A 144,179-nucleotide genomic window follows, 5' to 3' on the forward strand; every position below is an offset into this window, starting at 1 on the left:
TATGAAATGTGTGTTTGAGAAGCTTGAATGGAGATAGGCAAATCTTGATATAAACTTTAGTTCTTTATTTAGGATTGTGTTGTTTGCTTGTTATGTTCAAATTATTTACTTTACCTTTTGATGAATGTCTTGGTTGTTGATGAATATGGTTGTGTATGGTTTTGTGAGAATGTTGAAAGAGTTCTTTTAACTTTACTCGAGGACGAGCAAAGAGTAAGTTGGGGAGTGTGTTAGAGTCATGAAAGTGACTATATTTTGGTGATAAAAGGACCTTATGTGTGATTAAAATGAAATCATATTGAGATAATTAAAGAATTTATGAATTTATTCATGAAAATCGCTTCCTAATATTTTTCTTATGAATTTAACATGTTTGGAATGATTTTGGAAAGGATATGAGTTGATATTAGGTTGTGGTTTATGGATTAGGGGTGATTTTGTCTCATTTATGTTGTTTAGCATATTTATAAGGGTTGATTTTGTCACTTTTCAATCGTGTAGAGACAAAAGTGATATTTTCCACTTTGTGTATAAAAGAAGATGAAGAGTCGAAATCCAGGAGTGCCGACACCCATCCACGGCTTTTTTGGCGTTTTTTCCTCTCCCATTTCCGTCAATCTTCGGCGACCTTTCACCTTCCATTTGCACCAACCAACACCACCGCAAATCAAGCGAAGCTCCAGCGACGTTTCACATTCCGTCGCCGTGACTCTTCACCTTCCTACCGTGATTTCTCCACTTTCCAACGACGTTTCAGCTCCCCAGGACTTGATCTTCCTTCCCCACGGCCGGATTTATCCATTCTAAGCTTCAACTGCCGCGAAAACCGCCAGAATCCACCAAATCGCTGCCACACCTCTTCATCTTCTAGCCGAGATCTTGCTCATTTCTAGCGATCTTTCACCTCCCCAGGACCTGATCTGAACTCCCCATCATTAGAGCTTTCCATCGGTACCTTCAGATCCCATTTCTGCCACCATTTTCCGGAAGACCCGTCGAAAAATTAATGTTTTTCGACGATTGTGACTGTTCGTATTCTGAGCTGTCCGTTAGTCATTTTCGCCCCTTCTTCGCATCATATCGCTGTTGGTTACCTCCTCTCCACCATGATCAGCTTCGTTTCCACCGTTTCACCCTCCGTCATCACCACCATGAGTGGCTAAGTTCCCGGTTGTCTGTTACGGCATAGGCGAGATCGAGATTGACTCCATAGCTCTGCTCATCAGCTTTCGACTAGTTGGATGAGCCCGATTATAGGACATTTGGTAGTATTGTGCTTCGGATTATATTTTTTTTCGTTTCATGTTTGATTTCGATACTTTAATATGGCTTGAACATAATCTGTGATGAATATTGTTGTTCATTGTGATTTAATGTTTTCATAGAACTTGCTGAATGATAAATGTTGGTTTGAAATAATTAAATGATGAATATTGTTTTTCATTACTTCGCATCGATTGTAATTGAGTTGTGTTTGATTTAATTTCATTTCTACTATTGTTGCATTTATTGTGAAGTTGGTTGATTGGAAGATACGTGTTGACAAATTGTATTTGTTAATGGCGTACCAACTAGTGGTATTGTCTTGTAGCGTTTATCGACGTTTAATGATAGTCTTTAACCAATCGAACTTGAGTGATCGGGTGAGACATGATAGATTATACCTAGGGTGCCAGCAAACCATTTCATTGATTTACCTTGCCTTGTAGGTTTAGGGGATCGTAGAGGGTGGAGGAGAATTGTGTGAGTTGGTCTCGTGTCAAACCAAAACCGTAATGGCAACGTTTTTATTATAAAGTCTTTATTAGTTTTAATTTCACTCTTTTATTATTTGCATTTAGTTTGTTTAGTTTCATTAATCAAATTGTCAATTTCATTTCCGCTACTCAAAATGCATTAGGTTGTTAGTCTTGCTCCCTGTGGATTCGACCCTCTTACCGCTAACTACGGTATTTAGGTTTAATTTTGTGACTGTGACGACCAGTTCGATAGGTCCCTACTTGTCATTCATTAAATCTGCCCATGCTCCCTATCACCGACACAAAAAGCTAATGGATATATCTAGTTATCACCATTTTTAGTACAATATAAAATAAGAGTAAACGAAATTTTGCCACCCAAGGTTTGGTGAATCTACAAGTTCCTACCCCTGGTTTCATAAATTGCAAATTCCCACCCTTAAATTAACATATAATTGTTTAATCTAACAGTTAAAAGGGTAAAATGGTCATTTCAAAGATGAAAATTTCAAAATAACCCTTCACTTTTCAAATTCACCCCACCGGAATGCTTTAGCCCATATCTCCATCTTCTGGCAAAGCAGATCTTTCTCCCTCAACCTTCACTCACTGGATCGAAGCTATCAACTAACGAGTGAAGCTTATCTCAACCATCCCTCTGCCTCAAGGCAATGCACTCCGGGCTCAGAAGCACCAGAACTTGCTATAGTTGCATATGACCCTCGAAAGGAAGTACCATCAAAGAGGCTCCTAGATAAAAGCTCTGAACCCTCTAGTGGGAGCTACAAAGGCGGGTGAGCCCTGCTATAGAAACCCTGGATTTTGTTCCTCTCCACTTCTCTAATTCACCCCATCGGCAATTTCAAGCCATTCTGGCCTGTTTCCAGTACAATCGACACCTCTTGACACCACCATTACAATCCCCTCAACCCCACATCAAAACCCCTAACCTCTCCGACTGATTGAACCCCCTAATCGTCAGTCGTCGTTTTTAGTGTCAATCGGCATTTCATCCAAATTTCGACAAGTCCCAACACTGAAAACCACCCCCAAGACCACCAATAGCATCGTCAGCTTCCCCCCACCAAAACCCTTAACATTTCCGACTACAATTGCCCACCAATCGTCGTCGCCTCTCCCTTAGGTTTTTGCATTTTTTCACCCCTTTCTAGCCAAATTTTGGCACCTTGCCAAGGTGCAATTAGGTGGAAAAGTTAGGGGGTTTGGTAAGGAGGATAAGGGGATGCTGATGGTGATGTCGGGGAGGTCTAATGGTGTCAAAATCAGGCCGGATTCTTGGCTTGGCTAAGATCCTCTAAGGGTTATTTGAGAGAAATTTGAGATGTAGGGGTTATTTTAAGAAATAAGTAACGACGTTAATTTAAGGGTGGGAATCTGCAATTTATGAAACCAAGGGTAGGAACTTGAAGATTCACCAAACATTGGGTGGGAAAATGTCGTTTACTCTATAAAATAATTTACCTAAATACTTGCCCTTTAAGAAAGCACCATCAACATCAACATCAACATATACAACATGATGAATATGTTGTTCGAAGGTCATGAATGAACAATCCAATGCCATAAAGAAATATAAAAACCTATTGTCCCAATCAATCTTCATTATGTAATTGTGCTTGAGTTAAAAGTTGTCGTTTAGAACAGAACTCTGGTAAAAACATGGAAGACTCCCCAAGCGTTGTTAGAGTCATGAAAGTGACTCTATTTTGGTGATAAAAATACCTCATGTGTGATTAAATTGAAGTATATTGAGACAATTAAAGAATTTATGAATTTATTCACGAAAATCGCTTCCTAATATTTTTCTTATGAATTTAACGTGTTTGGAATGATTTTGGAAAGTATATGAGTTGATATTAGGTTGTGGTTTACAGATTAAGGGTGATTTTGTCTCATTTATGCTGTTTAGTGGGTAAAATGTCATGTTTTAAGGGGTTGATTTTGTCACTTTTCAATTATGCAGGGACCAAACTAATATTTCACAATTTATTCTATAAAAGAAAACAGAAGTTCGCGTGAAAATGGAGGCGCTGTTCATCCATCTTTTCCGACAACGCTTCATCTTCCATTCCGATGACCTCCGGCGACTCTTCGGCTTCCTCGTGCACAGATCGTCATCATCCCCATCGTCCCGGACCACCACCGCGAATCACGAAATGCAGCCGCAGCGTTTCGTCTTCCACCACCGTGACTGTTCGTCTTCCAAGCCAGTTTTGGCCATTTTCCGGCGACGTTGCAGCTCCCCAAGAGTCAATCTCCCTTCCCCACGGCCGGATCTAGCATTTCCAAGCTTCAGCCACCGCGAAAACCGTCGGAATCCGCGATTTTGCTGCTGCGCCTCTTCATCTTCCAGCCCAGATCCTGCTCATTTTCGACGACTTCTCACCTCCCCAGGACCTGATCTGAACTCCCCATCACCAGAGCTTTCCATCGGTACCTTCGGATCCCATTTCCGCCACCGTTTTTCGGAAAACCCGGTGGAAAATTAACGTTTTTTGGCGAGTGTGGCTGTTCGTATTCTGGGCTGTCCGTTGCTCGTTTTCGCCCCTTTTTTGCATCATATCGCTGTCGGTTACCTCCTCTCCGCCATGGTCAGCTCCGTTTCCACCGTTTCGGCCTCCGTCATCACCACCATGAGCGGCTAAGTTCTCGGTTGTCTATTACGGCATAGGCGAGATCGGGATTGACTCCACGACTCTCCTCATCAGCTCTCGACTAGTTGGATGAGCCTGATTATAGGACATTTGGTAGTATTGTGCTTTGGATTATATTTGTTTTCGTTTCATGTTTGATTTCGATACTTTAATATGATTTGAGCATAACTTGTGATGAATATTGTTGTCCATTATGATTTAATGTTTTCATAGAACTTGCTGAATGATAAACGTTGGTTTGAAATAATTAAATGATGAATATTGCTTTTCATTACTTCGCATCGATTGTAATTGAGTTGTGTTCGGATTTAATTTAATTTCTACTATTGTTGCGTTTATTGTGAAGTTGGTTGATTGGATATTACGTGTTGACAGATTGTATTTGTTAATCGCGTACCAACTAGTGGTATTGCCTTGTAGCGTTTATCGACGTTCAATGATAGTCTTTAACCAATCGAACTTGAGTGATCGGGTGAGACAGGATAGATTATACCTAGAGTGTCGGGAAACCATTTCATTGATTTACCTTGCCTTGTAGGTTTAGGGGATCGTAGAGGGTGGAGGAGAATTGTGTGAGTCGGTCTCGTGTCGAACCAAAACCGTAACGGCAACATTTTTATTATAAAGTTTTTATTAGTTTTAATTGCACTATTTCATTATTTGCATTTAGTCTATTTAGTTTCATTAATCCATTGCCAATTTCATTTCCGCTACTTAAAATACATTAGGTTGTTAGTCTTGCTCCCTGTGGATTCGATCCTGCTTACCGCTACTACGGTATTTAGGTTTAATTTTTAGACTGTGACGATCGGTCTAACAAATTTTTGGCGCCGTTGCCGGGGAGCAACGTGCTTTTGACTTTGTGTGTTTGGGTAGTTATTAGTTTTTATTCTAGGTTTATTTTAGTCTTTGTTGTTTTGTTGTTTTGTTTGTGTTATTTTCTTTCTTGTGATTATTTGTTTGGGTGAATTGTTTAATATTTGTGTCCCGTTTAGTTTGTCTCTTTGCATTTTTAGTTAATTATTTTCTTTTTAGGTTGTTTGCGTAATTTCATTTTTACTTTGTTTTATTTTATTTTCATTGGAATAGTTTCATTTGTGTTTGTTTTTGTTTTGCAGGAAAATTGCAATTGGGAAAACGCTTCAGCGTGTCGTGAGCATTGAAGATCCTGCACGTCCCGATTGTGAAATTCTCTTAACCTTTGATTTTTCTTTTATTCCTAGGATTTAATTTTTTGTCCTTAGTATTAAATTCTTTTAGGTTGCATTGATAAATTTAGTTTTGATTAAACATTTTGTTGTGGGAAATTTCATTGAGTATAGTTTCGTTAGATTTTAGATTTGTTTTAGTTTTGTTTCGTGTGCTTAGTAAAATTTGTTTCTTAGGTTTTGCATTTAGTTAATTTTCTTTGACATTGTTGCTGCGTTGCTTGTTGAGCCTTTTGTGTGTTTGGTTGGTGAATGCAAACTAGAAGGTCTTTTAACGAAGAGTTATTACCTTTGAATCTTGAAATTGAACGCACTTGTAAGAAGAATAGAAAACAAGCACGTAGGATGGCTGACCAGGATGAACCCGCACATGTGCCCCTTAGCCAACATTTCGCACCCACCACCTACACTTCAGCCTCATGTATCCATATCCCCAATGTCCAGACACAACACTATGAGATCAAAACTAGTGTCATCCAATTGTTGCCAAATTATTATGGGAATTTAAATGAGGAGCCATACAAACACTTAGATGAATTTTTAGAGGTTTGCTCCACAGTTAGACTTCAACATGTGAATGAAGATGTCGTGCGCTTAATTTTGTTCCCATTTTCACTTAAGGATCGAGCCAAACAGTGGCTCAATTCTTTGGCAGCAGGGTCCATTATCTCTTGGACCCAAATGCAAGAAGGATTCCTAAAAAAGTATTATCCCATTGGTAAAACCAACAGCATACGACGAGCCATTACTAGTTTCGCTCAACTTGATGGCGAGGAATTTTATGAGAGTTGGGAACGTTTGAAGGAAATGCTTAGGAAGTGTCCCCATCATGCAGTCCCTAGGTGGCAATTAGTTCGTAGTTTCTATGACGGACTAACCGAGAGGCATAGGAATATGGTAGACGCCTCTTGTGGAGGAACATTTATGCACAAGGACGAGAATGAGTTATGGCAACTCTTCGAGACCTTAAGTGAAAATTCAATGCACCACATTTCTGCGTCTAGAATGCCTATCTCAGGGCAGCCATCCAAGAAGGGTGGCGTGTATGAGTGTCACTGTTAGATGACATTAGTTCCAAGTTAGAGGTGTTGGCCCACCGATTTGACTAGTTTGTATCTATACAAGGGCAACCCTCTACACAATCATCTCAGAAGGCGAACCAGGATATTTTTGCCATGCACTCCACTCTTGACCATCCGGTTGAGGAACCTGGCCCTGACTCTTTTGAGAAGCAAGGGCAAGTTGCACAAGGCTTCCAGAGACGGAACGATCCGTACTCGAACACATACAATCCTGGGTGGCGTAACCACCCTAATTTTTCATGGAAGCCACAACCACCTCAGAATGTCCCTAATAATATGCCATACAGAAACAATCCTTCCAATCAGCAAGGCAATTATAGGGAGCAACCTTCAATCCAACCAACCATCCAACCTAGGTTCCCACCTCCCATTCAGCAGCCTACTCCAGTGTCTAGTTCACTATAATCAATGATGGCTCAAATGCTCCAAACCATGCAGGAACAAAAAGCCGACATGAATGCTAGGTTCTAGGATTTAGAGCAGAATACCCAACTTATACATTCCCATTCCCAATCCATTAGTAAGCTAGAGACCTAGATTGGTCAAATAGCCGAAGCAGTCAATAGGAGGGAACAAGGCCAATTACCTAGTCAAGTCATAGGTAACCCTAGTGGTTCTTCTCAGCAGAGAGGGTTTTCCGAACAAGCTAAGGCCGTGATGACTCTTCGGAGCGGCCGAGAGCTAATTAGGCCTAAGAGGGAAGTAAAAGTCCAGAGTAGAGAAGAGGAAAGTCTAGTAGGGACCAAGCCAAAGAGAGTGAGAGTGAGAGTGAGCCTCTTGTAGAGTCAAGTGTTCAGAGATCGAGTAAGGAGAAAGTTGGGGAGAATGAACCATTCCCTACATCGTACATATCGAGAGCACCCTTTCCTTAGTGCTTAGAGCCCCCAAATGTTCCCACTACTAGGAAAAGCGCGAGGATGGATGAAATGATTGAGTTGTTTAAGCAGGTGCAGATTAACATTCCACTCTTAGATGCCATTAAGCAAGTACCTATTTATGCCAAATTCCTCAAAGACTTGTGCACGCAAAAGAGGAAAATGAAATCTCACACACCTAAGACTGTACATTTACCGGAAAATGTAAGTGCGGTTGTCTCAAACCGCATTCCCCCGAAGTTGAAGGATCCTAGAGCTCCTATTATTTCTTGTGTGATAGGTAATGTCACGATTNTAAAACCAACAGCATAATACGAGCCATTACTAGTTTCGCTCAACTTGATGGCGAGGAATTTTATGAGAGTTGGGAACGTTTGAAGGAAATGCTTAGGAAGTGTCCCCATCACGCAGTCCCTAGGTGGCAATTGGTTTGTAGTTTTTATGATGGACTGACCGAGAGGCATAGGAATATGGTAGACAACTCTTGTGGAGAAACATTTATGCACAAGGACGAGAATGAGTTATGGAAACTCTTCGAGACCTTAAGTGAAAATTCAATGCACCACATTTCTGCGTCTAGAATGCCTATTTCAGGGCAGCCATCCAAGAAGGGTGGCATGTATAAGGTGTCACGGTTAGATGACCTTAGTTCCAAGTTAGAGGTGTTGGCCCATCGATTTGATCAGTTTGTATCTATACAAGGGCAACCTTCTACACAATCATAACAAAATAGGGCGAACCAGGATGTTTTTGCCATGCACTCCACTCTTGACCATCCAATTGAGGAACCCGCCCTAACCTTTTTAAGAAGCAGGTGCAGGTTGCACAAGGCTTCTAGAGACGGAGCGATCTGTACTCGAACATGTACAATCCTGGGTGGCGTAATCACCCTAATTTTTCATGGAAGCCACAACCACCTTAGAATGTCCTCCATTGCCATACAGGAACAATCCTTCCAATCAGCAAGGCAATTATAGGGAGCAACCTTCAATCCAACCACCCTTCCAACCTAGGATCCCACCTCCTGTTCAGCAGCCTACTCTAGTGTCTAGTTCACTAGAATCAATGATGGCTCAAATGCTCCAAACCATGTAGGAACAAAAAGCCGACATGAATGCTAGGTTCCAGGATTTATAGCAGAATACCCAACTCTACATTCCCATTCCCAATTCATTAGTAAGCTAAAGACCCAGATTGGTCAAATAGCTGAAGCAGTTAATAGGAGGGAACAAGGCCAATTGCCTAGTCAAGTCATAAGTAACCCTAGTGGTTCTTCTCAGCAGAGAGGGTTTTCCGAACAAGCTAAGGCTGTGATGACTCTTCAAAGTGGTCGAGAGCTAATTAGGCCTGAGAGGGAAGTAAAAGTCCAGGGTAGAGAAGAGGAGAGTCTAGGTAGGGATCAAGCCAAAGAGAGTGAGAGTGAGCCACTTGTAGAGTTAAGTGTTCAGAGACTGGGTAAAGAGAAAGTTGGGAGAATGAACTATCCCCTGCATCGTACATAACGAGAGCACCCTTTCCTCAGTGCTTAGAGCCCCCAAATGTTCCCACTACTAGGAAAAGCACTAGGATAGAGGAAATGATTAAGTTGTTTAAGCAGGTACAGATTAACATTCCACTCCTAGATGCCATTAAGCAAGTACCTGCTTATGCCAAATTTCTCAAAGACTTGTGCACGTAAAACAGGAAAAATAAAATCTCACACACTTAAGACTATACATTTACCAGAAAATGTAAGTGTGGTTGTCTCAAACCGCATTCCCCTGAAGTTGAAGGATCCTGGAGCTCTTATTATTTCTTGTGTGATAGATAATATCACGATTGATAGAGCACTCTTAGACTTAGAGGCGAGCAACTTATTACCTACTTCGGTGTATGAACAGTTTAACTTAGGTGAGCTCAAGTCGACTGAAGTCATACGGCAGTTAGCTGACCGATCGGTCAAAATGCCTAGGGGTCTAATTGAGGACGTGTTAGTTAAGGTTGAGGAGCTATATTTCTCAGTGGATTTTATTGTCGTAGACATGGAGTTTACGAGCAGTGGAAGTATGCTACTGATTATTTTAGGGAGACTTTTTCTAGCAACGGCAAATGCTTGCATTAACTATAGATCTGGAGAGATGGAAGTATCTTTTGGAATAAGAAACTGAGACTTAATGTGTTTAATGCTGGTTTAGGACCGATGCATGAGGACGATAATGAGTGTTTCATAGTTGATGCTATTGACAGTCTAGTGGAGGCTCACACCTCATAGATGTTATGTGATAATGCAATTTGCACTCTTATGAATCCATTTGTTGAGGAGATATCTAGCTTGAGTGTCGTGTTTGAGATTCAGGAGGTTAGTGCGTGTCGCCCACTCTAGAGCGTCGACCTTGGAATATCAAGTATGAACCCTTACCACCTTTGTCTAAGACGACACAACTGAGGTCAATTGAGTCTCCACCAGTCTTAGAGTTCAAAGCCTTGCCTGATACTCTAAAGTATGTTTTCCTAGGACCCAACAAGACCTTACCCCTGATCATTGTTGCCAATTTTGATAGTGAGCAAGATGAGAGATTATTGGCGGTCTTGACAACACATAAGGCAGCAATCGGTTGGTCGGTAGCCGATTTGTGAGGGATTAGCCCTCCTTTGTTCATGCATAGCATATTTTATGAGGAGAATGCTAAACCAGTGCATGAAGCTCAAAGAAGGTTAAACCCGAACAGGAAGGAGGTGGTGAAGAAAGAAGTGATCAAATGGCTTGATGCGGGTATCATCTACCCTATATCCGACAACCAATGGGTGAGTCCAACCCATGTTGTACCTAAGAAGAGTGGCCTCACCATTGTTGAAAATGAAAGAGGTGAGCGAATTCCTACCCGTACTCCCACAGGGTAGAGAGTTTGCATTGACTATAGGAAACTCAACCTAGCCACTAGAAAAGATTATTTCCCACTCCCATTTATTGACCAAATCTTAGAAAAACTTGCAGGGCAAGCTTTTTATTATTTTCTGGATGGATATTTTGGATATAACCAAGTACCAGTTGCTCCCGAAGACCAGGAAAAGACCACATTCACATGTCCTTTTGGTATGTTTGCCTTTCATCGCATGCTCTTCAGGTTGTACAATGCACCAGCAACGTTTCAAAGGTGTATGTTATCGATATTTTCTGACATGGTGGGTCAATTCCTTGAAGTCTTCATGGATGATTTTTCTGTGTTTGGTACATCTTTTGATGATTGTCTCGAAAAACTTGAGTTGATGTTAAAACGTTGCAAAGAGACAAATCTTGTTCTTAGTTGGGAAAAGAGCCATTTCATGGTTCAAGAGGGAATTGTCTTAGGTCATGTAGTTTCCAAGGACGGGATATCAATGGATAAGGCAAAGGTAGAGTTGATTTCTCAACTACCACCGCCTTCGTCGGTCAAACAAATTAGATCTTTCATAGGCCATGCAGGATTTCATAGGCGTTTCATCCAGAATTTTAGCAAGATCTCCCAGCCTTTGTGTGATTTGCTTGCTAAAGATGTGCCATTTATTTTTTATGACTCTTGTATGATTGCCTTTACCATTTTGAAGGAAGCGTTGACCACAACATCCATCATGCAACCTCTTGATTGGAACCTACCTTTTGAAGTAATGTCTGACGCGTCGGACTATGCCATTGGTGCAGTCCTTGACTAACGGGGGAATAAAAAGCCCATTGTGATCTATTATACAAGCAAGACCCTCTCTGATGCTCAATGTAATTACACCACTATGGAGAAAAAGTTGCTTGTAGTAGTGTTTTCCTTTGATAAGTTTTGATCTTATCTTCTTGGGTCTACGATAGTTGTCTTTACAGACCACATTGTAGTTAGGTATTTGTTAGCCAAGAAAGACACTAAGCCTAGACTAATTCGATGGATTTTGTTGTTGTAAGAGTTTGACCTAGAAATTAAAGATAAAAAGGGTAGTGATAATGTGGTAGCCGATCACTTATCTAGACCCTTTACAGAGTATGTTCCTAGTTAATGTTTGAATGAATCTTTCCCGGATGAGCAACTGTTTGCGATATCCCAATCCAACGCACATTGGTATGCCCATATAGTCAATTACTTGGCCATATGACAATTACCATTAGGGTGGACCAAAACTCAGAAAGATCATTTCGTTGCAACCATCAAACATTATTTTTTAGAAGACCTAGACCTTTTCAGGTTATGTGCAGACCAGATAGTTAGGAGATGTGTTCCTAACCATGAGTTTAGTAGTGTACTTGCATTTTGTCATTCTTATGCTTGTGGTGGTCATTATAGTGGCAAGAGGACCACTTTAAAGGTCTTCCAGTGTGGTTTCTATTGGCCCTCTCTTTTTTGTGATGCATTTTTTTATTGTCGTGCTTGTACTTCATGTCAAAAAGTAGGGAATATTGGTAGACGAGATATGATGCCCCTGAATCCTATTTTGATTGTGGAAGTGTTTGATGTGTGGGGTATTGATTTCATGGGTCCATTTCCCTCATCTTTTGGCTTTGAATATATCTAGCTTACAGTGGATTATGTATCTAAATGGGTAGAAGCCATTGCCACTGGGACCAATGATCATAAGGTGGTCATCAACTTTGTTCAATTGCACATCATTAGCCATTTCGGTCATCCGCGCGCAATCATCAGTGATGGTGGCTCACATTTCACCAATAGGCACTTTGGCTCACTATTGAAAAAGTACTCAATCACCCATCGAGTTGCCACACCTTATCACCCTCAAACTAGTGGATAAGTGGAATGTTCTAATAGGGAAATTAAGACTATCTTAGAGAAAATGGTACAGCCTGATCGTAAGGATTCGTTAATGCGTCTGAATGATGCACTTTGGGCCTATCGAACCACATATCGTACCCCCATTGGCATGTCCCCTTATCGGTTAGTTTTTGGGAAAACATGCCATTTATCTGTAGGACTTGAACATAGAGCATATTGGGCCATAAGGAAATTCAATTTTGATATGACCGCGACCGGTGACCATAGGAAACTCCAACTTTAAGAGTTAGATGAGCTAAGACGCGAAGCTTATGAGAACTCTCGCATCTCTAAAGAGAAAACTAAAGCTTTTCATGATAAACACATTGTTACGAAGTCATTCTCTCCTAATCAAAAAGTGTGGCTCTTTAACTCTAAGCTTCGCCTCTTTCCAGGGAAGCTTCGGTCACGATGGGATGGCCCTTTTATTGTTCTTAATGTTTTTCCTCACAGAGTTGTTGAAATTTGAAACCCAAAAAGGGGACAAATTTTTAAGGTGAATGGCCAAAGACTTAAACCCTATGTCGATGGCATTAATGATGGAGAGGTGATTAAAGAGTGTTCTTTATTAGAACCACATTAGCCATGTCAGTGCACTGAGCCTGGCTGAAGACTTTAAACTTAGCGCTTGTGGGAGACAACCCATCTTTGTAAATATGTTTTTATTGCTTTTATGTTTTTGTTGTTTTTGTCTTCGCAGGATTGTCATGTTTGGAAACTCATTAACTAGTCCAAGGCTACGCTTATGCATGCTCCACAAACTCTGTTGATGACAACCCCACCATTGTTCCTTAGGTTGTATCTCTCCACCTTATAAGCTATTATTGTTAGATTTCTTGTTTCTCAAATATGTTGGACAATTTTAATGTTATTGATTATATTGCCATTTGATATCATTTGATGCTAAGTTGGGGAGCATATTTGTAGTTGTGGGTCATTGAGGACAATGACATTTTAAGTTGGGGAATGTTGATTAAATTTTATTTTGTGGAGTATGTTGTTGATCATATTTTTGTGAAGTGTTGTTGATGATGCTTTTGTGGAGATTGTGATATTTTTGTGAAGTGTTATTGATGATGCTTTTGTGGAGATTGTGATAGCTTTGTGAAGTGTTGTTGATGATGCTTTTGTGGAGATTGTGATATTTTTGTGAAGTGTTATTGATGATGCTTTTGTGGAGATTGTGATAGCTTTGTGAAGTGTTGTTGATGAGACTTTTGTGGAGATTGTGCTTAAATTTTTGTGGCATGATGATGTTTTTGTTGAAAATATATTGAATCTTATTCTTGTAAGTCCAAAGTGGTTAAAGTGAACTAAGGTGAGTTATCTATAAAAATTTTCATGAATTCATGCATAATCACCATTTTAGAAGCAATTAAAGTGCTAGTTGAAAGGTTTTTGAAATTTTTTTGTGCAACATGGTTTTAAACATTGAACTATTGGTTTTATTTTGTCATAGGTTTTGTCCATAATTGTAGTTAGATACTGTTTTGTGTAAATGTCATGTGTTTTAATGTTTATGCAAGTCTCCCACATACTTTACATGCCCCTGGAGGAAAGTTTCATTTATTATCTTGCGTGTGTTAAAAGTGCTTAAATGTTGCTTGATGATTTGGTTTTGATTTGTAGCCTAGTTGACTTGAGTGAGTACGCTTGAGGGGTGTTCTGCACCTAATCCCCTAAAGCTATCTAGCTTGGGAGCGATTAGCCTAAAGCTCGTTACATGGGTCCTCTAGAAAGGTTAAGAAGTCATTACATAGATCATGAGCTTTATGAAAAAAAATAAATAAATAAAGAAATAAAGTCTTGAATTGTAGCCTAGTTGGTTCGGGTGAATAAGTTCGAGGAGTGTTCTATACTTAGTGCCCTATAGCCATCTGGTTTGGGAGTCATTGACCTAAAGCCCATTATACGGACCTTCCAGAAAGCTTAAGAAATTAAGATTTAAAAAAAAAAAAAATACAAGTGATGAATGAAAAGAAATTGTATGTCAAAATCTTGTGTGGAAAATGAGCATTATGTTGCATGTACATAAGTTGGGGAGTTTTGCATGACATTTTAACTTTTTGATATGAATATGAAATGTGTGTTTGAGAAGCTTGAATGGAGATAGGTAAATCTTGACAAAAACTTTAGTTCTTTATTTAGGATTGTGTTGTTTGCTTGTTATGTTCAAATTCTTCACTTTACCTTTTGATGAATATCTTGGTTGTTGATGAATATGGTTGTGTATGATTTTGTGAGAATGTTGAAAGAGTTCTTTTAACTTTACTCGAGGACAAGTAAAGAGTAAGTTGTGGAGTGTGTTAGAGTCATGAAAGTGACTCTATTTTGGTGATAAAAATACCCTATGTGTGAGTAAATTGAAGCATATTGAGACAATTAAAGAATTTATGAATTTATTCACGAAAATCACTTCCTAATATTTTTCTTATGAATTTAACGTGTTTGGAATGATTTTGGAAAGGATATGAGTTGATATTAGGTTGTGGTTTATGGATTAGGGGTGATTTTGTCTCAATTATGCTATTTAGGGTGTAAAATGTTATTTTGTTCTATAAAAGAAAACGAAAAGTCGCAGATCCGAGGAGGCGTTGTTCATCCATTTTCCGACGACTCTTCCCTTTCCATTTCCGATGACCTCCGGTGACTCTTTGTCTTCCTCGTGCATAGAGCTTCAGCTTTCTGTCAACTCCACCACAAGCCACCATCGCGAACCATCACATAGCCACGACACTTCCTCTTCCACCACCGTGACGTTTCGTATTCCAGGCCAGTTTTGGCCATTTTTCAGCGATGTTTTGGCTCCCCAGGACTTGATCTCCCTTCCCCACGGCCGGATCTACCCATTCCGTGCTTCAGCCGCCGCAAACACCGCCAGAATTTGCGATTTTGCCGTTGCGCATCTTCATATTCCAGCCTAGATCTTGCTCATTTCCAGTGACTTCTCACCTCCCCAAGACCTGATCTGAACTTCCCATCACTAGAGCTTTCCATTGGTACCTTGAGATCCTATTTCTGCCACCGTTTTCTGAAAGACCCGCTAAAAAATTAACGTTTTTCGGCGAGTGCGGCTATTCATATTCCTGGTTGTCCGTTGGTTGTTATCTCCTCTCCGCCATGATCAGCTTCATTTCACCGTTTCAGCCTCCATCATCACCACTATGAGCGACTAAATTCCCGGTTGTCTGTTATGGCATAGGCGAGATCGAGATTGACTCCACGACTCTCCTCATCAGCTCTCGACTAGTTGGATGAGCCCGATTATAGGATATTTGGTAGTATTGTACTTCGGATTATATTTGTTTTCGTTTCATGTTTGATTTCGATACTTTAATATGATTCGAGCACAACTTGTGATGAATATTGTTGCCCATTACGATTTAATGTTTTCATAGAACTTGTTGAATGATAAACGTTGGTTTGAAATAATTAAATGATGAATATTGCTTTTCATTACTTCACATCGATTGTAATTGAGTTGTGTTCGGATTTAATTTAATTTCTACTATTGTTGCGTTTATTGTGAAGTTGGTTGATTGGATTATACATGTTGACAAATTGTACTTGTTAATCGCGTATCAACTAGTCGTATTGCCTTGTAGCATTTATCGGCGTTCAATGATAGTCTTTAACCAATCAAACTTGAGTGATCAGGTGAGACAGGATATATTATACCTAGAGTGTCGGGAAACCATTTCATTAATGTACCTTGCCTTGTAAGTTTAGGGGTTCGTAGAGGGTGGAGAAGAATTGTGTGACTCGTCTCGTGTTGAACCAAAACCGTAATGGCAACATTTTTATTATAAAGTCTTTATTAGTTTTAATTTCACTCTTTCATTAGTTGCATTTAGTCTATTTAGTTTCATTAATCAATTGCCAATTTCATTTCCACTACTCAAAATACATTAGGTTGTTAGTCTTGCTCCCTGTGGATTCGACCCTGCTTACCGCTAACTACAGCATTTAGGTTTAATTTTCTAACCGTGACGACCAGTTCGACAAAATTTTGGTAACTTATTACAATATAAAGTTTATTCTTATTTATAATTATCTCAAATTGGGACTAGAATTTTTTATAACTATTCTTATATATATATATATATATGTCAAATTTATCTCTAGCAAAACCTCATATAATAATGTATGTGCAATTTTTGTTTGTCAGGCGTGTTGAACGTATGTTTATGAAAGAGTTATTAAAGAAATTTTTAATCGTTGGGTTGGTGAACACAAGATGTTGACACATAAACAAATCCCATCATGATAATTTTGTATTAAAGCAAGTCGTTAAAAAAGCATATATGCCATTGCCATGCACTTTCATTGTTACCATCATAATCAATTTGTTTAATTAGAATTTAGAAGAGTTCACTATTTTCAGAAGATTAGGTGAATCATGCTCCACTATAAGTCTAAAGAGGAAAAAAAATCCTTAAAAAACCGCTAAAACATAGTACATAGCTTGACCCACATCCATAATGTATTCACATTTGTGCAAGGAAGTCATGAGTTGCTCTAGGAAAATAATATATATTTCACTTTCATAAATTGTGTGTTATGATTCATCTTCCACAAAGTTCTGAAAATGCAGATGGGTTTCATATCTTTGCTTTGTTTGGTTTCTATTTTGCTTATAAACATTGTTGTATCTAAAGGAAATAGATGTTATGACACAAGGAATTTCACAAATAATAGTACCTATGAGAAGGACCGGACCCTGATTCTCTCATCTCTTGCTTCTACTGTCACTCTTCATGACGGTTTTTTTTCATATTTCAAGTATTGGCAAAGAGCCAAACAAAGTTTGTGGTCTTGTGAATTGTAGAGGAGATTCTTCTGCAGAACAGTGTACTAGTTGTGTAAGTTCTGCAGCTGAAGATATTGTGCAGACATGTTTGAACCAAAAAGAAGCAGTGGCATGGGGAGGGAGTCCTCAATGCATTGTACACTATTCAAATCGCTCTTTTTTTAGCAAAATGGTTGCGGATCCTATGGCTGGAGGCAGTTATGAGAATAATATGACCGTAAACATGACACAGTTTGATCAGAGTTGACAGAGTTTGACGAACCGGTTGTTGAGAGAAGCTGCAGCTGGGGCTAAAAATTCTACAAGTAAGTTTGCAATTGGGGAGGAAGGTGTGACAAGCTTTGTGAAGATTATGCACTCATGCAGTATACTCCAGATATTTCACAAAGTGATTGTGAGGATTGTCTTGGTCAATCTGCGGGTTTCTATGAAAGTCACTATTATGGGAACCCTGGCTGCCTTATTATGAGATCTAGCTGCATGACTATCTGGGATTTGGATCCTTTCTATAACGCCACTTTGTTCCTACATCACCAGCTCTTCCTTTCACAGCCGCCGCTGTCGTTTCCTTCTCCCCCACTAATTATTCCAAAAGGTATGTTTCAAGATCCTTTCCTGGTATGAATATTACAAGAGAAACATCTTCTTCTTTCTTCGAACAATTTCTAATCTTTAACGAACCGCTCAGTAGGATTTGAAATCAGAAGAAGTTCAAACTATTGGATATTGGTTTGTACTTCTTTTAGCCACCGATTATCAGCTTACGGTGACTCTTCGGGGACCCAATGACTCGTTGGGTTTAGAATTAATTTACTAATATTTTAGCCTTGATCAGGTTATATTCAGATAAGCCCAAATAGGGTTAGGGTTTTCTATTATATGTATTTTGTAATAATGAGAGTGAACTGCCTCAATCTACTTTGTATTTGCTATAGATTTCTAATACTTAATGAAATTCTTTATTTGATGTTAGACGTAGTTCTTTAATTGTAACAACCTAGAGTAAATCATGTATTCTCTTTACTTTTCTGTTTTCTTTATTGTATGTTATTGACTATTTTTTCAAAACTTATACGACATTACTGTTTATATAAATTGGATGTATACCAGAATTGTTCTATTACTAGTTCAAATATTGAAACTTCAAAATTTTAGTTTAAATATGCAATGTATCAGGCTTGGTGATATTAATATATCACTTACACTACATTACTGTATATTTACATGTCATTATTGTACAGACGAATGAGATATTTTCGGAATAGAAAATTATGAATAGGACTAAAAACACAATATTTTGTGAGTCAAGTCAAGATTGCAAATAAATAACACGACATGCAAATGATTAATTGAACAAATTCTTTAATATATATGCAGGAAAATTATTACAATTACAGTGCCTACAATACTTGTCTTCATAATAATTTTATCCACTTCATGCTATTGTCTCCTAAGTTGGAAAGAAAGAAGAAAGAACAAAGCTGTAAAAGAAGGAAATGGTAATATAAACAACACAATTGAAACGCTTAATTTTGTCTTATCATATTCCAACTAAAACTAAATTAATACAATGTAGTCCAGCTGGAGATGAAATTTCAGTAGTGGAATCTTTACAATTAGACTTACATACCATTGAAGCTGCCACAAACAATTTCTCTAATGGAAACAATATTGGTGAAGGCGGATTTGCCAGTGTGTATAAGGTAAGAAAATATCCCTTTTTATTTTTCTTTAAACTAGAATGAGCGAGAGATTTTATCCTAAGAGATTTAACTGACTGGACTAATTAGTATCGCTTCATAATGATTATGATCTTATTATATATCTTCAGCGTACACTTCATAACGAACTGGAAGTAGCTATTAAGAGGCTATCAAGAAGCACATGTCAAGGTGTAGAAAAATTTAGGAATGAAGTTGTATTGGTTGTCAAGCTTCAACACAGAAATTTAGTGAGGTTATTGGGATTTTGTGTAGAAGAAGGGGACAAAAGCCTTGACTACTTCCTTTTTGGTTTGATTCTTCATTTAGAACATCATAAATAAGTAATTTAATGTATCACCTGAAAATTTAAGTTATCTATTATTTTGATGGATATATGCATGTACAGATCCTGAAAAACAAGGAAAATTGGATTGGCCAACGCGGTGCAAAATAATATGAGGGATTGCTCGAGAACTTTTGTATCTTCACAAAGATTCCAGGCTTAGAATTATACATCGTGATCTCAAAGCTAGTAATGTCTTGTTGGACAAGGACATAAATCCAAAGATAGCATATTTTGGCATGGCAAGGATTTGTGGGGCGGATCAAAGTCAAGTAAATACAAGTAGAATTGTTGGCACATAGTAAGATTTAAAACAAACCTTCCCATTATTCTTATAAATTGTTTGGATATTAGATTACAATACTAATAGTGCTAGATTCTAGTGATTATGTCTCTAGAGTATATACTACAAGGACAATTTTCGATTAAGTCTGATGTGTTCAGTTTCGGAGTTTTAGTACTTGAGATCATAAGTAGCAAAAAGAGCAATAGTTTCTATCAGTCAGATAATGGGGAGTATCTCTTGAGCTTCAATTTTAATTTTATATATCTTGCATACTATAGGAGCTGCATTTGTTATGAGAATTAACCAAACGATGTTCATCTTAGACTTGGAGACTTTGGAGGGATGGAACGCCATTAGAGCTGATGGATCAAACTTTCAACAATTCTTTTTTTACAAAATGAGGTGGCGAGATTAATCCATATTGGATTATTGTGCGTTCAGGAAGATCCAGTAGATAGACTTATGATAGCAACAGTAGTACTCATGCTTAATAGTTTCTCTGTCATGTTATCATTACTGAAACGACCAGGATTCTTTGTTGGTAGCACGACACAACAAAGTATTCCAAGAATGCGTATAGAGTCCATTCAATCTTCAAGCAAAAACATGACTTCACCTGTGAATGATGTGTCCATCACTGAACTCCACCCTCGTTAGCACAAGCAAAATAGTATTAAAACCTTCATAGCGATTATTGAACTTAGTTTAAGGTTTGCAAAATTATCAAATTTCTTTCCCCTAAATTAATCAATCCATTAAACTGATCATATATTTGCTTCCATTTTTCCAAATATTATTAAAAACCTCAAATATATATGGATACTTAATACTTTCTAAGGTACGTTTAATATTAACCGATCGCGTAAAACATTAAAGCTGAAAACATTAAACTTGGTAGAGTTATGTCTATGTTTTATAAACTTGGGAGCTATATATGTATTGAAAATTGCCATTGATGGGTTAAAGGTTTTAATTAGAAAGTGTTAAGCTATCATTCGAATCTTGTATTATTTTGAGTTTGATTCATTCAAATAAATTTTCTATTCCAAAATTTGCGACTCTGGAATCATATCGATATTGTCATATTTCATACTGTTAGCGAATGAACTTAAGATATAGTTAATAGAGTTAGACTCTATAACTGAATAGATGTGCCCTCAATTGTAACCATCAGGTTTTTTAAAAACAAATCATACTTATAGTTTATATAATTAGGTGTAATTAGGTGTATCATGCAATTTTTCTTTTTCTAGAACAATTACAAAAACATTTTGTTTTATTTGTTTTTAAAACTTTTTCTCAGTGTATTTTATATATCTAATTAACCAACACATTTTGATAAATATATATCTAAAATATATTTGATTTTGTCGTGACCGACATGCCATCAAACATTGTCGTTTGTGGAGCGTTCTTGCCGGTGAAGACTGAGTTGAGAAAGGGTATTTTTGTCAATCCACTAAAATTGGGGTTAGATACTGCAAACTCTTTTTGAGGTGGGTTATTTTATAATATCCCTAGAAAATGTGGGGTGCGTTTGGTTTATTATTTTGAGTAGGATTTTGAGGATGAATAATACTTTGGGTACTAATGGATGGGTACTAATTTGTGTACTAACTAAAGCATAGTACCCGTACTATGTGCATAGTATGGGTACTATGCTTTAGTTAGTACACAAATTTGTACTCATCCATTAGTACCCATAGCATCACTCTTTTGAGGATAGTATTGGATAATTGAATATGGGAGTATTACGAGGTAAAATTTAAAAATTTATAAAAAACCCCCTAAGTTTACTAATTTCATAAATACCCCAACATGTAAATTGACAAAAATACCCCCACCACCTACAGTGCCATATTCTAGCCACCACCGTTGGAATCTGGCCGAAAAATCGCGTTACGACACAGACCGGTCAGATCTGTGTCGTAACGAGTCGTTATGGCCTTTTTCGGCTAGATTCACCACAGATCTGGTCGGAAAAGGCCAGATCTACGGCCTGCCATTGCCATCGACTGCCGAAAAAGGCCAAAACGACGGCCATCAGTGACGGCCAAAGAAATGGCCGTCGTTGACCTCAACGACGGCCATTTCTTTGGTTGTCGTTCACGGCCAGATCTGGTCTTTTCCTATCAAATCTGTGGTGGATCTGGTCGGAAAAGGCCAGATCGGTGAACTTCTGGTCATTTATGGTTGGCCGTTGTATAGATTTCGGCTACCACCGATGGTGGTTGTCGGAATCTGGCGAGTATGGGTTGTGGGGGTGTTTTTGATAATTTTTAAATTTTTTTAGGGTGTATTTGATGAAATTAATAATCATATGGGTTTTAACAATAATTAAAAAAATAAGGTAATATTCTTAGAATAATATTCCAAACATTATTTGGAGAGTAGGATATAGAATCTGGATAAAAATAATAAGCCAAACATAGTGGTAGCTATTCTTTCAAACACACAAAATTTAAATTAAAAAAAAAAAAAAAAAAAAAAGAGAAATACGTTACTTCTCAGAGAGGAACTACAGAACCCAGTAGCTAATCTGTGTAAGTAAGATTTGCATTCTTATTTTCTTCTCATTTTTTGTTATTTTACTTATAAATTTGTATGAACAGTAGCTTGGAGTTTTGTTTGAGCCAAGAAAAATTGGGTTTGGTTCATTTTTCCCCTACAACTCACTTTCATCTGTGTGGGTTTGTTTTTTATTTAGTCTTAATGGAGATTACTGGGATCAAAATGAGTTCTTTATGTGTTTTTTGTTTACAAGTTTTAATTCTGAAGCTGTAACAAAGTTTTTATTTAGGTTTCGGTTTGGGTTCTTGAAGATGGCAATGAAGATCCTTTCTGGAAGCTGCTTTTTTGACCTTTCATCTCTCTTTAGAGGAGTTTTCTAGATCAATAGCTATTTTTTTTTCAATTAATTATTATTATTATTATTTTTTTTTTTTGCTTCTGAAAAGCATTAATTTTTATTTTCATACTATTTCTATGAAGGCGTATTGTTAAATTTTAGGAGATTGGAAGTGAAAAGTTAAGGAGAAAAAGCATTTACTATGTTATATGCTGCGAGTGTGTGGTGAATTTGTGATTTCTTCTTATCACAATTTAGAGTTTCATTTAGTCGAACAGAATATCGAAATCGCGTATACTTTTTTTTCTTGTATAGACTTTATTTTCTGTTCTGTATCTATGAGGGATAGAGCATTGATGATTTTATTTTGTTCTTTCGCATTAATTTTTATTTTCATACTATTTCTATGAAGGCGTATTGTTAAATTTTAGGAGATTTGAAGTGGAAAGTTAAGGAGAAAAAGCATTTACTATGTTATATGCTGCGAGTTTGTGGTGAATTTGTGATTTCTTCTTATCACAATTTTGAGTTTCATTTTAGAAGATTAGTCAAACAGAATATCGAAATTGCGTATACTTTTTTTCTTGTATAGACTTTATTTTCTGTTCTGTATCTATGAGGGATAGAGCATTGATTATTTTATTTTGTTCTTTCGCAGGACAGGACTTACCTCTCCTGAGGAAGTGTTCTCTTGCCAAGGAATCGTTTCTCCAGTAGTATTTTGACCTCCTTACAAAAGCTAAATTACAGATATTAACATCTTTCTTTCCTCTTTGTGGTATTAACATCATGATGTTTGGATGTAAGAACAGCTGATTCTCGTGCAAATGAATCATTCAACTCAAGAGTAGAACCTCCATCGCTATTAGCAACTGAAAAAAAGAAGCCAAGTCTGTGTTAACCTTTTTCTTGATGCAGCAAGGTCTGAGCAAAGCAGTTGCTGCACGAACTGTAAATAAATCAGATCATTTCATCGACCACCTTATCTCAAGGCTTCATTCTGCTCATAAATCTCGGTATCTTGTAGGTCTGGTTGCAACATGTTGTTTTTCTTTTTTGGTACTTTTATCTAAATGTCTTTGTTCCCATGCTAATCAGTTTTACTTGTTATTGCAGGAAGAGAGCTCACAACTCTTGAGATTAGGGATACCCTTAATCCTTATCTTCAATCACTTCTTGAAGAGCATGGAAACTTTATGGTAGATTTAGTGAAGAACTTTCGTACCGCACCTATCGAAGAAAAGCCAGCTTTGCCAGTTTGTTGATCCCATTCCAGCCTTGACTCCAAGAAGCCAGAAGCAGTCTCTAATGTAAGCTCCCCAAGTCCAGCAGCAGATCCATGCCCTCAACATAGCTACCTCTTGGAGCCTGGCATGGATCTTGAGCGGATCAAATTAGCTACTCGCAAATATCCTAGTTTTGCCAGCTACAGCTCGGAGAGGAAAATCAAACCTCTAGTAGAGTTTCTTCTTCATCTTGGGGTAGCTAAATCAGAGATTCCTAAAATTCTTGTCCAAAGGCCTCATTTATGTGGACATAGTATATCTGGTAAAATAATACCCATCATGTTATAATTAGAAGATATGGGTGTGGACAAGTACAGTGGGCAAAAGTTATATTCCGCAGCCCAGGACTCTTCAATCACAGCAGGCAGAAGGTTCAGGCAGTTGTTAATTTCCTTCTTGAGTTGGGCTTATCAGGTGATAGCATAGGTAAGGTCTTAACTCGGTATCCAAGAATTGTAAGTTACAGTGTGGAAGACAATCTCCGGCCGACAGCCGAGTACTTCAAAGGGTTGGGGGTTAATGTTGCCATCGTTGTCCACAGATCTCCAGCGAGTCTTTGGCTTAGTATTGAGGACAATCTCAAGCCTGTGACCAAATTTTTCTATAAAAGGGGGTTCAGTGTGGAAGATATCGGGACCATGGTGTCAAGATTGCCTAATTTATATGCTCTTAGCTTGACGGGGAGCTTGATACCCAAATAGGAGTTCTTTTTTACCATGGGTTATTGAAAATCTGAGCTGGTTAAGTTCCTTGAGTATTTTAGTTACAGTTTGGAACAGAGAATCAGACCACATTTTGCACTTGTCAAGGAGTCAGGACTGACAATCGGGCTGGACTGCATGTTAGTATGATCACAATGTGGCTTTGAGAAAGTTTTGAAGATGAAGAGAAAGAATATGCTTGCTGACGAGCCTTCAAGTCATACAGAGAGCAAGTAATATGATTGTTGGTCAGGAACTGGATTGTATGGCTCCTCAATGGAGTGCTCATTTAGATGAAGCAGCCCAATGGTACAATTTTCAGGCTTGACTTTAACAAGTTTGTTGGAGGTATCTTCAAGTGTTGTCCACAGTGTCGTCAGTCCTCTTCATCAATTGTTTCTCTATAATCCTTGTCTTTAAAGAAGTTTTCTCTTCTGCATTACCCTTTCTTGCAAGTTAGTATTCCCAGGAAGCACGGAAGTGAATTCAATCATTGTTGTTTATATGAGCCGCTCTTCCTTATAATGCAATTTTTTTTTGTTGCAAGTTGATTGGCTACTTCAATGTAAATCTAGTACTTGTTCTTTTTTTGAAGGTAAGGTTAATATTCTGAACATTGATCTGGTAAAATGGTTCTTTGGTTGCTCAACAAGTGATTGTTTGTTGGTTATGAAACTTTGGTATATTTGAATTTGAGCTTTTACTGAATTACAACTGTGACGTTTTATATTATAAGTCTGTCATTAAAAATATTGCATTCAACATTGCAAGTTTGGTATTTTATACCTCAAAACATGCAGGTTTTGAGATAATGAGAATGTAGATATCTTATATTAAAACTTGGAGCATCACTGCATTTAAACAGCACAGGTTATGAATAGTATATCAACTGAGATACAACTGAGTCTTTGAATACTAAATGCTGAAATCCTTGTTTCAATAAAAATCACTTTGTGATAGGAAGCAAGCTGGCTAATACAGAATCAAGTGTAATCAAAGAGAAGACCCATTGAAAGTTTGTTGACATGTCTTGTTAAATGTTTGCTTTAGTGACATGATGATAATGAATGCACTTGCTTTCTCCAGTCATGGACTTTGGGCATTTACTTTATATACTTTATTACTTTTGGAAGATTAGTTAGAGAAATGCTCCTATATCTGCAATGAAGAATCTGTTCACTTGGCAAACTGAGATTCAATTTTAGAATGATGCTGTGTAAGGAAAATTTGAAGAAAACAAGAAAATGATAGGGACGCAGTCTATTTTTGTCAGGACTTTTATCTCACATTTGCAATAATTTTCATCTCTTCCTTCTCTCTCTCTCTCTCTTTTTCTTTTTCCTTTCACAGTTGTGCTCTCTTTCTTCATCTTCCCCAAGCTCAGTTAAATGCATAACCCTGAAAAGGGTTTTAAATCTTTGCTTTATTTGGTTTCTTTGTGCTGATAAACAATGGCGTTTATAATTAACTATATGTTATGACACACGGAATTTCACAACTAATAGCTCCTATGAGAAGAACAGGAATTTGTTCCTCTCATCTCTTGCTTCTAATGTCACTCTACATGATGTTTTTTTTTTCATTTTTTAAGACTCTTGTGCTTAGAGGAGATTCTTCAAAAGTGTGCTAATTGTGAAAGTTCTGAAGCCAAACAAGCAGTTTTATGGAATGATAAATATTATTCAAGCATCCGAATCTATGGCTATAATTTCTTATTCTCACTTTAGAATAGGAGAAGAGGGAGATAGCTAAACCAAAAATTATCAAGAAAGCACCTGGAGTCGGCACTCATTTTCTTCTCAAAGAGCTTGGCAAGATTTCGCTAATAATCATTCTACTTTGTAAAATGTGTGATGAAGATTTTCGTTTCATGTTGAAATTATTCGCGGAAGAAATAGTTATGTGAGAAGACAGAGAATGTTAGAGAGAGGAAGGAGTTTCTGTCTTCTTCTGTAATGTTTCATAAAAAAGTAGGGAATCTCTTCTTCTGAAGATTTTCGTTTCGTTTCATGTATACTTTTTTTTTTTTTTTTTTTTTTTTTTTTTTTTTTTTTTTTGTGGGTTTGTGCTTATATATGCAGAGAAAGTAAGCATTACATCTAAGACCGTTTTTATCGTTGTTGTTTCTACGGTTACCTTCGTAGCACTGGTTGTCTTCACTTGTTTCCTTCTTTGGAGGAGAACGAGAAAGACAAAGCGAATGATGGGAGGTAAGCGACAATATAGGTCAATACATTACGAGAAAGTCTTTATAGTATTACACTATTACATCCAGCTATTCATGCATTAACGACTGCCTACATAGTAGTATTGTTGATGTGGTAACACAAATATGCATACTGTTAACTGGTTATTGCATTTAATAACTACAAATCACAATTAATCAATCTAAAGATAGATTGAGAAAAAAGTATGAGAAAATACTCAGAGGATAATATGAATGATGTGGTACCTCAATGGAATTCTAGATTTTTTCTATGTTGTGTTCATGATTGGTTAAGTGCATATATGATACGCACATCAAAGACTTTCTAATTAGTTAAGCTTGTAGTTTCTAAATTTAGCTTTAACAAATAATTTACAAAAAAGACTATTAACCTTAATAAAAAAGGGTCTTTTATGAAATATCTTAACAATTTTATCTTTTTTGAAAATCACTCTTAATTTTAATATTACATAAGTTTGACAAATATAAATATTCACAAAGGCAGGTGAGTCTGACCGATAGTTTTGAAGTGGAATTCCCACATATTAGCTCCCAGATGTCTCCTTGCCCTCAAGGTGGTACCCCTGATAAATTCTTTTGGCAAAACAAAGAGGGCCAGCAGGTTAAATTTTCCACGGGGCAAGTCTGGATGGATATATCTCCAGAACCTGCAGTTGCCCCCTGGCATGGGTTGGTTTGGACGAGCACGGGTATATGTAGTCACTCTTTTACGTTGTAGCTGGCCATCAGAGGTAGGTTATTAACTCAGGATAAAATAGCTAGATTGCCTTGTGTGGAGAATATGTGTTGTGCTTTCTGTCTTGGTCATAACCACATTTTTTTTTTTTTTTTTTTTTTTGTGGCTGCTCTTTCTCTAAAGAAATTTGGAAGAAAGTCCAAATTAAAAGGTCACTTCATGTCCCATGAAACAAACTGGGACCGAATGGTTTGCTGGTGTGCCAAAAAGTTTTAAGGGGAAAAACATTAATGCTGTTGTGGGCAGGCTTCTGTTAGGAGCATGTGTGCATTTTTTATGGCAAGAGAGGAACTTTAGGCTTTTTAATGGCAAGAGAAGAACTCAAGGACGTATTGAACAGTTAATTTTTGAGGCAGTTCGAATGCGTTTGAGTAGCCAGAAGTTCAAGGATAACAATCGAGTTAGGATTAAACAGAAGAATCTGCCATCTGATTGTATTCTTAATGGAAGTCCAAGGGAAGATTAACTCTCTGCTGCTTTACCTTGTTGATCAGCACGTTTGAAGACTACTGAAAGCTGGGTCCAACAACCAGAGCAACGTGATTGAAGACTTGCTTTTTGTAAAAGACGTGAAAGATTTAGTCTGTCTGGTTAGCAGATTTTTTTAGACTCATCTTGCCTTTTTGGCAACCTCCTTTTAGGTGGTATTTTTTTTTTTTTTTTCAATACAATTACCGGTTAACCCAAAAAAAGTCGATAAGAGTTCGAGAGATTGGGTTTTTTAATTTTTTTTTTTCTCTATTCTTGCACATAGGAATTACTCTTGTTAGTTAAAGGTCTAAGTTCGGATCTAAAAAAAAGAGGATGCTGAAGAAAAGAGGTCAATCCAATGAATCTTCCTGAACACACAATAAGCCGATATAGATGCTCTGGTGTTCACATAATGGCTGAAAAGAATTACCTAAAATTGGATCAATTAGCTTCACTGTTGTTTCATTTATCCCTTCTTTTGAGTTAATTTTCTTTGCTTATGCTATTTCATATTTAACTCGAGCCAAGAAAAATTGGGTCTGATACATTTTTCCTTTAGAACTCACTTTCAACCATATGAGTCAACTTTCAACTCTGACAACTCATTTACCTAACTGGAATGCTCACCATGGGAGTCAATTTAACCTTGTGATGTGGTCACTATACTTGCCATTGAAATTGTACTAGAACTAGAAAGCATGATGGCTTCTTCTCTTTGGATAAAATTCATCCTTCCAGCCATTTTTCTGCTCATTATTTCTCCCAATATCACAGCCCAGGAAACCACATACCTCAACCACAGATGCATAAACACAACTTTTTTCACTCCAAATAGTGCCTTCTCAACAAACCTCAATGAAATTCTCTCTTCTCTCATCTCAAATGCCCCCCACAGCAATGGATTTTACAACACCAGCACTGGGGACCTGCAGGGCTCTGATAGAGCCTATGGCCTCTTTCTTAGTAGAGGAGACATCTCTCCTGATCTATGCCAAATTTGTGTCAAGGTCGCAAGTAAAAGAATAAAAAACCTTTGTCCTAAACAGAAAGAAGCAATTATATGGTATGAAGAGTGCATGTTAAGGTACTCCAACAGGTCTATATTCTCTGATATGGAAGAGGATCCTCATTTTTATTGGGAGAACCAGAACAACGGTACACATCGAAGTCAGTTTAATCGGTCTCTGGCTGACTTGATGAACAGTTTGGTTCATGAGGCTGTGTCATCTAGCAACTTTTTTGCTGCTGAAGATGTGAATTTCACAACTTTTACTAGGCTATATGGGCTGGCGCAATGCACTCCTGACATTGTTTCATCTGAGTGCCGCATTTGCTTGGCTGCTTGTGTGAGTGAGATTCGTAAATGCTGTAATGGGAAGGAAGGAGGTAGAGTTTGTAGGCCTAGTTGCAATATCAGGTTTGAAATTTACTCTTTTTACTCTATGGGCTCTCATTCACCTCCGCCGCCAGCTACCTCAACAAGAAAAAGTGGTAAGCATTTGCATTTCTAACTTTTAGGATTGTCGGATTCATATGAATCTGACCAATGTGGGAGCCTGCATGAGCGACGTGCACTAAATTGAATCTAACCCATTGATTGGACATATGTACTACTGATGCACGCCAGATTTTTTTTCTTTAAATTGAGCATTTAAGATATCCAAAGTGACAATAAGTTTTTGCTTTGATATATATAATGTTAGATGTACAAAAAAATCTTACAAAGATTTATATATAAAGTGATGTGATAAGAAATGAATAAAAAATTAAATATGATTAGTTTGACTTTTTGTGTTCACTCGTTCATTTATTTCTTGTCACATTACTTTGTACATAAATTTTTTTAAGATTTCTTTATATATATAACATTACTTATATATATATATATATATATATGATGCGCCTATCACATTTAAGTTATTTATTAATCTAATCATAGGGTGAGTTTGTGCAAATAAATAGCAGGACATATGCATGATTAGTTGATTACTTGATCATATTCTTCTGTACGTCGGAAATTAATACTGTAATCACTGTTATAATGCTTTTTGCATAGTGAATGACCTCTCTCAGGTGGTTAGCTTGTCGATCTTTTTGCATCTTCTATAGTTTGAATACAATTCTTTTTGTTTCCTAGCAAAGAATCATCATTGTTATAATCATGTTTTTCAGATTTCAGTATCATCATGAGTTGACTATGTACACATTTTTCTGGTTTGTGCATGCAGAGAAAAGAGGCTTTACATCTAGGACTGTTATAATCATTGTTTCTTCGGTAGTAGTTATTTTTATAGCACTTGTTGCCTTCACTTGTGTCCTTTTTCAAAGGCTATGCAAAGCAAGAGATCGGAAGAGAGCAGGAGGCAGAAAGTAATTATACCCTTTCTGCTGCCACATTTACTCTGCTATATGAGCTGAACTAATTTTCCTTTGAGTTCTAACTTCTTACTCTGATGTTTTAAGGTTCTTGTGAATTGATAAGTGAATCCTGCAATTTGACTTCACACTATCAGAGTTGCAACAAATAACTTTTCGATTATAGTAAGCTGGGACAAGGTGGATTCGGTGTTGTTTACAAGGTATTAATCAAGTATTCATACAAAGTGAATATCAATTGTTGTAAAATGGTTAAATTGTAGTTTGGAATAACTTGAATGCTGTTACAATCATTTTTCTCAAATTCAATTTCAGGTAGACTTCCTGATGGACAGGATATAGCTGTTAAGAGATTGTCATTAATTCTGGGCAAGGAGACTTAGAATTCAAAAGAGGGTGCTTCTAGTGGCAAAGCTTCAGCATAGAACTGTTAGCTTCTAGGTCTGTATGAGAAATAAAGCTTTTAATCTATGAGTCCCAATTCAAGTCAAGCATTCATATTTGGTATGGTTGACCTGCTTTTTTGCTTTTGTTTCTATCAATCTTGTAGCTTGTTCTTGACTAAACTGTCTACTTTCCTATGGCTTTGTTAATTTGTAGATCCCACAAAACGATCATCGGGATTGGGAAAAACGGTACAAATCATTGGGGTATAGCAAGAGGATTGCTTTATCTTCATGAAGATTCAAGGTCTCGGATCATTTCGTGACCTCAAAGCTAGCAATATTCTTCTAGATGTCATATGTTCCGAAAATCGCAGATTTTGAATGGCAAGATTGTTAGAAATGGATCAAACTCAGCCAATACAATAGAATTTTGGGACTTGTAAGTATATATAAGAATTATAACTTAGATCTTACTAAATCAAACCTCCCATCAATGGCCATTTTCAGTGGGTATATGGCCCAGAGTATATAAAGCATGGACACTTCTCAGCCAGTCCGATGTATTCAGCTTTGGTGGTTTAGTCCTGGAAATCATGAGTGGTCAAAAGAATAGTTTCTTTTTCTACCGAGAGGAACCACTGGATTTATTAACCTACGTAAGTAAATTCATCAAGATTTTTTTCATTTTTTCGACTCTCTAAGTAATATGTTAAACTTAAATATTTTGTGTACACTTAGTAATGGTTTTTTTTGGATCGAGTGTAGTATTTATTGACCAGGTCGTCTTTATCAATTTTGTAGGCATGGAGAAATTGGTTGAAGGTAACGCTGTGAATCTATAGATCCCAATTTGAGGGTTGGCTCCAATGAGATATGATGAGATGTATTCACATGGGTTGCTTTGTGTTCAAGAAAATGTAGCCAATCGCTACAATGGCTCAGTAGTTCTCATGCTCACTGGTGCCCCCCTTTTCCTCCCACACCATCAAAACCTGCATATTTTATGCACTCCAGCACAAGACAGATAATTAGAATCACCACATTGCATCTATCAAAAAATTACGTCCAGTTTTCATTGATGAGACTTCAATTACTGAGCTTGAACCTCGATAATGCCTGAAAATTAATTTTGTTCTTTAAGCTAGCATATGGTGCTTTTCTTTGACTTAGAATTTTTTTTTTTTTTAAATAGTTATAGAAACACTATTTTTAAGTTCCCCTCTCTACACATGATCCATGCATGAACTTTTCATATAACATCTAAGAATGAAAGAGTCAGAGAAATGTTATAATTCTCTAATAAGACAATTACATCATTTTTTATGACCGGCATATGTGGTGTTTCTTGGCGCTAACCCAATCAGCTGGTCCTCTAAAAAGCAACGAACAATAGCACAATCCTCAACCGAGGCTGAGATAGAGCTGTGGCATCCACTGTTGTTGAAGTGCTTTGGGTCTCTAACTTACTTCATGAACTTCATGTTTCACACTCCCAGCCACCAACCATTTATTGTGACAATGTTGGAGCAACTTATCTTGGGTCAATCACGTGTTCATTTCCCGAATGAAACACATTGCCATTGACTTTCATTTTGTGCGCGACCATGTGAACAAGAATTTGCTTCGTGTTCAACATGTTCATTCGGCTAATCAACTAGCTAACTCACCACTAAACCCCTCTCCCGCCAGCAGCTTCAACGCATTGTCACAAGCTAGGTGTTCTGATGGAACGCCTATCTTGCGGGCATAATAGACAACTTAAATGACCAATTACATTGATTGGGTCAACTCCATAAATGTGCCTTCTATTTATCAAGACCACATGTTTGCCTGTAATTATGAGCTTACATTTCTCCTGTATTATGTAACTACTGGTGTATATATATCCATGTAATTCATGAATGAAAAGTGTGGAGTTTTATCATTAACTGTTGTCATTATACGGGGGTGTCCGGCTAACTTACCTGTATCTCAACTAATCATAGGACCTTGGAACTACCGATAGCTGGTAACGTTTAGTGGTTACTCCTATTTAACCGAAAGAGGACTCAAACTCATGACCTCTTATAATACACACACAAGAGTCTCTATCAAACCACTCACTACACGAGGTAGTTACAATACATCATTTCTAAAGCCTAAAACATGTCTTAGCTTTCACATGCTAATTTAGTAATATAATAAATTTTTAATTCATTTATTTTGTTCTTTTAGTTATTTCATTTAACAATTTAGTAATATATATTTTCATAAAAAAATGGGCTGTGAAATTAATTTTTGAGATATATGATACCCACCCACTTGTGAAAATAAAAACCATGTTTAATTTCATGGGTCCAGCTGTCCACCTAATTAACTTTCCCCCCTTTTATGGAGGATTTTCAAGGTCACCATAAACAGTCCCATCTCATTAAAGTTATATTAAAGCAAGTCTTTAAATATGCATATGTTATTGCCAAGCACTTTCTTAGCTCTACCATCAACTAATTTGTCCCTTCTCATCACTTTGTTAATGTTGATTAGAAGACTCACTACTTTTGAAGATTAATTGAAGCTTGGTCCATGAAAAAACACAAAAATGATTAACAAATTAAACATAGTACATGGCTTTGACCAACATGCATTCACATTTGTCTCAGGTGTGTTCCACGTTTCTTTATAAAGAGTTATTAAAGAAACTTGTAAGTCGTTGGTTGGTGACAAGAAGATATCGGCATAAAGAAATCCCACCACAATAATTTATATTAAAATAAGTCTTTAAAAAAGCATATCTCATTGCCATGCACTTTCATTGCACATATAGTTTTACCATCAACTTGTCCCACACTCTCAGCATCATCAGTTTGTTTGATTAGAAGCTTCACATATTCAGAAATCAGGTGAAACATGCTCCACATAAATGCGCCTTACAATAAACGTAGTACAGCTTGCACCACATCCATAATGCATTCACATTTGTGCTAGGAAGTCATAAGAACCATGAGTAGCTCAAGGAAAACTCCATGTTTCACTTAAATAATTGTGTGTTATTGTTCATCTTCCCCAAAGTTATGAAAATGCAGATGGGTTTCATATCTTTACTTGGTTTGGTTTCGATTTTGCTTATAAACATTGGTGTTACGAAGCATATGTATAACACAGGGAATTTCACAAGTAATAGCCTATGAGAGAACAGGAATCTGATTCTCTCATCTCTTGCTTCTAATGTCACTCTTCATGATGGTTTCTTTATACTTCAAGTATTGGCAGAGCCGGACAAAGTTTATGTCTCTGTGAATTGTAGAGGAGATTCTCTGCAGAACATGGTGCTAGTTGTGTAATTTCTGCCTGAAGAAGATATTGTGAGACATGTTTGAACCAGAAAAGCTGGCATGGGGAGGGAGTCCTCAATGCATTGTGCGCTATTCAACACGCTCTTTTTTTGGCAAAATGGCTCCGGATCCTATGGCTGCGGAAGCAGTGAGAATAATATGACGTGAACATGACACAGTTTATCAAGTTGGGAAATTTACGAACCGGTTGTTGAGAGAAGCTGCAGCTGGGCTAATATTCTACGTAAGTTTGCAATTGGGGAGAAAGTTTGACCTTTGTGAAGATTTATGCACTCATGCAGTTACTCCAATATTTCACAGAGTGATTGTGAGGATTGTCTTCGTCAATCTGTGGGTTTCTATGAGAGTCACTACCATGGGAAGTCTGGCTGCCTTATTATGAACCTAGTTGTATGTATATCTGGGAATTCGATCGTTTCTATAACGCCACTCTTGTTCCTACCCTTCTCAGCCGGCCCGTCGCTTCCTTCTCCGCGGCTAGTTATTCCAAAAGGATTTTCAAGATCCTTTCCTCATATGAACTTTACAAGCAACGTCTTCTTCTCTCTTCAGCAATTTCTAATCTTTAGCGAACTCTCAGAGGTCGAACTCAGATGAGTTCTCACCATCTGTCAGAGACAAAAAAAAGAATGGATCTTGTAGGATTCCAAGAATTAAATTCTTTAATTTTTCCGAAAGTAGATACTTTTTATATGTTTTCACATTTCCAATAGCCGGGACCAGATATCCATAAAGGCATTTGAGGGTTCGTCTAATTTATCTTTGTTTTGTTTTATCAAGATAGGAAGGACCCCGAATAATAAATCTTTCTTTTAGTTGTTTGAATCTTTTTTTGATTGATCAATAAGTGATATTAGGAATCCTTATTTTCTATTCACATGTGGTCAAGATTTTTTCCTTTTAACACACAATCCATTCTTATGTTCGCCAGGTAAAAGTCAGATATTTCACTATATATTTCACACTATTTTCTGATTTGTGGATGCGGCAAAGGAACATTATCTAGAACTGTTATAATCATTGTTTCTTCTGTAGTAGTTATCATTATAGCACTTGTTGCGTTCACTGTGGTCTTTGTTTACAAGAAAGACAAAGCAGGAGACCAGAAGTAAGCAGAGACAAGTATCTGCACTTCCTCTGCTAAGAACAATAAGTCCATTTTTTTTTTTTTTTTGTTGGAGTTCTAACTTGTTGCTGTTATTGTTAGATGTTGATGAATTGATAGTGGAATCCTTGCAATTCGACTTCATTACTATCAGAGCTGCAACAAATGACTTCTCAAATGATCACGCTGGGACAAGGGGGATTTGGTGTTGTTACAAGGTATGGTTCATTAACCAAAATGCATATCAATTGTCAGTCAAAATGGGTTAAATTGTAAGTTTTTATTCATTGAAGCTATACAATTTCAGGTAGGCTTCCTGATGGACAGGACATAGCTGTGAAGAGGCTGTCTAAAGAATCAGCAAGGAGAATTGAATTTAAAAATGAGGTCCTCTTAGTGGCCAAGCTTCAACATAGGAACTTGGTTAGACTTCTAGGTTTCTGTTTGGAAGGAAATGAAAGGCTTCTCATCTATGAGCTTGTGCCAATTCAAGTCTAGATAACTTTATATTTGGTATGGTTTCACTGCTCTTTGGCTTTGACTTCTGACATTCAGCTGTAGCTTTTTCAGGACTACAATATTTTACAATCTGTACATCATGTCTTTGTGGATTTGCAGATCCATAAAGCGTTTATATGGATTGGGAGACTCGCAAAATCATAGGGGGCATAGCCCGAGGACTTCTTTATCTTCATGAAGATTCCAGGTTTCGAGTCTTCATCGTGATCTAAAAGCTAGTAATTCTTCTAGATGTCGACAGTGTTTCGAAATTTCAGATTTTGGAATGGCGAAATTGTTTGAAATCGATCAAACCATGGCGATACAAGTAGAGTCGTGGGACCTTGTAAGTATATATATTTAGCATTACAAACTTAGACCTTAGTAATAAAATCTAACCCATTATGGGCGTTTTCATGGGATAGGCTCCAGAGTATGTAAAGCATGGACAATTCTCAGTCAAGTCCGTGTTTTTAGCTTTGGTGTGTTAGTCTGAATCATCTGTGGTACAAAAATGTTCTTTTCATATGGAGAACAAGTAGAAATCTATTAACCTTTGTAAGTAAATGAGTCTTATCAATATATAATATTTTTTTCATTCATTCTCTTCCTGGTTAAATTCAATATCAATAACCAGGGATCTGTGTTGAATTTTTGCAGGCATGGAGAAATTGGAATGAAGGGACGGCTTTGAATCTGATAGATCCTAATCTAAGGTTGGTTCTAGCAGTGATGATGAATGTATTCGCTTGGGTTGCTTTGTGTTCAAGAAAATGTAGCCAAGACCTACAATGGCTTAGTTGTTCTAATGCTCACCAGCTGCTCTCGTCTCTCCCAGTTCCCTCAAAACCTCATTTTTTATGCAATCTAACTCGAAGGAGGAGATTCGGAATCACCTATGTTGGATCATAATGGAATTATGTTCAACCTTCGTTGAATGAGGTTTCAATTACCGAGCTAGAAGGTCGTTAACATGTTTTCAACTCTCATGTCTTGATGAGTTGATAGTTCATGAGATTTTGTCCTTTAACGGTAGCGAGACGTAAAGTTCAGATTTGAAAAATCAGGATGTCTGCAGGAAAACAGATTGTTATATGTATAATGTCTTGAGAACAAACATTATTGAAATCAGATTGGTCTTCCTAAAACACACATAGTCCATATTTCTCACATCGAAGACAGCAGAATTTGTCCTTTTTAGTGTTACCCCACGGGTAACAAAAATTGGAATGAAGAAAGTTTGTTTTGCCCATCTGGAAAATTTTTATATGTGAATCAATGTTAAAAAGGAATAAGAATTTTGATTTTATGTAAATTGATGCTTTTTACCTTACACTATCCTTCCTCTGACGTTTCAATCACCATCTTGTTCACACAGCCCACTGGCTTTGATTTCAAAAGCTCCGTCTGTGAACATCCTTTGATTTCAAGCCATGGATTTCAAAGTCTGAGTCCGCCAGTCAATTTGACTAGTCCACTCTGCATTCTATCTCTTAGCTTGTTTTTTTTTTTTATTGTGAAGAGTGGTGTTCTCTTTCTTCATCTTCCCCAGCTCATGAAAGCATACCCTGCAAAGGGTTTTAAACGTGGATTTGTTTGGTTTCTTTTATGCTATTATAACATTGGTGTTACCAGAGCAACTATATGTTTCCGACTCGGGAATTTCCAAGTAATAGCACTTAGAGAGAACAGGAACCTGATTCTCTCATCTCTTGCTTCTAATGTCACTCTCCATGCGGGTTTTTTTATACTTCAAGTTTGGCCTGGAGCCTACAAGTTTTGCTCTGTGAATTGTAGAGGAGATTCTTTGCAGAACAGTGTGCTAGTTTGTGTAATTTCTGCAGCTAAAGATATGTGAACATGTTTGCACAAAGAAGCAGTGGCATGGGGAGGGTCCTCAATGCATTGTGCGCTATTCAAACGCTCTTTTTTGGGCAAAATGGATGCGGATCCTATGCTGGAGGCGAAATAAGAATAATGAACCGTAAACATGACACAGTTTGATCAGAGTTGGGAGAATTTGATGAACCGGTTGTTGAGAGAAGCTGCTGCTGGGGCATAATTCTCAAGCATTTTGCAATTGGGGAGGAAGTGTGACAAGCTTTGTGAGATTTTATGCACTCATGCAGTGTACTCCAGATATTTCACAGAGTGATTGTGAGGATTGTCTTGGTCATCATGGGTTTCATGAGAGCCACTACCATGGAACCTGCTGCAGTATTATGAGACCTAGTTGTTGTATGTATATCTGGGATTCGATCGTTCTATAACTCCACTCTTGTTCCAACATCTCAGCCGCCGTCGTCGCTTCTTTCTCCGCGGCTAGTTTTCCAAAAGGTATGTTTCAGATCCTTTCCTGATATAAACTTTGAAAAGCAACATCTTCTTCTTTCTTCAAACAATTCTAATCTTTAGCGAACCTCTCATTAGGACTCAAACTAAAATGAAGTTTTGAGCATCTGTCAGAGAAAAAGGAGGAATGGATCTTGTACGATTCTTAGAATTAAATTATTCTTTGATTTTTTTTCCGGAAGTAGATACTTATTCCATATTGTTTTTCACATCTGTGAATAGCTGGGACATTAAGCAATATCCATATAGGCATTTAAGGGAATTGGTCTGATTCTATCTTTGTTTGTTTTATTCAAAGATAGAAAGGATCCCGAATAATAAATTTTTTACGAGTCCTTATGCTCGCTTGGGTAAAAGGTCAGATCAGGAGATATCATTAAATATTGACCATATATGTACACATTTTTTTCTGTTTTGAGGATGCAGGCAAAGGAGGCATTACATCAAGAACTATTATAATCATTGTTTCTTCTGTAGTAGTTATCATTATAGCACTTGTTGCGTTCACTTGTGTCCTTGTTATACAAAGGAGAAAGGCAAAGCAGGAGACCAGAAGTAATAAGGAGATAGAAGGTATCTGCAATTTTCTCTGCTATAAGACCAGCAATAATTTTTTTTTTTTTTTTAAAGAGTTTCTAACTTCTTGCTGTTATTGTTTAGATGTTGATGAAATTGATAATATGGAATCCTTGCAATTCGACTTCAGTATTGTCAGAGCTGCAACAAATGACTTCTCAAATGCATATAAATTAGGCAATCTCGACACCAAATTTTTCTATGAAAAGGGGTTCAGTTTGGAAGATATCGGGACCATGGTGTCGAGTTTGCCTAATTTATATGCTCTCAGCTTGACAGAGAGCTTGATACCCAAACGGGAGTTCTTTTTGACCATGGGTATTCAAAACCTGAGCTGATTAAGTTTCCTCAGTATTTTAGTTACAGTTTGGAACAGAGAATCAGACCATGTTTTGCACTTGTCAAGGAGTTAGGAGTGAAAATCGGGTTGGACCGCATGCTAGTATGACCACACTGTGACTTTGAGAAAGTTTTGAAGATGAAGAGAAATAATATGTTTGCTGACGAGCTTTCAAGTCATACAGAGAGCAAGTAATATGATCATTGGTCAGGAAATGGATTGTATGGCTTCTCAGTGGAGTGCTCATTTAGATGGAGCAGCTCGGTGGTACAATTTTCAAGCTTGACTTTAACAAATTTGTTGGAGGTATCTTTGAGTGTTGTCCACAGTGTGGTCAGTCCTTTTCATCAATTGTTTCTCTATAATCCTTGTATTAACAGAAGTTTTCTCTTCTGCATTACTCTTTCTTACAAGTTAGTATTCCCAGGATGCATGGAAGTGAATTCAATCATTGTTGTTTGGATGAGACTCTCTTCCTTATCATGCAATTTTTTTTTTGGTTGCAAATTCTTTTTCTACTTCAATGTAAATCTTAGATGTAATGGCTCTAGTACTTGTTCTTTGTTTGAAGGTGAGGTTAATATTCTGAACATTTATTATTTCACAGAGTGATTGTGAGGATTGTCTTCGTCAATCTGTGGGTTTCTATGAGAGTCCATACCATGAAGTCTGGCTGCCTTATTATGAGACCTAGTTGTATGTATTCTGGGAATTCGTCGTTTCTATAACGCCACTCTTGTTCCTACATCTTCTCAGCCGGCGCCTTCGCTTCCTTCTCCGCGGCTAGTTATTCCAAAAGTAATTTCAAGATCTTTCCTCATATGAACTTTACAAAAGCAACGTCTTCTTCTCTCTTCAAGCAATTTCTAATCTTTAGCGAATCTCTCAAGATTCGAACCAGATGAAGTTCTCACCATCTGTCGAGAGACAAAAAAAAAAATGGATCTTGTAGGATTCCTAAGAATTAAATTCTTTAATTTTTCCGAAAGTAGATACTTATTTATATGTTTTCACATTTCCTGAATAGCCGGGACATTAAGAAATATCCATAAGGCATTTGAGGGAATTCCTAATTTTCTTTGTTTTGTTTTAATCAAGATAGGAAGGATCCCGAATAATAATCTTTTCTTTTAGTTTTTTTAATCTTTCTTTGATTGATCAATAAGTGATATTAGGATCCTTATTTTCTATCACATGTGGTCAAGATTTTTTCCTTTTAACGACAATCCAGTCCTTATGTTCGCTCAGGTAAAAGATCAGATATTTCACTATATATTTACACATATTTTCTGATTTGTGGATGCAGGCAAAGGAAGCATTCCATCTAGAACTGTTATAATCATTGTTTCTTCTGTAGTAGTTATCATTATAGCACTTGTTGCGTCACCTTGTGTCCTTGTTATACAAAGAAAAGACAAAGCAGAGACCAAAGTACAGGAGACAGAAGGTATCTGCACTTTCCTCTGCTATAACAATAAGTCCATTTTTTTTTTTTTTTTTTGGAGTTCTAACTTGTTGCTGTTATTGTTTAGATGTTGATGAAATTGATAATGTGGAATCCTTCAATTCGACTTCAGTACTATCAGAGCTGCAACAAATGACTTCTCAAATGATACAAGCTGGGACAAGGGATTTGTGTTTGTTTACAAGGTAGTGTTCATTAACCAAAATGCATATCAATTGTCAGTCAAATGGGTTAAATTGTAAGTTTTTAATTCATGAAGCTATACAATTTCAGGGTAGGCTTCCTGATGGACAGGACATAGCTGTAAGAGGCTGTCTAAAGAATCGGACAAGGAAATTAGAATTTAAAAATAGGTCCTCTTAGTGGCCAAGCTTCAACATAGGAACTTGGTTAGACTTCGAGTTTCTGTTTGGAAGGAAATGAAAGGCTTCCATCTTGAGCTTGTGCCCAATTCAAGTCTAGATAACTTTATATTTGGTATGGTTTCACTGCTCTTTTGCTTTGACTTCTGACATTCGCTTGTAGCTTTTCAGGACTACAATATTTACAATCTGTCTACAATCTATGTCTTTGTGGATTTGCAGATCCATAAAGCGTTTATTTTGGTTGGGAGACTCGATACAAAATCATAGGGGGCATGCCCGAGGACTTCTTTATCTTCATGAAGATTCCAGGTCGAGTCATTCATCTGATCTAAAAGCTATTAATTCTTCTAGATGTCGACATGGTTTCGAAAATTTCAGATTTTGGATGGCGAAATTGTTTGAAATCGATCAAACTCATGGCGATACAAGTAGAGTCGTTGGGACCTTGTAAGTATATATATTATAAAGCATTACAACTTAGACCTTAGTAAAATAAATCTAACCCATTAATGGCGTTTTCAGTGGTATATGGCTCCAGAGTATGTAAAGCAGGACAATTCTCACAAGTCCGATGTTTTTAGCTTTGGTGTGTTAGTCCTGGAAATCATCGTGGTCAAAAAATAGTTCTTTCATAATGGAGAACAAGTAGAAGATCTATTAACCTTTGTAAGTAAATACGAGTCATTATCAATATAATATATATATTTTTTCATTTCTTCTTCCTGGTTAAATTCAATATCAATAACCATGGAATCTGTGTTGAATTTTTGCAGGCATGGGAAATTGGAATGAAGGGACGGCTTTGAATCTGATAGATCCTAACTAAGAGTTGGTTCTAGCAGTGAATGATGAGATGTTCGCATTGGGTTGCTTTGGTTCAAGAAAATGTAGCCAATAGACCTACAATGGCTTCAGTTGTTCTAATTGCTCACCAGCTGCTCTCTGTCTCTCCCAGTTCCCTCAAAACCTGCATTTTTTATGCATCTAACTCGAAGGAAGATGATTCGGAATCACCTATGTTGGATCTAATGGGAATTTGTTCACCTTCGTTGAATGGGTTTCAATTACCGAGCTAGAAGGTCGTTAACTGTTTTCAACTCTCATGTCTTGTGCAAGTTGATAGTTCATGGATTTGTCCTTAACGGTAGCGAGACGTAAAGTTCAGATTTGAAAATCAGGATGTCTGCAGAAAAACGATTGTATATGTATACAATGTCTTGAGAACAAACATTATTGAAATCAGAGTGCTCTCCTAAACACACAATAGTCCACTATTTTCTCACATCGAGACAGCAAGATTTTGTCCTTTTTAGTGTTAACCCACACGGGTACACAAATTGGAATGAAGAAAGTTTTGTTTATTGACCATCTGGAAAATTTTTATATGTGAATCAATGTTAAAAAGGAAAAGAAAATTTGATTTTATGTATAAATTGATGCTTTTTACCTTACACTATCCTTCCTCTGACGTTTCAATCACTCATCTTGTTCACACGCCCCCTGGCTTATTTTCAAAAGCTCCGTCTGTAACATCCTTTGATTTCAAGCCATGGATTTCAAAGTTGAGTCCGCCAGTCAATTTGACTAGTCCACTCTGCATTCTATCTCTTAGCTTGTTTTTTTTTTTATTGTGAAAGAGTGGTGTTCTCTTTCTTCATCTTCCCCCAGCTCATGAGAATGCATACCCTGCAAAGGTTTTAAAACGTTGGATTTGTTTGGTTTCTTTTATGCTTATATAACATTGGTGTTACCAGAGCAACATATGTTCCGACTCGGGAATTTCGCAAGTAATAGCACTATGAGAAGAACAGGAACCTATTCTCTCATCTCTTGCTTCTAATGTCACTCTCCATGCGGGGTTTTTTTTATACTTCAAGTATTGGCCTGGAGCCTAACAAAGTTATGCTCTTGTGAATTGTAGAGGAGATTCTTCTGCAGAACAGTGTGCTAGTTGTGAAGTTCTGCAGCTAAAGATATTGTGAAGACATTTGTGAACCAGAAAAGCAGTGGCATGGGGAGGGAGTCCTCAATGCATTGTGCGCTATTCAAACCGCTCTTTTTTGGGCAAAATGGATGCGGATCCTATGGCTGGAGCGAAAATAAGAATAAGTAACCGTAACATGACACAGTTTGATCAGAGTTGGGAGAATTTGATGAACCGTTTGTTGAGAGAAGCTCTGCTGGGCTATAATTCTCAAGCAAGTTTGCAATTGGGGAGAAGTGTGACAAGCTTTGTGAGATTTATGCACTCATGCAGTGTACTCCAGATATTTCACAGAGTGATTGTGAGGATTGTCTTGGTCAATCAGTGGGTTTCTATGAGAGCACTACCATGGAAGCCTGGTGCAGTATTATGAGCCTAGTTGTTGTTTATATCTGGGAATTTCGTCGTTTATAACTCCACTCTTGTTCCTACATCTCAGCCGCCGTCGTCGCTCTTCCCTCCGCGGCTAGTTATTCCAAAAGGTATGTTTCAAGATCCTTTCCTGATATAAACTTGAAAAAGCAACATCTTCTTCTTCTCTTCAAACATTTCTAATCTTTAGCGAACCTCTCAGTAGGACTCAACTAAATAGTTTTGAGCATCTGTCAAGAAAAAGAAGATGATCTTGTACGATCTTAAGATTAAATTATTCTTTATTTTTTTTCCGGAAGTAGATACTTATCATATTGTTTCATGCATGAAATCTTTTCATATAAATCATCTAAGAATGAAAAGTCAGAGAAATGTTATAATTTCATCTAATAAGAACAATTACATCATTTTTTTTATGACCGGGCATATGTGGTGTTTCTTGGCGCTAACCCAATCAGCTGGTCCTCTAAAAAGCAACGAACAATAGCACAATCCTCAACCGAGGCTGAGTATAGAGCTGTGGCATCCACTGTTGTTGAAGTGCTTTGGGTCTCTAACTTACTTCATGAACTTCATGTTTCACACTCCCAGCCACCAACCATTTATTGTGACAATGTTGGAGCAACTTATCTTTGTGTCAATCACGTGTTTCATTCCCGAATGAAACACATTGCCATTGACTTTCATTTTGTGCGCGACCATGTGAACAAGAATTTGCTTCGTGTTCAACATGTTCATTCGGCTAATCAACTAGCTAACTCACTCACTAAACCCCTCTCCCGCCAGCAGCTTCAACGACATTGTCACAAGCTAGGTGTTCTTGATGGAACGCCTATCTTGCGGGGGCATAATAGACAACTTAAATGACCAATTACATTGATTGGGTCAACTCCATAAATTGTGCCTTCTATTTATCAAGACCACATGTTTTGCCTGTAATTATGAGCTTACATTTCTCCTTGTATTATGTAACTACTGGTGTATATATATCCATGTAATTCATGAATGAAAAGTGTGAGAGTTTTATCATATAACTGTTGTCATTATACGGGGGTGTCCGGGCTAACTTACCTGTATCTCAACTAATCATTAGGACCTTGGAACTACCGATAGCTGGGTAAAAGCTTTAGTGGTTACTCCTATTAATAACCGAAGAGGGACTCAAACTCATGACCTCTTAAGTAATACACACAAGAGTCTCTATCAAACCACTCAACTACACAGAGGTAGTTAACAATTACATCATTTCTAAAGCCTAAAACATGTCTTAGCTTTAACATGCTAATTTAGTAATATAATAATTTTTTAATTCATTTATTTTGTTCTTTTAGTTTATTTCATTTAAGACAATTTAGTAATATATATTTTCATAAAAAAATGGGCTGTGAAAATTAATTTTTGAGAGTACATGATAGATACCCACCCACTTGTGAAAAAATAAAAACCATGTTTAATTTCATGGGGTCCAGCTGTCCACCTAATTAAACTTTACCCCCCTTTTATGGAGGATTTTCAAGATGTCACCATAAACAAGTCCCATCTCATATAAAGTTATATTAAAGCAAGTCTTTAAATATGCATATATGTTATTGCCAAGCACTTTCATTAGCTCTACCATCAACTTAATTTGTCCCTTCTCATCACTTTGTTAATGTTTGATTAGAAGACTTCACTACTTTTAGAAGATTAATTGAAGCTTGGTCCAATGAAAAAACACAAAAATGATTAAACAATTAAACATAGTACATGGCTTTGACCAACATGCATTCACATTTTGTACATCAGGTGTGTTGCACGTTTCTTTATAAAAGAGTTATTAAAGAAACTTGTAAGTCGTTGGGTTGGTGACAAGAAGATATCGGCATAAAGAAATCCCACCACAATAATTTTATATTAAAATAAGTCTTTAAAAAAGCATATATGCCATTGCCATGCACTTTCATTGTCACATATAGTTTTACCATCAACTTTGTCCCCAGCACTCTCAGCATCATCAGTTTGTTTGATTAGAAGACTTCACTATTTTCAGAAGATCAGGTGAAACATGCTCCACATAAATGCGCGCTTACAATAAACGTAGTACATAGCTTGACCCACATCCATAATGCATTCACATTTGTGCTAGGAAGTCATAAAGACCATGAGTAGCTCAAGGAAAATACTCCATGTTTCACTTTAATAATTGTGTGTTATTGTTCATCTTCCCCAAAGTTATGAAAATGCAGATGGGTTTCATATCTTTACTTGGTTTGGTTTCGATTTTGCTTATAAACATTGGTGTTACGAGAGCAACTATATGTTATAACACAGGGAATTTCACAAGTAATAGCACCTATGAGAAGAACAGGAATCTGATTCTCTCATCTCTTGCTTCTAATGTCACTCTTCATGATGGTTTCTTTTATACTTCAAGTATTGGCGAAGAGCCGGACAAAGTTTATGCTCTTGTGAATTGTAGAGGAGATTCTTCTGCAGAACAGTGTGCTAGTTGTGTAATTTCTGCAGCTGAAGATATTGTGAAGACATGTTTGAACCAGAAAGAAGCAGTGGCATGGGGAGGGAGTCCTCAATGCATTGTGCGCTATTCACACCGCTCTTTTTTTGGCAAAATGGCTCCGGATCCTATGGCTGCGGGAAGCAGTGAGAATAATATGACGGTGAACATGACACAGTTTGATCAGAGTTGGGAGAATTTGACGAACCGGTTGTTGAGAGAAGCTGCAGCTGGGGCTAATAATTCTACAAGTAAGTTTGCAATTGGGGAGGAAAGTGTGACAAGCTTTGTGAAGATTTATGCACTCATGCAGTGTACTCCAGATATTTCACAGAGTGATTGTGAGGATTGTCTTCGTCAATCTGTGGGTTTCTATGAGAGTCACTACCATGGGAAGACTGGCTGCCTTATTATGAGACCTAGTTGTATGTATATCTGGGAATTCGATCGTTTCTATAACGCCACTCTTGTTCCTACATCTTCTCAGCCGGCGCCGTCGCTTCCTTCTCCGCGGCTAGTTATTCCAAAAGGTAAGTTTCAAGATCCTTTCCTCATATGAACTTTACAAAAGCAACGTCTTCTTCTCTCTTCAAGCAATTTCTAATCTTTAGCGAATCTCTCAATAGGATTCGAACTCAGATGAAGTTCTCACCATCTGTCAGAGACAAAAAAAAAAGAATGGATCTTGTAGGATTCCTAAGAATTAAATTCTTTAATTTTTCCGAAAGTAGATACTTATTTATATGTTTTTCACATTTCCTGAATAGCCGGGACATTAAGAAATATCCATAAAGGCATTTGAGGGAATTCGTCTAATTTTATCTTTGTTTTGTTTTAATCAAGATAGGAAGGATCCCGAATAATAAATCTTTCTTTTAGTTGTTTGAATCTTTCTTTGATTGATCAATAAGTGATATTAGGAATCCTTATTTTCTATTCACATGTGGTCAAGATTTTTTCCTTTTAACGACCAATCCAGTCCTTATGTTCGCTCAGGTAAAAGATCAGATATTTCACTATATATTTACACATATTTTCTGATTTGTGGATGCAGGCAAAGGAAGCATTACATCTAGAACTGTTATAATCATTGTTTCTTCTGTAGTAGTTATCATTATAGCACTTGTTGCGTTCACTTGTGTCCTTGTTATACAAAGAAGAAAGACAAAGCAGGAGACCAGAAGTAAGCAGGAGACAGAAGGTATCTGCACTTTCCTCTGCTATAAGCAATAAAGTCCATTTTTTTTTTTTTTTTTGGAGTTCTAACTTGTTGCTGTTATTGTTTAGATGTTGATGAAATTGATAATGTGGAATCCTTGCAATTCGACTTCAGTACTATCAGAGCTGCAACAAATGACTTCTCAAATGATACAAAGCTGGGACAAGGGGGATTTGGTGTTGTTTACAAGGTAGTGTTCATTAACCAAAATGCATATCAAATTGTCAGTCAAAGGGTTAAATTGTAAGTTTTTAATTCATGAAGCTATACAATTTCAGGGTAGGCTTCCTGATGGACAGGACTAGCTGTGAAGAGGCTGTCTAAGAATCAGACAAGGAGAATTAGAATTTAAAAATGAGGTCCTCTTAGTGGCCAAGCTTCAACATAGGAACTTGGTTGACTTCAGGTTTCTGTTTGGAAGGAAATGAAAGTTCTATCTATGAGCTTGTGCCCATTCAAGTCTAGATAACTTATATTTGGTATGGTTTCACTGCTCTTTTGCTTTGACTTCTGACATTCAGCTGTAGCTTTTTCAGGACTACATATTTTACAATCTGTCAATCTATGTCTTTGTGGATTTGCAGATCCATAAAGCGTTTATTATTGGATTGGGAGACTCGATACAAAATCATAGGGGCATAGCCCGAGGACTTCTTTATCTTCATGAAGATTCCAGGTTTCGAGTCATTCATCGTGATCTAAAAGCTAGTAATATTCTTCTAGATGTCGACATGGTTTCGAAATTTCAGATTTTGGAATGGCGATGTTTGAAATCGATCAAACTCATGGCGATACAAGTAGAGTCGTTGGGACCTTGTAAGTATATATTATATAAGCATTACAAACTTAGACCTTGTAAATAAAATCTAACCCATTAATGGCGTTTTCAGTGGGATATGGCCCAGAGTATGTAAGCATGGACAATTCTCAGTCAAGTCCGATGTTTTTAGCTTTGGTGTGTTAGTCCTGGAAATCATCTGTGGTCAAAAAAATAGTTCTTTTCATAATGGGAACAAGTAGAAGATCTATTAACCTTTTGTAAGTAAATACGAGTCATTATCAATATATATATATATATTTTTTTCATTCTTCCTGGTTAAATTCAATATCAATAACCATGGAATCTGTGTTGAATTTTTGCAGGCATGGAGAAATTGGAATGAAGGGACGGCTTTGAATTGATAGATCTAATCTAAGAGTTGGTTCTAGCAGTGAAATGATGAGATGTATTCGCATGGGTGCTTTGTGTTCAAGAAAATGTAGCCAATAGACCTACAAGGCTTCAGTTGTTCTAATGCTCACCAGTGCTCTCTGTCTCTCCCAGTTCCCTCAAAACCTGCATTTTTTATGCAATCTAACTCGAAGGAAGATGATTCGGAATCACCTATGTTGGATCATAATGGGAATTATGTTCAACCTTCGTTGAATGAGGTTTCAATTACCGAGCTAGAGGGCGTTAACATGTTTTCAACTCTCATGTCTTGATGCAAAAGTTGATAGTTCATGGATTTTGTCCTTTAACGGTAGCGAGACGTAAAGTTCAGATTTTGAAAAATCAGGATGTCTGCAGGAAAAACAGTTGTATATAGTATACAATGTTGAGAACAAACATTATGAAATCAGATTGGATCTTCCTAAACACACAATAGTCCACTATTTTCTCACATCGAAGACAGCAAGAATTTGTCCTTTTTAGTGTTAACCCACAGGGTAAACAAAATTGGAATGAAGAAAGTTTTGTTTATTGACCATCTGGAAAATTTTTATATGTGAATCAATGTTAAAAAGGAATAAGAAAATTTGATTTTATGTATAAATTGATGCTTTTTACCTTACACTATCCTTCCTCTGACGTTTCAATCACTCATCATTGTTCACAACAGCCCATGGCTTTGATTTTCAAAAGCTCCCGTCTGTGAACATCCTTTGATTTCAAGCCAGATTTCAAAGTCTGTCCGCCAGTCAATTTTACTAGTCCACTCTGATTCTATCTCTTAGCTTGTTTTTTTTTTTATTGTGAAAGAGTGGTGTTTCTTTTTCATCTTTCCCAGCTCATGAGAATGCATAACCCTGCAAGGGTTTTAAACGTTGGATTGTTTGGTTCTTTTATGCTTATATAACATTGGTGTTACCAGAGCAACTATATGTTCCGACTCGGGGAATTTCGCAAGTAATAGCACTTATGAGAAGAACAGGAACCTGATTCTCTCATCTTTGCTTTAATGTCACTCTCCATGCGGGGTTTTTTATACTTCAAGTATTGGCCTGGAGCCTAACAAAGTTTATGCTCTTGTGAATTGTAGAGGAGATTCTTCTGCAGAACAGTGTGTAGTTGTGTAAGTTCTGCAGTAAAGATATTGTGAAGACAGTGTTGAACCAGAAAGAAGCAGTGGCATGGGGAGGGAGTCCTCAATGCATTGTGCGCTATTCAAACCGCTCTTTTTTGGGCAAAATGGATGCGGATCTATGGCTGGAGGCGAAAATAAGAATAATGTAACGCGAAACATGACACAGTTTGATCAGAGTGGGAGAATTTGATGAACCGGTTGTTGAGAGAAGCTGCTGCTGGGGCTAATAATTCTACAAGCAAGTTTGCACATTGGGGAGGAAAGTGTGACAAGCTTTGTGAGGATTTATGCACTCATGCAGTGTACTCCAGATATTTCACAGAGTGATTGTGAGGATTGTCTTGGCAATCAGTGGGTTTCTATGAGAGCCACTACCATGCGAAGCCGGATGCAGTATTATGAGACCTAGTTGTTGTATGTATCTGGGAATTCGAGTCGTTCTATAAACTCCACTCTTGTCTACATCTCAGCCGCCGTCGTCGCTTCTTCTCCGCGGCTAGTTATTCCAAAAGGTATGTTTCAAGATCCTTTCCTGATATAAACTTTGAAAAAGCAACATCTCTTCTTTCTTCAAACAATTTCTAATCTTTAGCGAACCTCTCAGTAGGACTCAAACTAAAATGAAGTTTTGGCAGCTGTCAGAGAAAAAAGGAGGAAGGATCTTGACGATTCTTAGAATTAAATTATTCTTGATTTTTTTTCCGGAAGTAGATTTTCATATTGTTTTTCACATCTGTGAATAGCTGGGACATTAAGCAATATCCATATAGGCATTTAAGGGAATTGGTCTGATTCTATCTTGTTGTTTATCAAAGATAGAAGGAAGAATAATAATTTTTACGAGTCTTATGCTCGCTTGGGTAAAAGGTCAGATCAGGAGAATCATTAAATATTGACCATATGTACACATTTTTTTCTGTTTTGAGGATGCAGGCAAGAGGCATTACATCAAGAACTATAATCATTGTTTCTTCGTAGTAGTTATCATTATAGCACTTGTTGCGTTCACTTGTGTCCTTGTTATACAAAGGAGAAAGGCAAAGCAGGAGACCAGAAGTAATAAGGAGATAGAAGGTATTGCAATTCTCTGCTATAAGACCAGCAATAATTTTTTTTTTTTTTAAAGAGTTTCTAACTTCTTGCTGTTATTGTTTAGATGTTGATGAAATTGAAATATGGAATCCTTGCAATTCGACTCAGTATTGTCAGAGTGCAACAAATGACTTCTCAAATGCAAATAATTAGGCAATCTCGACACCAAATTTTCTATGAAAAGGGGTTCAGTTTGGAGATATCGGGACCATGGTGTCGAGTTTGCCTAATTTATATGTCTCAGCTTGACAGAGAGCTTGATACCCAAACGGAGTTCTTTTTGACCATGGGTATTCAAAACCTGAGGATAAGTTTCCTCAGTATTTTAGTTACAGTTTGGAACAGAGAATCAGACCATGTTTTGCACTGTCCAGGAGTTAGGAGTGAAAATCGGGTTGGACCGCATGCTAGTATGACCACACTGTGACTTTGAGAAAGTTTTGAAGATGAGAGAAATAATATGTTTGCTGACGAGCTTTCAAGTCATACAGAGAGCAAGTATATGATCATTGGTCAGGAAATGGATTGTATGGTTCTCAGTGGAGTGCTCATTTAGATGGAGCAGCTCGTGGTACAATTTTCAAGCTTGACTTTAACAAATTTGTTGGAGGTATCTTTGAGTTGTGTCCACAGTGTGGTCAGTCCTTTATCAATGTTCTCTATAATCTTGTATTAACAGAAGTTTTTCTGCATTACTCTTTCTTACAAGTTAGTATTCCCAGGATGCATGGAAGTGAATTCAACTTGTTGTTTGGATGAGACTCTCTCCTTATCATGCAAATTTTTTTTTGGTTGCAAATTCTTTTTCTACTTCAATGTAAATCTTAGATGTAATGGCTCTAGTACTTGTTCTTTGTTTGAAGGTGAGGTTAATTTTAACATTTATCTGGCAAAATGTTCTCTAATTGCTCAACAAGTGATTGTTTGTTGGTTATGAAACTTGCTTATATTTGAATACAAGCTTTTACTTAATTGCAAGTGTAACATTTTATATTATAAGTCTGTCGTTAAAAATATTAATTCAGCATTGCAAGTTTGATATTTTTATCACAAAACTACATGTTTTGAGATAATGAGAATGTAGACTTGATCTTACATTGAAAATTGAAGCATCACTGCATTAAACAACACTAGATATGAATATATAAGAATGAGATACAAAGAGTCTTGGAATTTTAAATGTTGAAGTATTTGTTTAACACAAAATCAACTTGCTTTTGCAAAATTTGTTTGAAATATTATGAACGTCAATCACAATGAGATAGGAAGCAAGCTGGCTAACACAATGAGATAGGAAGCAAGGTGGTAACCAAGTGTGATCAAGATAAGACCAATGAAATGGCCAATGTAAGTTTGTTGGCATGTCTTGTTAAATGTTTGCTTTAGTGACACGATGATGACGAATCCACTTGCTTTCTCCAGTAATGGACTTTGGGCGTATACTGTATATACTTTATTAATTTTGGAAGATTATTTGAGCAATGCTTCTATATCTGCAATGAGGAATCGTTCACTTGGCAAATTGAGATTCAATTTTAGAATGATGCTGTGTAAGGAAAATTGAGAAAACAGAAGAAAATGGTAGGGACGCTGATAATCTTCATCCACATTTGCAAATCTTCATCTCTTCCCTTCCTTTTTTTTTTTTTTTTTTTTTTTTTTCCTTTCACAGTTGTGGTCTCTTTCTTCATCTTCCCCAAGCTCATGTAAATGCATAACCCGAAAAGGGTTTTCAATCTGCTTTGTGGTTTTTTTGTGCTGATAAACAATGGTGTTATAAAGGAATCTTATGTTATGACACAAGGAATTTCACAACAAATAGCTCCTATGAGAGAACAGGAATCGATCGTCTCATCTCTTGCTTCTAATGCCACTCTACAAGTGGTTTTTTTTTTTTTTTTTTTTTTTTTTTTAATACTCTTGTGCTCTGTAGAAGAGATTCTTCAAAAGTGTGCTAATTGTGAAGTTTTGAAGCCAAAAAAGCAGTTGTATGGAATGATAATATATTTCAAGCATCCGAATCATGGCTATAATTTCTTATTCTCACTTTGAATAGGAGAGAGAGGGAGATACCAAACCAAAATTATCAAGAAAGAACTAGAGTCGGTACTCATTTTCTTCGAAGAGCTCGGCAAGATTTTGCTAATAATCATTCTGCTTTGTAACATGTGCGATGAAGATTTTCGTTTCATGTTGAAATTATTCGGGGAAGAAATAGTTATGTGAGATGAAAGAGAATTTAGAGGGAGGAAGGAGTTTCTGTCTTCTTCTGTAATGTTTCATAAAAAAGTAGGGAACATACATAAGGCGTTCTTTGCTTTTTCATTGTATAAGTTGTCTTGACAACTAATTTGCCTAACTGGAATGCTCACCATGGGAGTCAAGTTAACCTTGTGATGTATTAGAACTAGAAAGCATCATGGCTTCTTCTCCTTGGATAAAATCATCCTTCAGCCATTGTTGTGCTCGTTATTCTCCCAATATCACAGCCCAGGAAACCACATTACCGCTACCACAGATGTGTAACCACCACTTTTTCATTCCAAATAGTGTCTTCTGTTGGGCTTGGGTTTCCCTCATGTGGAGATGGCCCAAACTAAAGCCCAAAAATAAAGAAAGAAAAAAAATTGCAGCAGCTTTATTCGTTTTTTGAGTGGGTGAATAGCGTGAAAAAATAGGGACACTATCCATGGATGCAAAATGTGCAGAAGTGAGGAAGAGGTAGCTGCAACAAGTTTTTCCGATGACTATCCAACGGTGAATTTTGCTCCGTTTTTACTCAAATTCAGAGTGTGTTGTTGATGGCAAGATCTTTACATCTAACGGTTAGTTTGTGATAGTCATATTTTTGTGGGGTTTTATCTCTTGAAAAATAGCCAAATCAAATAATTGAGTGTAGAATTTTCAGTTCGTTCGTTTTTCTTCAACTGACCACAATAAAAAGATCATCTCTAGTCTAATCAACCTGGTTTTAGGTCAGAATGCAGAGGACGTTTGGCTCTTCAATCTGGATGGTTGGTTTTCGATTTTCGGCTGAGTTTGGAGTTATACAGCCTACATTTCCGGTGTTTTGCTGGTGATTTTTCTCCATCTTTTTGTAACTCTTTTATGTATTTCACTTTGTTAAAAGTTGTGATATAACTCTAAATTTTGTGTGAAATATTATTGGTGATTTGTGGCTGTTGTAAACACTTTTTATTATAGTGGATTTAAGTGGACCATTAGATCCCGTGGTTTTTTCATCTCTTTACATCGAAGAGGTTTTTCTACATAAAATTGTTTGTGTCTATTTTGAATTTGATTGTTGTTTTAGGCATATTTGCTCAAGGTTTTACTCCTTACAAATTCGTTCTAAGTAGGAAATATTTGTTAGTGCATTATTTATTTTCACTTCTCAACAAACCTCAATGAAACTCTCTTCTCTAATCCCGAATGCCCCCCTTAGCAATGGATTTTATAACACCTGCACTGGGGGCCTGCAAGGCCCTGATAGAGCCTATGGCCTCTTTCTTTGTAGAGGAGACATCTCTCCTGATCTATGCCAAATTTGTGTCAAGGTCGCTAGTAAAAAAATCGAAAACCTTTGTCCTAAACAAAAAGAAGCAATTATATGGTATGAAGAGTGCATGTTAAGGTACTCAAACAGGTCTGTTTTCTCTGATATGGAAGAGGATCCTCCTGTTTATTTGGGGAACCAAAATAACGCTATACATCCCAGTCAGTTTAATCAGACTTTGGCTGATTTGATGAAAAGTTTGGTTCATGATGCTGTGTCATCTAGCAACTTTTTTGCTGCTGAAGATGTGAATTTCACAACTTTTACTAGGCTATATGGGATGGTGCAATGCACTCCTGACATTGTTTCATCTGAGTGCCGCATTTGCTTGGCTGCTTGTGTGAGTGAGATTCGTAAATATTGTAATGGGAAAGAAGGAGGTAGAGTTTCTAAGCCTAGTTGCAATATCAGGTTTGAAATTTACCCTTTTTACTCTATGGCCTCTCATTCACCTCCACCGCCAGCTACCTCAACAAGTAAAAGTGGTAAGCATTTGCATTTACCACTTTTAGGATTGTCGGATTCACTTGTGTCCTTTTACAAAGGAGGAAGACAAAGCAGGAGATCGGAAGTGAGCAAGAGGCAGAAGGTTAATTATACCCTTTCTCCTGCCACAATTTTATATCACCAGCTCCTCCTTCTCAGCCGCCTCCGTCGCTGCCTTCTCTGTGGCTAGTTATTCCAAAAGGTATGTTTCAAGATCCTTTCATGTTATGAACTTTACAAAAGCAACATCATCTTCTTTCTTCAAACAATTTCTAATCCTTAGCGAATCTGTAAGTAGGATTTGAACTCGGATGAAGTTCTAACTATCTGTGAACGAAAAAATAAATGGATCTTGTAGGATTCCTAAGACCATCTCCAACCCATTGCACCAATTTGGTGCAAAATGGTGCAAATTTTGGTGCAAAACACTATTCCATCTCCAATCCACAACACCAAATATTACACCAAAAAGAATATTTCTTCGAATATTCTTTAGAATATTCTTTTTTTTCTTTTATTGTAATAATCAACAATTAATCTATTTCATTCATTATTTTTGTACATATTAATTAAATATTGGGAATGATATTTTTATTAAATAATAATTATTTTGAAAATTATACTAATTTAATAGAATTAAGCATTTATTTAATCAAATAAACATTACATTTAATATAGAAAAACATTATAGAAAAACATTACATCTAATATAAAATGATAAGAAAAAAAAAAAAAAAAACAACAACAACACAAAGGTAAAATTCCATATTGATAGTAATTTAATTTTCCAAATTAGTATGTTCTTCCCACAAATGATCAATTAATGCATTTCAAAGAGATTTGAAATGATATTTTGATGATCTTAGAGGATCCGAAACTAATCTATCGGAATACTAAATTGTTATTTTAGTTTATGTTGTATTTTCTTTTAATTTTAGTGTTTTTAAATTAGTGTTAATTTTTATTTTGAGTTATTGTAGTTTAATATTTGCATTTAATAAAGTTCTATTTTTAATTTTTCATCATTTTTTAAATTATATTATTATTATAAATAATAATCAAATTAAATTAAATACAAATACTCAAATTTTGTGTGATTTTGGGTGTAAAATTTAATACTCAAATTAACTTAATAAAATTAAAAAAAAAACAAAAAAACCAAAATTAAAAAAATATATATATTTTTTATTTGTGCTGGCGTGGGTTGGAGTACCAGTCCACACCAATTTGGTGTTTTTTGCGCCATTTTGGCGTGGGTTAGAGATGCCCTAAGAATTAAATTCTTTGATTTTTTCCGAAAGTAGATATTTATATGTTTTTCACATTTCCTTAATGGCCGGGACATTAAGAAATATCCATTTAAAGGAATTGGTCTGATTTTATCTTTGTTTTGTTTTATTCAAAGATAGGAAGGATCCCGAATAATAAATATTTCTTTTAGTTGTTGAATCTTTATTTGATTGATCAATGAGTGATATTAGGAATCCTTATTTTCTATTCACGTGTGGTCAAGAGCTTTTCCTTTCAACGACCAATCCAGTCCTTATGTTCGCTCAGGTAAAAGATCAGATCAGGAGACATCATTAAATATTGACTATATATGTACACATATTTTCTGGTTTGCGGATGCAGGCAAAGGAGGCATTACATCTAGAACTGTTATAATCATTGTTTCTTCTGTAGTAGTTATCATTTTAGCACTTGTTGCGTTCACTTGTGTCCTTGTTAGACAAAGGAGAAAGACAAAGCAGGAGATCAGAAGTAAGCAAGAGACAGAAGGTATCTGCAATTTCCTCTGCTAAACGACCAGCAATAACTTTTTTTTTTTTTTTGCGAGTTCTAACTTGTTGCTGTTATTGTTTAAATGTTGATGCAATTGATAATGTGGAATCCTTGCAATTCGACTTCAATACTATCAGAGCTGCAACAAATGGCTTCTCAAATGATACAAAGTTGGGACAAGGGGGATTTGGTGTTGTTTAAAAGGTAGTGTTCATTAACCAAAATGCATATCAAATTGTCAGTCAAAATGGGTTAAATTGTAAGTTTTTAATTCATTGAAGCTATACAATTTCAGGGTAGGCTTCCTGATGGACAGGACATAGCTGTGAAGAGGTTGGCTAAAGAATCAGGACAAGGAGAATTAGAATTTAAAAATGAGGTCCTCTTAGTGGCCAAGCTTCAACATAGGAACTTGGTTAGACTTCTAGGTTTCTGTTTGGAAGGAAATGAAAGGCTTCTCATCTATGAGCTTGTGCCCAATTCAAGTCTAGATATTTGGTATGGTTTCATTGCTCTTTTGCTTTGACTTCTAACATTCAGCTTGTAGCTTTTTCAGGACTGGAATATTTTACAATCTGTCTACAACCTATGTCTTTGTGAATTTGCAGATCCAATAAAGCGTTTATTATTGAACTGGGAGACTTGATACAAAATCATAGGGGCATAGCACGAGGACTTCTTTATCTTCATGAAGATTCCAGGTTTCGGGTCATTCATCGTAATCTAAAAGCTAGTAATATTCTTCTAGATGTCGACATGGTTTCGAAAATTTCAGATTTTGGAATGGCGAAATTGTTCGAAATCGATCAAACTCATAGCGATACAAGTAGAGTCGTCGGGACCTTGTAAGTATGTATATATAAGCATTACAAACTTAGACCTTACTAAACAAAATCTAACCAATGAATGGCGTTTTCAGTGGGTATATGGCTCCAGAGTATCTAAAGCACAGACAATTCTCAGTCAAGTCTGATGTTTTTAGCTTTGGTGTGTTAGTCCTGGAAATCATCCATGGTCAAAAAAATAGTTTTCATAATGGAGAACAAGTAGAAGATCTATTAACCTGTGTAAGTAAATACGAGTCATTATCAATATATATATTTTTTTTCATTTCTTCTTCCTGGTTAAATTCAATATCAATAACCATGGAATCTGTGTTGAATTTTTGCAGGCATGGAGAAATTGGAATGAAGGGACGGCTTTGAATCTGATAGATCGTACTCTAAGAGTTGGTTCTAGCAGTGAAATGATGAGATATATTCGCATTAGGTTGCTTTGTGTTCAAGAAAATGTAGCCAATAGACCTACAATGGCTTCAGTTGTTCTAATGCTCGCCAGCTGCTCTCCGTCTCTCCCAGTTCACTCAAAACCTGCATTTTTTATGCAATCTAACTCGAAGGAATACGATTCGGAATCACCTATGTTGGATCATAATGGGAATTATGTTCAACCTTCGTTGAATGAGGTTTCAATTACCGAGCTAGAAGGTCGTTAACATGTTTTCAACTCTCATGTCTTGATGTAAAAGTTGATAGTTCATGAGATTTTGTCCTTTGACGGTTTGCATATAGAAATTAACTCTTGTTAGCGAGAGGTAAAATTCAGATTCCAAAAAATCAGGATGTCTGCAGGAAAAATGGATTGTATATATGTATAAAATATCTTGAGAACAAACATTATTATAATCAGATTGGATCTTCCTAAACACACAATGGTCCACTATTTTCTCACATCGAAGACAGCAAGAATTTGACCTTTTTAGTGTTAATCCACACAGGTAAAGAAAATTGGAATGAAAAAAGTTTTGTTTATTGACCATCTGGAAAGTATTTTTATGTGAATCAATGTTAAAAAGGAATAAGAAAATTTGATTTATGTATAAATTGATGCTTTTTTACCTTATGCTATCCTTCCTCTGACGTTTCAATCACTCACCACTGTTCACAACAGCCCACCGGCTTTGATTTCCAAAAGCTCAGTATGTGAACATCCTTTGATTTCAAACCATGGGTTTCAAAGTCTGAGTCGACCAGTCAATTTGACTAGTCCACTCTGCATTCTATCTCTTAGTTTATTTGTTTTTTATTGTGAAAGAGTGGTGTTCTCTTTCTTCGTCTTCCCCAAGCTCATAAGAATGCATAACCCTGCAAAGGGTTTTAAACGTTGGATTTGTTTGGTTTCGATTTTGCTTATAAACATTGGTGTTACTAGAGCAACTATATGTTATAACACAGGGAATTTCACAAGTAATAGCACCTATGAGAAGAACAGGAATCTGATTCTCTCCTCTCTTGATTCTAATGTCACTCTCCATGATGGTTTCTTTTATACTTCAAGTACTGGCGAAGAGCCGGACAAAGTTTATGCTCTTGTGAATTGTAGAGGAGATTCTTCTGCAGAACAGTGTGCTAGTTGTGTAAGTTCAGCAGCTAAAGATATTGTCAAGAAATGTTTGAACCAGAAAGAAGCAGTGGCATGGGGAGGGAGTCCTCAAGTATTTTATATTTACTTAGGCTTCGGACCTTACTACTTGCTTTGGGTTTCAAGCAGCATGCTTACTGAAAAAATCATACCCAGATATAAAAAACTGTATACCAAATAGCCATACTAAAAAAAAAAAAAAAAAAAAAAAAAAAATGTAACAGAGTCATCTCTATATAATCATATATACATCAGGTTCAGGTGTTGTTGTACGTTTCTTTATAAAGAGTTATTATAGACTTGTAAGTCGGGGGTGGTGACAAAAGATATCGACATAAAGAAATCCAATCACATAATTATTAAGTAGTCTACAAAAGAATCCCACAAATAATTTTAAAAAGCAAAAAGCATATATGCCATTGCCATGTACTTTCACTGTAACTTTGTCCCACAAACTCTCTTATCAATCATCCCATAATCAGTTTGTTTAATTAGAAGACTTCACTATTTTCAGAAGAATAAGTGAATCACGCTCCAATAGGTCATGGCACAAAAATGCTTATAAAACAGCAAACAGTTACATAGCTTGACCCACATCCATAATGCATTCACATTGTACTAGGAAGTATAAGATGGACAAGGAAAATATTATTTTTCACTTTAATAATTGTGTTATGGTTCATCTTCCACACAGTGAAAATGCAGATGGGCTTCATATCTTTGCTTTGTTGGTTTCTATTTGCTTATAAACATTGGTGTTACTAGAGCAACTATATGTTAAAACAGGGATTTCCAAGTAATAGCACCTATGAGAAGAACAGGAATCTGATTCTCTCATCTCTTGCTCAATGTCACTCTCCATGATGGTTTTTTTTTATACTTCAAGTATGGCGAAGAGCCGGACAAAGTTTATGCTCTTGTGAATGTAGAGGAGATTCTTCTGCAGAACAGTGTGCTAGTTGTGTAAGTTCAGCAGCTGAAGATATTGTGAAGACATGTTTGAACCAGAAAGAAGCAGTGGCATGGGGAGGGAGTCCTCAATGCATGTGCGCTATTCAAACCGCTCTTTTTGGCAAAATGGTGCGGATCCTATGGCTGGAGGCGAAAATAAAGATAATATGAACCGTAAACATGACACAGTTTGATCAGAGTTGGGAGAATTTGATGAACCGGTTGTGAGAGAAGCTGCTGCTGGGGCTAATAATTCTACAAAAAGTTTGCAATTGGGGAGGAAAGTGTGACAAGCTTTGTGAAGATTTTGCACTCATGCAGTGTACTCCAGATATTTCACAGAGTGATTGTGAGGATTGTCTTGTCAATCGTGGGTTTCTATGAGAGTCACTACCATGGGAAGTCTGGCTGCCTTATTATGAGACCTAGTTGATGTATATCTGGGAATTCGACGTTTCTATAACGCCACTCTTGTTCCTATCTTCTCAGCCGCCGCCGTGCTTCCTTCTCCGGGGCTAGTTATCCAAAAGGTAAGTTTCAAGATCCTTTCCTGATATGAAACTTAAAAAAGACACATCTTCTTCTTTCTTACAACAATTTCTAATCTTAGCGAATCTCGTAGGATTCGAACTCAGATGAAGTTTCACCATCTGTCAGAGACAAAAAAAAGAAAAAAAAGAGAGATCTTGTAGGATTCTAAGAATTAAATTCTTAATTTTTTCGAAAGTAGATACTTATTATATGTTTTCACATTTCTGAATAGCCGGGACATTAAGAAATATCCATAAAGGCATTTGAGGGAATTGGTCTAATTTTATCTTTGTTTTTTTTATTCAAAGATAGGAAGGATCCGAATAATAAATCTTTCTTTTAGTTGTTTGAATCTTTTTTTGATTGATCAATGAGTATATTAGGAATCCTATTTCCATTCACTGTGGTCAAGATTTTTCCTTTAACGACCAATCCAGTCCTTATGTTCGCTCAGGTAAAAAGATCAGAGATATATAACATTGAATATTTACACATATTTTCTGATTTGTGGATGCAGGCAAAGGAGCATTACCTCTAGAACTGTATAATCATTGTTTCTTCTGAGTTGTTCATTATAGCACTTTGTGTTCACTTGGTCTTGTTAACAAAGGGAGAAAAGACAAAGCAGGAGATCATAATAAGCAGGAGACAGAAGGTATCTGCAATTTCCTCTGCTATAAGCAGCAAATTTTTTCTTTTTTTCTTTTTGGAGTTCTAACTTGTTGCTAGTTATTGTGTAGATGGATAAATTAGAGTCACCAGCATTGGATTGATAAAAAAATTATGTCTAGTTTTCATTGAATGGGGTTTCAATTATTGAGCTTGACCTTCGATAATGCCTAAAGATTGATTTTGTATCTTTTAAGCTAGCATATATATATGCTTTGCTTTGACTTAAAGATTGTTATAGAAACACTAATTTTAAGTGTTCCCCTCTCTTAACATTATGTTTAGAGGTGGTAGTGGGTCATGTCGAAATTTTCACGGCCCACCGTGCCATGGGACATGCCTTGCCAAACAATTATAACTTGAAGCCCAATAGGGTTGTGTCGTGTCGTGCCTTTGTGGGCCGGCCTGAATTTCAATGCTACATTTTATTTTTTTATTTTTTTATTTTTTAATTCATGGGCCATGCTGTGTTGGCCCACATGCCAAATCCCCGGCCCACATGGCCCACGGGCCATGGTCGGCGCAAAATTTTCATGTCATGCCATGGTGGGCTGTGCCAAAAAATTTGTGGGCCGGCCACCTCTAATCATGATCCATGCATGAAATCTTTTCATATAAAAATCATCTAAGAATGAAAATTTAGAGAGATGTTATAATTTCATCTAATAATTAAGAACAATTACATAATTTCTTAAGCCTAAAGCATGCCGTAATTTTTATTCACTTATTTTGTTTTCTTTTAGTTTATTTCATTTAAGACAATTTAGTAATATATATTTTCATAAAAATAGGGGCTGTGCAAATGAATTTTGGGGAGTACATGGTATACACCAACCCACTCAAGAAAAAAAAAAATGTTTAACTTTATAGGATCCGGCTATCCACCTAATTAAACTTAGAGTAAACGACATGTTCACACCCGAGGTTTGACTAAATCCCAAGTTAGTCCCATTGATTCCATTTATTCCAGATTCCCACCCTTAAAGTGACGGAAAAATGTTTGATGTAATGGTAAAGGGGTAAATTTGTCATTTTACATGGGTGGCGCACGTTAGCAGACCATTGCCTCTAACAGTCTTCTGGCGCACGTTAGTAGCTGTCGTTCCCGACGTTTTTTGCTCTTTTTCGGCGATTCTTCCATCCAAAATCACCATTGTCACAACCATTTGAACCCTCATCCTCCCCTCTACAAAACCATACCATTCACAACCCTCATCACTCACCGATCTCTGGCCACGGCAACGAAAAACGGCCGATGAACACGAACTCTCGGCCGGCGAATGACGACGAAACGGTTGCTGGGGACATAGGGGTTTTATAGATTTGCGGACGGTGGTTGCATTGGTGGTGTCCAATTGGATTTTCGACGCTGGAATCAATCGGAATCCGGTGAAGAACACTGAAACCCTAAGCGTAACGGTGTCGGCGATTGTAGGGGCAAATGAGTCGAGAACCAGAGGGGTTTTGGACGACGGACTACGGGGAAGGTGATGTATAGTGATCGAGGGTGTTTTTGATATAATTTGAAAATAAAATGGTAAGTTTTGTAATTCTACTAATTTAGGGGTTAAAACATAATTTATTAATTTAGGGTTATGGGTATTATGGTAATTGTACCCTCTAAACCCTAAAAATTCATAACACTGTTACTTTAAGGGTGGAAATATGGAATAAATGAAACTAGTGGTACTAAGTTGGGATTTCGTCAAACCTTGGGTGGGAATATGTCGTTTCCTCTTAAACTTATGATAAAGCAAGTCTTTAAATATGCATATATGTCATTGCCAAACACTTTCATTAGCTCTACCATCAACTTAATTTGGCCCATCTCATCACTTTCTTAATGTTTGATGAGAAGACTTCAATACTTTTAGAAGATTAATGGAAGCCTGTTCCATTAAATTCCAATGAAAAAACACAAAAATGATTAAACAAATAGCTTTGACAAACATGCATTCACATTTGTATTTTTTGTTTTTTAAAGGGTCACGGAATACCTTACAAGCCTAATAGACCAAAGTAATTACATAAATGTGGTAAGTACCTTTCTTACGATTCAAATACAAGACTTCTAGATATAACTAACTCTGTAATGAAACAACAACGTCTTTAATAAGATGAAAAATCTATTGAAGTGTTTTAAAAAGTTGTAAGACCATTAAAACCGTTTTCTTTTAATTCTTTTGTAATGTAAACAATTTTTCAAATTTTGAATATAAAAAATAATTAATATATTAGTCATATAAAATGTTAGCATAAATTATAACTTTAAAAAAAAAAGTATTTTATTATTTACTCTAGGCTTAGGCCTCTACGTACTTGCTTTGGGATTTCAAGCAGGCATGCTTACTGAAAAAATCATACCCAATATATAAAAACTGTATACCAAATAGACCATACTAAAAAAAAAAAAAAAAAAAAAATTGTAACAGAGTCATCTCTATATAATATATATACATCAGGTTCAGGTGTGTTGTACGTTTCTTTATAAAAGAGTTATTATAGATTTTAGTCGTTGGGTTGGTACAACAAGATGTCGACATAAAGAAATCCAATCACAATAATTTATATTAAAGTAAGTCTACATAAAGAAATCCCATCACAATAATTTAAAAAGCAATAAAGCATATATGCCATTGCCATGTACTTATCACTGTCAACTTTGTCCCAAAACTCTCTTCATCATCATCCCCATAATCAGTTTGTTTAATTAGAAGACTTCACTATTTTCAGAAGACTTAGTGAATCACGCTCCACTATAGGTCCATGAGAAAAACAAAATGCTTATAAAACAGCTAACATTGTTACATAGCTTGACCCACATCCATATGCTTCACATCTGTACTAGGAAGTCATAAGTGGCCAAGGAAAATATTATATTTCACTTTAATAAATTGTGTTAGGTTCATCTTCCACACAGCCCTGAAATGGATGGGCTTCATATCTTTGCTTTGTTTGGTTTCTATTTTGCTTATAACACTGGTGTTACTAGAGCAACTATATGTTATGACACAGGGATTTTCACGAGTAATAGCACCATGAGAAACAGGAATCTGATTCTCTCATCTCTTGCTTCTAATGTCACTCTCCATGATGGTTTTTTTATACTTCAGATTGGCGAAGAGCCGGACAAAGTTTATGCTCTTGTGAATTTGAGGAGAGCTTCTGCAGAACAGTGTGCTAGTTGTGTAGTTCAGCAGCTAAAGATATTGTGAAGACATGTTTGAACCAAAGAAGCAGTCGCATGGGGAGGGAGTCCTCAATGCATTGTGCGCTATTCAAACCGCTCTTTTTTTGGCAAAATGGCTGCGGATCCTATGGCTGGAGCGAAAATAAAGATAATATAACCGTAAACATGACACAGTTTGATCAAGTTGGGAGAATTTGATGAACCGGTTGTTGAGAGAAGCTGCTGCTGGGCTAATAATTCTACAAATAAGTTTGCAATTGGGAGGAAAGTGTGACAAGCTTTGTGAAGATTTATGCACTCATGCAGTGTACTCCAGATATTTCACAGATGATTGTGAGATTGTCTTCGTCATCTGTGGGTTTTCTATGAGAGTCCCTACCATGGGAAGTCTGGCTGCCTATTATGAGACCTAGTTGTATGTATATCTGGAATTCGAGCGTTTCTATAACGCCACTCTTGTTCCTACGTCTTCTCAGCCGCCGCCGTCGCTTCCTTCTCCGGGGCTAGTTATCCCAAAAGGTAAGTTTCAAGATCCTTTCCTGATATGAACTTAACAAAAGCAACATCTTCTTCTTTCTTCAAGCAATTTCTAATCTTTAGCGAATCTCTTATTAGGATTCAACTCATGATAGTTCTCACCATCTGTCAGGAGAAAAAAAAAGAAAAAAAAAAAAAAAAGGAGAAGGATCTTGTAGGATTCCTAAGAATTAAATTCTTTTTTTTTCCGAAAGTAGATACTTATTTATTTTTTTCACATTTCCTGAATAGCCGGGACATTAAGAAATATCCATAAAGGCATTTGAGGGAATTGGTCTAATTTATCTTTGTTTTGTTTTATCAAAGATAGGAAGGATCCCGAATAATAAATCTTTCTTTAGTTGTTTGAATCTTTTTTTGATTGATCAATGAGTGATATTAGGAATCCTTATTTTCCATTCACTGTGGGTCAAGATTTTTTCCTTTAACGACCAATCCAGTCCTTATGTTCGCTCAGGTAAAGATTAGATCAGGAGATATAATTAAATATTTGACTATATATTTACACATATTTTCTGATTTGTGGATGCAGGCAAAGGAGGCATTACATCTAGAACTGCTATAATCATTGTTTCTTCTATAGTTTTTATCTTATAGCACTTGTTGTGTTCACTGTGTCCTGTTAGACAAAGGAGAAAGACAAAGCAGGAGATCATAAATAAGCAGGAGACAGAAGTATCTGCAATTTCCTTGCTATAAGACCACAATTTTTTCTTTTTTTCTGTTTTTGGAGTTTCAACTTGTTGCTATTATTGTTTAGATGTTGAAATTGGAATCCTTGCAATTCGACTTCGGTACTATCAGAGCTGCAACAAATAACTTCTCAAATGATACAAAGCTAGGACAAGGGGGATTTGGTGTTGTTTACAAGGTAGTGTTCATTAACCAAAATGCATATCAAATTGTCGTCAAATGGGTTAAATTGTAAGTTTTTAATTCATTGAAGCTATATAATTTCAGGTAGGCTTCTGATGGACGGACATGCTGTGAAGAGACTGTCTAAGGAATCAGCAAGGAGATTAGAATTTAAAAATGAGGTCCTTTAGTGGCCAAGCTTCAACATAGGAACTTGGTTAGACTTCTAGGTTTCTGTTTGGAAGGAAATGAAAGCTTCTCATCTATGACCTTGTCCCAATTCAAGTCTAGATAACTTTATATTGTGGTTTGGTTTCACTGCTCTTTTGCTTTGACTTCTAACATTCAGCTTGTAGCTTTTTCAGGACTAGAATATTTTACAATCTGTCTACAATCTTTGTCTTTGTGGATTTGCAGATCCAATAAAGCGTTTATTATGGTTGGGAGACTCGATACAAAATCATAGGGGCTAGCCCGAGGACTTCTTTACCTTCATGAAGATTCCAGGTTTCGGGTCATTCATCGTGATCTAAAAGCTAGTAATATTCTTCTAGATGTCGACATGGTTCCGAAATTTCAGATTTTGGAATGGCGAAATTATTCGAAATCGATCAACTCATGGCGATACAAGTAGAGTCGTCGGGACCTTGTAAGTATGTATATATAACATTACAACTTAGACCTTACTAAACAAATCAAACCCATTAATGGCGTTTTCAGTGGGTATATGGTTCCAGATATACTAAGCACGGACAATTCTCAATCAAGTCTGTGTTTTTAGCTTTGGTGTGTTAGTCCTGGAAATCAGCTGTGTCAAAAAAATAGTTCTTTTCATAATGAGAACAAGAAAAGATCTATTACCCTGTGTAAGTAAATACGATTCATTATCAATATATATTTTTTTCATTTCTTCTTCCTGGTAAATTCATATCAATAACCATGGAATCGTGTTGAATTTTTGCAGGCTGGAGAAATTGGAATGAAGGGACGGCTTTGAATCTGATAGATCCTAATCTAAGAGTTGGTTCTAGCAGTGAAATGATGAGATGCATCGCATTGGGTTGCTTTGTGTTCAAGAAATGTAGCCAATAGCCCTACAATGGCTTCAGTTGTTCTAATGCTCACCAGCTGCTCTGTGTCCTCCCAGTTCCCTCAAAACCTGCATTTTTAATGCAATCTAACTCGAAGGAAGATGATTCGGATCCACCTATGTTGGATCATAATGGGAATTATGTTCAACCTTCGTTGAATGAGGTTTCAATTACCGAGCTAGAAGGTCGTTAACATGTTTTCAACTCTCATGTCTTGATGTAAAAGTTGATAGTTCATGAGATTTTGTCCTTTAACGGTTTGCATATAGAAATGAACTCTTGTTAGCGAGAGGTAAAGTTCAGATTTTGAAAAATCAGGATGTCTGCAGGAAAAACAGATTGTATATATGTATAAAATGTCTTGAGAACAAACATTATTGAAATCAGATTGGATCTTCCTAAACACACAATAGTCCACTATTTTCTCACATCGAAGACAGCAAGAATTTGTCCTTTTTAGTGTTAATCCACACGGGTAAACAAAATTGGAATGAAGAAAGTTTTGTTTATTGACCATCTGGAAAATTTTTATATGTGAATCAATGTTAAAAAGGAATAAGAAAATTTGATTTTATGTATAAATTGATGCTTTTTAACCTTACACTATCCTTTCTCTGACGTTTCAATCACTCATCAAGTCATCATTGTTCACAACAGCCCACTGGCTTTGATTTTCAAAAGCTCCGTCTGTGAACATCCTTTGATTTCAAACCATGGATTTCAAAGTCTGAGTCCGCCAGTCAATTTGACTAGTCCACTCTGCATTCTATCTCTTAGCTTATTTGTTTTTATTGTGGAAGAGTGGTGTTCTCTTTCTTCATCTTCCCCAAGCTCATGAGAATGCATAACCCTGCAAAGGGTTTTAAACGTTTGATTTGTTTGGTTTCTTTTATGCTTATTATAAACATTGGTGTTACTAGAGCAACTATATGTTACGAATCGGGGAATTTCACAAGTAATAGCACTTATGAGAAGAACAGGAATCTGATCCTCTCATCTCTTGCTTCTAATGTCACTCTACATGAAGGGTTTTTTTATAATGCAAGTATTGGCCTGGAGCCTGACAAAGTTTATGCTCTTGTGAATTGTAGAGGAGATTCTTCTGCAGAACAGTGTGCTAATTGTGTAAGTTCTGCAGCTAAAGATATTGTGAATACATGTTTGAACCAGAAAGAAGCAGTTGCTTGGGAAGGGAGTCCTCGATGCATGGTACACTATTCGAACCGCTTGATTTTCGGAGAAATGGAGGAGGAACCTATGGTTGCGGCAAGCAGTGAGAATAATATGACGGTGAACATGACTCATTTTGATCAGACTTGGGAGAGTTTGATGAATCAGTTGTTGAGAAAAGCTTCTACAAGTAAGTTTGCGACTGGAGAAGCAAATTTGACAAACTTTGTGAAGATATATGCACTCATGCAGTGTACTCCTGATATTTCACAGACTGATTGTGGCACTTGTCTACTCCAATCTGTAGCCTACTATGAGGCTCACTACCATGGCAAGGCAGGTTGCTTTGTTATGAAACGTAGCTGTATGTATATCTGGGATTTGAATCATTTCTATAATGCCCCTCTTGATGCTCCTTCACCATCAGTTCCCCTTCCACAGCCAAAAATCTCGAAAGGTATGTTTCGAATTAGGATCCTCTCCTGTTTAGCTTCGATTGCGTGTGGTAAAGATATTATTTTCTGATTTGTGGATGCAGGCAGAGGAGGCATTACATCTAGAACTGTTATGATAATTGTTTCTTCTATAGTAGTTATCTTTGTTATAACACTTGTTGCCTTCACTTGTGTCCTTTTACGAAGGAGGAAGACAAAGCAGGAGACAGAAGGTATTTATTAAACTAGAGAATATTCTAAATTTGAGTTTTATGGCTGCCACAGTTCTATCTGCTATGGATAGCTAACTTGTTACTGTGATTTTGAAGATGGTGATGAAATTGACGATGTGGAGTCCTTGCAATTCGACTTCAGCACAATCAGAGCTGCAACAAATGACTTCTCAAATGATAATAAGCTGGGACAGGTGGATTTGGCGTTGTTTACAAGGTAGTATTAAGTGTTCATTAACCGAAAATGCATATTAATTGTCTTCAAAATGGGTTAAATTGTAAGTTTTTAATTTCTTGAAGGCTATATAATTTCAGGGTAGGCTTCCTGATGGATAGGACATAGCTGTGAAGAGACTGTCTAGAGATTCTGGACAAGGAGAATTAGAATTTAAAAATGAGCTGTGAAGAGATTGTCTAGGATTGAGGAATAGTAAAAAGTGAGTTAAGTGGGAGAATGTGAGTTGTAAACTCACTTTTTACAACTTGGCTGTCAAAGGTGGCTGTCAAAGATGGTGGGAAGCATTAATTGCCAAGGAACCACCATTGCACTTCTATAAATAGGAGTGTAGGAACTCAATAGATGAGTTACCACTTTTAGAATTTTCTCCTTCCTTTTGTTGTAGCAAAAAGTTATTTCTCCTATTTCCAGAGGGAATTTTATTTGCTTTTCTCCTTGTATTTAGAGAGAAGTTGTTGTAACTCATATTTTGCTATAGTGGAAATCATTCTTTACTTGCCCGTGGTTTTTCTCTCAATTTGCTTGAGAGTTTTCCACGTAAATTTCGTGTCTCAATTTTCTATTTGTTGTGTGATATTGCTTCAACACGATTGTTTGATTTTTCTAACAATGGTATCAGCGCAAGGTTGCTGGTATTGTTCACAGTAAAAGGTGGAAGCCGGTTCAAGGTAAGAAGCAAATCGTAGTCATCGCCATGTCAACAAAGTTCGAAATTGAGAAATTCAACGAAGTTAATTTCTCCCTTTGGAAATTGAGGATAAAGGCAATATTGAGGAAAGATAATTGCTTAGCAACAATTGGAGGTGTTAAACCAGTTGGAGTAACTGACAACAAATGGAAGGAGATGGATGACAATGCTATGTCCAACTTGTAACTAGCGTTAGCAGATACTGTCCTATCCAGCGTTGCAGAAAATGAGTTGCCCAAGGAAATCTGGGATGCACTTACCAGATTGTACGAGGTCAAGTCACTTCACAATAAGATCTTTTTAAAGAGGAGACTCTATACTATTCGAATGAGTGAGTCTACATCAATGACAGATCACATCAACAACCTGAATACGATATTTTCCCAACTTTCAGCTTTGGACCACAATATAGCAGTAAATGAATGTGCCAAGATTCTGTTCCAAAGTCTACCTGATTCATATGATCAACTTAATATTAACTTGACAAATAATGTTCTCATTGATTATCTAGTTTTTGATGAAGTTGCAGCTGCTGTTTTAGAAGAGGAATCCAGGCGCAAAAATAAGGAAGATAGATCAGCTAGCTCACAGCAAGCAGAGGCCTTATTAATGACGAGAGGAAGATCAATGGAACGAGGTTCTAGTGGGAGTCACAATCACGGCAGATCACAGTCAAGAAGTAAGAAAAATGTCAAGTGTTACCACTGTGGCAAGAAAGGGCATGTCAAGAAGGATTGTTGGCATTACAAGAAGAGTACGGAGAAGACTCCTGAGGCAACAAATTCTCAAGGATGTGTTGCAAGTATATTTGATAATGGAGAAATTTTATTTAGCGAAGCAGAAACCGATTCTAAAGGCAAAAAGTAGCTACTGATGTGTGGATACTAGATTCAGGAGCAACTTGACACATGACCTCTCACCGAGATTGGTTTCAGACATATAAACCTATCTATGAAGGATCTGTGTTTATGAGTAACGATCATGCCTTAGAAATTGTTGGCATTGGTACCATCAAATTAAAGTTGTTTGATGGTATAATTTGCACTATCCAAGGGGTACGACACGTAAAGGGCTTGAAGAAAAATCTATTGTCTCTTGGACAATTGGATGACCTCGGTTGCAAGACTCATATAGAAAATGGGATCATGAAGATTGTCAAAGGCGCGCTTGTAGTAATGAAAGTAGAAAAGATTGCGACGAATCTGTGCATGCTTTTGGGAGATACGTTACAGGAGGCAAACACTTTAGTAGCATCAACTAGTGAAGAATATTCAACGGCAATATGGCATCACAAATCAGGCCACATGTCAGAACGAGGTTTGCAGATTCTCGCTAAACGTAATCTCATACCAGGGCTTAAGCAGGTAAATTTACCTTTCTGTGAATATTGTGTTACAAGTAAGCAACATAGAGTAAATTTTGACAGATCTACTGCTATAAGTAAGCACATTCTAGAATTGATTCATTCTAATGTGTGGAAGTCACCAGAGATGTCCCTAGGAAGAGCAAAATATTTTGTATCATTTGTTGATGATTACTCTAGGAGATTGTGGGTGTACCCGATCAAGAAGAAGTCAGATGTGTTTCCAATATTTAAAGACTTCAAAGCGCAAGTGGAACTTGAATCTGGAAAAAGGATCAAGTGTTTGAGGACAGATAATGGAGGAGAATATATCGATAACTACTTTCTTGCATTCTGTAAGCAAGAGGGTATTCAGAGACAATTTACTGTTGCACATACACCTTAACAAAATGGTATAACAGAGCGGATGAATAGAACTCTACTAGATAAAACGAGAGCTATGTTGAGAACTGTAGGTCTAGCCAAGTCATTCTGGGTAGAAGCAGTCAAAACCGCCTGTTATGTAATAAATCAGTCACCATCAACTGCAATTAATTTGAAGATCCCAATGGAGATGTGGACCAGTAAGCCAGCATAATATTCTTCTTTACATGTCTTTGGATGTCTTGCATGCATGATGTATAATTCTCAAGAAAGAACAAAGCTAGATCCAAAGTCCAGGAAATGCATATTCTTGGGATATGCTGATGGAGTTAAGGGGTATTGCCTATGGGATCCCACTGTTCATAAGGTTATTATTAGCAGAGATGTGATATTTGTAGATAATCAACTACAAAGTGAAGAAAATGATAGCACTCCAACAGAGACTACTACTGTTCAGACAAAAGATAAGTCAAAATATGAAGATTCTTCTGAAGCAGCACCAAAGCACGAAGGACAAGACTCAAATGAGTCCAATGATATTGAAGTTCGACGATCAACACGTCAGACAAGAAAACCATCATGGCAGTCAAAGTATGTTATGGCAAGTAATTCTGCATATTGTCTTCTAACAGAAGATGGAGAGCCATCAACTTTCCAGGAGGCCTTAAACAGTCTTGTTGTTTTTTTGTGGATGACAGTAACGCAAGAAGAAATAGAAGCTTTGCACAAAAACAAGACATGGGAACTTGTGTCACTACCACCCGGACGAACAGCTATCAATAACAAATGGGTCTACAAAATCAAACGAGATAGCAACAACCAAGTGGAGCAATATCATGCAAGATTGGTGGTGAAAGGATATGCTCAGAAAGAAGATATTGATTTTAATGAGATATTTTCTCTTGTTGTCAGACTAACAACTGTTAGAGTAGTCTTGGCTATGTGTGCTAGTTTTGATTTACATCTAGAGCAATTAGATGTAAAAACTGCTTTTCTTCATGGAAAACTTGAAGAAGAGATTTACATGCTCCAACCAGAAGGGTTTGAAGAAAAAGGAAAGGAAAACTTCATTTGTAGGTTAACCAAATCTTTGCATAGTCTAAAGCAAGCGCCAAGATGTTGGTACAAGAGATTTGATTCCTACATTATTAGCCTCAAATACAACAGACTAAGTTCAGACCATTGTACATATTACAAGAGGTTTGAAGATGATAGTTTCATTATTTTGCTGTTGTATGTGGACGACATGTTGGTAGCAGGTTCCAACAAAGATCGAGTCCAAGAGTTAAAGGCACAATTGGCTAGGGAGTTTGATATGAAGGATTTGGGACTTGCAAACAAGATTCTAGGGATGCAAATTCACCGAGACAGAAAAGACAAGAAAATTTGGCTTTCTCAGAAGAATTACCTCAAGAAAATCTTGCGGCACTTCAATATGCAAGATTGTAAGTCAATCTCTACCCTGTCAATTTTAAATTATCCTCAAGTATGAGTCCTAGCAATGAAGCAGAGAGGATGGAAATGTCTCGAGTACCGTATGCATCAGCAGTGGGAAGCCTTATGTATGCCATGACCTATGTGAGACCAAATATTGCTCAAGCAGTTGGCATGGTCAGTCGATTTATGGCAAATCCTAGTAGAAAGCATTGGAATGCTATTAAGACAATCCTTAGATACGTTAAAGGAACCTCGGATGTTGCATTATGTTATGAAGGATCAGAATTTACTATCAGAAGTTACGTTGATTCAGATTTTGTAGGAGATGTCGATAAAAGAAAATCTACTACAGGCGATGTTTTCATACTTGCAGGAGGTGCAGTAAGTTGGGTATCAAAGTTACAGACTGTTGTGGCCTTGTCTACAACTGAAGCTGAATACACGGCAGCTACACAAGCTTGTAAGGAAGCAGTTTGGATTAAAAGACTACTAGAAGAAATTGAACACAAACAAGAGAAAATTTCTTTGTATTGTGATAGTCAGAGTGCCTTGCATATTGCAAGAAATCCAGTTTTCCATTCAAGAACAAAACACATAGGGGTTCAGTATCATTTTGTTCGAGAAAGTGTGGAAATGCAAAAGCTTCACACAAAAGACAACTTGGCAGATGTCATGATAAAGCCAATCAACATTGACAAGTTTATATGGTGTAGATCCTCCTATGGCTTGTTAAAGCTGTAAGCAACATGAAAGTGGCAAGTTTAGAAAGGATTGAGGAATAGTAAAAAGTGAGTTAAGTGGGTGAATGTGAGTTGTAAACTCACTTTTTACAACTTGGCTGTCAAAGGTGGCTATCAAAGATGGTGGGATGCATTAATTGCCAAGGAACCACCATTGCAGTTCTATAAATAGAAGTGTAGGAACTCAATAGAGATGAGTTACCATTTTTAGAATTTTCTCCTTCCTTTTGTTGTAGCAAAAAGTTATTTCTCCTATTCCAAGAGAGAATTTTATTTGCTTTTCTCCTTGCATTTAAAGAGAAGTTCTTGTAACTCATATTTTGCTATAGTGGAAATCCTTCTTTACTTGCCCGTGGTTTTTCTCTCAATTTGTTTGAGAGTTGTCCACGTAAATTTCGTGTCTCAAATTTTTGTTGTTGTGTGATATTGCTTCAACCTGATTGTTTGATTTTTCTAACATAATAGACCTACAATGGCTTCAATTGTTCTTATGCTTACTAGCTACTCTTTGTCTCTCCCAGTTCCCTCAAAACCTGTATTTCTTATGCAATCTACTTTGGAGATAGATGATTAAGAATCACCTTTATCAAAATGAAATTAATGTTCAACTTTCATTGAATGAGGCTTCAATTACTGAGCTAGACGCTTTTTTTTATCATTGACTTCTAGATGTGAATGGTGATATGAGTTCACAAGATCCTGTCTATTGATAGCTTTCGCATATTGGAGTTAACTCTTTGTAGCGAGAGATAAAGTTCAGTTTTTGAAAAATCAAGACATCCGCTGGACAACATCAAAATCAGAGGTGTAAACTATGCAAATAGCTCAATAAATTTGTTGTTCTTAAATAAAAAAAAGGCTTATTTGTATTGAATGATAAACATTGTTGAAGTTCCTTATCCCTTGCACTAACGAGCGTAGAGTTCAATGATGAACATTGTAACACTTGACGACAAACTTATAACAATAACTTTGTAGAAAAATAATTAGTTTACTTAAAAGGCACATTACAATGTCGCTTTTCTTAAAACATTATTTGTCGTCACCAACTATGTGATGCACTGAGTTTGCAAATATGTATTCAAAATACAACGAAGCACAATTTTGTTTGCTTATGTTATGCACCAACGGAAACATCCAAATAATCTTGAATTATTGCGAGCTAATAAAAAATATAGCATGTTTACTTGCCCCGTTGTACTGTACTAAAACACTAGTCTGCTTTAAACCACCTTAGACATGAGAGTAGGGTCGAAGATTATTTGAACATTGTAGTAGTACTTCTAAATTTAATCCTCTCCGGACTATGCTACTGACCCATGTCTTTACCAAAAGACACTTTCACTTTAATTATCACCATTAATATATATAGATGCGACTTCTCTATTTAAGTTATATGGGCATTTCTCTCTCTTTGGATATCTGTTTTAAAACCCGGATGGATGGGCCGGTTAAACCGATACGACTAGATACTCCGGTTTGAAAATACTTAAAATCCGGTTTTAACAATTGCCCTTGTGCTTGAACTAGAAGAATAGTAACGAACCGCTGATTCAATCGGACCGGTGGCAAAACCGGTTCACCAAAAATCCCTAGAAACAATTTTCCCTTTTCCAATTTCCAGTTCTACATTTGCAATTTTGATCATAATTTAAATGCCTATTAACATATCATAACATTTTATAGTAACAGTCAATGTTTCAAATGTTTAAATTCATGGACTGTTGATGGAAAAGAATGATTACAGCAAACACCAAACACTCCAACCAACAAATTGCAATCAATATTTGCAAGAAAACCTTAGGTAAAGATGTCAAAAAGCCAACAAGATGCAAAAAGGTTGCCAACTGGCCATGGTAGATCCAAAAAAAAAAAAAAAAAAAAATAAAACAAAGAGAAGAAACGAGACGGTAGAAGAAGAGAAAAAAGAAATAAAAGAAACGAGATCCAGTAGCCACGAAGCCTACACCGTTGAGGTCCAAATGGTAGCCATGGTTGATCGGAAAATAAAAATGAGGGGGAGAGAAGAAACAAGACGGTAGAAGTAGAGAAAAAGAATAAAAGTGAGGAATTTAGGGTTTTCTTTATAAGTTTTAAAAAGTCAATAATACCCTCTTTCAAATAGCATCGTTCCAGGATTTGGGTTTACGTCAGTATGATGATGTCATCGATCAAACCAATCTAGCTGGTCAACCAAGGACTCGAGACTTGGATTTGGGTTTGGGTTTAAGTCATATGATGATGTCATCAGTCAAACAAATTGAGCTGGTCAACCAAGGACTCAAGATTTTGACCGGGTCAAGACCTGGGTCGAGTTTAAAAACATATGGATGGACACCTCATTTTGGAAATTCTTGAATACATTATTTAGTATATCAATCATTTTTTAAATGTTAATTAAATCATTTTATCTTTCCACTTAAGTCTCCATCAATTAAATGTTGAAAAATCGAAGTCTTGTAATTGAATGCAGGGAAACCAAATTCCTTTACGTGATTTCTGGGTTTTTACTAATTTATTAGCTTGCATTCAAATGAAATTTTTAATAATTTATGGCCAAACTTTCTCTTGAAAACTCAGCTGCCTAAATGGAAATGCACACAACGGGAGTCAAGTAAACCTCTTTAATGTCTTCTTGGGGCTTTAGATTGTTAATTAATTCCTTAATTAGCTTACTTTACTCGCCATTGAAATTGTATCAGTGCACAATCAGAGCTACTAAGCATCATGGCTTGTTCTTTTTGGCTAAAATGCACCCTTTCAGCCATTGTTATGCTCTTTGTTTCTCCCAAAATCACAGTCCAACAACCCAATTTTCTTTATCACAGATGCACAAACACCTCAAATTTCACTCCCAATAGTGCCTTCTCAAGAAACCTCAATCAAACTCTCTCTTTTCTCATCTCAAATGCCACCCTCAGCAATGGATTTCACAACACCAGCACTGGTGGCCTGCAGGGCCCTGATAGAGCTAATGGCCTCTTTCTTTGTAGAGGTGACATCTTTCCTGAGTTATGCCAAAGCTGTGTCAAGGTCTCTATTGAAAATATCATAACCCTTTGTCCAAACCAGAAGGAGGCAATTATTTGGTATGATGAGTGCATGTTGAGGTACTCAAACCGGTCGATTTTCGCCAATACGCAAGAGGAACCTACTTTTTATCTGTGGAACGTAGTATATGTTACAAGTCCAAGTGAGTTTAATGAGACTTTGGGTAATTTGATGAACACATTGGTGAATGAGGCCGTGGGTTCTAGCAACTTTTTTGCAACTGAAGATGTGATTTTAACACAAGCAGCCAAACATATGCTGCAGTCTGATGAAACAATGTCAACGAGATTCCTAGATGTTCTAAGTGGAAGCAAGGAGGTAGAGTTTGTAAGCCCAGTTGCAATATAGGTTTGAAGTTTACCCTTTTTACAACAATAAAGCTACCTGCACTAATGAGAGTGTACAAATTCAGTACTAACTGATGTGGCTAATAGCCACGTCAGTTCCCTCCAAAGCCTTAAAAAAAAAAAAAAAAATTCAAAATGAATAAAGTCTTTCAAACTAAAAACAGAAACCCGCCACTTGAAACTAAAAACAGAGACCCGCCATTGACTGGTAGTGTATCCTCTACCACCACCACCGTGGTCTGCAGTCTTCCACCACTAGCGTCGACCGCCGTCGTCCACCACCAGCACCGATCATCATCTTCCGCCAACACCCGTCATTTTCATCTGCTGGATTTATAAAAAAAATTGCTCTCAAAATAGAAACCCATAAGATTGAACCATCTTTTGCTTCATGGTATTATTTCTATAGTTTTAAAACATCATCTAAGAACAATATAGAAGCTTGAGAGTCATGATAAAATGCTATAAATAAAATGCTGTACTTGTTAACATCCGTTGCTTATGTTGTGGTTTGACAATTTTTGGACTATTTCATTGCAAAATAGTTTATTTGTTAATTTATTTCTTTTTATTGCAGGTTGTGCTTTTTTGAACTTGGTCTTGGTGTTTTATCAAAGTTCCAAAGATGGAAGAGTGTAGTGAAAAAAATCCAGACAACTCTTCTTCTCATTTCAATGTTGTGGAGGTAATATTTTGTTGGTAATCTCTTTTTATTCATTAATATGATTTTAAATTTTTTATGGTATTGTTCCTATCCTTTTTGTTGTATTATTATATTTTAATTATGACTATTATAATATCAATAAATTAGGATAATCATTTTGAAGAAATGGAAGATACAAGAAGTGCAGAGGAGGAATGGGAGCCTAAGCCTGGAATGATTTTTGATTCGCTTGATAATCTTGTCCAACACTACAAAAGCTATGGGAATAAAATGGGTTTCGAAGTTATTATACGATCTTCAAAGAAAGGATATGATGGAGAGGTGACAAACGCGACACTAGCTTGTTCTTGTATTGGGAAGTCACGCAGTAACCCCGTAAATGCTTTTAAAATGCATCCAGTAACAAAAACTGATTGTAAGGCTCGAATTGGTGCAGCTGTACGTTCTGATGGCAAATGGAAAATATGTTCAGTTGTGTTTGATCATAACCATGAACTCAGTAGTCCTACCAAAAGTAGATATTTCAGAAGCAATCGAATTATACAACCATATGTAAAAAGAAAGCTTGAAGTGAATGATAGGGCTGGGATTAGGCCAAATAAAAATTTCAATTCCATGTTAGTTGAAGCAGGCGGTGCTGAGAATTTGCCTTTCCTACAGAAAGATTGTAGGAACTACATTGAAAAAGTTAGGAGGTTACGACTTGGTGTTGGGGATGCTTCTGCAATCCAAAAATATTTTTTGAAAATGCAAAATGAGAATTCTAATTTCTTCTACATAATGGATTTAGATGAAGAAGGTCGATTAAAGAATGTTTTATGGGTGGATGCAAGAAGTAGGGCTGCATTTAAAGAGTTCGGTGATGTTGTGACATTCGACACTACATATTTGACCAACAAGTATGATATGCCGTTTGGTGCTTTTGTTGGTGTTGATCATCATGGTCATTCGATACTGTTAGGTTGTGGGTTAATCTCCAACGAGGACACAAAGACATTTGTATGGCTTTTTCAATCTTGGCTTGCATGTATGTTGAATGCGTCCCTAAAGCAATAATCACTATCAAGATAAAGCAATGCAAAATGCAATCGAGACTGTGTTCCCTGGTACACGACATAGATGGTGTTTGTGGCTATATTGAAGAAATTGCCTGAAAAACTTAGAGGTATAGTCAATATGAACAGATTAAGTTTTTTTTGGCAAAATGTCGTGTATGATTAATTGACAGTGAGGAGTTTGAAGAACGTTGGAATGGGTTCATTGATAAATCAACCTTCACGCAATGATTGGTTGCTTGGATTGTACAATGAAGACGAGTTGGGTGCCGGCTTTGTAAAAGATACTTTTTGGGCAGTTATGTCAACTACTCAACGCAGTGAAAGTATGCATGCATTCTTTGATGGATATGTTATTCAAAAACCACTTTAAAACAGTTTGTGGAACAATATGAATGCATTGCGTGATAAAGTGGAAAAAGAAAGGGGGTTGATTTTAAATCTTTCAATCATGGATCCCTTTCATAACCACTTATGCATGGAGAAACAATTCCAAGATGCATATACCACTGCAAATTCAAAGAGTTTCAAGAGCTAGCTGCCAAGTCTATTGATTTATCTTCTTTCAAAAAGATTGGTTCTTATATGGAATCTATAATAGAAGAAGATGTTTTCGTTGGAGAGACTCACCGTCGTGTTCCTTTTGTGGTTTGCTTTGATGAAGCAACTGTGATGTTCGTTGCAATTGTCGATTGTTTGAGTTTAGAGAATTTTATGTCGACTGCAATTGTGGTATGATTCGTAAGCAATTTCTCATGTACCAGAAAAGTACGTTTTAAGACAGTGGAGGAAAAATATAAACAGACACATACCAAAGTGAAGATAAGTTATAATAGTTGGAGCACCAATCTTGACGGACACTGATTTGATAGTTATCTAATTTGTGTTGTAGCAGATTTGGCATCAAGTAATGAGGATGATTGTAATATGGTGAAAGAAATTATCATGATATGAAGAACAAATTGATGTCAAATAAATTGTCGGGATTGATAAAGACCAAACATGTCAGGTAATAGAGAATGATTTGCGAAGGTGGTGATATACTTTGAAAGAAGGGAGTAGTAATATTCTTACTCCACGGGCCGTTCGTAGCAAAGGTCGTCCCCTATTCAAAGAAAACAATCGAGGTTGAAAAAATTGTTCGTACAGTAAAGGGAAGAAATTGCGACAAGAAGAAGTGTTGAGTTTGAATCCTGTCTCACACTGATTTAATTAACAACTCAGGTATGTAATTCATTTATGTTTCTTTGTCTAAGTTGATGTTTACATGTGAATGTAAAATGTATGTAGCCCAAGATTGTTATTTTAGAATACATGTGGTTGAGTTCTTGTTGTATGTTGCACAGGGATTAAACGAACTTGAGTTTCAGGAAGTTGGACGCTCATGTTCATCAGCTGAAGGGCAGCAACTCCAGTTGCTTATGATTCTTTATGTTTCTTATAAAAATCATGTATCAAATGATTGTGTATGTATTTAACTGCTTGTGTGTGGTTTCATTGTTGCTTGCCATATTTTTGCTCTCTTAAATGGAGGTTAAGATTGGTGCCTGCATATGCTAGTGATGTGAATGAGTTTCTCATGGAGTGCATTGATAAATGATGCATGTTTTGGTTCGGGACACTAGATTAATTTTTTAATATTGTATTAAGATGTTTATTAGCTGTATTTTTTTTTTTTTTTTTTTTTTTTGTAGCAGGTCTCCAACATCAACATTAATTTCAGGGAGACTATTGGGTTGGTGCAGGATTTTCTGTGCTACAACTTCATTTTTGTTCTTTGCAGTATTGGAAATTTATAGATTTTGGAGTTAGTGAGTTTTTTGTGTGTTGGATCTGCTTTTGAGGTGTTCTGGTGCTACAGCTTTGTTTTTGTCCTTTGCATATTTGGGCATGTTGTTGTTGTTGGTGGATGCTTTGGTGCATGGCCAAATAAGGATTCTGGAGAGCTTTGTTTGGAGATGCAGCAGAAAACTGCATTTTTGCAGTTCCCAGAAGTAAGTTTGGAGCTATGCAGTGCAGTGTTTGTTAAGAAGATTGGCTGTTTGTGCAGTGTGTTCTGGAGTGCAACTTCAATGCTGCATTTTGCTGGCTATTAGTGCAGTGTTTTGGGGGCATAATCTTTGTATAGATGATCTTGCAATCTTTTTGTGATATGTAAATACTAATCCATATTTGGAAGAAACAACAAAAAATTCAATATATGTACCACACACATAATTATATTCATAATAAGTTACTTTTTATTTTTTTGGGTAAACCCAATAATTTTATACAGAATAAAAGAATTACAACCTGGGAAAGGGACTCCCCTTTAGAACCAAGAACCTTGGGCATTCCCAGGGGCAAAACTACAAAAGCTGTACAAGCTAGAAGGAAATCTCAAAAACAAAAAACGCACAAACAACATGGACCCACAAGCGTAACAGACACCCGAAGACTGCACACAGCACCAAAGCAGAGAACAATTGCAGCAGCTTCAAAACTGCACACACACAAGCTACACCAGTTGCAAAATCTCTCGGAAAAAGCAAACAGAAACTGCAAAAACTGCTGCATCTTTGACCAAGCTATAGCACTTCCTCGGCAACAACACATTACAGCATTCCTCCAAAATACTGCATACCCGCCACAAATCCTGTAACCAACAACCAAAAGCTGCACAAACTGCAGAAAACTCCAACAGCAACACACACTGGACAGCCTATACAAACTCAACAACCTTCTACAAATTGCACACACTGCATTACCCACCACAAATCCTGTAACCAACACCAAAACCCCACAAACTGCAGAAAACTCCCATCAGCAAACACACATTGGACAACCTATACAAACTGTAACACTTCTTGAATTTACACACACTGCAAAAAGCAACATCTCTCAAACCTGGACAAACTACCCGAAATGCAGCAATCTCCTGGAACCTGCAAAAATTGAAAAAATGGAGTTTAACTAGAGCTGGAGTTTAGACAACAACCAATCAAACAAGCAAACCATATATTAATATTGGCTTATAAAAGCTAAAAGCAAAAAAGCAATTCAGAATTCCTATTTTTTTTTCCCTCTGTTCTGAGACACTCCAAGGATTTGGGGCTGGTGATTCTGTGGAGTATGAAATAAATGCTTAATCATAACATGTAATCAACTTATACAATATATCCAAACCTCAACCTGTCTCTGACCAACTAGAATTTGAAGGCTTAGGAAATGGGCCATATACTCCAATTCTTAGTCTTCAGAAAATAGTTAAGAATTTTGCAACATGGCATTGTAACCCAAACAAATAGGCAATTCAGCAGTCTATATAAATACACAAAACATACTAATGAACTTACGGGACAAAAACAACATTGTACTCATGCTCAGGGCATATCACACATATATCTGGCATCACACGGTCTCTCTTAGTACCATCTGATCCATTCTCAGATGTTCCATTTGAAGCTGAAAACCAATCGGAACATTAGGACTGAATCATATCCAAACAAATTTTCAAAAACAACAATTACGTAGAAAACCAGCAATTTACCTTCACTGTCTTTCCCTGATCTCTTAGTTGCAGCAGCAAGAACCCTGCATGGGCAAGGTTTTACAACTCAGTTTGTCATGATGAGATAAGAGCAGAGAAGAGAGTAATTCACTATAACAATAATGTTAGATTCTTGAATAGATAAAAAGGAAGTAGAATTGCACATCAGTTTGAAGGACTAACGTAATTGACTGCCTGAGAATTGTAGAAATCATACAGATTAATTTTTGCACAACGATAAGTGATGGTATCAAACCAATATTTTGCCAAGCTAATAGTCCCATCCAATACTGGCTGACTAAGACTTTAAATATGTATTCCAAGTCTATCTGACAAGCAGTTTACAACTATATATGACTGTCAATATATATATATATATATATGAAATGAAAATCAACTTATACAATATATCCACACCTCAACCTGTCTCAAAATTAGCAATTCCAGAAACTACCACCTAAGGCTTCAGCTTCTTTATAAGCTCCACCATCAAATCTGACTGAGGTGGTGCTTCAATTATTGTGAGTACATCAAATCTGACTGAGGCGAGGCATGGCGTGGCAGCAACTGGCGAGGCGAGTCATGGCGGCATCTGGTGAGGCGAGTCATGGCGGCATCTGGTGAGGCGAGTCATGGCGGCATCTGGCGAGGCGTGGAAACAACGATCGCAGTTGGTTTGGCGAGACGCGGCGGCTTCTGGCGAGGCGTGGAAACGATGGGAAGTCTTTGGTTTGTCGGCATCTGGCCAGGCGTGGCGCGGCGGCGTTTGGCGAGACATGGAAAAGAAGATTCGGCTTTGGTTTGTTGGCCTCACAGCGTGTAATGAATTTGGGATAGGATCTGAGAAATTTTTGGGAAATTTTGAGACATTTGACTGTGAGATGAGAGGTAGAGAATGAGGGGATTTGCATCGCAGAATGAATCTAATTCAGGGAGTCTGATTCAAAATTTGAAAAAAATATATATATATAATTTTTAGGAAAACTGATGTGGCAGGTGAGGTGTCATTTGCCACATCAGTTAGTACTTAGAGTTGTACAATCTCATTAGTGCAGATAGCAATGCTCTTTTTACAATGAGGCCTCTCAACCCCTTCCATCTCCTCCTACAAATGCCACTCCTCTACCATCATCTCCACTGCCCCCAGCAACATCGAAAAGTTTTGGTGGTGAGCATCTGATTCAGCAAATATTTGGTTATCATCGGAGTAATGCGCATCTAACAAATTAGGGAATCTATGCAATCCACGTGTACTATTGTGACTCTGATTCATAGTTTTATGAATGATATGATACGCTTATTCCATCTAAGTTTTTTGCCGAAGTGATGATTGGATATCTGCAATATAGCTAAGTATATATATTGTCTTACTTGAACAAATTCTTCTCTATGTAGGAAATAGGCAGATCTCCTCAGAGACAATTATTGCAATGACAGTTCCAACATCACTTGTCTTAATAATAATTTTATCCACTTCATGCTATTGTGTCCTACGTTGGAAAGAAAGAAGAAAGCACAAAGCTGTAAAAGATCATGGAAATGGTGATCATATATAACAGAACTGAATTTAAAGCTTTTGTTTTATCATAATTCCAACTAGAACTAACTTAAAATATTTCACTTTTTCTTTTGGTATAATATTCAACTGGAAATGAGCTTTCAGCGGTGGAATCTCTACAATTGGACTTGCATTCCATTGTTGCTGCAACAAGCAATTTCTCTGATGGAAACAAGATTGGTGAGGGTGGATTTGGCAGTGTGTACAAGGTAAGAAATTTTCCCTTTTTCTTATTTCTTTTTTTGGCGAAACTGGTATGAGCGAGATTTTATCTCAAGAGATCCAACCAACTAAACTAGTTAGTATCGCTTTCCAATGATTATATATGGTCTATATATCTTCAGGGTACACTTCATAATGGACAGATGATAGCTTGTAAGAGGCTATCAAGAAGCTCAGATCAAGGATCAGAAGAATTTAGGAATGAGGTTGTATTGGTAGCCAAGCTTCAACACAGAAATTTAGTGAAGTTATTGGGATTTTGTGCAGAAGAAGAGACTTGTCTATGAATTTGTGCCCAACAAAAGCCTTAACTACTTCCTTTTTGGTTTGATCCTTTTCCTTTAGATCAATATCATATAATAAGTATTTCAATGTCTCATCGCACAGCTGAAGTTGTTTTATTTTGATTGATGTATATACAGATCTTGAAAAACAAGGGCAATTGGATTGGTTGATGCGTTGCAGGATTATAGGAGGAATTGCTCAAGGACTCCTATATTTACATGAGGATTCTAGACTTAGAATCATACATCGTGATCTCAAAGCTAGTAACATTTTGTTGGATGAAGACATGAACCCAAAGATAATAGATTTTGGCATAGCGAGGATTTGTGGGATGGATCAAAGTCAAGGAAATACAAGCAGAATTGTTGGCACATAGTAAGATTTAACACTACACTATTATTATTATTAGCAATTTGGATGCTAGATTGATGTATTGATGTTGCTACATTCTAGTGGTTATATGCCCCCAGAATATGCATTACACGGACACTTTTCGGTAAAGTTTGATGTGTACAGCTACGGAGTTTTAATACTGGAGATCATAAGCGGCAAAAAAAATAGTTCTTTCTACGAAGACCTCTTGAGCTATGTAAGCACAAAATCAATTTTATCTAATGTAGATGCAGCATTTCGTTAATTATGAGGATTAACTAATGTTTGTCATAGGCATGGAGACTTTGGAGGGATGGAACACCGTTGGAGCTAACGGATCAAGCTCTAGGCAATTCTTTTCAAAGAAATGAGGTCACAAGATGCATCCATATCGGATTATTGTGCATTCAAGAAGATCCAGCGGATAGACCTATGATAGCAACAATAGTGCTCATGCTTAATAGTTTCTCGATCACACTACCATTACCAAAACGCCCGGCATTCTTTGTTCGTTGCACAACAGGGCAGAGTATGCCAAAAATGGGTCTAGAATTAGTTCAATCTTCAAGCAAATCCATGCCATATCTATAAATGATGTGCTCATAACTGAACTCTACCCTCGTTAGCACAAGGAATAGGCAACTTCAACATTTTTTATCATTCAATATAAATAAGACTTGTTTTTTAATTTATGAACAACAAATTTATTGAATTTTTTGCATAGTTTACACCGGTGATTTTGGTAATGTTCGTTCTTAAGACATTTTATATATATGTACAATTTTTTTCTTGCGAAGTCCTGATTTTTTAATATCTGAACTTTACCTCTCACTAACAAGAGTTAATTCCCATATGCAAAAGCTGTCAATAGACAGAATCTTGTTAACTCACTTCAAGAAGTGAGACTTCACAACATGTAAACGAGTGTCTAGCTTAGTAATTGAAGCCTCATTCAACAAAAAATGGACATAATTTTCGTTGGTATCCAACAACATATGATTATAAATCAGCTACCTCTGAGTTAGATTGCATAAAAAAATGCAGGTTTTGAGGAAACTGGGAGAGACAGAAAGCAACCCGTGAGCATGAGAACAACTGGCCATTGTAGGTCTATTCACTACTAGAATAAAAAACCAACACAATGTGAATATATCTCATCATTTCACTACCAAAATCAACCCTGAGACTGGGATCTATCAGATTTACAACTGTCCCTCTCTTTCAACTTCTCCATGCCTGCAAAAGTTTTGAAAAGATTTCATGGCCATTGATACTGAGTTTTATCTATATGGGCATTCCACTGAACAGCCATATAATCCAGTGTTAGAAATATTTTATATTTCACATAAGGTGGTCCATGTATTAATTTTATCCTATGGTTGTTTTGAAATAATTAAATTAACTAAAGGGCATGATGGTTATTTTCCTTTGATGGGGATGTTATTATAGTTAATTAAAACTGTCGTTTGGGAGTTAATGAATAACTACCGTATATAAAGGTGGTCTTCTCTCTGTTCCAATGTACACATAATACTTTCTTTTCCATCAGAAGAAGAACAAGCAACTTACAGAAAGGGAAAAAAAAGAGAGACACACTACCTTATTCTACAATCTCCATTAACAGATTACTCATGGATTCAAGTATGTTTTATTGTGGTTTATAAATAGTGAAAATGGATTAAAGTTTCAGATTTTGGGATTTAAGATTATGCAATTTTAGGGCATAGAAATATGACTATATTATTGATTCTTTACCATTGATGGAATTGATAAAATTGCTATTAAGTCTTACATGTGGTATTAGATCATCAGGTTTAGAAACTGATGTATTTTCCATTAAGTTGTTTTTTAATATATTAGGGTTCTTATGAGATGAAGAAATTGTGCGTTTGGAAATTGACAAATGAAAGGGCTGTTTAATTTGATTGAGTTTGTAAATCTATTAAGTGGTTGGCCGAAATCAGATTTTCTTATGATGAAATGTGATTTTCCAAACTAGTTTTTCAATAAAAATTTCCAAAAATTCAGATTCCAAAATTTTTGGAAATTCGGGTCAAATATTGACCCATATGTTGATCCAACCCATTTTTCCTTTAAGGCCTATTTGTTTTAATCTATATAAACCCAAATAAAAGAAGCACAAGCCATATTTTTAAGTAAGCCCAATTCAAACCCAAACCCATTAAGAATAACCCATAAAGAAGCCCAACCCATTTAGTCAAACAGGTAAACCTGATCCAATCAGCGATTCGAATTGGTAAAAGGGTCAAACTGGTCAACTGTCAAAGTTAACGGTTAACCATCAAAGTTAACGGTAAACCGTCAAATTTAACGGTTGACTGTCAACATTAACAGTCAACAAACAAATTTAATGATCAATGGTCAACGGGTCGAATTGACCTAATTTTGACCTTGGATAATAGTACAGTTATTATTTAAGTTTGATATTATATTATGTATAATTTGTTAGCCATCGAAGTGGCCAAATTAGAATGGTTATCCTATAGATATCAAACTAAGTTAGATTTAATTATTTATGATCGTTAGATGCTTTAAAGAGATGACATGATGTGGTTGGCATGAGTAGTTTGAAGTTCATAGATTATAGGATAGTTAAGGATTGCCCAAAGGTAGATTAGTTAATCCTATAATTATGAACATAACTATGGTTAATTAATGTACTTGACTACGTGTGTTTAGTATATCCAAAGATAATGAGCATACCTAACAAAAGTACATTTGATTACCAATTAAGAAAATTGCACCAATTAAGTTTAATTATTGTACATTGTTATATCTCCCAAAGGAGATTTTCAATATACATTTATATTTTAATAATAATAAATTTTAATATCTGAACCTATGTATTAGGTATAAAACTCAAAGCATTAATGTGTAACCATAATTTTGTTTTTGAAGCATTTGCTTTTCATGCCTAGTCTGTTGTTAAGTTTAATGAATTCAATTATAATGAGTGGAGTGAGCAAGTCGAGTATCACTTCAGTGTTCAGAATCTCGACCTTGCACTCATGACAGAGAAACCAACTGATCTCACTAAGAATAACACTGATGAGGAGATGTCTTTCCCTAAAGAATGGGAGAGATCGAATAGATTGAACCTAAAGTTTTTACGGATGACAAATAGTAAGTTAAATTAAGACCTCATTTCCTGCCACAGAATCTACTAGAGAATTTACGAGATTAGCCAAAGAGACTTCTCAATTTGAGGCTGCTGACGAGTCTCGTACCAGGGCATTAATGAGTAGGCTGACCACCATGAAATATGATGGTTCTCGTAGCATGTATAAGCATGTGGTTGAGATGTCAAATATAGCAGCAAGAATTAGAAACATGGGAATGTCTATAGACGTAAATTTCCTAGTTCAGTTTGTTATTAACTCTTTACCTATTCAATTTAGTCCATTTCAAATTAATTATAATACAGTTGAAGATAAATGGACTATGACTGAACTTCAAACTAAGTACAAAAGGAGGAAAGATTAAAGAAACAAGGAGTTCATTTAGTTAATCTAGTGGGCCCATCTGGAGTTAAGAAGAAATCCAACAAGAAGTATGGAAAGGGCAAAAGGCCATTGAAGATTAATGAGTCTTCTACCAAAATCTATAAGAAGGATAAGACTAAAGAAAAGTGTCATTTCTGTAAGAAAGTTGGACACTATATGAGGGACTGCCTGAAACGTAAGGCATGGTTTGAAAAGAAAGGGATTCCTTATGACCCAAACCATAAACGGCAATGAAAGATTTGTATACATGGGAAATCGGGTCAAAGCACAAGTTGAAGCTATTGAAACCTATCGTTTAATTTTAAGTACTGGACATCATTTAGATTTGTTTAATACTCTTTATGTAAAAAAGTTATCCTGTAATTTAATATCTTTATTTAAACTTGATTTCGAAGGATCTTCTTTTAAATTCGGGAATGTTTCAATTTATTTAAACATAATTGTTCAATTCGTTCTGGTGTGCTTTGTGATGGATTGTATAAATTACATCTTGGTAGTTTATTTGCTGAGACATTGTTGACCTTGCATCATAGTATAAGAACAAAATGTGCTTCTGTGGATGAGAAATTTGCTTATTTATGGCATAAACGTTTAGGCCACATATCAAAAGCAAGAATGCAAAGATTAGTAAAGAATGAAGTTTTACCTTATTTGGATTTTACTGATCTTGGCATTTGTGTGGATTATATTAAGGGAAAACAAACCACATCCACAGTAAAAAGAAAAGCAGGAACTAGAAGCACATGACTCCTTGAACTAATACACACAGATCTATGTGGTCCTTTCAAAATACCTTCTTTTAGTGGGGAAAGTTATTTCATCACTTTTATAGATGACTTTTCACATTATGGATATGTCTATCTATTGTGTGAGAAATCTCAGTCTATTAATATCCTAAAGGTATTCATTACTAAAGTTGAGAGGCAATTAGATAGAAAGGTGAAAGTATTATGATTAGATAGAGGTGGTGAATATTATGGTAGATACAATGAATCTAGACAATGTCCAAGTCCATTTGCTAAATTCATGGAAAGTCAAGGCATATGTGCTCAATACACAATGCCAGAAACACTGCAACAAAATGATATTGTAGAAAGGCATAACCGTACGTTAATGGATATGGTTAGGAGTATGTTGAGTAACTCCTCGGTTCCCTCATCATTTTGGATATATGCATTAAAGACTACTATATATTTATTAAAAAGGGTTCTTAGTAAGGCAGTTCCAAAGACTCCTTTTGAACAGCAAACATAAAGGAAACCTAGTTTGAGGCAATTACATGTTTGGGGTTGCCTAGCAGAAGTCAGGATCTATAATCCACATGAAAAGAAACTGGATTCAAGAACGATCAATGGATTTTTTATTGGTTATCCAGAAAATATAAAGGTATTGTTCTTACAGTCCTAACCATAGTATGAGAATAGTTGAAACTGGAAATGCAAAGTTCATTGAGAATGGTGAAACTAGTGGAAGTATTGAACCACGTAAAGTGGATATCCAAGAAGTCTGGGTACAGTTTCCCGCACCTATGAATTCTATTGAGGTTGTAGTTCCTGTAGTTGTCTGACATTTTGATAACAATCAAGAATAACAAATAATTGAGCAAACACTCCCTAATAATGTAATAGTCAATAAACCTATCATGGATGAACCACATGACGTAGTACATGAACAATAAAAAGTGACATTAAGAAGATCTAAAAGACAAAAGAGATCTGTCATTACTAATGATTATGTGGTTCATCTTCAAGAGTTAGAATTTGACTTGGGAATGGAAGCAGATCCAATATCGTTTTCACAAGCCCTTTAAAGTGATAATTCTGCAAAGTGGTTAGACTTCATGAAAGAATAGTTGAAATCAATGGAATACAATGAAGTCTGGGATTTAGTAGTATTGCTTGAAGGTTGTAGAACAGCCAGGTGTAAATGGGTCTTTAAGAGCAAGTGCGACTTTAATGGCAATATTGAACGTTACAAGGCCAAACTTGTTGCCAAAGTTTTACTTAGAAAAATTGTATTAATTGCAATGAGATCCTTTCGTCTGTTTCCTCAAATGACTCTTTTAGAATTATTATGGCAATGGTAGTCCATTATGATATGGAGCTTCATCAAATGGATGTGAAAACTGTCTTTCTAAATGGGAATTTAGAAGAAGAAGTGTACATGGAACAATCTGATGGTTTTCCAATTGAAAGGAAGGAACACATGGTGTGTAAATTAAAGAGATCAATATATGGACTGAAACAAGCTTCTAGGTAGTGGTACCTCAAGTTTCATAATACCATTACCACTTTTGTATTTAAGGAAAACACTATTGATCGGTGTATATATCTGAAGGTTAGTGGGAGCACATTTGTAATTCTAGTTCTATATGTTGATGACATTTTGTCTGCTACTAATAATCTTGGTATGATGTGTGAAACCAAGAAGTTTCTCTCTAAGAACTTTGAGATGAAGGATATGGTTGAGGCATCCTATGTGATTGGAATTGAAATTATTCGTGATAGATCACAAAGATTGTTAGGATTGTCTCAGAAAACTTATATCAATAAAGTTCTTGAGAGATACAACATGGATAAGTGCTCTGTAAGTCTAGTTCCAATTCAGAAAGGTGATAAATTGAGCCTTAAGCAATGCCCACCGATTGAATTGGAATGTAAGCAAATGGAGCATATTCCTTATGCATCTGTTGTCAGAAGTTTAATGTATGCTCAGACATGTACCAGACCAGACATTAGTTTTGCGATCGGCTTGCTGGCCAGATATCATAGTAATCCTGGAATGGATCATTGGCGAGCTGCAAGAAAGTGTTGAGATATTTATAAGGGACGAAGGATCATGTGCTTACATATAGGAGATTTGATTATCTCGAGGTAATTGGATATTCAGATTCAGAATTTGCTGGTTGTGTAGACACTAGGAAATCCACATTTGGGTACATATTTATGTTAGTTGGAGGAGCAGTTTCGTGGAAAAGTGCGAAGCAGTCTTTCATTGCTACTTCCACTATGGAGGCTGAGTTTGTGGCTTGCTTTGAGGCCACAGTTCAGGGATTATGGCTACAAAATTTTATTTCAGGGCTTAGGATTGTCAACAATATTGCTAGGCCATTGAAAATTTATTGTGATAATGCCACAACAGTTTTCTTCTTTAAAAACGACAAATATTCTAAGGGTGCTAAACATATAGAATTGAAAAATTTTTCCATTAAAAAAGAAGTTTAGAAACAGAGAGTGACTATTGAGCATATCAACACAAATTTTATGATAGCAGATCCGCTGACTAAAGGGTTGTCACCTAAGACCTATAGTCAGCACGTTGAGAGGATAGGTATTATTGCCCGTCATGATTGATTTGTGATTTGTTGTATATGTTGCTTGATTTACATTACGTTTCTCATGTTTTAGACACTCTAAGCTCTTGATGTGTTGTTTTTTATTCATATAAATCATTCTATTGTATGTTTCTTCATATTATGTTGTTTGATATACATGAATGATAAAGATGACAGGATTTATCCTTGATAAGGATAGTATTGTTGGACCATTAAGAATCATTATAGATCATTTTGAGTATAGAATTTGTAACGTGATACATGGAAGGTACTCTATTGATTCAATGACATATGACCGCCATGATCCTTATCGGTTCTTGCTCAATAATATTTATATTTTGACCATTTTAAGAAAAGGTCTTTGGCTAATTATTATTGTGTACACATTATGTGTTATTTCTAAACTATAAAGTTATTTACTTTTACATGGAGAATGTTAGAAATATTTTATATTTCACATAAGGTGGTCCATGTATTAATTTTATCCTATGGTTGTTTTGAAATAATTAAATTTACTGAAGGGCATGATGGTTATTTACCGTTGATGGAGAGGTTACTGCAGTTAATTAAATAACTGCAATTTGGGAGTTAATAAATAACTACCGTATATAAAGGTGGTCTTCTCTTTGTTCCAATGTACACATAATATTTTTTTTTCCATCAGAGGTAAAACAAGTTGACTTACAGAAAGGGAAAAAAGAGAGAGATACACTGCCTTATTCTACAATCTCCATTAACAGATTACTCATGGATTCAAGTATGTTTTATTGTGTTCTATAAATAGTGAAAATTCATCAATGTTTCAGATTTTGGAATTTAATATTATGCAATTTTAGGGCATAGAAATATTACTATATTATTGATTCTTTGCCATTGATGGAATTGATAAAATTGCTATTAAGTTTTACATCCAGTTCCTAACCGAGGATCATTACTTTCTCTCTGTAATCTGTATGACTTGAACCCTTCTCAGCAAGCATGTTCTTCTTGTTCATCTGCAAAACTTTCTCAACGTCACAACATGATAGTGCTAACATGCGATTCAGCCACACTTTCACTCCTAACTCCTTTACAAGCACATATTGCGGTCTGATTCTCTATTCCAAACTGTAGCTAAAATAGTGAGGGAACTTAACCAGCGCCAATTTAATAATGCATGGTAAAAAAGAACTCCCATTTTGGTATCAAGTTCTTCATCAAGCTTAAAGTATATACATTAGGCAATATCGGCACCATGGTCCTAACTTCTTCCACACTGAACCCCCTTTACTAGAAAAATTTGGTCACAGGCTTGAGATGGCCCTCAATAGAAAGACCAAGATTTCTAGGAGTTTTGTGGAGAACTATGGCACATTAACCCCAAGCGATTTGAAGTACTCGACTGTCGGCCGTAGATTATCTTCCACTCTGTAAGTTAAAATTCTTAGGAACCGAGTTAAGATCTTACCTAGGCTATCACCTGATAAGCCCAACCCATGAAGGAAATTAATAATTGCCTAAACCTTCTGCCTGCTGTGGGTGAGGAGTCCTAGGTTACGGCATATAACTTTTGCCCACTGTTTCTTATCCACACCCAAATCTTCAAAGTAAATCATGCTGGGTATTATTTGTTTATATAGACTACGTCCGCATAAAAAATACTTTGTCTGATAATAGTAGGAACATATGATTTAGGTACCCCAAGATCAAGAAGAAACTCAACCAGTGAGTTTGATTTTCCCATTCCAAGATGTGGCAGGCAAACCTAGGATGTCTGCGTGTAGCTGCCTTGATCTGCTCAAGATTGATGCCGAGCTCTAAGAGGAAGCGAAGTCGATGCTGTAGATCTATTGCTGAACTTGGGACACTTACATGAGAAAATGCTTCTTACTTCTAGGAGTTAAGGCTAGAAGGGGATTGACAAACTGGCATAACTGGCTTTTTTTTTTATAGGTGCAATATGAAAGTTCTTCACTAAATCTACAAAAAAATTTCCATGCTCTTCAAGGAGTGATTGAAGATAAGGATTAAGGGTGTCCCCAATCTCAAGAGCTCTGAGCTCTCTTCTTGCAATAACAAGTAAAACTGATTAGCATGGGAACAAAGACACTGAGATTCGAGAAAAAAGTACCAAAAAAGAAAAAGTACGTGTTGCAACCAAACCTATGAGATACCGAGATTTATGAGCAGAACTGATGAAGTTAGTGATAACCTACTAGAAATGGGACAAAATCCGGCTGAAAGTTTAAGTTGCATTTTGGTGCCAAAGTTTCTATTTTTGTTTTGTTAGGCTGTAGTAGTTGGTGCAACAAATATTAGGCCAGACAAGTTAAGTTTATTTGACATGTTTTGTTGAGATTAAGACTTGATTTGGTATGTGCATTGGTTGAAATTCAAATGTAATATTTTTTTACTGTAATGCAGTAGGTAAAATAGTGGATCTTCTTGTATAAATGTTTTTGTTCAATGAATGAAATGTAGAGAGAAAAACTCTCAATTCTTGTCGTCACTTTCCATTTCAAACTCTCTCATTTTACTCTGATCATCTTCCCAACTGAACCAACAAATGGTATCAAAGTCCTATTGATCTTAAGGGCCTGATAAACTCATCTCTCCTTACTCACTTTCTCAACCTCTATTACGGTGAAACCACCTATCAAGCTCCACACAACCTGACTCAATGGCACAACACACAACCTCTCTTACTCCTCCAACCTTAGACGGTGATCAATACCACATTTGGGCTATCAAAATGAAAACCTTCCTGAGGGGATAAGGTTTATGGTAGTATGTTGAAGAGGATAAACAACCACCAATATTGGGGCCAAACCCCACTGTGAATCAAATCAGGTTGCACGATGAAGAAGCCACCAAATCAGCTAGAGCCTTGTCTCATATCCATGTAGCAGTGACTAAACAAGTGTTTACAAGAATCATGGCATATGAGTCAGCCAAGGAAGCATGGGATAAACTTAAGGAGTAGTTCGGTGGCAGTGATACAACCAAGAACATGTAGGTGTTGAACTTAAGGAGGGATCGAGTTTGAAATGCTGAAAATGCAAAAGTTAAAATCAGTAAAGGAATATGTGGATAGGTTGATGAATGTAGTGAATAAAATCATATTAATAGAGAGGAGATGACAGATAAAAGGATAGTGGAGAAAGTCTGAGTTAGTCTACTCGAAAGGTTTGAATCTAAGATATCTTCACTTGAGGATTCTAAGGACTTGACACAAATCACTCTTATCGATTTAGTGTATGCCTTGCAAGCTCAAGAGCAAAGGAGATTGTTGAGGCAAGAGGACTCGAGTGAGTAGGGGTGAGCGGTTCCGGGTACCCTGCATTTTCCGGGGGAACCGGAACCGGAACTGCACAGTGCATGTTCCCAAAAAAAGGAACCGGAACTGGAACCGCACAGTACAGGTTCTTCAATCCAAGGAACCGGAACTAAAATGCAGGTTCCGGTTCCTTTCCAGGGTACCCTGTAAAAAATCATTACCCCCCTATAGTTTAAAAATAACAAAAACACCTTATAAGTTTACAAATACACCCCTAACAAATTTTCATTATTCATTCATTTGTGTCCAATGTAACTCATAACATGTACTCTCAAGCAACACTTGAATTGTTAATCATTTAATTAAGTATTGTAATTTGTTTATAATAGAATGTTATAATTATTAAATAATCATACCATAAATTTATAAATATTGTTATAATTAATAAAATTATAATAATTTGATAAGTATTGTGTAAATTAGTAAATTACTAGTTATAATATAATGTCATAATCAATTAAGTATCATTTAATTATGTAATGTATATATTATATGATCATACTATAATAATAAATGTAATGTTATAATGAATTAAGTAATCTACTATAAATCTATATTGAATATTATAATAATTAAATTTTAAATCATTTAATTAATACACTAATGTTTATAATGGAATGTTATAATTGATTAAGTAATCATATTACAATATATAAAGTAAGTTTATAATTAATTAAATTTTTAATCGTTTAATTAAGTAATGTAATAGTATAGTAATTACTAATGTTTATAATGTAATGTTATAAATTCATAACTAATTAAGTAATTATGTAATCTTAACTATATAATGTTATAATTAAGTAAGTGATCATAATATAATGTAATATATATATTATATTTAATTGAGTAATTATTTACTATAATGTAATGCTTAATTAATGTTATAATGAAATGTTTATAAGGTAATGTTTTAATATTAAATTTCTTATCATTTAGTTAAGTATTGTGCTATTGTTTATGTAGTAAATTAGTAATTACTAATGTTTAAACATATATCATAACTCATAATCAATTAAGTATCATTTAATTATGTAATGTTATATAATTATATGATCATACTATATAGTATAATGTAATGTTATAATGAATTAAGTAATCATACTATAAATCTATAATTTAATATTATAATTAATTAAATTTCAAATCATTTGATTATTACTAATGTTTATAATGGAATGTTAATATTGATTAAGTAATCATATTATAAATATATAAGGTAATGTTATAATTAATAAAATTTTAATCGTTTAATTAAGTAATGTAATAATATGTAAATTAGTAAATTACTAATGTTTATAATGTATGTTATAAATTCATAACTAATTATGTAATTATGTAATCATTAACTAGTAATGCTATAATTAAGTAAGTGATCATAATATATAATGTAATATAATAATATTATAATTTAATTGAGTAATTATTTAACTATAATGTAATGTTTATTAATGTTATAATTAATTAAATTTCTTATCATTTAATTAAGTATTGTGCTAATGTTTATGTAGTAAATTTAATTACTAATATTTAAAACATAATATCATAACTCATAATCAATTAAGTAATCATTTAATTATGTATGTTTATTATTATTACATATTATATGTATAATGTAATGTTATAATGAATTAAGTAATTATACTTAAATCTATAATTTAATATTATAATTAATTAAATTTCAAATCATATGATTAATATACTAATGTTTATAATAGAATGTTATAATTGATTAAGTAATCATATTATAATATATAAGGTAATGTTATAATTAATTAAATTTTTAATCGTTTAATTAAGTATGTATAATATAGTAAATTAGTAAATTTAATGTTATATGTAATGTTATAAATTCATAACTAATTATGTATAATGTAATCATTTAACTATATAATGCTATAATTAAGTAAGTGATCATAATATATAATGTAATATAATAATATTGTAATTTATTGAGTAATTATTTAACTATAGTAATGCGTAATTAATATTTATAATGAAATGCTTATAAGGTAATGTTATAATTAATTAAATTTCTTATCATTTAATTAAGTATTATGAATGTTTATGTAGTAAATTAGTCATTACTAATATTTATAATATAATGACATAATCAATTAGTAATTATTTAATTATGTAATGTTATAATTAATTATATATCTAACTATAATGTAATTTTATGGTGAATTAACTGTTAAGTAATCTACTATAAATTTTTAATGTATATTATTATTAATTAAATTTTTAATCATTAATTAAGTTTGTACTAATGTTTATAAAAAATGTTATAATTGATTAAGTAAATACTACAATCATAACGTAATGCTATAACTAATTAAATTTCTAATTATAATTCAATTAATTAACTATTTAATTATGTTATAACTTATAAGTCAATTAATTAAGTAGTAATCAATTAATGTAATGCTATAATTAATTATACTATAATCAATTAGTAATGTTATAAATTATAATTAATTAAGTAATCATTTAACTATAGGTAATGTTATAATTGATTAAGTATGATATTTAACTAGTAATTAAATTTATTAATGTTTACAATTTATCATATATATTAATTATTTAATTTTATAGATATACTTAGAACTTGATAATGAAGTAAATAACTAAATATATTATTACTCAATCAAATATACTATTTTATTCAAAAATAATCTTTTAATAACATTAAAAATGTAAAACACTTTTATTGGATCATAATTCCAATTATCACCTTAATTGATCAAAACTTTAATATTAATGTATTATATATATAAAGCTTTTAATAGGTGTAATTTATATGTAATAATTATATTGTATTCGTATATATTTAATTAGGTTATTCTAAAAATTTAACTTTTTCTATTTTAAATTTTTTTATATGTAAATAATAGAAACTCCCCCATTATTTACATTTCACAAATATTTCATTATATCCAGTTCCAAAATGGGTTCTAAACAGGTTCTAAAAACAGGTTCCAAAACAGGTTCCAAACCGATACCCCCTACAGGTTCCAAACAGGGTACCGTTTTTACAGGTTCTGGTTCTGGTTCTGTTCCGTTTCCTCCACATGCAAGAACCGGAACCGGAACCGCACAGTAGCGGTCCAAAAAATGGAACCAGAACCTACCCGCACAGTGCAGGTTTTGGGTAGATTCCCGTTCCGGTTTCGATTCTTACCCCGGTTCCTGTTCTACCCGCTACCCGTGCTCACCCCTACCCACATATTAGCTCCCAGATGCCTCCTTGCCCTCAAGTGGTACCCCTGATAAATTCTTTTGGCAAAACAAAGAGGGCCAGCAGGTTAGATTTTCTACGGGGCAAGTCTGGATGGATATCTCCACAACCGGCAGTTGCCCCTCGGCATGGGTTGGTTTGGACGAGCACGGGTATATGTGGTCACTCTTTTACGTTGTGGCTGGCCATCAGAGGTAGGTTATTAACTCAGGATAAATGGCTAGTTTGACTTGTGTGAGATACGTGCTGTGCTTTCTGTCTTGATCATAACCACCCTTCTTTTTTTTTTTTTTTTTTTTTTTTTTTTTTTTTTTTTTTTTTTTTTTTTTGTGGGCTGCTCTTTCTCTAAAGAAATTTGGAAGAAAGTCCAAATTAAAGGTCACTTCATGTCCCAGGAAACAAACTGGACCGAATGGTTTGCTGTGTCCAAAAAGTTTTAAGGGAAAACATTAATGCTGTTGTGGGCAGGCTTCTGTTAGGAGCATGTGTGTATTTTTTATGGCAAGAGAGGAACTTTAGGCTTTTTAATGGCAAGAAAGAACTCAAGGACGTATTGAACAGTTAATTTTTGAGGCAGTTCGAATGCTTTTGAGTAGCCAGAAGTTCAAGGATAACAATCGAGTTAGGATTAAACAGAAGATCTGCCATCTGATTGTATTCTTAATGGAAGTCCAAGGGAAGATTAACTCTCTGCTGCTTTACCTTGTTGATCACACGTTTGAAGACTACTGAAAGCTGGGTCCAACAACCAGAGCAACGTGATTGAAGACTTGCTTTTTGTAAAAGACGTGAAAGTTAGTCTGTCTGGTTAGCAGATTTTTTTAGACTCATTTGCCTTTTTGGCAACCTCCTTTTAGGTGGTATTTTTTTTTTTTTTTTCAATACAATTACCGGTTAACCCAAAAAAAGTCGATAAAGTTCGAGAGATTGGGTTTTTTAATTTTTTTTTTTCTTATTCTTGCACATAGGAATTACTCTTGTTAGTTAAAGGTCTAAGTTCGGATCTAAAAAAAAGAGGATGCTGAAGAAAAGAGGTCAATCCAATGAATCTTCCTGAACACACAATAAGCCGATAAGATGCTCTGGTGTTCACATAATGGCTGAAAAATTACCTAAATTGGATCAATTAGCTCCACTGTTGTTTCATTTATCCCTTCTTTTGAGTTAATTTTCTTTGCTTATGCTATTTCATATTTAACTCGAGCCAAGAAAAATTGGGTCTGATATATTTTTTCTTTAGAACTCACTTTCAACCATGTGAGTCAACTTTCAACTCTGACAACTCATTTACCTAACTGGAATGCTCACCATGGGAGTCAATTTAACCTTGTGATGTGGTCACTTTACTTGCCATTGAAATTGTACTAGAACTAGAAAGCATGATGGCTTCTCTCTTTGGTAAAATTCATCCTTCCAGCCATTTTTCTGCTCATTATTTCTCCCAATATCACAGCCCAGGAAACCACATACCTCAACCACAGATGCATAACACAACTTTTTTCACTCCAAATAGTGCCTTCTCAACAAACCTCAATGAAATTCTCTCTCTCTCATCTCAAATCCCCCCACAGCAATGGATTTTACAACACCACGCTGGGGATCTGCAGGGCTCTGATAGAGCCTATGGCCTCTTTCTTAGTAGAGGAGACATCTCTCCTGATCTATGCCAATTTGTGTCAAGGTCGCAAGTAAAAGAATAAAAAACCTTTGTCCTAAACAGAAAGAAGCAATTATATGGTATGAAAGTGCATGTTAAGTACTCCAACAGGTCTATATTCTCTGATATGGAAGAGGATCCTCATTTTTATTGGGAGAACCAAACCGGTACACATCGAAGTCAGTTTAATCGGTCTCTGGCTGACTTGATGAACAGTTTGGTTCATGAGCTGTGCTCTAGCAACTTTTTGCTGCTGAAGATGTGAATTTCACAACTTTTACTAGGCTATATGGGCTGGCGCAATGCACTCCTGACATTGTTTCATCTGAGTGCCGCATTTGCTTGGCTGCTTGTGTGAGTGAGATTCGTAATGCTGTAATGGGAAGGAAGGAGGTAGAGTTTGTAGGCCTAGTTGCAATATTAGGTTTGAAATTTACTCTTTTTACTCTATGGGCTCTCATTCACCTCCGCCGCCAGCTACCTCGCACGTAAAAGTGGTAAGCATTTGCATTTCTAACTTTTAGGTTGTCGGATTCATATGATCTGACCAATGTGGGAGCCTGCATAGCGACGTGCACTAATTGAATCTAACCCATTGATTGGACATATGTACTACTGATGCCCGCCAATTTTTTTTCTTTAAATTGAGCATTTAAGATATCCAAAGTGACAATAAGTTTTTGCTTTGATTATATAATTGTAGATGACAAAAAAATCTTACAAAGATTTATATATAAAGTGATGTGATAAGAAATATAAAAATTAAATTGATTAGTTTGCCTTTTTGTGTTCCCTCTCGTTCATTTATTTCTGTCACATTACTTTGTACTAAATTTTTTAAGATTTCTTTATATATATACATTACTTATATATATATATATATATATTATGCGCCTATCACATTTAAGTTTTATTAATCTAATCATGGGTGATTTTGTGCAAATAATAGCGACATATGCATGATTATTTGATTACTTGATCATATTCTTCTGTACTTCGGAAATTAATACTGTAATCACTGTTATAATGCTTTTTGCATAGTGAATGACCTCTCTCAGGTGGTTAGCTTGTCATCTTTTTGCATCTTCTATAGTTTGAATACAATTCTTTTTGTTTCCTAGCAAAAATCATCATTGTTATAATCATGTTTTTCAGATTTCAGTATCATCATGAGTTGACTATTTACACATTTTTCTGGTTTGTGCATGCAGAGAAAAGAGGCTTTACATCTAGACTGTTATCTTGTTTCTTCGGTAGTAGTTTTTTTTAGCACTTGTTGCCTTCACTTGTGTCCTTTTTCAAAGGAGGAAGACAAAGCAGGAGATCGGAAGTGAGCAGGAGCAGAAAGTAATTATACCCTTTCTGCTGCCACAATTACTCTGCTATATGAGCTGAAACTAATTTTCCTTTTGAGTTCTAATCTCTTACTCTGATGTTTTAAGGTTCTTGTGAAATTGATAATGTGGAATCCTTGCAATTTGACTTCACACTATCAGAGTTGCAACAAATAACTTTTCGATTAATAGTAGCTGGGACAAGGTGGATTCGGGTTGTTTACAAGGTATTAATATCAAGTATTCATAACCAAAGTGAACATCAATTGTTAGTTAAAATGGGTTAAATTGTAAGTTTGGAATATTTGAATGCTGTTGCAATCATTTTTTCTCAAATTCAATTTCAGGGTAGACTTCCTGATGGACAGATATAGCTGTTAAGAGATTGTCAATTAATTCTGGGCAAGGACTTAGAATTCAAAAATGAGGTGCTTCTAGGTGGCAAAGCTTCAGCATAGGAATCTAGTTAGACTTCTAGGTTTCTGTATGAAAGGAAATGAAAGGCTTTTAATCTATGATTTAGTGCCCATTCAAGTCTAGACAATTTCATATTTGGTATGGTTGCACTGCTTTTTTTGCTTTTGTTTCTATCAATCTTGTAGCTTGTTCCTGACTAGAAACTGTCCACTTTCCTATGGCTTTGTTAATTTGTATCCCACAAAACGATCATCATTGGATTGGGAAAAACGTTACAAAATCATTGGGGGTATAGCACGAGGATGCTTTACTTCATGAAGATTCAAGGTCTTGGATCATTCATCGTGACCTGAAAGCTAGCAATATCTTCTAGACTCAATATGATTTCGAAAATCTCAGATTTTGGAATGGCAAGATTGTTAAAATGGATCAAACTCAAGCCAATACAAATAGAATTGTTGGGACCTGTAAGTATATATAGAATTATAACTTAGATCTTACTAAATCAAAATAAACCCATCAATGGCCATTTTCAGTGGGTATATGGCTCCAGAGTATATAAGCACGGACACTTCTCAACCAAGTCTGATGTTTTCAGCTTCGTGTGTTAGTCCTGGAAATCATGAGTGGTCAAAAGAATAGTTCTTTTTCTACCGAAGAGGAACCACGGATTTATTAACCTACGTAAGTAAAATTCATCAAGAATATTTTTCAAGTTTTTTGACTCTCTAAGTATATGTTAAACTTAAATACTATTGTTGTACACTTAGTAATGGTTTTAATTTTTGGATCGAGTGATAGTATTTATTGACCACATTGTCTTTGTCAAATTTGTAGGCATGGAGAAATTGGATTGAAGGTAACACTGTGAATCTAATAGATCCCAATTTGAGGGTTGGCTCCAATAGAGATATGATGAGATGTATTCACATTGGGTTGCTTTGTGTTCAAGAAAATGTAGCCGATAGACCTACAATGGCTTCAGTAGTTCTCATGCTCACTGGTGGACTCCTTTCTCTCCCAACGCCATCAAAACCTGCATTTTTTATGCACTCCAGCACAAAGACACATAATTAGAATCACCAACATTGCATCTATCAAAAATTAGGTCAGTTTTCATTGAATGAGACTTCAATTACTGAGCTTGAACCTCGATAATGCCTGAAGATTAATTTTGTATCTTTAAGCTAGCATATATGTGTGCTTTTCTTTGACATAGAATTTTTTTTTTTTTTTTTTAAAGATATAGTTATGAAACACTATTTTTAAGTTCCCCTCTCTAACATCATGATCCATGCATGAAATCTTTTCATATAAATCATCTAAGAATGAAAAGTCAGAGAAATGTTATAATTTCATCTAATAAGAACAATTACATCATTTTTTTTTATGATCGGGAGTTTCCGAGCTAACTTACCCGTATTTCAACTAATCACTAGGACCTTGGAACTACCGTAGTCGGGTAAAGCTCTAGTGGTTACTCCTATTAATAACCGAAGATAGACTCAAATTCAGGACCTCTTGAGTAATACACACAATAGTCTCTATCAAACCACTCAGCTCACAAAGGTAGTTACAATTAATCATTTCTGAAGCCTAAAACATGTCTTAGCTTTAACATGCTAATTTAGTAATATAATAATTTTTAATTCATTTATTTTGTTCTTTTAGTTTATTTAATTTAAGACAATTTAGTAATATATATTTTCATTAAAAAAAAAAGGGACTGTGAAAATGAATTTTTGAGAGTACATAAGATACCAACCCACTTAAGAAAAATAAAAAACCATGTTTAATGTCATAGGATCCAGCTGTCCACCTATTAAACTTTACCCCCCTTTTATGGAGGATTTTCAGAATGTCACCATAACATATCCCATCTCATATAAATTTATATTAAGCGTCTTTAAATATGCATATATGTTATTGCCAACACTTTCATTAGCTCTACCATCAACTTAATTTGTCCCTTCTCATCACTTTGTTAATGTTTGATTAGAAGACTTCACTACTTTTAGAAGATTAATTGAAGCTTGGTCCAATGAAAAAACACAAAATGATTAAACAATTAAACATAGTACATGTCTTTGACCAACATGCATTCACATTTTGTTCATCAGTGTGTTGTGCACGTTTCTTTATAAAAGAGTTATTAAGAAACTTGTAGTCGTTGGGTTGGTGACAAGAAGATGTCGGCATAAAGAAATCCCACCACAATAATTTTATATTAAAATAAGTCTTAAAAAAGCATATATGCCCTTGCCATGCACTTTCATTTTCACATATAGTTTTAACCATCAACTTTGTCCCCAGCACTCTCAGCATCATCAGTTTGTTTGACTAGAAGACTTCACTATTTTCAGAAGATCAGGTGAAACATGCTCCACATAAATGCGCGCTTACAATAAACGTAGTACATAGCTTGACCCACATCCATATATTCACATTTTGTGCTAGGAAGTCATAAACCATGAGGAGCTCAGGAAAAGACTCCATGTTTCACTTTATAATTGTGTGTTTATTGTTCATCTTCCCCAAAGTTATGAAATGCAGATGGGTTTCATATCTTGGCTTTGTTTGGTTTCGATTTTGCTTATAACATTGGTGTTACTAGAGGAACTATATGTTATGACACAGGGAATTTCACAAGTATAGCACTTATGAAAACAGGAAGCGGATTCTCTCGTCTCTTGCTTCTAATGTCACTCTCCATGAGGGGTTTTTTTATACTTCAAGTATTGGCGAAGACCCAGACAAAGTTTATGCTCTTGTGAATTGTAGAGGAGATTCTTCTGCAGAACAGTGTGCTAGTTGTGTGTTCCGCAGCTAAAGATATTGAGAACACATGTTTGAACCAGAAAGAAGCAGGGCATGGGGAGGGAGTCCTCAATGCATTGTGCGCTATTCAACCGCTCTTTTTTTGGCAAAATGGCTGCGGATCCTATGGCTGGAGGCAGTTATGAATAATATACCGTAAACATGACACAGTTTGATCAGAGTTGGGAGAGTTTGACGAACCGGTTGTTGAGGAAAGCTGCACTGGGGCTAATATTCTACAAGTAAGTTTGCAATTGGGGAGGAAAGTGTGACAAGCTTTGTGAAGATTTATGCACTCATGCAGTGTACCCAGATATTTCACAGAGTGATTGTGAGGATTGTCTTGGTCAATCTGTGGGTTTCTATGAGAGTCACTACCATGGGAAGCCTGGATGCCTTATTATGAGACCTAGTTGTATGTATATCTGGGAATTCGATCGTTTCTATAACGCCACTCTTGTTCCTACATCTTCTCAGCCGCCGCCGTCGCTTCCTTCTCCGCGGCTATTTATTGCAAAAGGTATGTTTCAAGATCCTTTCCTGATATGAACTTTACAAAGGCAACATCTTCTTCTTTTTTCAAGAAATTTCTAATCTTTAGCGAATCTCTCGGTAGGATTCGAACTCAGATGAAGTTCTTACCATCTGTCAGAGACAAAAATGAATGGATCTTGTAATTCCTAAGAATTAAATTCTTTAATTTTTTCCGAGGTAGATACTTATTTAATATTTTTCACTTTTCCTGAATAGCCAGGACATTAAGAAATATCCTAAAGCATTTGAGAGAATTGGTCTAATTTTATCTTTGTTTGTTTTATTCAAAGATAGGAAGGATCCCGAATAATAATTTCTTTTAGTTGTTGAATCTTTCTTTTTTGATTGCAATGAGTGATATTAGGAATCCTAATTTTCCATTCACGTGTGGTCAAGATTTTTTCCTTTTAACGATCAATCTAGTCCTTATGTTTGCTCAGGAAAGATTCAGATCAGGAGATATATTAAATATTTGACTATATATTTACACATATTTTCTGATTTGTGGATGCAGGCAAAGGAGGCATTACATCTAGAACTGCTATAATCATTGTTTCTTCTGTGTTGTTATCATTATAGCACTTGTTGTGTTCACTGTGTCCTGTTAGACAAAGGAGAAAGACAATGCAGGAGATCAGAATTAAGCAGGAGACAGAAGGTATCTGCAATTTCCTCTGCTATAAGACCAGCAAATATTTATCTTTTTTTTTTTTTTTTTTTTTTTTTTTTGGGAGTTCTAACTTGTTGCTGTTATTGCTTAATGTTGATGAAATTGATAATTGTGAATCCTTGCAATTCGACTTCAGTACTATCGAGCTGCAACAAATGACTTCTCAAATGATACAAGAGCTGGACAAGGGGATTTGGTTTGTTTACAAGGTAGTGTTCATTAACCAAAATGCATATCAATTTGTCAGTAAAAATGGTTTAAATTGTAAGTTTTTAATTAAGTGAAGCTATACAATTTCAGGGTAGGCTTCCTGATGGACAGGACATAGCTGTGAAGAGGCTGTCTAAAGAATCGGACAAGAGAATTAGAATTTGAAAATGAGGTCCTCTTAGTGCCAAGCTTCAACATAGAAACTTGGTTAGACTTCTAGGTTCTGTTTGGAAGGAAATGAAAGGCTTCTCATCTATGAGCTTGTGGCCAATTCAAGTCTAGAAACTTCATATTTGGTATGGTTTCACTGCTCTTTTGCTTTGACTTCTAACATTCCGCTTGTACTTTTCAGACTGGAATATTTTACAATCTGTCTGCAATCTATGTCTTTGTGAATTTGCAGTATCCAATAATGTTATTATTGAACTGGGAGACTCGATACAAAATCATAGGGGCATAGCCCGAGGACTTCTTTACCTTCATGAAGATTCCAGGTTTCGGGTCATCATCGTGATCTAAAAGCTAGTAATATTCTTCTACAGTCGACATGGTTCCGAAAATTTCAGATTTTGGAATGGCAAAATTGTTTGAAATGGATCAAACTCAAGGCGTACAAGTAGAGTCGTCGGGACCTTGTAAGTATATTATATATATATATGATAAGCATTACAAACTTAGACCTTACTAAACAAAATCTAACCCATTAATGGCCGTTTTCAATGGGTATATGGCTCCAGAGTATCTAAAGCACGGACAATTCTCAGTCAAGTCTGATGTTTTTAGCTTTGGTGTGTTAGTCCTAGAAATCATCGGTGGTAAAAAAAATAGTTCTTTTCATAAGGAGAACAAGCAGAAGATCTATTGACCTATGTAAGTATATATGAGTCATTATCGATTTTCTTTTTTTTTTTTTTTTTTTTTCATTTCTTCTTCTGGGTTAAATTCACTATCAATAACCATGGAATCTGTGTTGAATTTTTGCAGGCATGGAGAAATTGGAATGAAGGGACGGCTTTGAATCTGATAGATCCTACTCTAAGGGTTGGTTCTAGCAGTGAAATGATGAGATTTTTCTCATGCATTGGGTTTCTTTTTGTTCAAGAAAATGTAGCCAATAGACCGACAATGGCTTCAGTTGTTCTAATGCTCACCAGCTGCTCTCTGTCTCTCCCAGTTCCCTCAAAACCTGCATTTTTTATGCAATCTAACTCGAAGGAAGATGATTCGGAATCACCTATGTTGGATCATAATGGGAATTATGTTCAACCTTCGTTGAATGAGGTTTCAATTACCGAGCTAGAAGGTCGTTAACATGTTTTCAACTCTCATGTCTTGATGTAAAAGTTGATAGTTCATGAGATTTTGTCCTTTAACGGTTTGCATATAGAAATGAACTCTTGTTGGCGAGAGGTAAAGTTCAGATTTTGAAAAATCAGGATGTCTGCAGGAAAAACAGAGTGTATATATGTATAAAATGTCTTGAGAACAAATATTATTGAAATCAGATTGGATCTTCCTAAACACACAATAGTCCACTATTTCCTCACATCGAAGACAGCTAGAATTTGTCCTTTTTAGTGTTAATCCACAGGGGTAAACAAAATTGGAATGAAAAAAGTTTTGTTTATTGACCATCTGGAAAGTATTTTTATGTGAATCAATGTTAAAAAGGAATAAGAAAATTTGATTTTATGTATAAATTGATGCTTTTTTACCTTATGCTATCCTTCCTCTGACGTTTCAATCACTCATCATTGTTCACTACAGCCCACTGGCTTTGATTTCCAAAAGCTCCGTATGTGAACATCCTTTGATTTCAAACCATGGGTTTCAAAGTCTGAGTCGACCAGTCAATTTGACTAGTCCACTCTGCATTCTATCTCTTAGCTTATTTGTTTTTTATTGTGAAAGAGTGGTGTTCTCTTTCATCATCTTCCCCAAGCTCATAAGAATGCATAACCCTGCAAAGGGTTTTAAACGTTGGATTTGTTTGGTTTCTTTTATGCTTATTATAAACATTGGTGTTACCAGAGCAACTATATGTTCCGACTCGGGGAATTTCACAAGTAATAGCACTTATGAGAAGAACAGGAATCTGATCCTCTCATCTCTTGCTTCTAATGTCACTCGACATGAAGGGTTTTTTTATAATGCAAGAATTGGCCTGGAGCCTGACAAAGTTTATGCTCTTGTGAATTGTAGAGGAGATTCTTCAGCAGAAGAGTGTGCTAGTTGTGTAAGTTCTGCAGCTAAAGATATTGTGAAGACATGTTTGAACCAGAAAGAAGCAGTGGCATGGGGAGGGAGTCCTCAATGCATTGTGCGCTATTCAAACAGCTCTTTTTTGGGCAAAATGGATGCGGATCCTATGGCTGGAGACGAAAATAAGAATAATATAACCTTAAACATGACACAGTTTGATCAGAGTTGGGAGAATTTGATGAACCGGTTGTTGAGAGAAGCTGCTGCTGGGGCTAATAATTCTACAAGCAAGTTTGCAATTGGGGAGGAAAGTGTGACAAGCTTTGTGAAGATTTATGCACTCATGCAGTGTACTCCAGATATTTCACAGAGTGATTGTGAGGATTGTCTTNTGTTCAAAGAAGTGATATTTTGCTTGAAGCATTATTTTGGATTAAACTGGAGCTGATCTGGCGGCAAAAGAAAAGGCTGAAGTTTGAAAATCTGGTCTGGAGCAGTTCACGTAGCTGTTCTGTAGGCATGCTGAAGTGAAGGATTTTGGTGAGTTCAGCATGTATTTAGGTTGTCAACTTTGTATCAAATTAATGTGATGTAATCAGAGTTGCTATGTTTGTGTGGTTAGGATGCCATTTTGGACTAAAATATGTTTTATGGTTAGGTGCAATAGTGTCTGTCATGTATATATGTCTGCTGTAATTTTTCAGTTCAAAATAATGCAATATTACAGCTCTTTTCCCTTCTTGTTTTATCACCCTTTTCTCTCCCGTAAGACCACATTCATGCTCAAAAAACCAACAGTGTTCAAGAAAATGTAGTTAATAGACCTACAATGGCTTCAGTTGTTCTTATGCTTATTAGCTACTCTTTGTCTCTCCCAATTCCCTCGAAACCTGCATTTTTTATGCAATCTACTTCGGAGATAGATGATTAAGAATCACCTTTATCAAAATGAAATTAATGTTCAACTTTCATTGGATGAGGCTTCAATTACTGATCTAGATGCTTGTTTTGATCATTTGCTTCTTGATTGAGTTCATGAGATCCTTTCTATTGACGGCTTTCGCATATTGGAGTTAACTCATTGTAGCGAGAGATGAAGTTCTGTTTTTGAAAAATCAAGACATCCGCTGGACAACATCAAAATCAGAGGTGTAAACTATGTAAACAACGAAGCACAATTTTGTTTTCTTATGTTATGCAATAACGAAAACATCCAAATACTCTTGAATTATTGCCAGCTAGTAAAAAATATAGCATGTTTACTTGCCCCGTTGTACTGTACTAAAACACTAGTCTGCATTAAACCACCTTAGACAGTTGTTTGAGAGGAAACCTAGGGGGTTTTTTAGAAATTTTTAAATTTATAAAAAACTAAAATATCAAACTTTTAAGGGTATTCTAGTATTTTCACCATTAGTAAATGGAAATAACTAACAGCGCATGACAGAAAGTATTTGTTTGTCGTTTCTAAACCTTTTAGGTACCAATTATCATTACGGCAAACCTTGGGTATGTGTAAGTCGTTCAGCCTTCAAAATACGACGAAGCACAATTTTGTTTGCTTATGTTTTGCGCTAACAAAAACATCCAAATAATCTTGAATTATTGCGAACTAGCTAGCAGAAAATATGTCATGTTTTCTTGGCCCATTGTACTGTGCTAAAACACCGGTCGGCATTAAACCTCCTTAGACAATTGTTTGGGAGGAGGGTCGAAGACTATTTTAACGTTGTAGAGCACTTCTGATCAATTTAGTCCTCTCCGGACGATGCTAACCGACCCATGTCTTTCCCAAAAGACACTTTCACTTTAATTACCACCATTAATATATATAGATGCGACTTTTCTGTTTACATTATATGGGTGCTTCTCTTTCCCTTTGGATAGACATGTCTTTTGAAAATTCCCGAATATATTATTCAGTATATCAATCTTTTCTTTTCTTTTTTTTTTTTTTTTTTTTTTTGGAAATGCAAATTAAATTATTTTATCCTTTCACTTAAGTCACCATGAACATTAAGTCTTTGTCTCCTCATGGATACTTGACTTTTCCAAATTTTTTTGAATGTTGAAAAATCAAAGTCTTGTACTTGAATGGTAGGGAAACCAAATTCCTTTATGTGATTTCTGGGCTATTACGAGATATCACTTACTGCACATCATTGGTGTATTACTTACTGTCACCGTAATATAGAATGATATACTATTCAGAGTTGAAAATTTGGAGTCAAACTTCAAACTTCGAGTTTTGAAACTATAATTTCTATGGCTTTCTTTTGAAAACTCAGCTGCCTAAATGGAAATGCACACCACGGGAGTCAAGTCAACCTCTTTAATGTCGTCTTGGGGCATTAAATTGTTAATTGATACCATAATGGGGTTACTTTACTCGCCATTGAAATTGTATCAGTGCCCAATCAGAGGTACTAAGCATCATGGCTTGTTCCTTTTGGCTAAAATGCATCCTGTCAGCCATTGTTATGCTCATTATTTCTCCCAAAATCACAGCCCAACAACCCAAATATCGCTACCACATATGCACAAACACCTCAACTTTCACTCCCAATAGTGCCTTCTCAAGAAACCTCAATCAAACTCTTTCTTCTCTCCTCTCAAATGCCACCCTTAGCAATGGATTTCACAACACCACCACTGGTGGCCTGCAGGACCCTGATAGAGCCAATGGCCTCTTTCTTTGTAGAGGAGACATCTCTCCTGAGTTATGCCAAAGTTGTGTCAAGGCCTCTAGTGAAAATATCATAACCCTTTGTCCAAACCAGAAGCAGGCAATTATTTGGTATGATGAGTGCATGTTGAGGTACTCAAACCGGTCGATTTTCGCCGTTATGGAAGAGGAACCTGGTGCTTATCTGTGGAACATAAACAATGTTACAAGTCCAAGTGAGTTTAATGAGACTTTGGGTAATTTGATGACCACTTTGGTGAATGAGGCTGTGGGTTCTAGCAACTTTTTTGCAACTGAAGATATGAATTTAACAACTTTTAGTAGGCTATATGGGCTGGTGCAATGCACTCCTGATATTTTTTCATCAGACTGCAACATATGTTTGACTGCTTGTGTTGGAGAGATTCCTACATGTTGTAATGGGAAGAAAGGAGGTAGAGTTTATAAGCCCAGTTGCAATATCAGGTTTGAAAGTTACCCTTTTTACACTGAGGCCTCTCAACCCCCTCTATCTCCTCCTACAAACGCCACTCCTCCACCATCACCTCCACTGCCACCAGCAACGGCGACAAATTTCGGTGGTAAGCATCTGATTCAGCAAATATTTGGTGATCATCGGATTAATACGTATCTAACCAGTTAAAGGAGTTTGTGCAAGCCACATGCACTGTTGTGACTCTGAACTCATAGCGATATGAATAATATGATATACTCGTTCTATCTAAGCTTTTTGCCGAAGTGATGATTGGATATCTGCAATATAGCCAAGTATATATATTGTCGTACTTGAACAAATTCTTCTCTATGCAGGAAATAGGCAGATCTCCTCAGAGACAATTATTGCAATTACAGTTCCAGCGTCATTTGTCTTCATAATAATTTTATCCACTTCATGCTATTGTGTCCTACGTTGGAAAGAAAGAAGAAAGTACAAAGCTGTAAAAGATCATGGAAATGGTGGTCATATATAAAAGAACTGAATTTAAAGCTTTTGTTTTATCATAATTCCAACTAAAACTAACTTCAAATATTTTATTTTTTCTTTTGGTATAATGTTCAGCTGGAAATGAGATTTCAGTGGTGGAATCTTTACAATTAGACTTGCATTCCATTGTAGCTGCAACAAACAATTTCTCTGATGGAAACAAGATTGGTGAGGGTGGATTTGGCAGTGTGTACAAGGTAAGAAAATTTCCCTTTTTCCTTTTTATCTCAAGAGATCCAACCAACTGAACTAGTAATTAGCATCGCCTTATAATACTGATTATATATGGTATATATATCTTCAGGGTACACTTAATAATGGACAGATGGTAGCTATTAAGAGGCTATCAAGAAGCTCAGGTCAAGGATTAGAAGAATTTAGGAATGAGGTTGTATTGGTAGCCAAGCTTCAACACAGAAATTTAGTGAGGTTATTGGGATTTTGTGTAGAAGAAGAGGAGAAAATACTTGTCTATGAATTTGTGCCCAACAAAAGCCTTGACTACTTCCTTTTTGGTTTGATCCTTTTCCTTTAGATCAATATCATATAATAAGTACTTCAATGTCTCACCTCACAGTTAAGTTGTATTATTTTGATGGATGTATGTACAGATCCTAAAAAACAAGGGCAATTGGATTGGTCGATGCGTTGCAAGATTATAGGAGGAATTGCTCGAGGAATCTTGTATCTGCACGAGGATTCTAGACTCAAAATCATACATCGTGATCTCAAAGCCAGTAACATTCTGCTGGATGAAGACATGAACTCAAAGATTGCAGATTTTGGCATGGCGAGGATTTGTGGGATGGATCAGAGTCAAGGAAATACAAACAGAATTGTTGGCACATAGTAAGATTTAACACCAAACTATTATTCTTATTAGCAATTTGGATGCTAGATTGATGTATTGATGGTGCTACATTCTAGTGGTTATATGCCCCCAGAATATGCATTACACGGACACTTTTCGGTTAAGTCTGATGTGTACAGCTACGGAGTTTTAATATTGGAGATCATAAGCGGCAAAAAGAACAGCTCTTTCTATCAATCGGACTATTCCGAAGACCTCTTGAGCTATGTAAGCACAAAATCAATTTTATCTGATGTAGATGCGGCATTCCATTAATTATGAGGATTAACTGATGTTTGTCACAGGCATGGAGACTTTGGAGGGATGGAACACCATTGGAGCTAATGGATCAAGCTCTAGGCAATTCTTTTCAGCGAAATGAGGCCACTAGATGCATCCATATCGGATTATTGTGCGTTCAAGAAGATACAGTAGACAGACCAATGATAGCAACCGTAGTGCTCATGCTTAACAGTTTTTCGGTCACGCTACCATTACCAAAACGGCCCGCATTCTTTGTTCGTAGCACAACAGGGCAGAGTATGCCAGAAATGGGTCCAGAATCAGTTCAATCTTCAAGCAAATCCATGCCATCATCTATAAATGATGTGTCCATCACTGAACTTTACCCTCGTTAGCACAAGGAATAGGGGAAGTTCAACATTTTTTATCATTCAATACAAATAAGACTTGTTTTTTTCATTTATGAACAACAAATATATTGAATTTTTTGCATAGTTTACACCTGTGATTTTGGTAATGTTTGTTCTTAAGACATTTTATACATATGTACAATTTTTTTTTCTTGCGAAGTCCTGATCTTTTAATATCCGAACTTTACCTCTCACTAACAAGAGTCAATTCCCATATGCGAAAGCCGTCAATGGACAGAATCTGGTTAACTCATATCAACTTTCACATCAAGAAGTGAGAGTTCACAACATGTTAACGAGCGTCTAGCTTAGTAATTGAAGCTTCATTCAACAAAAATTTGACATAATTTTCATTGGTATCCAACAACATATATGATTCTAAATCATCCAGCTCTGAGTTAGATTACATAAAAAAATGCAGGTTTTGAGGAAAGACAGAGAGCAACCCATGAGCATGAGAACAACTGAAGCCATTGTAGGTCTATTCACTACATTTTCTCGAACACAAAGCAACACAATGTGAATACATCTCATCATTTCACCACCAGAATCAACCCTGAGATTGGGATCTTTCAGATTTACAGCTGTCCCTCTCTTTCAATTTCTCCAAGCCTGTAAAATCTTGAAAAGATTTCATGGCCACTGATTCTGAGTTTTATCAAAATTGGCATCCACTGAGCAGCCATACAATCCAGTTCCTAACCGAAGATCATTATTTGTTCTCTGCATGACTTGAACCCTTCTCGGGCAAGCATGTCCTTCCTGTTCATCTGCAAAACTTTCTCAAAGTCACAGCGTGATAGTGCTAACATGCGGTTCAGCCCCTTTTTCACTCCTAACTCCTTTAAAAGTGCATATCGTGGTCTGATTCTCTGTTCCAAATTAACCAGCACCAATTTTAAATAATGCATGGCAAAAAAGAACACCCATTTTGGTATCAAGTTCTTTGTCAAGCTTCAAGTATATACATTAGGCAATATCAACACGTTGGTCCTGACTTCTTCCACACAGAATCCCCTTTCCCAGAAAAAATTGGTCGCAGGCTTGAGATGGCCCTCAATAGAAAGACCAAGATTTCTAGGATATTTGTGGAGAACTATGGCAACATCAACCCCAAGCGATTTGAATTACTCAGCTGTCTTCCACTCTGTAAGTTAAAATTCTCAGGAACTGAGTTAAGATCTTACCTAGGCTATCGCCTGATAAGCCCAAACTCATGAAGGAAATTAACAACTGCCTGAACCTTCTGCCTGCTGTGACTGAGGAGTCCTGGGCTACAGCATATAACTTTTGCCCACTGTTTCTTGTCCACACCCAAATCTTCAAAGCAAATCATGCCGGGTATTATTTGTTTATATAGACCACGTCTGCATAAAAAAGGACTTTGTCTGATAATAGTGGGAATATATGATTTAGGTACCCCAAGATCAAGAAGAAACTCAACCAGTGGTTTGATTTTCCCCTCCAAGCTGTAGCAGGCAAGCCTAGAATGTCAGCGTGTAGCTGCCTTGATCTGCTCAAGATCCATGCCAAGCTCTAAGAGGTAGCAACGTCGATGCTGTAGATCTGCTGCTGGACTTGGGACACTTACATGAGAGACTGATTCTGGCTTCTTGGAGTCAAAGCTGGAATGGGATTGACAAACTGGCATAACTGGCTTTTTTTTATAGGTGCAGTATGAAAGTTCTTCACTACCAGAAAGTTTCCATGCTCTTCAAGGAGTGATTGAAGATAAGGATTAAGGGTGTCCCCAATCTCAAGAGCTGTGAGCTCTCTTCCTGCAATAACAAGTAAAACTGATTAGCATGGGAACAAAGACACCAAGATCCGAGATAAAAGTATCAAAAAAAAAAAAAAAAAGTACATGTTGCAACCGAACCTACGAGATACCGAGATATATGAGCAGAATGAAGCCTTGAGATAATGTGGTCTATAAAATAATCTGATTTATTGACGGTTCTTGCAGCAACTGCCTTGCTCAGACCTTGTTGCATCAAGAACAAGGTTAACACAGACTTGGCTTCTTTTTTCTCAGCTGCTAACAGCGTTAGAGTTTCTACTCTTAAGTTGAATGATTCAGAATCAGCTGTTACATCAAAACATCATCATTTTAGTACCACAAAGACGAAAGAAACATGAAAATATCTGTAAATTAGCTTTTATGAGAACGCCGAAACACTACAAGAAGAACTGATTCCCCGGAAAGAGAAGACTTCCTCAGGAGAAGTAAGTCGATTCCTGCAGAAGAACAAAGCGAAATCAATGCTCTATCCCTCATGGAAACAGAAAAAAAATAAATAAATAAATAAAGTCAAGGTACGGAAAAAAAATTATACAAGATTTCAACATTCTCTTTGACTAATCTTCTTAAAAATGAAACATAAAATTTTAACATATAGCAAGAGTAAATCCTTTTTCTTCTAAACATGCAAAACCTTATATACTGTAATTCCCAATTCAGATCTCCTAAAATTGAACAATACGCCTTAATAGCAATAGTATGAAAATAAAAATTAATGCTTTTTTTGCAGAAAAAAAAAAAAATTAATTAATTAAGAAATACCTAATGATGTAGAAAGCTCCTCTACAGAGAGATGAAAGGTCTGAAGAGCAGCTTCCAGAAAGGGTCTTCATTGCCATCTTCAAGAACCCAAACTGAAACCTGAACAAAAACCTTGTTGCAGCTTCAAAATTAGAACTTGTAAACAAAAAACACATAAAGAACTCATTTTGATCAAAGTAATCTCCAAGCAAACTAAAGAAAAAATAAACCCACCTAGATGAAAGTGAGTTGTAAAGGAGAAATGAATCAAACCCAATTTTTCTTGACTCAAGTTAAAAATAAAAGTAGCAGAAGCTGACATTATTTAGCTCAAAAAAAACTCCGAGCCAATGTGCATACAAATTTATAAGTAAAATACCAAAAAATGAGAAGAAAATAAGAACGCAAATCTTACTTACAAGGAACGAGTTGCTTAGCTACAGCCTATAGGGTTATGCATCTCTCTGATTTTTGAGTAATACTACCAGAAACCTTTTTCATTGACTTTTCCTCAACTCGCAATTATTCAGTCCAACCATCCAACACCAAATGGGGGTCAAAGACTCAAAATACTATTCAGGCTTTTTGATATTTTTGGAGAAATAGCCACATGTTCATGGATTTTATAAAATTAATAACCCACCCCTAAAAAAAAAAAAAAAAAAAAAAAAAAAAAAAAAATTGAAGTCTCTAACCTAATTTGACCCCAATAGACCAAAATACCCTTTCGTAACGATATCTTCACCATTGCTTAAGGGCGTGGCTCGACAATATTCCAAAGGTTATATATGGATATGTATTAAGTATGTCGCGTATAACGAAATCCAATATATTTTAGGGGGCGTTTGGTTCAGGAATGTTAGATTACTGGGAATATTAAATTACTGGAAAGATAGATTACCTTGAAAGATTACTGGGAATCTTTAGAAAAATATGTTTGGTTAGTTGGTGGGTATGTTATATTAATATGTTTGGTTATGGGGAATAAATTGGTGGGTATGCTATTTAAATTACTAAATTGTCCCCCTTTTAAATATTAATATAAAATTATTTTTATTATTAATTTTTGAACAATTTTTAACCCCCAATATTTCAGATTTAGCTAAAACACCCCCGCTTATATAAAACTTTAATTTATGACGAAATCACCCCCACCTCCTGCCGCCACAGCGAACCACCGCCGGATGTGCCCGTGAGTACGTCACCGTGACCAAGAGGCTCCTCTATGGCCGTTTTTGGCCATATTGATGGCCGAAAACGGCCATAGCGAAGCCTCCCGGAGCCTCCCACAGAATTTCCAGTGTTTTTAGGGACTCCGACAATTTTCCGGCGGTGGTCCGTGGTGGTTGACCCGCTGTCGGCGGTGGTGGCTGGGTGGAAGGGGTGGTGGTGGCTGGGTGGCAATGGTGGTCTGTAAATTATTTTAAATATAAGGGCATTATTGTCCAAAATTTTAATTAAACAAGGGTAAAATTGAAATAGGATATTAATATAAATTTGTTTTAAAGTAGGGGTATTATTGTCCAAAATTTTTATTAATAAGGGATAAAATTGTAACAAAAAAAGATAACCCTGGTAATCTCAGAAAACCTAAGAAAATTGAGGTAATCAGATTACCTCTTATATTACCAATAGTAACTACTATTGGTATTTGAAGATTACTGGTATCTTATATTATTTGACAACCAAACGTGGTAATCAAGTAATATAAGATGACATTACCCCAGTAATGCCACTTAACCCCAAACCAAACGCCCCTGAGAGGTATTTATTAAATGTGTTAAAGTTGATTAGATGTATAAAAAAACATTATAATCAATTGTTTCTTATAAAAAGTTTTTTTTTTTTTTTTTTTGTCCGGTAAATATAGCTCATTTAATCCTTTCCATAGTCTAAAAGAAAGGAAAATTGTATGATACACCTAATTAATTGTGAAAAAAACTTTCATTTTAACTTTTTTGATCTTTTTTTTTTTTCGAACTTATAAATATATACATAATAACTCCTTATTTCTAATATTCTCTTTCATCTCACATGAAACTATTTCTTTTTTTTTTAACGAGGTGTCCAAATCAGTTTGCATGTACCTCAATTAATTCTAAATATCTATTAAACACCCTGTAAACCCAATAGACCAGTAGCCAACATGCACAGAAGCTCAACTAATTCTCAGGGTCTATTAAATACTCTACAAATTCAATGGGTCAGGTAAGTTACAAATGTTTTAGGTAGCCCAATCAGCCAGATAGTCAGCTTACACATACCTCAACTAAATCTTGGGTTCCAATGGGTACCTTACAGACTCAATGATTCAAATAAATTATAAATGTGGTAGGTGACCAACTTGAACACAAGACCTTTATGTACCTAGGGTCTTGTCATCCAACCACAAGCCAAGTGGTTACGAAACTATTTCTTCCACAAATAATTTCAAGAAGGAATGAAAATCTTCGTCACACATGTTAAGAAGAAAGAAATCTTATTAAGTTCTTGCAAATAATACTTGTTTATGATCTGTGAAAAACAAATTTATTGAATTTTTTGCATAGTTTACACCTCTGATTTTGGTTATGTTCTTTCTAAAGACATTTTTTAGGTACAATCTGTTTTTCCGGTGGACGTCCTGATTTTCGTTAAAGACTCATTCAACGAAAACTGAACATGATTTTCGTTGTGATCCAACATTGGTGATTCTGAATCATCCATCTCCGAGTTTGATTGCATAAAAAAATCAGGTTTTGAGGGAACCGGAAGAGATAGAGAGCAGCTAGTGAGCATAAGAACAATGGAAGCCATTGTAGGTCTGTGCGCTACATTTTCTTGAACACAAAACAACCCGATGTGGATACATCTTATCATTTCACTGTTGGAACCGACCCTCAGATGGGATCTATCAGATTTAAAGCTTCCCTTCATTCCAATTTCTCCATGCGTGCAAAAATTTGACAAAGATTACATGGTTATTGATTGTGAGATTAACCAAGAAGAAGTGATAGAAAAAGATATTGATAACGACTCGTGTTTACTTACATAGGTTAACAGATCTTGTGCTTGCTCTTCATTATAACTATTTTTTTTACCACCAATGATTTCCAAGAGTAACACGCCAAAGCTGAAAACATCGGATTTGATTGAGAATTGTCCATGTTTTAGATACTTTGGAGCCATATACCCACCGAAAGTTGCCATTAATGGATTAGATTTTGTTTTATGAGGTTTAAGTTTATAATTTTTGTATATGTACTTAGAAGGTCCGAATGATTGTACTTGTACGATGGTGAGTTTGATCCATTTAAACACCTTCGTCATTCCAAAATCTAAAAATTTTGGAACCATGTGGACATATGAAAGAATATTACTAGAATCTTCATGAAGATAAAGAAATCTTTGTGTTATATCTCCACTGATTTTGTATCGAGTCTCTTAATCCAATAGTAAACGCTTAAACGGATCTGCAAATTCACAAAGCTGTAGATTGTAGACAGATTATACAATTTCTAGTCATGAACAAGCTACAAGATGTTAGAATTCAAAGCAGAAAAGCAATAAAATTAACCATACCATATATGAAGTTATCTAGACTTGAATTGAGCCTACTCCTGATCTCCTGCTTTGCCTTCCTCCTTTGCATAACAAGGACACAACAAGTGAACCCAAGAAGTGCTATAAAGATAACCACTATAGAAGAAACAATTATTATAACAACTCTAGATGTAATGCCTCCTTTGCCTACTTGAGATCAGAAATTGTTGAAGAAAGAAGATGTTTCTTTTGTAAAATTCATATCAGGAAAAGATCTTGAAACGTAAACTTTGGGATAATTAGTGGCGCAGAAGGAAGAGATGGTGGTGTAGATTCAAGAGTGGCGTTACAGAAAGGATTCAAATCTCAGATATACATACAGCTAGGTCTCATGATAATAGAACCAGGCTTCCCATAGTAGAAAGCTACAGATTGGCGTAGATAAGGGTCGCTATCACTCTCTGAAATATCTGGAGTACACTGCATGAGCCCATAAATCTTCACAAAGTGGTCAAATTCGCTTCTCAAGTAACAACCAATTCATCAACCTCTCCCAAGTCTAATCAAACTGTATCATGTTGGTTGTCATATTATTCTCATAACTGCCTCTAGCCATAACATCCTCCTCCATTTTTTTGAAACAGAGAGGTTTGAATAGCGTACAATGCATTGAGGACTCCCTCCCCATGCAACTGCTTCATTCTGGTTCAAACATGTCTTCACATTATCTATGGCTGCAGAACTTACACAACTAGTACACTGTTGTTCGGAAGAATCTCCTCTACAATTCAAAAGAGCATAAACTTTGTCAGGCTCTTCGCCGATACGTCGCAGTGTAAAAAAGCCCTTCATGAAGAGTGACATTGGAAGCAACTAGCAAGAGATGAAAGAATCAGGTTCCTGTTCTTTTCATAAGCGCTATTAGTGGAGAAATTCCCCGTGTCACAATATATATTGTTGTACCGACACCGATGTTTATAAGCAAAATAGAAATCAAACAAAGCAAAGATGTGAAACCGAGATGCATTTTCATAATTTTGGGGAAGATAACACCGTAACATATACAATTTATAAAATTGAAACATAAAATTTGGCAATGACTTTTATGACTTCCTATAGCTGGCACAAATATAAATGCAATATGCATGTTTTTTTTTTCTTTCAATGGTCACCCCTATTAGGGGTTGTAAGACTCAAATTCGAAAAACCATGTTAGATCCTCCTTTTACTCTTTTACTATCAAAGAGATTCGAACTTGAAAGATTATGTTAGATCTTCCTTTACTCTTTTACCATCGGGTTATCCAGTGATGGTTAATGCATTTGTATGTTGGTCAACCTAATCTTCTTAAAATAGTGATGTCTTATAATCAAACGAATTGGCATATATGCTATTTTAAAGGCCCGTTTTAATATAAAACTACTGTTATGGGATTTTGTTCATGGCGACATCTTGTGTGTACCAACCCATTGATTAAATTTTCTTCAATAACTCTTTTAAGATTGTTTCATAAAAAATAAAAAAATTTCAACACCTTGTACATGATTTACAAAAATCGTACACCAACCTGAAGGTTAAAATTGTTCATTCAACCAAGATTTGCATAAACTATCAACTCCCATTTAAGTAAAAGGATAATGCTATGGGTATTAAATACTAACCTAAAATATAATATGAATACTATATGCATAATATAGATACCATATATAATATAGTATGAATATTATATATATAATATCAATATCATATATAATTTTAACAAAGATTAATACATGATCAGTAAAATTCGTATTAATTAATAAGCATAATATTATTGTAAGTCAAACTCTAACCCAAATTCATCCAGATTCGGTAGAAAAATCACCTCCCATAAATGCAAACATAATTGAAATTCATCCCCATCTTAACACCACATTCAAAATTCATCTTCCATCTCAACTCTCAACTCTATAATCAAAATCATCTTCCATCTCAACTAAACAATCACAGTAAGAAAAACGAATTCAAAAATCAAACCCATAAAACCCATTGTTGAAACCTATGGAAAAGAAAAATGAAATCGTTCTTATCTCGGTCGGGGGCGATTCCCGCGCCTAGACCTCCACCAGCTCTAAACTCGCCACTAGAACCACCAAATACAACCATCACCACCGCCACAAACGATCACAAATTCCAAACACTTCCAACCAAACTGTAAAAAATTATAAAAATTTGAAAAAAAAAAATTAAAAATTAAAAACTGAAGAGGAAAAAACTTTTGGAGCGGATTTTCTCTCAACTGGCTACAGTGGGCGCTACTGCCAGTGGTTTTCGCCAATTTTTCAGCACCCAACTACAGCCCCCACCCTCCCAGCCCCCTCCCCGTTGCGCCGAAGCGGTTTCTGTCAGCCCTCACCCTCCCAGTTCATATTCCGATGCCAGCTTCTTGCCTAGTGACTGGAGGGAAAAGAGGGAGAAGAAAGGAAAGAAGAGAAGGGAGAGAAGAAGAAGAAAGATAAGAGAGAAAAGAGGGGTAGAAGAGATGAGATGCAAAGAGAGAAGAGAAAAGGGTAAAAATGAAATAGGGTTAAAAAAAATTAGGGGTTTATGGATTAATTTAAAATTAATGTTGAATATTGAAGTTTATCTTTGAAAAATACTAGCCTTATAAAGTGGTATATAAAAAACCATATAAAGAGTTAAATCCAATATTTGAAATTTATGATTGTCTCTTTCTCTCTCTCTTTTTCCGTTCTTTTAAATATTAGATTTGACTTTTTGCATAGCTCTTTGTATGCCTCTTTGTAAGGTTAGTATTACTCTTTATCATTTGGTTGGATTAAAATTTACTATATCACCATTCTTTAAATGGATTTTACTAACAGATTTGGACGAAAAGTAGGTGATTGTCAATATATATATATATATATAGAGAGAGAGAGAGAGAGAGTAAAACCTCTCTAATCATAATGGTGTGGAATCAAACTAATTTATTATTATAAAGAGATTATAACTTAATACAAGTGTAGTTACAAAAATTAATATTTTGATTTCTTATTTTATAATTCACGTTTTAATAATATATATTAGGATTTCAATTCATTATTTTAGTAGTATTGGTATTAGTATTAATATAACGCAAATGTTATGTTCCTACCACAAGCTAGCATTTCCAAAATTCAGTTGTGTGATGCAAGCATCATTAGAAATTTCAAATATTATTATCATTAGCGTTTTAATCACTTATTTTTTAAACGGATAGAAGATCTTGTATTGGAACCATAAATGATAAGTATTATTAATGAAATTGTAAATGCAGTTGCTGTATGGTCAATTGATGTGAGCCACAGACAATTGTCAACTGTTTTAAGCACTGCAAAATTAAGACTTTTGATGTCAATTAATTGCAAGTTACAAATAAAATAGACGTGGAGAATAAAAGAGTCATTGTCAATTGAGTAATCAGATTCGACAACTTAACTATACTAACCAAATACATATTAATGTCTTTCTCGATTATCCAAATGAGTGACAAGTCATATATGTTTTAAGCGAAGAAAAAAATCATTGTTACACTTAAATAAGAAGAGAAAGAAAATAATCATGAAGATGATAATATAAAAATATAAAAAGTTTTGTACCATAAAGTTCTAAACATGCTTAAAAAATTAGAAATATTTTGGTTTTAATAAGAAAATATCCATGGTAGTAAATTATTACATTCCTGCAAGTTAATAGGTGTCGTAACAACTATAAAGTATAAATTATTATCTCAAACAACTGTAAATAAATATTTTATTCCACTTCAAACTTTTAATATAACCTAGTATATATTTTTTTGTAATATTCCAAAAAAAATAGTATCTCCTCAAAGTCTAGATCCGGATGAATTTAGTTTTGTGCTCTAAGTAAAAGTCCTTTACTAAAAGACTACGTCACAAAACAATAAAAATATTGCTTTTAAAGCTGTCATTATGCTAACATTTTATATGACTAATATATTAATTATTTTAGTAAATGTTAATGCATGTTGGTTAAACCTATGTACTACGTTTAATAGTTGAAGCAACAAAATGATGAGATGGGACAAATTAAAGTTGATGGTAAAGCTAATGAAAGTGCTTTTCAATAGCATATATGCATATTTAAAAACTTGCTTTAATATAAATTTATTGAGATGGGATTTGTTTATGGTGACATCTTGTGTTTACCAACCCATTAATTTCAAAATCCTACATAGAAAAGGGAAAAAGTTAGATTAGGTGGACAGCTTTATCCTATAAAACTAAACATAAATTTAATTATGTTTCTAGTTGGCTATGGTCTCTATCATGTACTCCCAAAAATTCATTCACACCCCCTTTTTTAATGAAAATTTATATTACTAAATTCAAATTTCAGACATTATCGAGGCTCAATGAAAATTAGACATAATCTTTTGACTGATCTAACTTAGGTAATTCATGGTTACTTACAAATCTATTAATGTGGCCATTTATATGTGAAAGTCTCTCTTTCTCCTCCATGCTCTATATGTTTTACTATATAAAATATTCATTGTTTCTTTGTGTTCTATTATCATGAGAAAATAGAATATTAAGACCGTGATTGATACATAGTACCCGATTGTATTATTTTCTTGGGATTGGACTGAATAAGATTAGAGTGGATAAGAATAAATAATTATGTGTATATATACATCCAACATTATATATTCATGTAGTTAAAAGTTAATATGCATATGATGGACTATATATCCTATGGAATTTGATATATCTTATCAAAATCAAAGGTGTAAGCTATTGACCAAAAACAAATTTGATTAATTTGTTTTTCATAAATTATAAACAAGCCTTATGCATATGGAATGATAAATACTATTGAAAGTTTGCAATTCCTTGAGCTAACGAGGGTAGAGTTCAGTGATGGGCTCGTCATTCACATATGAAGGCATAGGTTTGCCTAAATATTGAATTGAATTTGGGCTCGTTTTCGGCATCCTTTGCTCTGTCGTTCTATGAACAGAAAATGCTGGTCGTTTCGGTAACGGCAATGCAGTAGAGAAACTATTAAGCATAAGCAATACTGTTGCCATTATAGGTCTATCTATTGGATCTTCCTGAACGCACAATAATCCGATATGGATGCATCGAGTGACCTCATCTCGCAGAAACACATTACCTAAAGTTTGATCCATTAGCTTTAATGGTGTTCCTTCCCTCCAAAGTCTCCAAGCCTGTGACAAACATTGGTTAATTCTCATAAAAAAATGCAACTTCTACTCTATGTAAGATAAAATTGAGTTTGTGCTTACATAGCTCAAGAGGCCCTCAGCATAAGCTGATTGATAGAAACAATTGTTCTTTTTACCGCTTATGATTTCTAGTACTAAAACTCCAAAGCTGTACACATCAGACTTAATCGAGAATTGTCCGTGCAACACGTACTCTGGAGACATATAGCCACTAGAATCTAGCATCATTAGTACATTTGTCTAGTATATATCCAAATAGTTACTAAGAATAATGAGAAGGATTATTATTATGTTAAATCTTACTATGTTCCAACAATTTTGCTAGTACTTCCTCGACTTTGATCCATCCCACAAATCCTTGCTATGCCAAAATCTGCTATCTTTGGCTCCATGTCCTCGTCCAATAAGACATTACTAGCTTTAAGATCACGATGTATAATTCTAAATCTAGAATCTTCATGAAGATATAGAAGTCCTCGAGCAATTCCTTCTATAATCTTGCAACGCGTTGGCCAATTCAAAAGTACTTGTTTTTCAGGATCTGTACATGCATCCATAAAAATAATAATTTTTTAGTTGTGAGGTGAGACGTTGAAGTGCCCTTATTTTATGATGTTATGAAGAAATAAAGAAATTTCATATACCAAAAAGGAAGTAGTCAAGGCTTTTGTTGGGCACAAATTCATAGACGAGTATTTTCTCCCCTTCTTCCGCACAAAACCCTAATATCCTCACTAACTTACTGTGTTGAAGTTTGGCTACCAACGCAACCTCATTCCTAAATTCTTGCAAACCTTGGCCTGAGCCTCTTGATAGCCTTTTAATAGCTACTTCCTGTCCATTATGAAGTGTACCCTGAGGATATATAATAGTCCATTAATCAATCATTTGCTAATACATATACTAATTAACCTCTTAATAATGTTCCCAACAATGATGTCCTAACGCTTTTTTCAAATTTTCCAGCAACATGGTCGCGTCGGGGCATGGTCATTTTGTGATGGTGTGAGATCATCTGGTCGGATCCCTAGGGATAAAATTTTGCTCATTTCAATATAAAGAAAGAAAGAAAAAAGGGAAAGTTTCTTACCTTGTACACGCTGCCAAATCCACCCTCGCCAATCTTGTTTCCATCAGAGAAATTGTGTGTGGCAGCTTCAATGGTATGCAAATCTAATTGTAAAAATTCCACCATTGAAATTTCATCACCAGCTGGACATAATACATATAAAAAAAAAAAAAAAAATGGAAGTTTTATGTTAGTTTTAGTTAGAATATGATAAAACGAAAGCTTTAGTTTGTTATATATATATATATATTACCCTCCCCCTCATTTACAGCTCTGCACTTTCTCCCTTCTTTCCAAATTAAGAGACAATAGCATGAAGTGGATAAAATTATTGTGACGACAAGTACTGTAGGAACTGTAATTTCAATAATCCTCTTTGAGGAGATCTGCCTATTTCCTGCATGCACAAGAAATATTTGATCCACTAAGATATTATGCTTAGCTATATTCTAGCTAGGGTGGAATGAACATACCATATCATTTATACAGCTAACTATGCAATTCATATTATCACCTCATGATTAGTAAATAATAATAAATGCTGATCAATTTATTTCTTATTATTAATCAAACGTTCATCAGATTTATATGCATTTAATTAATGACCTAGATTCATAATAGTGCATCTGACATGCACTGTAACATCTCACGCCCACTTCCTCTGGTGGGCTCCAAGAGTTATATTCTTTACGTATTGTTCTACTCACCTCATATAGAGGGGTTCGGAATTTTCTCTTATCCAGCTCAATTAGTGCGACTTAAAGCGCGTCTCTCTTGATTCGAACCCAAGACAATACGTGAAGAACAACGTAACTCTCGAAGCCCCATAAGAGGAAGTGGGTATACAGGACATTACATGCACAAACTTGCTCATTGGTTTGATGTACATGAATCTGATAATCCAAAAAAAAAAAAATTGCAAAATCAAATGCTTACCACTTGTACTTGTCGAGGGTACTGCTGGGGGAGGTGGTGGTACTGGACCTACTGGTGGTAGAGGTGGAGGTGGAGGCGGAGGTGGAGGTGGAGGTGGAGGTGGAGGTGGAGGTGGCTGAGAGTAAAAAGGATAAATTTCAAACCTGATATTGCAACCAGGCCTGTATACTCTACCTCCTTCCTTCCCATTACAGCAATCAGAAATCTCACTAACACAGTCATCCAAGCAAATGTTGCAGTCAGATGAAACAATGTCAGGAGTGCATTGCGCCAGACCATATAGCCTAGTAAAAGTTGTGAAATTCACATCTACTGTGGCAAAAAATTTGCTAGAACCCACAGCCTCTTTGATCAAACTATTCATCAACCCATCCAAACTCTCATTAAACTGACTCACATTCGAAACATCGTTCATGTTCTCCATACAATAACCAGGATTCTCTTCAATGTCGGCGAAAATCGTCCTGTTTGAGTACCTTAACATGCACTCATCATACCATATAATTGCTTCCTTCTCTTCTGGACAAAGGGTTATCATATTTTCACTAGCGGCCTTGACACAACTTTGGCATAAATCAGGAGCGATGTCTCCTCTGCAAAGAAAGAGACCATAGGCTTTATCGGAGCCGTCCAGCAGGCCGCCGGTGCTGGTGTTGTAAAATCCATTGCTGAGGGTGGCGTTTGAGATTAGTGAAGAGAGAGTTTGATTGAGGTTTGTTGAGAAGGCAATATTGGAAGTGCTACTGCAAGTTGATGAGTTTACTGTGCATTTGTGGTAGCGATATGTGGTTTCCTGGGGTGTGATTTTTTCAGAGATGATGAGCATAAGAATGGCGGAAAGGATGATTTTAGACAAAGAGATGGAAGAAGCCATGATTGTTACCAGTTTTGATACAATTTCGATGTCCTATTTATAAAGAACAAGCATGCATTATGAGGTTGACTTGACTCTCCCATGTGCCTGGTAAGCATCCCAACTAGGCCGGCACCATGCAGTGGCTAGTGGGGGCTGATGACCCTACTGAAATAATTAATGTCTTTAAAAACTAATATAATATTGAACGCGGCATTTACTCTAAAATTACACGTTTAAAGTCTTATTCCAAATTTTTTTTTCTTAACACATTGAGGTGATAAGTGATGAAAAATTTATTTTGGGATGTTTTTCTGAGCTTATAAACCAGTATATTAACTTTAAAATCAAATTGATATGTTTATTTATAATTGTTTTAGGCTTATAAGCCAAATAAACAATTTTTTTTTTTTTTGTTTATAAGTACTCTGCTTATAAACTATTTTGACTAAGTATATCATCATATTACCCTTATTTAATTTTAAAATTCTATCATATAATCTTATTTTTATATTTCAAACAACTCATGCTTCTATCACTATTTACTGCAAAAATCTTCTTCCTTGTTTTGATTGAAATTTTATTTTTTTGAATATTATTATAATTCATTATATTTGTTTATTAGTTTATTATACATAAAGAATCTAAATATTATTCATATAAATTTTTAATAAAATACTTGTCTATAAAGTATTTGTTTATTTAATTCTAAAATTAAATTATATTGTAATATAATCGAAATATATATTGATAATATTATAGTAAGAAAAATGAGTTAATATAATTTATTATTTGAAATACGGAACTACTTAAATTTCAAATGCTTATAAGTTCAAAGCTCGATCAAACAAGCTTATATCCCAAAGCCAATACATCGAGTACTTAATTAAAATGAAATATTTTAAACAAAAGTTAATTAGGATGTGTAGTGTTATGCCTAAAAAGTATAAAGGCTGACGTCAAGTCCATTCAGCCCACAAAAGTCAGATCATTGGAACAACCACCGCCTGCTTCCGTCAGGATAGTGGGTGCACGTCAGACCAGTCAGGAGCTATGGTATTCCCACGTGTCTAATTGCTACTCTAAATCGCGCAAATCACTCTGGAAGGTGGGCAATGTGACATAAAGAAAGATTTGTACGAATAATCCCACCAACTTACAGATTTAGTGATCATTGCCTCAAGGCATCCCACTATAAATTGGGAGCTCTTCTCTCATTGAGGGGGATTTTGGCACATTTTACGCTTGATTAATTATTCTCTCTTTCCCTAGTATTCTCAACATTCAATACCTTGTAACATTATTATAAAATCAGTCAGCTAAAAGCGACCTGACCTTTCATTATCAATAAAAGCATTAGTGGACATAGGACTTGCTACCTTAGCATCCGAACCACTTTAAAAACTACCCCCCATTGCCTTTATTATTTCATTTTTCATTACTTTCAAGTGTGTCTTCTGGGTCAGCTCAACAATTCACACGTGCGTTTCGTTGGTGTAAAAATCACGCATCAACATGTAGTATGAAACCAACTTAACCAGATGCCTAAATTTTCCAAGCGCTTTTGCTTTGTTTGGCCTTAAAGATATTAAAATTTAGAATGACTTTAACTTTTCAAACATTCAATCAGATTTGAAAAGTTGTGTTTCATTGTATTCTCAAGACATATTTGCGACTTGGTCAATATATCACATAATTGGTGAGGGCAAATATCGTTTTAAGCCTCTTTTAAGTTTAACAAGGGAAATTTTCAAAATCTAAACCTTGCAGTATTGTTAATACTTAATTTATGGAAATTATGTTCGGAATCATTACAAAATACCCTTCGTCACGAACAACGTTAAATTATTCTAACAGTTCTAAGGCATTGTGGTCATTTTATTAAGAATATTTTCTTAAAATTAATCACCAGTAAACGTAACTCACCCTAGTTTAAATTAACCAAACATTACTTAGTCTTAACCCTATTGTTGCTAAGTAGAATTTATAATATTAATTAAACTAAAATTCACTAGTTCAAGAAAACTTTCCATCTTCAAATTAGGGTAAAGTGGTATTTTCAAATGAACTGAAAATTCAAGGTAACAAAAGCTAACGGTATTAGTGATAAGGGATATTTTTTAGTATTAGCAAAACCTTAAAAGGTATATTTTGAAAATATTTTCTTCGAAGATCAATAACTTTTGACCTGGTGGTAAGCATAGGATCCTAAGTAGATTTTGATATTGTAAAAGAAAATCGAACTAAAGTTGGGTTTTGTTAATAATTTCTTGGTATAAAAAGCTCTTCATGTTTTCATATCAGTCCCCTAAATGATAAACAATGACATGCTTTTTCGACCACAGATAAAATTTCTCATTTAAATAAGACTTTTGTATAAAAAAGGTCTTCACCGTTTTATACACTAGACTGACCACTACATGACAAGCAATGTCTGCTTTTTGACCAGGTCAACTCGTTTCTACGGCGTGTTTCATCCCTGATATGCTTTATGTTTATCTACGACCAACCTATTTTGTAGGTCCGAGATTGAAACTGAAGTCTTCATGGACCCTCTTTTTTAATATTGAAGTTTTTGAGAAGACTAAAACCCCAAACTCGAGAAAGCAAAAGCTTAATAGCCGAGTCACTACACTGACATCAGAATGATGTCATTACACTGACATCAGTATGATGACATCACGGTTTGACCTGGTGGCTGAATCGGTTCGACCGATCAACCCAAGACCCGGTGACCTGACCGAGTCACTCTTCGAGTCGGGTTTTAAAATCTTGATACACATTATTAGAGGTAGGCGAGTCCTGGTACCCCCTAAATCCCCTGGAATTAGAAACGAAACCGGAATCGACTAGTTCTTGGGATTTAGAAGCGAAACGAAAATTGGTCAGTTTTGACTTCGGGGTACCCAAAACCAGAACCTCAAACACAGGTTTGGGTTTGGGTCTGGTTTTCGGTTCTGGGTACCCATAAAATTACTATACTCCCCAATAATCCAAAAAATAACAAATATACCCCTAAAAATTATAATACACACCCACCTATTTACATAAATTACAAATACACCTCAGATACCCATCAGTTCCTCCCCGAGTACCCAGACCTCCATTTTGATTATTGAAGTGGTGGAATCAGAACCGGACTTATACAGCATCGGTTCTATTGGAAGTTAAATATTGTTAATGCAGTTAGTAGTTAGTTATTGGTGTTAACCGTAGTTAGTTAACTCAAGTTAGTTAACATTATTGTATTTGTATATAAGAGGTACAGTACATTTAATAAAGATTGATTTAGTTTTCCCCAAATATCATTCTCTGCTTCATCATACGAAAGTTAACATGGTATCAGAGCATCAAGATTCTTTTTTTTTTTTTTATCAGAGAATATCAGATCAATCAAGTTCGTTTCTATTTCCGATCAAACTCAAAAGTATCAAGAACCTTCAATTAGAGCTCTTTTGCCCCAAATTTTCCTGTTTTTCAATCGAAGCTTGATTTAGCTCAGAGATCTTCGATTATTCTTCAATTTCGTTCTGATTCAGTTCGAATTTCTTTCATTCATCTTTGTTTTTAGCTCATTTTAGCTCTAATATTGTTGTCTTAAGCTTACTACCTATGCCGAGCTCAACTAAAGAATTAGTAGCACCTTTAATTGACGCTAATTCACCTCTCTATGTTCATCCATCTGACACTCCAGGCTCTGTTTTGGTATCTAAACAACTTATTGGAACTGAAAACTACAGGATTTGGAGTCGTGCCATGACAGTTTCCCTTTGTGCAAAAAATAAGTTAGGGTATGTGGATGGAACGTGCACCAAATTGTCAGTTCATTCACACCTTGTTCCACAATGGAAAAGGTGTAACTCATTGGTTCTTACCTAGATTTTCAATTCCGTATCAAAAGAGATTTTTAACAGAATAGTTTACTCTACAAGTGTGGTACAGGTTTGGCAAGATTTAAATGAGCAATACAACAAAATGAATGGAACCAGAGTGTTTGCTTTTCATCGAGAAATCATTAATCTAATACAAGGTACAAGCCCAGTAGCCATTTATTACGATAAGCTTAAATCGCTTTGGGATGAACTTGATTCCTTGGTTAGCCTTCCTGCTCCTGACAATATTTCATCAAAAGCCTATTTGGAACACTTGAATCAACAGAAACTATTATAATTCTTAATTGGATTGAATGATTCTTATTCCATGGTCCGTAGTCAAATTCTTCTTATGAATCCCTTGCCAAATGTTAAGCAAGCTTACTCTGTGGTTCACCAAGATGAAAGTAAAAAAGTCTTAGCTGGAATGAATCAAAATTCTGATGTAACTACTGCCCTATATGATCACAATAATAGAAATGTTCAGAGTCAAGGCCAAAAATATAAAGGCAAAAATCCGTATATTGAGTGTGATTTTTGCCACATGCCTGGACACAAGAAGGAGTCTTGTTATAAACTCATTGGCTACCCAGCAGATTATCAATTCACAAAGAACAAATCCTCCTTCAAAACAAAAGTTTCTGCTAATCAAGCCCACCCTCAAAACTCAACTCCTGATTCTGTTGAAGCTGGAAATTCTACTGCTGTGGTAGGTCCAGTGTTGACAAGCAAGCAGTATAATCAACTTCTTCAATTGTTGGGAAAGGAAATGTCTCTCCACCAGCTGCTAATCTTGTAGGTATACATGTTGCCCTATTTTCTTGTCTTGATAATAGTAAGTGGATAATAGATACTGGAGCAACTAATCACATGGCTTTTAACTATTCTCTTTTAAAATCACCTGTTACTGTAGAACAATCCTCTAGATTTCTTGTAGAATTACCAAATGGAGCCAAAACTTATGTGAAACATATTGGAACTGTTGATCTGGACAGTAATCTTTGTTTGTCTAATGTCATACATGTTCTTGAGTTTCATCACAATTTACTTTCTATTTCAAAACTTACCAACTCTAACAATTGCTTCATTACCTTCTATCTTGATTTTTGCTTAATTCAGGATCTTTGCAATGGCAAATTGAAGGAGATTGGTAAGCATAGTTAAGGACTCTATTACTTTGATCCAAATTTGCATATTTCTCCCTTTGTATCAGTTTTTGAAAAGCCTAATAAAAATGAATGTAAGCCTTTACTTTCTTCACAAGTTGTACACTCTAATTTACAATTTAATAAAATGCCTGTTTTTTCTAATTCATGTGTGTCATCTTCTATGTCCAAAACTATCACATTATGGCACAAAAGATTAGGCCATGTTTCCTATTCTACTTTGTCTACTATGCATTCCAATTTGCCCAAAATAAACACATCACATCTTCCTCCTACAAATTGTTCTGTATGTCCTTTAGCCAAACAAACCAGGCTTCCTTTTCCCAATAGTGCATCACAATCACAACATAATTTTGATCTTTTGCACCTAGATAATTGGGGACCATATAGGATTCCTACCAATGGCAATGCTAGATATTTTTTTACCATAGTAGATGATCATTCTAGGGTGACTTGGTTGCTTCTTATGCAATTCAAGTCAGACACCTTTTCTACACTCAAACAGTTCCTCCAAATGGTTCACACACAATATCATATGCATCCTAAATGCATTCGCACTGATAATAGGTCAGAGTTTTTTAATACTTCTTGCCATGATTTGTTAAGTAGTAGAGGCATAATTCATTAAAGTTCTTGTGCCTATACTTCTCAAAAAAATGGCATAGTAGAAAGGAAGCATCGGCACATTTTAGAAGTAGCTAGAGCCTTGCACATTCAGTCTCATGTTCCTACTAAATTTTGGGGATATTGTGTCCAGGCAGCAGTTTATATAATCAATAGACTGTCTACTTTGGTTCTTTTATTCTTAAAGGATTATCCCCTTTTGAAAAAAAATTTACTAAACCTCTTGCATTGGATCATTTAAGGGTTTTTGAATCTTTGACATATGCTACCATTTTACCTTCTAAAGACAAACTGTCTCCTAGAGCCATACCCTCAGTGTTCTTGGGTTATTCCTTAACTCAAAAAGGGTATATCCTTATAATTTGTCTACTTATTCCATAATAGTTACCAGAGATGTTGTGTTCTATGAACAAATTTTCCCTTTTGCTTTTTCTCACCCCTCACAGGTTACCTTTCCACTTGATTCTACTTTTATTGACACAAAACCAGATCAATCTCCTTCTCTTATTTTTTCCAGATCATGATTCCCTTCCTGTCCAGATCACAGAACCAATTACTTCCCCTACCAACACATTATCCACTGACTTTTCTTCCCTAGATACACCAAGTCTTGTTACTTCTTGTCCTTTTCCTGATAATCGTATTCCTTCTCTTACTCTCCGGAGATCCAGCAGGAGTGTCCATCCTCCTATTTGGACACAAGACTTTGTCTGTCCTACTATCCCTCATTCCTCCTCAGCCAATCACGTACACTATCCCATCTCTAATTTTGTTTCTTATAACACTATTTCACCCACATATAAAGCCTTTTTATCAAATCTGTCCTTGGTTGAACCCTCCAGTTTTCATCAAGCATCACAAGACCACAATTGGGTGGATGCTATGAATAAAGAAATCCATGCCTTAAAACTGAACTACACTTGGTCTTTAGTACCCTTATCTCCTGGAAAGTTCTCATTGGTTGTAAACGGGTTTATAAGTTCAAGTACAAAGCTGATGGAACCTTGGACAGATATAAAGTACGTTTGGTTGCCAAACGGTACACACAGCAGGCTAGTATTGACTATTCTGAAATTTTTTCCCCTGTTATAAAAATGGTTACTGTGAGGACCATTTTAGCTTTGGCTTCTATGCTTCATTGGCCTCTATTTCAACTTGATGTTGATAATGCCTTCTTGCAAGGGGATTTGCAAGAAGAAATATACATGACACTTCCTCAGGGTTTTCCATAGCAAGGGGGGCAAAATAATCTTGTGTGCAGGCTGCATAAATCCTTATATGGTTTGAAACAAGCCTCCAGGGCCTGGAATTATAAACTGACTTCAACTTTGTTGCATGGTGGTTTTCAACAGTCCAAGTCAGACTACTCTTTGTTCATTAAGACACTGAATTCTCATATTGTTATTTTACTGGTCTATGTGGATGACATTGTGATAACTGGAAATAATCATAATTTGATTCATCAAACTAAGAAGCTATTGCATTCCAATTTTAAGTTGAAAGATTTGGGCATGTTGAGGTACTTTTTGGGGTTTGAGGTAGCTAAATCAAGTAAAGGCATTAGCTTATGTTAGAGAAAGTATGCCCTATAGCTTATTTTTTAGTCTGGATTATTAGCTTCTAAGCCATCTAGTGTTCCTATGGAATCCCATTTGAAACTTACATCAACAGCCTATGATGATCAGTTTCCCACTGACAGTGATTCTTTACTTCCTGATCCATCAGTCTATCAGAGATTGATTGGCAAGCTTCTGTATTTGTGCATGACCAAGCCTGATTTGAGTTACTCTGTGAATGGCAAGCTCCTATATTTGTGCATGACCAGACCTGATTTGAGTTACTCTGTGAACTTATTAATTCAGTTCATGCATCAGCCTAAACAATCACACATGGCAGCAACCCTTAGAGTTGTCAGATATGTGAAATCTACTCCAGGTTTGGGTCTTTTTTTTTCCCGCAACCAATTCTCTGAGTTTATCTGCCTATAGTGACTCTGATTAGGCCTCCTGTTTGATGACTAGAAAATCAGTTATAGGCTATTGTATTTTTCTTGGTTCCTCACTCATTTCCAGGAAATCCAAAAGGCAGGCTACTATCTCAAAATCTTCTTCAGAAGTTGAGTACAGGGCCATGGCCTCAACTATTTGTGAAGTGATGTGGATAGTCCAGCTTCTCCAAGAACTTGGTTTCTCCAATTTGTCTCCAATTTGTCTCCTATTCCTCTGCATTGTGATAATCAGGCTGCTCACTACATTGCTTCGAATCCCATGTTTCATGAGCGGACCAAACATATAGATATCATATGTCATATGTATGGGAATAGCTTCAAAAGGGCCTCATTAGCACTGCCTACATCTCTTCATCTGAGTAGCTAGCTGATATTTTGACTAAGGCTCTTGGGAACGAACTTCATCATCATCTTTTAGGCAAGTTGGGTGTGCTTGATCTCTACCACCCTCCAACTTGAGGGGGGGTATTGGAAGTTAAATATTGTTAATGTAGTTAGTAGTTAGTTATTGGTGTTAACCGTAGTTAGTTAGTTAGTTAACATTATTGTATTTGTATATAAGAGGTACAGTACATTCAATAAAGATTGATTCAGTTTTCCCCAAATATCATTCTCTGCTTTATCATATGACAGGTAACAGGTTCCACCAAATTCCTAATTGGAACTGACCTTGTAAGGGTCAGATCCGGTTTTACCCTAAAAATTTGCCCACCCTTACACATTATAGATGCAAGAGCACAAACTCTCTATCAAACAAATTTGAGGCGTCTTATAGGATTAAAAAAAAAAAAAAAATTAAAAACATTCCATCATGTAGAGTGACGTTAGAAGCAAGAGGTGTCCTACAAGATCATGTTCCTATGTTGTTCTCCTAAGTGCTATTGCTAGTGAAATTCCATGTGTAATAGCATATAGCTGCTCTAGTAACACCAATGTTTATAAGCTAGCATATAAAGAAACTAATCAAATTAAGCACATATATTGTAAAAGTAAAACCCATTTGAGGGTTATGCATTTTTCATTTGGAGAAGTGACAAAATATAGCTAATGGCTTAATTACTTCAAATGTGTGCACAGTTATTAAAAAGGAAAATGATAGAGTTATCGAAAATTATACACCGAATTCGTGCACAGAATGACGTAGCAAAATCCTAACAGTCGATTAATATTAATTTATAATGAATCAACAGTCAGAATTGCGCCACGTTATTCGGTTCACGAATTTGATGTACATCCTTCGATAACTGTAGCATTACTCTATTAAAAACTATGTTATAATTTGTGTCAAAAATGTGATACTCCCTAAAATTCCCCAATATACATCGAGTCAAGCTATATCAACTTGATTTTTTTTTCCCTTAAATGGTGCCATAAACTAACCTAAATAGATAACGTGATATATGTCTTCCTCATATAAATATTTTCTTGAATCATTCTTCTACCAGGCAAGAGTTGTGCTAACGACAGTCACGCCTAGAACAAACACTGCATAACTCAGTAATACGTGTCCCAGAAGAATAAATTATTAATTTTAATTTATTAAAATATTATTTACTTTTAATTTTATTGACAAAACACGTGTCAGGAGCTATGCAACCGTTCTTAAAATAATAATAATAATAATAATAATAATAAAAAGAATATATTTGGTAGGCTTTATCATTCAATACACATGTGATTTTGATTATACAAAAAAGTAAACCCAATTTTAATTTTGTTGATTCAAGTTCATGTTAATATGTATAAATTTTAAGAATGCAGAGTTTACGAACAAAGAAGAAACAACCGGATTTGCATTATTTTATGTCTTGATTTTGCTTTTATCACTTTCTGTCTTCAGTCAAATAAATAACTAACACTATAAACTGAGCAAGAATGTGAAATTGGGTGAGTATTATTAAAATAAATTTATATTAAACAAATTATACAGTAAAACCTCTCTATAGTCATAATGTTGGAACTAACTAATTTTATTACTATACAGAGGTTCTAACTTAATGGATGTGTAATTACAAAAATTATAGTTTTGATTTCTTATTTTATAATTCATATTTTAGTAGTACAGTATTATAATTTCAATTCATATTTTGTAATATTAGGATTTCAATACAGCGTTTTAATTACCTACTTTTGAAATAGATAAAAGATCGTTTCTTAGAACCAGCAAAAATAAGTCTCATAGAATTGTAAATACAGTTGATGCATGGTCAATTGATGTGAAGTTATAGACAATTGTCAATGATTTTAAGCGCTGCAAAATTAGGACCATTAATGTCAATGAATTGTAAGTTACAAATGAAGTGGATGAGGAGAATAAAAGAGTCACTATAGAATTGGGTGATCAGATTCTACAAATTCACTACACTAATCAAATAGATATTAATGTCTTCTTCGATTTTCCAAATGAGCAACAAATCGTGTATACTTTAACCAAATGAGAAATCATTGTTGCAATTAGACAAGAAGAGAAAGGAAATAATCCTAAGGATAATAGTACAGAAATTCAAAAGTCTTGTGCCATGAAGCTCTAAACATGTTTGAGAAACTAAAATATTTTGGCTTCAACAAGAAGGTATCCATGCTAACGAGCTATTACGTACTCGTAACGTAAAATATGTGATAACAACTCTAAAACATAAATTATTGTCCCAAATAATTTTAAATAAATATTTTATTTCATTTTAAACCTTTAATTTTACGTAACATATATTTTTTTATAATATATAGATAATTATTACTATGTAGGGCAATTTTCCTTAAAACGGGAATTAGAAAAATTATAACTTATTACAATATATAGTTTATTCTTATTTATAACTATCTCAAATTAGAACTAGAATTTTTTATAATTATGTAGAGTTTATTTTTATGTAGGGTATTACTATAAAGAGGTTTTACTGTACGATTTAATAATATGAAAAATAATTGATGACTCATACCTTATATTATTTGTACGGGTAAATCCACTTGTGGGTACAACTGTACAAGCCCATATTGTCAGTTCAAAATTGATATAAAATTTTCCATTCTTCATGGAATTTGAGCAAGATCTTTAGGCTGAAACTATCCAGCCACCAGAATTCCTATAAACATGATCAACTACTTATCTCAATCCCCAAAAGCATGCCAATAATGATAAGCAAATCTCTCAACTGGAATATAAAGAAATAATCTAAGCTTATGTATCTCAGATCGTCACCGAATGGTGCCTGATTGTATTTGGTTTTATAGTTGAAGCTTAGTTACAGTACTAATTAGATTGTTAAGTGCATATGAATTCAATTCCTTGTCTAAACAAAACAAGTGTTAGAATTGTCTCAGTTTCTTGTAAAGACAAAGTTGAGTCTATACAAGAATGTATCAAGAGGGAAAATTGTGAAATCCTTACTGTATGTTTGACTGTTTACAAGTTCTCAAATCCTGACTCTGAAAAGTTGCATACCATTACAAATTCTTTTGCACAGCAAAACATTTCTTATCTTAGAAAGTATGAATACAGAAAGCAGAAATAAAAAGGAAAAACTAAAACAAAATATAGCTTGCTGGACAGCAATCCTAGTTCTTTTCCACTGAAATAGACAATCTACTATAACTATCTGATCTTTGTGGAACACGTACATCATGAAGAACTGCCTCTACATTATTCACCACTGCCTGCACACTGTGCATCATCAGCTTCCTTCTTATTCTTTGCTGCTGCACTACCAAAACTGATGCTGTCGTTGGAAAATCAGGCGAAGCAAGCATATCCCCGATGACTCCAAGCTCAGGGCACTCGCTCCATGCCCCAAGTCCTACAAGCATTGCTGACTCTTGATGGTAACTTCCTACCAGAATCAAATCATAACAATCTACCAACGCCATTAGACATTCAGATAGATTAGGCCCATTTTTCACCACCTCTTCTATATACTCGAAACGCTTGTTTCCTATGTTTGAACGCATGTATTCATCAATCAAATCACTGCCGTGTTTTCTATCTTTAGAGTTTTCATCTCCAAACTGAAGGAACCTGATGACTGCAAGGTGAACAGATTCATGTCTAGCCATGCGAAAAGCATAAGACAGTGACTCAACATCATCTGGACCGCCAATGAACACAGCAGCAACATGGAATAATGATCGACGGGTGAGAACAGAAAATGATCCGCTCAGGATTCCTCTATCAACAAGAATTCCAACCGAACATGGTGCCTTCTCGAGGACATTGATGTTGAGCGTTTGGATGGAAGGGTTCACAAACTCAACACCACCATCAATAGCCCATTGTTTATGAAATGGCATGATTACAATTGTGGAACGTTTGTCGGAAGCCATTTGACAGATTTGATCATACATTGTCTGGATATGAGATATTGAAGTGAATGATTGAACTATAGCATTGCCTTCATTATGCTCCTCATAAATGCTTAATGCATTCACAATTGGGCCTGTTGTTGGCGTGCTTGTCTTACTGGTTCCATCGTTCAAGAAAAATCGAGGGGCGGTTCGCCCTTCAAGCTCGACAAGAAGCAATGCTGTAACAAAAACGGGGCTGTCTTTGGCGGCATATGAGGCATCCAAGAGGTTTACAATTGTGGGAATGCTGTCTTGGTTGTGAATGCAGACCAAAATTCGGAACTCTGAATGACGCTTGCAATGTTGGATGGTGCTTCTGCTGTTTGAAATGTATTGGCTTTCAGGATCATAGAGTAGTTTTATCAATGGGGTTATGATTGCCATTACTACCATTACTGATAAAACAGCTAGGACAAAATATTCTTCAGTTAGAAGCTGTCAAAATAAACAAGCTGTGATTATTTCTCTGTTAAATCAAGTACAGTACCATTGAAAGTAATAAAAGGGATTTCGTTCACACCTTGGTGTCCTTCCATAGACTGTACATCATCAGATCGATAGAGCCTTTTGCATTCAAAATTAGTGCAAGCACTAATGCATCTTGTGTGGGCATCTCACAATAGATGCCTGGCAACATCACTGCTAAGATCTTGACAATGGAAGAAAAGACAACAACTATTGTCACAGTCCAAAAAGCATCAAATTGAATCTGGAAGACATCAGTTTCTATTCCTAGAATGGCAACGAACATGGGGAAAAAAAAATTTGTAATAAGAGTATCTAGCTTTGATACTAAAGCAGCTCCAAACGGCGGACCGTCAGGAATAACAAAGCCTAGAACTAATGGTCCGAGGCCATAATGCTGGCCTGCAATCTCACTCAAAAGTCCTGAAACGAGGACGAACACAAAAGCGTAAAAGATACACCTTGCATTAGGTTTCCCATTGGGTGAATTTTTTAACATCCACATTAGTGTTGGCCTGAAGATGAACACAACAATAGCCATAACAGCCACTGGTGAAAGAAGTGCCCCTACCATTGTTACCGTATCGGAATTCATAACAAAATTCATCGAGAAAGCAACCATGTTCATAACAATGGAAAATGTGTCAGCAAACATTGATGCAGAGAGAGCTAGGCGGCCAAGGTTAGTGTTAAGAATCTTGAGCTCATTTAGTAGAGTGGCGATTACTGGAGAAGCTGTTAGATGCTGTGATGCCGCTACAAAGAAAAGAGAGTTTCCTTTGAGAACAGGTTTTGTTAACCATAAGGATAGTCCTATAGGGAGCGTTGTTGAGAAAAGGAAGAGTGTAAAGCCTATTATCATGGCCTTTCGTCCTGGTCGAATCATCATGGCTAAATCCATTTTCAGTCCAAGTAAGAAGAGGAAGAACATAACGCCAGATACTGCTATATTTTTAAGAAGATTTAACCCTGCTACAGGGAACAACCCGTCTGTAAATTTTCCATGGTGCCCCAGCACTGATGGCCCAACTATTACACCACTCTGTTCACAATCATAATTCTGTTAGACACAACCTTTCTTTAATTTAACATAAATTTCAAAATCTTTTAGAATGAATGTATCATATAACCATGCATGATTGTGCAGAAAGAAAATAAATAACATGATTAGAAATGTTAGAGAAAGCATACAAGAATCTGCGGAACGATCTTTGGTTGTCCCATAGGCTTGAGAAGGAATTCGAAGAAGAGGGAGAATGAGGAAATGACAGAAAACTCAATTAAGAAAAGGGAATATGGGACGTTGAGAGGGTTGCCCTGGTACCATATATTACCATATACTTTTTTTTTTGTGTCTTGGCAGATGTAACTCCTGTTTCCCATGGTGATGCTCATTGTTGAAAACTCAGCCATTTTGTCTTTTAGATATGATGAAGAGATGAAACAAGAAAGAAAAGAAATAACAAGCCTGCGCAGGCAATGAGAGCAAGCAGGAGAGAGAGAGAGAGGTCAACCTCATATTTGGGATTTCCATTATTCTTTGATTGTTGACCTTCAATTGTCCCTTTTTTTTTCCCTTCTTTATTTAGGCCACTAATTCTTCGGTTTAATAGGATCCATATCATTTTCATTTTTTTTTTTTTTTTGAAAAAATTCATGGAAACATCCCACCCCAATTGTGAATGCAAAACCACCACAAGATCTAAAAGCAAAGAAAATATTCTTTGTACTGATCTAGTGCATGGAATATTGATATAAATTTTCCATACTTAATAGAATTTGAACAAGATCTTTTGGCAGAAACTATCCTCGTAAACATGATTAAACTACTTATCTCAATCCCCATAAGCATGCTTAAAATGATAAAGTAAATCTCTCAACCGGAATAAAAGGAAATGATCTTACATTATTGAGGTTCATGAGCCTGTCCCCTGTGTATTTGGGTTTATAGTTAAGCTGAGTTACAGAACTTGCAATAATATATTCATGCAAATGGGTATCTTGCTATTACAATCTAAAAGCTTTTGACATTTGAAACTTCTACCATCATTTTGCGCTATTTTCTGCAACTTGGTTCCTTTGCAAGGGTAACTTCACTGAAAAGTCTGATAATGTGAAATATTTTTGTTCTGTTTGCATGCCATAAAGCTGACAATCTTTACCTTAATACCTGGAGAAGTATTTTTAGCTGGCATGGCTGATCTGAAAGACTAGTATTTCTACTTGACCCGAATGATTTGTTTTTTGTTTTCCTATATGTTATCCTAAGTATATTTTAATTAGATTGGATAATTTTATCATTCCTTGAATATTGCCTGTGAAATGTTGCATGCCATTTTTTTGTACTACGAAACATTTCTTATCTGTCAGAAAGCATGAATACAGAAGGCAGAAAGATAAAAAGAAAGACTAAAAGGAATAAATTTCCTTGTTACATAGTAATCCTAATTCCTATTTACTGAAACAGGCAATCTACAGTTACTCTCTGATCTTGGTACTCCTTGAGTTGGAACATCATGAATAACTGCCTCTACTTCATTTACCCCTGCCTGCACATTGGGATGCATCAGCTTCCTTCTTATTTTTTGCTGCTGCACTACCAAAACTGATGCTGCACTCAGAAAATCAGGCGAAGCAAGCATATCCCAGATGACTCCAAGCTCAGGACACTCGCTCCACTCCTCAAGTCCTGAAAGAATTGCTGAGTCTTGATGGTATCTTTCTACCAAAATCAAATCAAAGCAATCCACCAACCCTCTTAGAGATGCAGCTAGAGTTTCCCCATCTTTCACCACCTCTACATACTCGAAACGCTTGTTTCCCGTGTTAGAATGCTTGAATTCATTGATCAAGTAACAGTCACGTTTTCTATCATTAGTGTTTTCAGCTCCAAACTGAAGGAAGTACCTGGTGACCACAAGGCGAACAGATTTATGTCTAGCCATGCGAAAAACATATGATAGTGACTCAATATCATCTTGACCGCCAAGGAACAGAGCAGCAACCTGTAATAACAATCGACGGGTGAGAACAGAAACTGATCTGCTCAAGTTTTCACTGTTAACAAGAATTCCAACTGAACATGGTGCCTTCTTGAGGACATTGATGTTGAGAGTTTGGATGGCATGGCTTAGAGACTCAACACCACCATCAATAGCCCATTGTTTATGAAATGTCATGATCACAATTGTGGCACGTTTGTCAAGAGCCATTTGACAGATGTCATCATACACTGTTTGGAAATCAGAGATTGAAGTGAATGATTGAACTGTAACATTGCCTTGATTATGTTCCTCATAAATTCTTAATGCATTCACAATGTGTCTGGTTGCTGATGTGTCTGTTTCAGTAATTTCATTCTTTAACAATATTACTGGGGTGTTTCGCCCATGGAGCTCAACAAGAAACATTGCTGTGACGGCAATGGGGCTTTTTTTGGTGGCATGTGATACATCTAGGACGTTTACAATTGTAGGAATGTTGTCTTGATTGTGAATGGAGCCCAAAATTCTGAACTCTGAATCACGCTTGGAAGTTTGGATGGTACTTCTGTTTTTTGAAATGTATTGACTAGAAGGATGATAGAGTTGTCTGATCGATGGGGTTACTGCCGATTCTGATAGAACAGGGAGAGCATATCTTCTTCATTTAGAACCTGTCAAAATAAAAAGTTTGAGATTATTTATCGGATAGCATGGACAACAATATGAGCTGATTGATGAAAGACTATTGACTATTGGCCTGAAGATGAACACAACAATAGCTGTAAGTGCCACTGGTGAAAGAACTGCCCCTACCACTGTTATCAAATCAGAATTCTGAACAAAATTTGACGCGTAAGCAATTCCGTTCATGCCAATGACAAGCATGTCACAAAACACTGATGAAGAGAGAGCTTGGCGGCCAAGGTTAGTGTTAACAATCTTGAGCTAAGTTAGTAGGCAGACGATTACTGGAAAGGATGTTAGATACTGTGCTGCTGCTATAAATACAAGAGTTTCGATGGAAAAGTCTTGCTAAAATGATGGATAGTTCAATAGGAAGTGTTGTGAGAAGAAGAAGAGTCTAAAGCAAATTGTCTTGGCCTTTCGTCCTGGTCAAAACATCGTGGTAGGATCCATTTTCACTCCAAGAAGAGGAATAACATTAAGGCAAACACTGCTACTGTTTTAAGAAGGTTTTGCTCCTGCTATAGGGAAGAAGCTATCTGTAAATTTGTTATGAAGCCCCAGAATTCATGGGCCAAATATTATACCACTGTTTACATGCATAAATCTGTTAGATACACACAGAAGATAGCAGGAATAGCCTTTCTTTAATTTAACATCAATTTTAAAATCATTTAGAACTAATGTACCTTAATGCAGAAAGAAAATAATAACATCATTAGAATTGGAAGAGAAAGCATGCTGCGCTACAATCTTTGATTGTCTAGTAGGCTTGAGAAGGAATTCAAAGAGTAGGGGGGCAGAGGATATGACAGAGAACTCCAGCATGAAAACAGAATGTGGGACTTTGAGAGGGTTACGGTGGTGCCACACACAAGAAGTTATTATTCTTTTTCTGTCTTGGCAGATATAAGTCTTGTTTCCCATGGTGATGGTCATTGTTGATACTATTATGCTTCTTTTTTTTAATCAAGAGATGAAACACAAAAGAAAAGAAACAAAGAATAAGACAGAAATTACAAGCCTGCCAAGGAAGAGAGAGAGAGAGGTTTCATCCTCATATTTCATATTTGGGATATTCATTTTTCTCTGGTTGTTGACCTTCAATGACCTTTTCTTTCCCTTCTTTATTTAGGCCACTAATTCCTCGGTTTAATAGGATCCTTATCATTTATTTTTTATTTTTTTCTATTTTTGAGAAATTCATGGACAGAACCCCACCCGATATTTTGTTGTGCATGCAAAACCTCTACAAGAACTAAATTAAAGAAAATATACTTATGATCGAATTTGATGTAGCTCAGACCTTCTTTGAATGGTGGTTGGATGTGCCTTGGCAACATCTTCAAACTATAAAAATATATATGTATTTGGTTTATATTTGAGCTTAGTTACAGAACTAGTATTGAGAAATATAATCTGTTTCTAATTGGTAAGCAGATTGGGAAAATTACTTCACCAAAAAAACAAGCAATCTATGCATGCAAATGGGTATGTTGCTATTACAATCTAAATGCTTTTGACATTTGAAACTTCTACCATCATTTAGAGGTCTCTTCTGCAACTTGGCTCGATCGCAAG

At 35.8% G+C, this 144,179-nt stretch overlaps 9 protein-coding genes, 1 long non-coding RNA gene and 3 pseudogenes across 10 annotated transcripts; 9 read left to right on the top strand and 4 right to left on the bottom strand.

The window, feature by feature from the left end:
- The first annotated feature begins 17,102 nt into the window (after positions 1 to 17,102).
- LOC116137142 lies at positions 17,103 to 20,144 on the top strand (annotated as a pseudogene).
- A 1,896-nt stretch (positions 20,145 to 22,040) lies between these two features.
- Positions 22,041 to 25,033, top strand: LOC116137273 (annotated as a pseudogene).
- Positions 25,034 to 28,083: 3,050 nt separating this feature from the next.
- On the top strand, positions 28,084 to 30,515 carry LOC116137152 (putative cysteine-rich receptor-like protein kinase 9). Its single transcript, XM_031422841.1, has 3 exons — positions 28,084 to 29,247; positions 29,985 to 30,119; positions 30,448 to 30,515. Exons 1-3 carry the CDS (start codon positions 28,455 to 28,457, stop codon positions 30,513 to 30,515), a joined length of 996 nt encoding a protein of 331 aa, XP_031278701.1. The 5' UTR covers positions 28,084 to 28,454.
- A 7,132-nt stretch (positions 30,516 to 37,647) lies between these two features.
- On the top strand, positions 37,648 to 39,306 carry LOC116137109. The gene is made up of 3 exons (XR_004129111.1): positions 37,648 to 37,790; positions 38,232 to 38,378; positions 38,466 to 39,306. It is a non-coding gene; the product is annotated as an uncharacterized LOC116137109 (long non-coding RNA).
- Positions 39,307 to 45,022: 5,716 nt separating this feature from the next.
- On the top strand, positions 45,023 to 58,334 carry LOC116137072 (annotated as a pseudogene).
- Positions 52,559 to 55,881, top strand: LOC116137093 (cysteine-rich receptor-like protein kinase 25). Its single transcript, XM_031422783.1, has 4 exons — positions 52,559 to 52,885; positions 53,036 to 54,027; positions 54,129 to 54,304; positions 55,832 to 55,881. Exons 2-3 carry the CDS (start codon positions 53,468 to 53,470, stop codon positions 54,208 to 54,210), a joined length of 642 nt encoding a protein of 213 aa, XP_031278643.1. The 5' UTR covers positions 52,559 to 52,885; positions 53,036 to 53,467; the 3' UTR covers positions 54,211 to 54,304; positions 55,832 to 55,881.
- Positions 58,335 to 67,371: 9,037 nt separating the features above from the next.
- Positions 67,372 to 101,893, top strand: LOC116137161 (cysteine-rich receptor-like protein kinase 11). The gene is given in 9 exon segments (XM_031422852.1): positions 67,372 to 67,756; positions 67,838 to 67,966; positions 68,063 to 68,160; positions 83,185 to 83,208; positions 83,344 to 83,489; positions 83,491 to 83,546; positions 83,644 to 83,881; positions 83,960 to 84,095; positions 101,533 to 101,893. Coding segments are annotated over 9 exon segments (1,452 nt in total). The 3' UTR covers positions 101,773 to 101,893.
- Positions 101,894 to 106,877: 4,984 nt separating this feature from the next.
- LOC116137172 (cysteine-rich receptor-like protein kinase 11) lies at positions 106,878 to 107,576 on the top strand. Its single transcript, XM_031422863.1, has one exon. It carries the CDS (start codon positions 106,878 to 106,880, stop codon positions 107,574 to 107,576), a length of 699 nt encoding a protein of 232 aa, XP_031278723.1.
- Positions 107,577 to 109,464: 1,888 nt separating this feature from the next.
- On the top strand, positions 109,465 to 112,302 carry LOC116137083 (cysteine-rich receptor-like protein kinase 10). The gene is given in 6 exon segments (XM_031422775.1): positions 109,465 to 110,395; positions 110,625 to 110,771; positions 110,875 to 110,996; positions 111,104 to 111,648; positions 111,727 to 111,877; positions 111,955 to 112,302. Coding segments are annotated over 6 exon segments (2,130 nt in total). The 5' UTR covers positions 109,465 to 109,563; the 3' UTR covers positions 112,288 to 112,302.
- Positions 112,303 to 113,444: 1,142 nt separating this feature from the next.
- LOC116137101 (transcription termination factor MTERF5, chloroplastic-like) lies at positions 113,445 to 115,195 on the bottom strand. The gene is made up of 5 exons (XM_031422794.1): positions 115,079 to 115,195; positions 114,866 to 114,976; positions 114,485 to 114,540; positions 114,182 to 114,388; positions 113,445 to 114,080 (listed from the first exon to the last, which is right to left on the bottom strand). Exons 2-5 carry the CDS (start codon positions 114,940 to 114,942, stop codon positions 113,890 to 113,892), a joined length of 531 nt encoding a protein of 176 aa, XP_031278654.1. The 5' UTR covers positions 114,943 to 114,976; positions 115,079 to 115,195; the 3' UTR covers positions 113,445 to 113,889.
- A 7,955-nt stretch (positions 115,196 to 123,150) lies between these two features.
- Positions 123,151 to 126,478, bottom strand: LOC116137184 (cysteine-rich receptor-like protein kinase 25). Its single transcript, XM_031422873.1, has 6 exons — positions 125,653 to 126,478; positions 124,690 to 124,811; positions 124,244 to 124,454; positions 123,903 to 124,140; positions 123,660 to 123,810; positions 123,151 to 123,581 (listed from the first exon to the last, which is right to left on the bottom strand). Exons 1-6 carry the CDS (start codon positions 126,476 to 126,478, stop codon positions 123,249 to 123,251), a joined length of 1,881 nt encoding a protein of 626 aa, XP_031278733.1. The 3' UTR covers positions 123,151 to 123,248.
- An 11,044-nt stretch (positions 126,479 to 137,522) lies between these two features.
- Positions 137,523 to 140,381, bottom strand: LOC116137291 (cation/H(+) antiporter 15-like). Its single transcript, XM_031422980.1, has 3 exons — positions 140,122 to 140,381; positions 138,986 to 139,972; positions 137,523 to 138,900 (listed from the first exon to the last, which is right to left on the bottom strand). The coding sequence occupies exons 1-3, from the start codon at positions 140,341 to 140,343 to the stop codon at positions 137,683 to 137,685; spliced, it is 2,427 nt and encodes an 808-aa protein (XP_031278840.1). The 5' UTR covers positions 140,344 to 140,381; the 3' UTR covers positions 137,523 to 137,682.
- A 993-nt stretch (positions 140,382 to 141,374) lies between these two features.
- On the bottom strand, positions 141,375 to 143,537 carry LOC116137204 (cation/H(+) antiporter 14-like). The gene is given in 2 exon segments (XM_031422884.1): positions 141,375 to 142,946; positions 143,313 to 143,537. Coding segments are annotated over 2 exon segments (1,797 nt in total).
- Positions 143,538 to 144,179: the final 642 nt, after the last annotated feature.

Source organism: Pistacia vera, unplaced genomic scaffold (assembly GCF_008641045.1).
Source record: "Pistacia vera cultivar Batoury unplaced genomic scaffold, PisVer_v2 Contig1092, whole genome shotgun sequence".
NCBI lineage: Eukaryota > Viridiplantae > Streptophyta > Magnoliopsida > Sapindales > Anacardiaceae > Pistacia > Pistacia vera.

Bases quoted from the DNA above. Each gene is read 5' to 3' on its own strand.
- LOC116137152 (XM_031422841.1), top strand. From the start codon at position 28,455: ATGATGGCTTCTTCTCTTTGGATAAAATTCATCCTTCCAGCCATTTTT. The intron at 29,248-29,984 runs GTAAGCATTTGC...TTGTGCATGCAG, and splicing joins TACCTCAACAAGAAAAAGTG to AGAAAAGAGGCTTTACATCT. The intron at 30,120-30,447 runs GCAGAAAGTAAT...ATTCAATTTCAG, and splicing joins AGATCGGAAGAGAGCAGGAG to GTAGACTTCCTGATGGACAG.
- LOC116137093 (XM_031422783.1), top strand. From the start codon at position 53,468: ATGAAACTCTCTTCTCTAATCCCGAATGCCCCCCTTAGCAATGGATTT. The intron at 54,028-54,128 runs GTTTGAAATTTA...TACCACTTTTAG, and splicing joins AAGCCTAGTTGCAATATCAG to GATTGTCGGATTCACTTGTG.
- LOC116137101 (XM_031422794.1), bottom strand. From the start codon at position 114,942: ATGGCAATGAAGACCCTTTCTGGAAGCTGCTCTTCAGACCTTTCATCT. The intron at 114,389-114,484 runs GTAGTGTTTCGG...TTGATGTAACAG, and splicing joins CCGGGGAATCAGTTCTTCTT to CTGATTCTGAATCATTCAAC. The intron at 114,081-114,181 runs GTTCGGTTGCAA...TTGTTATTGCAG, and splicing joins TATATCTCGGTATCTCGTAG to GAAGAGAGCTCACAGCTCTT.
- LOC116137184 (XM_031422873.1), bottom strand. From the start codon at position 126,478: ATGGCTTCTTCCATCTCTTTGTCTAAAATCATCCTTTCCGCCATTCTT. The intron at 123,811-123,902 runs GTAAGATTTAAC...GCTAGATTCTAG, and splicing joins AGCAAAATTGTTGGAACATA to TGGCTATATGTCTCCAGAGT. The intron at 123,582-123,659 runs GTAAGCACAAAC...TGTTTGTCACAG, and splicing joins CTGAGGGCCTCTTGAGCTAT to GCTTGGAGACTTTGGAGGGA.
- LOC116137291 (XM_031422980.1), bottom strand. From the start codon at position 140,343: ATGGCTGAGTTTTCAACAATGAGCATCACCATGGGAAACAGGAGTTAC. The intron at 139,973-140,121 runs GTATGCTTTCTC...GATTGTGAACAG, and splicing joins AGATCGTTCCGCAGATTCTT to AGTGGTGTAATAGTTGGGCC. The intron at 138,901-138,985 runs GTGTGAACGAAA...TTATTTTGACAG, and splicing joins GTCTATGGAAGGACACCAAG to CTTCTAACTGAAGAATATTT.